This window comes from Lynx canadensis, chromosome B1, assembly GCF_007474595.2.
Source record: "Lynx canadensis isolate LIC74 chromosome B1, mLynCan4.pri.v2, whole genome shotgun sequence".
NCBI lineage: Eukaryota > Metazoa > Chordata > Mammalia > Carnivora > Felidae > Lynx > Lynx canadensis.
This window is the reverse complement of record NC_044306.2, coordinates 121,925,669-122,069,847: the sequence shown is the minus strand read 5'-3', so window position 1 is coordinate 122,069,847 and position 144,179 is coordinate 121,925,669. Positions and strand designations below refer to the sequence as shown.

The window sequence follows — 144,179 nt, the reverse complement described above, 5'->3', positions numbered from 1 at the left end:
AGAAATTGTATTCTTCTGTATAAAATCCTGCGTGCCAAATAAAGAAACTTGATAACATTATTGCCGGATTAAAAAAGAAAGATTAATGATTTTTAATAAGGTTACAAATTGGAGCTTCTAATCTGTTAGCCTGATGTGGAGCTGGTAGGTCATTGACAGCAAAGCTCTTGCATGGGAGGGATTTAGCATATGACTAATTTTAAGGGCTAACAACCTAGTAACACAGAAAGCTTGGGAAAATTAAAAGTATTATAGGTGTTTTAAAGAAAAAAATGTAGATTATACAACTAACTTTTGATTACTCAAAAATTCCTCTCTGGACATATTTCCCAAGGAAATAATTAGAAATGTGGTAAAAGCTGTGTTCACGAAGATGCTGAGGGTAGGGTTATATAAATATACAATAGAAAAATATTGGAGCAGCCAATATCCACTAATGGAGTAGTTAAATGAATTACTCTATCCACAGGGTTTGAATAATATGAAGACGTAAACTGAAATATAATTATACAAAAACATGGAAAAAATAGTTATAATATGTTAACTGATAAAACCCAAGGACAGACTAGGTACCGTAGTAATCATGATACAAAATCATGAATATTGAAAAGGTGGTAACATTATGCAATAGTTACATAAGAATCAAGAGGTTGTGGGTGACTTTTCCCTCTACTTTCTCAACTTTCCGTAGTGTTTCTGGGTTACCTTTACATCACAGTGGTTCGGAGCACAAATGTTGCCGCCATATGCCTGTGTTCAAACCTGGCGCGGCTTCTTACCACCTGGGTGAATTCGTAAAATTATTAACCTCTCCTCTCAGTTTCCTCGTTTCGGAAATGAGGATAATTCTAGCAACTCCCTCATAGGTTGTGAAGATTTAATGAATTTATATAAAAATCACTTAGATCAGAGGATAGGACATGTGGCAAATATTATGTAAGTGTTTGCCCTTTATTATTGTTTAAAATAATTTATTTCATCTATAATGTCTTTTCTATTGATAGAAATATTGCACTTTTTTTTTAAATAAAGAGAATATAAAAGTTTCTTCCTCAGATCACTTGGCCCCTCTGACACATAAACACCAATCCCCCACAATGCAGGAAAAATTACTGGTAAGTTTATGTATTTTATACATAATCCCTCTCCACTCAGACTCTCATTTTCTATCTTATTTGTTGGAAAGTTTCTTACAGTACACTTAGATACACCAATCGATTTACAGGTACTCACATAAATATGAGGATCAGTGATTACCACCGAAGTTGAAATAAGATCTATGACTTCTTTTTGCTTGAGTCTCTGAAATCACCAGAGTTCATAGCACCCAAAGATGCTATGATTCTTGTCAGCAAATAAGGAAAACTTAGGTTTTTAAACAACAGTCTGTTATAAGCAATTTTATTTCAGAAATTGTTGGGAGCTAGAATCTGACTTTACTTTTTCTAAGACTCCTTGGCACGGAATTTGTTTCCATAGTTATGAGGCAATACAGAAGAACCAAAACTCAAACTCATTAAAAATCAGATAAGCAAAAAACTTTTAAGTAAACTTTTAAAATGAGAAAATAGTTGGAATATTTGGAAGTGGATGAGACCTAGATATTGATAAATATTAGTAGTGACATGTAGATATTCCTAAATATTTAGTTAAAATTTTTAATTTTTTTAAATGTTTATTTATATTTGAGAGAGAGAGAGACAGAGTGTGAGCAAGGGAGGAGCAGAGAGAGGGAGAGGAGACACAGGATCCGAAGCAGGATCTCTGAGCTGTTAGCACAGAGCCCAACGTCGGGCTAGAACCCACGAACTGTGAGATCATGACCTGAGCTGAAGTCGAAGGCTTAACCGAATGAGCCACCCAGACACCCCTTAGTTAAATATTTTAAAGTGGAAGAAAGTTCCTAGGTCCACGACTACATTGTCCCTAATACAGCTCCTCACAGGTGACAATTTTTTTTTTTTCACTTCTTACTGTTATTACTTCCATATACTTAAATAATGTGCTAGTACTTCTAGGTCTTGATTTTTTCTAATCTGACAAACTGTTTTACCTGGCAAGTTAGTGCATTCGTCTGTGTGATGACTGCTTGGATATTTGAAATGAATTGCACAATCTTATTTTGTGTTCTCTTTCTCCATGCTTTCCCCTCCCTCCATCAGTTTCTGTCTTTTTGGATTTATCAAGATTTTTAAAATTCTCTTATTTGCTTTAGTTAGTTTAGAAGTTATGAAGTATATGTCTGCTGGGAATTTGACTTAACTAGCTTAAATTGATCGATTTTTAAATGTGAAGGAGTGCCTGGGTGGCTCAGTCAGTTAAGCGTCCAACTTCGGCTCAGGTCATGATCTCCCGGTTTGGGTTCCTGTCAGCTGTGCTGACAGCTTAGAGCCTGGAGCCTCCTTCAGATTCTGTGTGTCCCTCGCTGTCTGCCTCCCCCCCACCCCATGCTCTGTCTCTCTCTGTCTCTCAAATATAAATAAACATTAAAAAAACTTTAAATGTCAAACCGAAATTTTAATTTGCCTATAAACCCAATTTTGTCATGATATAGTATTCTTTTCATACATTGCTGTTTCCGAGTTGCTAATACTCCAGAAAGTTTTCTATCTGTATTGATGAGTAAGATTGGCCTCTACTACTCTTCCCTTTTACTGACATTGTCGGGATTCACCACCGAGGCAATACTAATTCTTAACATCAGTTGAATCAGTTGAGAAGTCAAACATTTTTTTCAGTTCTTTGGAGGAGCTCGTGTACAATTAGCATTGTCCTTCCTTAAATGTTCAGTAGAACTCAGCAGTGAAACAATTTGGACCTCGAGTTTTGTGGTAGAAAGTTTTATATTACCGACCTCATTAATTCAACATTAAAATGTTTTAAGAATTTATTTCATACAAATTAAAAAATTTTGTCTGTAGAATCTGTAATGATGTTATGCATTTTCAGGACTGAACTGTGCCTCCCTCTCTTTCTCCATCAGCCTGTTAATGTTAATAGTTTTATCAGTTACTTTTGACTTTGTGACCCTCTGTATTATGTGTTTGTTTTCTATTTTGTATGAATATCATCTCTTTCTTTGAACTGATTTTCCTCTAACTTCTTGTGAGGGACTCCTAGCTCCTTTATTTAAGGCTGTGCACTTCACTCTACATAGTGATTTCGCTGCAACCTGTGAATTTTGTCAGGAAGTATTTTCAGATTTTACAAAGAAATTGATCATGAAGCAAGAGGTGGACTGTACATGCTATGACCTATTTCCTGATCACCCTTCAAGAAGAAATCATTGATCCCCTCATTTGCTGAGAGTCCTCTGGCAGAAGGCCTAAAGCTTAAGGCCCCTTTCCTGTACTGCCTTGCCTGGTGAACGTGCCTCACTCAGGGTTATGCTTCCTTCTTTGGGCACTCTACACCTAGTACCTGACTGAGGTAGGCTAGAAATTCCTGACCCTCCATGTTTATAGCCGCTCTATCAACAGTAGCCAAGTTATGGGAAGAGCCCAAATGTCCATCAACTGATGAATGGATTAAGAGGTGGTATATATATATATATATACACACACAATGCTACTTGGCGATGAAAAAGAATGAAATCTTGCCATTTGCAACAGTGTGGATGGAGTTGGAGGGTGCTATGCTAAGCAAAATAAGCCAATTAGAGAAAGACGGATATCACATGATTTCACTCATATGTGGAATTTGAGAAAGTTAACAGATGATTATAGGGGAAGGGAAGGAAAAATAAGATAAAAACAGAGAGGGAGACAAACCATAAGAGACTCTTAAATATACAGACAGCAAACTGAAGGTTGACAGGGAAGAGAGCGTGGGAGGGTGGGGAAAGTGGGTGATGGGCATTAAGGAGGGCACTTTTGCAGATGAGCACTGGGTGTTATATGTAAGAGATGAACCACTGGATTCCACTCCTGAAGCCAAGACTACACTGTATGTTAACTAACTTAAGAATATGTTAAAAGAATAACAAAAATAAATAAATACATTCCTGACACTCCCCAGTTTGGGACAACACTTACAGGTCAGCTTCAAAACCCCCCCTAGAGTCTGCTCAGGTCTCTGTTGAAGTTTCCCAGGTATACTTCTTCAGTCCAATATTGTTTTCTTCTCTTTATTCCCACAGGTATTGATCCCAAGAGTTTTCTAAAAATCCCCCGGAGGGGTAATCTCTGTATCATTCTTTCTCTCAGGGAATTAGACCTTTGAGAGAAGACTTTCTGGGAGAAATGATATTCAAGCTGAGAACTAAAGTAGCTGTCTAGAAGATAGGTGCGGTAACTACCAACAGCCAGCTCACTGGGTGGGGAGGAGAGGCGTGTGCATGTGTAGGTGTGCTAAAGTGGAGTGGTGGTGGGGAAGCATGGTGGTATGAGAGAAAGAGCTAGAAAAGCATGTTTACCTAAACCACGGAGGAGTTTAAAGTCTCCCTTGAGAAGTTTTGGGCCTTCCATCCCATTAGAAGTCCTACAGTTGTAGGTCCTGGGCACGGTTCATTGATTAGAAGGGCTAGGTGGGAACTCTTTGCCAGATAGAATTCAAGAATATACGTGGAGCCAAATTTCGTTCAAATAGTAAAGATATTACCATTTCTTGAAGTATGATAGCACTTAGCCAACAACAAATGTTTGCAGATAGAAATGATCACTAAGTGATTCCAGAGTGTTTATCCACTTCCTCATTAGAAGTCCATTTCACTGTTGACTTACCCAGCAGGATTTTGGAAAATGTTTTTACTCTATTGGGAACATGTAGCCTTCTATTCTTATGGCTTGCAGGCAAATGGCACCCACAGGGAAAATTCTGCACATTGTCAGTTCTCAGATATGCAACCAGCTCACTGATGTGCTTTATTAAAGGCATAAATCTGAACTTGTGCTGAATATGTACAAAGGAAATTTGATTTGTTCATCTTTATAACATCAAAGAGTTACTCCAGTTCCAAAGGCAGCCTATTTACTGTCTCATTAAAGGATCAGCACCACAGTAATGTTTTCCAATAGGTGGTGTCACCGACAGCTTGGAGTTCCCTAGGTTTTAAATGCACTGGAGAGGGGCGCCTGGGTGGCTTGGTCGGTTAAGCATCCGACTTCGGCTCAGGTCATGATCTCACAGTCTGTGAGTTCGAGCCCCGCGTCGGGCTCTGTGCTGACAGCTCAGAGCCTGGAGCCTGTTTCAGGTTCTGTGTCTCCCTCTCTCTGTGACCCTCCCCCGTTCATGCTCTGTCTCTCTCTGTCTCAAAAATAAATAAACGTTAAAAAAAATTAAAAAAAAAAATAAATGCACTGGAGAATGCAACATGATCCTATAGAAAATTCAAGCTAATACCTATTTCTTCAATTGTCAATAATTTATCAGCTACGGAAAAAGCACTGATTTTTTATTATTATAAAAACGCAGTAAAAAAATTAAGCTTTTTGGTTAGGAAAAAACCTCTTTAAGTATTCAGAGAATCCACGTAGAAGTAGGTGGCAGAAGGAGAACGAAGGGGAGGGGGTGAGGAAAGTAAAAGAATATCTACCTTTACTTGACTGGAGAGAAAAATAATGATGTTTTTATAAAGATTTGAATAAACACTTCAAAGATCTGCCACCAGCAAGAAAGGTCAATAGAGTCCCTTTGATAATGGATCCAGCTGAAAGTAGCAAACCCTGTTGCATAAATACAGGACTTCAAAAGCAGTATTGCAACTCCTGAATGACAGGTTGTTAACCTTACCAGTTCAGTGTATCCAGGAGAAAACAATGTTTGTGTATGGAGTTTCATCAAAACAATTGGTAGGCACAGTGATATTTTGCGGTGTAGCTCAACACAGGGAAGTCATTTCTTGCCCATGTAGTAATCCAGTGAGGACTGGTCATATGTTCCCACATACCTGTAGTGGAGGCTGGGAGGTGTAATCTGTGACTGGGAACCCACTTTGCAATGTCACCTCTGTATACTCTGGTAACTTTGGGGTCAGTTAACTCTCTTCCACATGAGCCATCACTGTCCTCAGAAAATTGCAACAGATCTCTTTTGATTGGTTTTTCTGATAATTCCTGCATTGATATGCAAACACCTAATCTATATGTAATCCTCTGCATTTAGGAAAAAAATGATTATGTTCAGTTCAATTGAATAAAAATTGTTGTATTAAATATTATGGGGATCTGATGTTGTTGAGGTTCAATGTTAGATTCTGTGAATAAGATATTATTAGGGTCTTCAGGGAACTCTTAGAGAATATATTGTAATAAAACTCAACTTCAATAAAATGTAGTAAGTGCTAGTTTCTTTTAAGAGTCCTAGATGTTTATTCTTCCTATAGTTGAAATAAGGAATCATTCATTAGAGGATTGTCAGAAGCTCAGATACAATTGTACTGACATTTGAATAAAGTTTTTTGGTGTCATGTGTCAAATGAAACAAACTTGATAAGATTTTAGTATATCTCCTACACACACACACACACAGTGGAATATTACTTGATGATCAAAAAGAATGACACCTTGCCATTTGCAACGATGTGGATGGAACTAGACTGTATTATGCTAAGCAAAATAAGTCAGTCAGAGAAAGACAAATATCATATGATTTCACTCGTATGTGGAATTTAAGAAACACAACAGACCATAGGGGAAGGGAAGGAAAAATAAGATAAAAACAGAGAGGGAGGCAAACCATAAGAGACTCTTAAATACAGAGAACAAACTGAAGGTTGCTGGAGGGGCTTCGGGTGCAGGGATGGGCTAGATGGGCGATGGGCAGTAAGGAGGGCACTTGTTGGGCTGAGAACTGGGTGTTATATGTAAGTGATGAATCACTAAATTCTCTTCCTGAAACTATTATTACTCTATGTGTTAACTAACTTGGATTTAAACAAAATAAACAAAGATAAAAAAAAAAAGATTTTAGTATGGTCCTAACATGTAACCATGTAGAGAACTTTATACTGCATTGAAAATGTCTGATTTTGAAATAAACTCTCCTCAGTTCTGTCTTTCCAAAGTGGAGGAGCAGCAGACTCAGACTAGCCAATGTGATTTTTATTCCATAATATGCCACATGCAGTCAGTCTTCTAACAACTAATAATTGGTATTTGGTCTTAATGAGCTCTAGTTCAAGAAGTTTTCCATAGCACAGAGGAGTTTGACATTCCACATAACAGCACAACCACAGCATATACAATCAATGCTTCGTCTTTCTTATATCATTACTTGCTATGTTCTTCAGTGCCCTCCACAGCCCAGAATTACTACTCCTAATTCCACCCTTGTGCTTTTTGATAAAGAATCAAATACAGTTTTGGATCTTCAGATGGAATTAGTTATTGTAATGGAAAGAAATTAAACCCCAAAGGACCGGGTCTGCCATTGGGTGGCCTGAAATATGCATTTCACCATTCAGTGCCTTAGTTTCCTCATGTGTGAGAGTCTCACAGTCATGAAGCTACAATTTTCTATGCATTTTGTTTAGTGAGTCTATTACTCTAGTATATTTCTGTACAATTATGTTGTCTATGTAGGGAATTCCAACGTAAAAAAAAAAAGCCCATTGGATATAGGCTATAGCCTTTTTGTTATTTAGATACAACCTACCTACTTGTTCAACTTGGAAATCAGTTGTTCACACTACCTTCGTTTATGTCTTTAGCTTCTTCTGTGCTGCATCTTTCTTATCTCCGTAAATACAAATTATCGACTACCTGAAACTAACTCCATAAGCTATGAGCTTAAAAATTGCACAATTCTTCTGTTTGGCAGTACTCGAAGGAGGAAGATAATGTATTGCAAATAAATAGGCTTGGTTTTGGGACTGCTTCCAATTTTGAATCCTTGGCAATGTTGGACTTCCACTGGAAAATAAAATTAGCCAAAGCTCTAGCTCAAAATCTTTTGAAAGATAAAGCTCTGGGGATTACTCTAATGTATTCAAGGTGTCCATGCGCCTTGAGTATGGCTAATAATAAGCTCCCTGGAAAATATGATGAAGATGCTGGCAGGTTATCAAAGTTCAACAAAAATCAACTTCATGCACATCTAAGGCTACCATTTCCAAAACAGATCAGTGGATTTTAGGTTTATTGTTTCATTTGGAATGTTAAGTTTGGGAGTGTGGGAGGCATTTTTCATCATCATAGGGAAGAGGACAATAAGCCTCGCCTCCCATATTCAGTGTGTATCTGCTTGCTGTTTTATCTTAGCATCTGAAATTCAAAGTAGCTTCCTCCAAAGCAAAAGGCCACCCAGGAGCTGGAATGAAACGAGCACGAGGAGGAATTTGCGGTGAGATTTGGCCACAGTCCCTGAAAGCCCCCTTCCTGCATTTTTTCAGAGTGTAGGGTAATATTTGAGTGTCCGTAACGTGATAGATGTTCTATCCCCCCAGACTCAGTCTTGGGGAATTCTTCTCGGAGTGATTGGACTTCAGAAGTGAATAAAGGTATTACTTGCCTATTCCAAAATTCAGAGACACTGATGAAAATATTTCAGATCATAAGAATTTCCCTAGTAATCCAGCTACATATCAGGTTCATAGAAAAGGGTTTAATTTTCATAACTGAATAAACTCCCTTTCTATTCAGGAATTATGTAACTTCCAGCCGTCATTTTTAACTAAGGAGATGAAATGAAGGTTGAATCAAAGTCATCTGTAACACTTTCTCAACTCTCACCTTCTCTCCTCTCAACAGGCCCCATTGTCTCCCCAAGAGAAATTCTAGCACATTCTTGCCCGTGAGGCAGCATGTTAGAAACTGCCACTGGGATCAGTAGTTACTTATAAGAGTGGGTTGTATCTCCCGGATGCTGGAGTGGGAAAAATGTTGAGAAATAGCTCTGCTGTCTTAGAGCAACATTTCTCAACAGTGTCCTTAGCCCTTCGAGGATCTGTGAAGTTAGTAATGGAGACCTGCAGGCGATGTTCATTATTTTTTAAAGCAACCTTATGGAACCTTTATATCCACTGACAATGAAGCTGCTCTAGCTGCTGGCTGAAACCTGGTCTCTTGTCTTCAAGCTAAAATTATATCAAGTCATGGTGATGATGTAACTATTGCAAGCTATGTGGAAGCTCTGATGAACATTTACATGTTCCTTGATGAATAAGAACGGAAAAAAGTGACCTGCTATTTAATTACGTCTAGTCATTTCACAGACTATTTCAAAACATGGGACATATAGAAGAAAAGTAATTAAAGGGCATGTGGCACTAAAATGTTGGGAAACCACTGACCTCAAATGAAGTAAGATTCAGCACAGGGGAAATATCTGTTGATTTCTCTTTAATGAATAGCTTTCTTATTGATAGTAACATCTATAAATACATCTCTCCCCCCACTCCCCCCGTACATATACACAGATTTGTACTTTGTTCTATAATCGGTAAGACTGAAGAAAGAAGAACAGATCTACTAATTAAGGATAGAACTCTTAATATATTGACAGCTATAGTCATTTTTTAATTTTAATTATGATCTTTTGAAATAATTCACATTTGATTAATCTCCAGTAAATTTGAGTTCCACACCCTTGCTCTTCCTAGAATGGGTGCTGTGGGTGGTGAGATCGTGGGAGGCTCAACTTCAGAATGCATTTTTACAAAATTACTATTATCAGTAAGTTCTGGGTCTTACATAAGGTGTGAATGATTGACCTTAAAAATATATCTGCAACTACGATGCTTATTAATATAGTTCTTACTGTTTTTTTGTATAATGGGTGATAAATGAAAGTTCGGTCATTTGGGTGTCTTTCTTTCTGTAGAACTAGCAAGAATTTCTACCAGCAAGCTATCATTAAGAAAGTCGTTACTAAAAAAAGAAAATTATGGGAGGAGACCCTGAAAGCTACCAGATTTTAACTTTTGGAGAGCAGCAGAAAGCTATTAGTCCTTTTTCTATTTTCCTTCTAATACCAATTAGATTGAAGGGGGGAAGGACAAGGTGGCAGCACTTTGTTAAATGGCGGTGAGGCATGAGGCCATGAGAAGGGTGACGGGTTCCAGGTGAACAAATATCTGGGTCTGTTGGTTTGATCTTTAAGGTATCAGTAAGAAAACAATAAAGAAAAAAAGTGGGAGAAAAAAATGGGAAAAAGAAAAAATGGGAGAAGGCAGACTTGCTGATTTTCCTCCATGGGAGAAAGATGTCTTAATTCTGAAATGAAAGTGCATTCTACAAGAAATCTGCTTTGTAAGGGAATTGCCAACAGGTTCTTGAGATTACACGTCATCCTTTCAGGTTACTTGAACGGAGAGAAAACATACATGATCGATATGAACCCCACCTCATTCGCATATTTATTTAACAATATTTCAGCGCTCTTGGAGTCATACTCTGTTAGATTATTTATTCGGTTAGTGGTCATAGCGACTCCTCAGTCAGATTTTAAGAAAAGGAGGTTCGACAGAGAAGGAAAAGAAATAAAGGATGCATACCTTTGCACTTTGTGAAATAATACGTGAATTCATCTTTTTGAAACCCCCTTTTCATCCCTGCCCGTTCCCATTGTAAAGCAGAAACAGTAGTTGGAAACTCAAAAGCGGTTTAACATCTGTGCCACTTCACATGTAGAATATCTGTTCTCGGGGCGCCTGGGTGGCTCAGTCGGTTAAGTGTCTGACTTTGGCTCGGGTCATGATCTCACAGTTCATGGGTTCGGCCTGTGTGGGGCTCTGTGCTGACAGCTGAGAGCCTGGAGCCTGCTTCTGATTCTGTGTCTCCCTCTCTCTCTGTCCATCCCCTGCTTGCACTCTGTCTCTCTCTGTCTCTCAAGAGTGAGTAAATAGATGTTTAGACAAAAAAAATTAAAAAAAAAAAAAAGATTATCTGTTCTCAATCAGTGTGCAATCTATCTAGATCGCCAGGAGAGAGGAAGCCCATGATGCAGAAACTCAAGAACCGACATAGCATAGAGCCTTTCTTCTGTGGGCCATCTAGTCAAAGGGCTCAGAACAAAGGAAGAGAGTGTTCCAGGTTTCCATGTGCTCTGAGTGCCTAACAAACAGTCACAGGGAAAAAAAAGTCAGAGATCGTTGCCCCTAGGTCAGCAATTTCAAAGTTATCTTCACCCCACTTTGAACTTCTTAGCGACTTTTTTATCCTTTGCCTTCTTCCTCCCCAACAGAGTACTTAGCATAGCACTCTGCATGCACATCAGCCTCTCAACAGTCACGAGCAGGTTGGAAGTATGTTAAATTTGAAGTAGTGGGGTCTGGAGCGGGGTGGGGGCCACGCAAACACACCACTGCACCTGCCGTGGGAAGCGTAAGTGATGGAGGTCTCGCTGCCCCCTCCTGAACCCCTGCTTCTGGTGCTAATGCAAGCCCATTTCTTCAAGGGCAGGACTCCTCTCGTCGATGACTTTGGCCTGCAGACTCTGTAGGCCTGGCTGAAACCGTGAGAGCTGTGTTGCAGCGTGAGACTTTTCCTACCAACCCTCCTTCCTTTCTCTCTCCTTCTGCAGGAGTCACGCCTGCAGGCCACTCGGAAGCCTTCCCCTGCCTCCTCCAGCTTGGCCCCCTCTGCCCCTCACAGGGTTAATCTCTTGCTAGTCTAATACCGTCTTGGCATCTGCTCCTCGGAGGGCCTGAGCAAGCATAAGGAGTAGACTTTCTCCCACGGTTTAGAGCTCTAAATCTGAATGTAAATAAGGCATTAGGGAAAACCAAGGCAGATATCCAAATGGAATTCCAAAATGGGCTTGGCCACCCCCTCTCTCCTTTAATTCTTTTACCACTTCCCAGCCCTGGAGCAGGGATCAGCCAACTTTGTTGTAAAGGGCATTATAGTAAATGCTCTATGCTTACAGATGAGAGGGTCTCTGCACAACTACTCGATTCTGCTACTGTAGTGTCAAAGCCACCAGAGGCGATACATAAAGGCATGGACATGCCTATGTTCTTTTGTTTATTTAAAAAAAAAAAAAAAACAGGTGGCAGGGCATATTTGGCCTGTGGGCCATAGTTTGCCGACCCCTGGTCTTTCAAGTACTCATCAGAGATTTCCTTTGGCTGACCGATTCAGTCATTTATTAAGACCTCTGGACATTGAGAAGATCTTTTAATCTAAAAAGAACAGGAGGCTCTGTGTTCTGCACTGGCATCTGCTTCTTTAGAAATGCCTCACTCTGCAGTCAGCATTCAAGGCTCCCCTCCTCGGGAATCTCGTGAGGGCCCCGTGGTGCCCACTCCCCAGCTCTTTTTCATTTTGCTTACAAATTGCAAAGCACTCCACTTCCTGTTCTAGCAAATGAAGCTTTATTTTTGTTGTTGTTGTTGCTGGAAATTTTAAAAACTGAAATATAACAAGAGGATGACTACATCGTATAAAAGCTTCTAGCAACCACAATAGGAGTCACCATGGCAACTCACATTTTTTTTGGATTAAGGCATTTTGGAGTGAGAGCTGATGAGGAAAAAAAAAAAGCTGCATGAAGCCAACTGAGGTCCTGACTTTAGCTAGAAAAATACCCCAAAGCTTTCCCAGAGATGTAGGAGTTGGGGAAAAGGAAGCAGAGCTGATAAAACTTAGAGGGGATGAGAACAAACTTAGGTAGGAAGTCAGTCAATCAAACAGCCAAGTAGTGGGGCGCCTGGGTGGCTCAGTAGGTTAAGCCGCCAACTCTTGATTTCAGTTTAGGTCATGGTCTCGCAGTTCGTGAGTTCAAGCCCTGCATTGGGCTCTGCACATAACAGATTCTGTCTCTTGGGGCTGGGATTCTCTCTCTCCCTCTATCTGCCCCTCCCTGACTTGCACCATCTCTGTCTCTCTCAAAATAAATAAACTTAAAAAAAAAAAAAAAAAAACCAGCCAAGTACTCTACAGCTATAGGTGAGATGGGAAGATTTCGCCTCACTGAGTATGCTTAATTGGTGGTGAACATGGATATGTTGTGAATAACGTTTACATACTTACTGTTGTTTCATTTCTATCCCTGCTTGGATGGTCTACTTAGATTGGACCATCCTCAAAGGAAGGATTTAGAAAAGGGCACCGGGCCTATGTGGATTGCCTTTGGCACTTGTTCCAAACTCCAAGATGGCATGTAAGAAAATGACCTCCGTTCTTGGATGTGGGGTGGTGGCAACATAAACCTTGGCTCTATCTTCTGAGAGAGATCTGTGACTCAGAATGCATTTCCAAGCCATCCCTCTGTTTCTTGGCATCTCACCCCGATCTTTTGCCCTTCCCTCCTTCTTTGTTCTTGTCGAGGACTAAGGCAGAGTCAAGCCTGCAAAATAAGCCATGGGTGATAAACCTTCCTTTACACAGAGCCTCTTAAAATGATGACAGTGTGCAATACTTTGTAAAAGAAGTTTCATTTGTTTATTTTAAGTAATCTCTACACCCAATGTGGGGCTTGAACTCACGACCCCGAGATCAAGAGTGGCATGCTCCACCAACCGAGCCAGCCAGGCGCCCCAACAGTGGATGATACTTTTAAACAAGCGTCCGGAGTTGCGAGGGTTAGTCATCAAGTTAGTGATAGCATAGTATGTAATAAATATAAATCCTTAGCAATTACAATAATAGTTATAAAGTGATGGACTGAGTATGACCTCAATGACTACTCCAGTAATAATGAATGTGTATCATCTCATTCCATTCTCACAGCATCCACTCTAGTTGCCGTTTTACAGATTAGAAAATTTATTCTCAGAGTTTAATTCTGATGAAATGATTTAACTAAGGGCATAAGGCTGCTAATTCATGGCATGGACATTGTTGGCCAGTCCGGTTTCCAATGACTAAGACAAGTGGTTAGGCTCAGAATTCTGGAGCCAGATGATCTGGGTTTGAGTCTCAATTCTATGCCTTGCCTGATAAATTACTCAGCTTCTGTGTGTCTGCCCCACGTGGTTGCAGGGAGGATTAAATGAGCACTGTTGGGATAATGTTTAGAACCGTGTCTGGCATATATACTACATCAGTGTTTGTAAAATAGATAAATATACCCTATTGCTTTCAGGAGGTTGAATACATGAGTTGACTTTAGGAAGAGCGCCCGGTCTTTCTGAGCTTCATTTTCTGTGTAACTGCAAAATGGGAATAATAATAATACTTATGTCATAGCTGCTTACAAAGCTAATTGGACTTAATTTAAAGACCCTACTATAATACCTGGGACTTATGAAAGGCTCTATTCTGGTAGCTCTTTTTTTTTTAACTTTTTTTTTTAATGTTTATTTATTTTTGGGAAAGAGAGAGAGACAGAGCATGAGCAGGGCAGGGGCAGAGAGAGAGGGAGACACAGAATCCGAAGCAGGCTCCAGGCTCTGGGCTGTCAGCACAAAGCCCAACGTGGGGCTCGAACTAAACTGCGAGATCCCAAGTCTGACGCTCAACGAACTGAGCTACCCAGGCACCCCCTGGTAGTTTTGTTTGTTTGTTTGTTTATTTATTTACTTGCTTATTTATTTTTAAATTTACATACAAATTAGTTAGCATATAGTGCAACAATGATTTCAGGAGTAGATTCCTTAATGCCCTTTACCCATTTAGCCCATCCCCCCTCCCACAGTCCCTCCAGTAACCCTCTGTTTGTTCTCTAAATTTAAGAGTCTCTTATTTTTGCCCCCCTCCCTGTTTTTATATTATTTTTGCTTCCCTTCCCTTATGTTCATCCATTCTGTGTCTTAAAGTCCTCATATGAGTGAAGTCATATGATATTTGTCTTTCTCTGACTAATTTCGCTTAGCATAATACCCTCCAGTTCTATCCACATACTTGAAAATGGCACCACCTGGTAGTTTTTGAAGTAGTCTGGGTTCCCTAGAAAACAGATCAAATAAGATATACGTGTGTGTATATACATATATGTATATTACATATATATATTTACTATAAGGAGTTGCGTTATGCAACTATAGAGACTGAGAAGTAAGTCCAACATATGCAGTCAGCTGGCAAACCAAGAGAGCTGAGAGTGTGAATTAGAATCTGAGTTTGAGTCCAAAGGCAGAAGGTTTACATCCCCGCTCAAAGACATTTAAACAGAAAATATCACTGGGGCACCTGGGTGGCTTAGTTGGTTAAGCATCTGAGTCTTGATTTTGGCTAAGGTCATGATCTTACAGTTGGTGGAATCGAGCTCCATGTGGGGCTCTGTGCTGACAGCTCAGTGCCTGGTTGGGATTCTCTCTCTCTCTCATTCTGCTTCTCCCCTACTTGCACAATCTTTCTGTCTGTCTCTCTCTCTCTCTCTCAAAAAAAAAAAAATGAATAAATAAACTTAAAAAAAAGGAAAACATTCCTTCTTTTATTCTATTCAGGCTTTAATAAGCACCACCCATTTTGGGGAGGGTGATCTGCTTTACTCGGTCTGTCCATTCAAATGTGAATTTCATCCAGAAATACAGTCAACAGACACACACAGAAGTAATATTTGTAATGGGTTGAATGTTCATGTCCCTCCAAAATTCATTAGTTAAATTTGTAACACCCAACATGATGGTTTGGGAAGTGGGGGCCTTTGGGAGGTGATTAGATCATGAGAGTGGAGTCCTTAATGATGGAATTAGTCCCCTTAGAAAAGAGACCCCAGAGAGAGAGATCCCTTGCCCTTTCCACCATGTGAGTTTACAGCAACAAGATGGCCATATATAGGAAGCAGATCTTTTTTAAAATTTTTTTATTATTTTATTATTTTTTAAATATGAAATTTATTGTCAAATTGGTTTCCATACAACACCCGATGCTCATTCTAACAGGTGCCCTCCTCAATGCCCATCACCCACTTTCCCCTCCCTCCCACCCCCATCAACCTTCAGTTTATTCTCAGTTTTTAAGAGTATCTTGTGGTTTGCCTCCTTCCCTCTCTGTAACGTTTTCCCCCGCATTCCCCTCCCCCCCGGTCTTCTGTTAAGTTTCTCAGAATCCACATAAGAGTGAAAACATATGGTATCTGTCTTTCTCTGTATGGTTTATTTCCCTTAGCATCACACTCTCCAGTTCCATCCACATTGCTACAAAAGGACAGATTTCATTCTTTCTCATTGCCAAGTAGTATTCCATTGTATATATAAACCACAACTTATGAAGCAGATCTTTAACAGACGTTGAATCTGCTGGTGCCTTGATCTTGGACTTCTGGCCTCCAGAGCTGTAAGAAATAAATTTCTGTTGTTTATGAGCCCCTCAGTTTATGGTATTTTTGTTATAGCAGTCCAAATGGAAATGGCAATATTTAACCAAATATGTAGGTACTCCATGGTTCAGTCAAGCTGTTATATAAAATTAAGCATCCATGTTATTATGGTTGTTTTTACCACTGTTGTATTATCTTCTTATGTGGAGGCAAAATATATGTAAGGACATCAGTTAGACCAACGCTGAGCTATAGTCAGTGTAAATGGTTAATATGGAAGATAGTGTGTGTAATATTTAAAATTTCTTAGGAGAACACACATAGTATTGAAAGATTAATAAAAGGCAATTTCAACTATATTTTAAGGGCAATGCTTTTCATAGAGATGTACCTTGTTCAGACATTAGACAACTTAAGAATAATAGGTTGACTGAAACGACAGTAGCCTCAAAATAGACCAATGTGTAAACATATCAAGACCTTCCTTCAGTGTTGGAATTTTAATGCATCAACTGGACAGCAGGCTTTGTAAGTTGCTAAATTAAGACAGAGTTACTGCAACACAAAACACCTTTGTGTGTGAGGGGGACTTGAGAAACAACACAGGTGGTTTGCTAAAAGAGACCCAGCAGAAATTCCCACAGCCTCCGAGCAAAGGCGAGCAGGCTGCTAGTGCTGCACTCAGCTCCCCTTACGCCACCACGTGAGTATCAACCTGCAACCTTTGCAACCTGGGAAGACAAGGAACTTGTGACACGATCCCCCCGCCCATCTCTCCAGCTTTCTCTCTGTCTCCTCCCCTTTTGTCTCCTTCACTTATGCTGGATCTTTATTAGGTCTACCAGTTAGCCCTGCTCACCCTTACTTTCAGGCCTGTGCACAAACCACTCCTTTCAGTGGGGGTCATTCTTTCCTCACTCCTGGTTAACGGCCTCTCATCCTTCTGTCTTTTTTAAATGTTTAATTTTTTTTAATGTTTATTTTTGAGAGAGAGAGAGACAGAGACAGGGTGTGAGTGGGGGAAGGACAGAGAGAGAGGGAGACACAGAATCTGAAGCAGGCTCCAGGCTCTGAGCTGTCAGTACAGAGCCCAATGTGGGGCTTGAACCCACAAACCATGAGATCATGACCTGAGCCGAAGTCAGATGCTTAACCAACTGAGCCAGCCAGGTGCCCCATCTCATCCTTCTGTCTTAGCTGAAGTATCATTTCTTCAAAGAGGGTTTCCATGACTTCCCAGATGACATTAGACCCTTCTGAGACATGCCCCAAGAGCATATATATTCCCCTCTGATAGCACCATCTCTCATTTAATTATTTTTCTTACTATGTTTTTAGTAACTATAGGTACTAAGATCATGTAAACTCAAACGGGCAGGACCCATTTTTACTCTATCTTCTCAATTCTTACCATAGCTCCTGACACATAGAAAAACATTAAATAGCATCTTATTGAATTTAAGATGCATTGATTGTAAGACACATCACTATTTCATATACCCCTAGAGAGAACAAAAAGTCCAATGAACTATGACATGATACATTTTTTTCTATCATTGAGCCCTCTTATTCTATATTTACTAGAGGATGTTATTTAGTCTAATTTAGATATAGGTTTTTTATCACATATTACATTTATACACATACGAAAAGAAAAAAAAAGTGAAATAGATTGGTTAGTGCATTTCATAAATTCCTTCATATTCAGAATCTGAGTCTTCTGATTTATTTATTTAAACAATTAAAAATTATTTTATTTTATTTTATTTGAGAGAGCATGAGAGAGCACAAGTGAGGGACAGGGGCAGAGAGAGAGAGAGAGAGAGAGAACCCCAAGCAGGCTTTACTCTCAGCATGGAGTGCAACTCAGGGCTCGATCCCATGGCCCCAGTATCATGACCTGAGTGGAAATCAAGAGTTGGATGCTCAGCCGGTTGAGCCACCCAGGTGCCCCTGATCTATTTTATTGTATTTTTTATTGTGGAAAAGTATAGAGTTCCTGTGTGGCTCGGTCAGTTAAGCATCTGACTCTTGATATCAGCTCAGGTCATGATCTCACGGTTCATGAGATCGAGCTCTGCTTTGGGCTTTGTGCTGATAGTGCAGAGCCTGCTTGGGATTCCCTTTCTCCCTCTGTCCCTCTATCCCTCTCTCTCTCTCAATAAATAAATAAACAAACAAATAAATAAATGTGAACCCCTTCCCTGCTCATGCGCATGATCTCGCTCTCTCAAAATAAATAAAGACTAAAAAAGGAGAACAGAATACATGACATAAAATTTAGTGTTTTAACTATTAAATGGACAGTTCAGTGGCATTAAGTACACTCATAGCGCTGTAAGATTTATTTTTTAACACTTAGTTTAAGTATTCTTTTTTCTTCCTCCCACAAAATATTATCCTCTTTGCCATCAAGAACATTGGTGACAGCATATCTTAAAAAGGTGACTCACTATTGTCTCTGCGAATTTCTTACAAATTTCACAATATCTTTCAAGTATTTATGTACACATGCCCACCATGGCTGCAGCTTGGCCAAAGTGATTTTAGGATGTGTCCCGTTTCCAGAGATGTTCAAAGTGAAGAAAAGTAAAACAACAAATATGACACTTGCCAAATAAATACTGCAAACTATAGAAATGCATGTAAGATGGTCTAAACATGTATATATGTAGGTAGATAGGTAAATAACAATAACAGTTTGTGCTCCGTATGTGTGTGAAAACTGAGAAGTCCACGTCTGATTGCTTACAGACAGGCCTCCTTGAGGGCTTTAGAGGTCAAGGTAGTAGAGTTGCATGATGCACACTTTTTTTTCCTTCTTCTGCTTCCTGCCTCCCTAGGGTGGGGTGAGAAGAAGGATGGGGCTTTCATTTTTGTAGAGGAAACTTGGCCATCTCTTTCTCGTGAGCTTTCACAGTTTTTTCCTCAGCATCTTACCCTCTCACTATAACATCCGACTGCATTTATACACAATGACTTAGGGTCTTGATTCTGTTAAGGCTTTAGGACACCATAAATTTCCTCTGGTCAAATCCCTTTATTTTGTAAAAGAGGAAATTTGATATCCATAGAGGTAAGAAGCAACTTTTTCGTAGTCACATGGAGACAAATATAATGCAGAGTAAATTGAGTAGACACTCTAGTGAAAGGTCATAGGCCAAACTCATGGGAAGCCTAAACTCATGCTATGTTCATCTATAACACATTAGGCTCTTTATGTCCCCTCAAAACTCATATGTTGAAACTCTAATCCTTAGTACCTCAGAATGTAACTATATTTGGAGATGGGGTCTTTAAAGAAGTAATTATGGTTAAATGAGGCTTTAGGTGGACCCTAGTCCAAGCTGACTGATATCTTTATAAGAAAATATTGGGATATACAGAAAGAGACACAAGGGTGAGGCAAGAAGGTGGCCATCTGCAAGCCAGGGAGCGAGGGCTCAGAGGAAGTCAACCCTGCCAGCACCTTGATCTTGGATTTCCAGCTTCCAGAACTATGAGAAAAGAATCCCTATTTGAGATATCTTGTATGGTAGCCCTAGCAGACTAATACAACATCTTAATGAGGGAAGAGAGGAGGGGATTAGAGAATGCCATTAGAGAATTCTGGTCTGCTAGGCTGGGGAGCAGGGTGAGGGCTTCTTTCCTGGCAGTGACTTCACACCTGTCTCTGCCAAGAGGAGTGTACACAGAAAGGAAAAAAATGATAGTCTTGGCGGTTTCAGGTTTTTATTTCTTCTTAAATCTGAGCTACTTGTGTTTTCCTATAAAGTCACCCATTTTGTCAAGATTTTTCAATTGAGTAGTCCCTAATTGTACAGAGTTTTCTTTTCTAATTGAAATAATATGTCTTTTGTAGTTATTATAGACTCTTCATTTCTTGTTTTGTTTGTGTTCTCTCTCTTTTTTCTTTCCCGCGCTTGACTGACTCAAAAGATAGTTTAAATCCTTCTGTTGTATTTGGTTCCCTTGGAATCTTCAAAACACTTGTTGCCACATGCTGCCATGGCCTCTTAACCTGTGCTGTCATGTGGGTTTCTCTGTGATATAGACATTATGTTCTTTTCCAGCTTGTCCTTGATTCTTGTGGCAGATCACTTTCAGACTTAGGCTCTTCTTCTGAGTCTTTATTATCATGCTCTGTTCTCCTGTCCCACAAAAATGTATTTAACTTGCTTGTTGTTGCCTCTTCCTTGAACGAAATAGATCTATACCTGGTGTTTATAAACAAATAGTCTACGGATTGCCTTTGATCTCACTCACCAGCCACTTGAGTGTTTTTCTGTTTGTTCCATCTTATGTGCATGACAAGAGGGGAGCAGATTGTTGCATGTAGTCTCCATTTCCATTCCTGGAGTTGGACAGCCTTTTACCTAGTGCAACCCTTATGAAGTTCAACATGTGACAGCCCTTCTTGAACTCCCCCACTCCAACCTCTTTCTGTAATAAATTGAGTCAGTGCACTAGATGAAAAAGAGTAGTACTCAGAATATTCTACTTCATCTGGCTCTTTTCATGCATGTGCTTAAGACCCGTTCCTACTCTCTGACCAGTTATTTTCTGAGTGTTGCATTCTATGTATGGATATATGATGTCCTGGGGGAAGGAGAAGCAAGAAAATATCATCTTGCTTGCCTCAAAAGAATAGAATCCGCACGGCAGCAGGATTCATGCTCAGTGTTTTGGTTGGTTCATATCTTCCTTATGAGTCAGACAAATAGAAAACAAAAAGATATTTTCCTTAGCGTAACACCCTCCAGTTCTATCCACATTGTTGCAAATGGCAAGATTTCATTCTTTTTCGTTGCCAAGTAGTATTCCATTGTATATATATACCACATCTTTTTTATCCATTCATCAGTTGATGGACATTTGGGCTCTTCCCATAATTTGGCTATTGCTGATAGTGCTGTTATTAACATTGGGGTACATGTGCCCCTATGAATCAGCACTCCTGTATCCTTTGGATAAATTTCTAGGAGTGCTATTGCTGGGTTGTAGGGTAATTCTATTTTTAATTTTTTGAGGAACCTCCACACTGCTTTCCAGAGTGGCTGCACAAGTTTGCATTCCCACCAACAATGCAAAAGGGTTCCCCTTCTCCACATCCTCACCAACACCTGTTGTTTCCTGAGTTGTTAATTTTAGCTACTCTGACCAGTGTAAGGTGCTATCTCAATGTGGTTTTGATTTGTATTTCCTTGATGATGAACGATGTTGAGCATCTTTTGATGTGTCTGTTAGCCATTTGGATGCCTTCCTTGGAAAAGTGTCTGTTCATGTCTTCTTCCCATTTCTTCACTGGATTATTTGGTTTTGGGGTGTTGAGTTTGGTAAGTTCTTTATGGATTTTGGATACTAGCCCCTCTATCTGATATGTCATTTGCAAACATCTTCTTCCATTCCATTGGTTGCCTTTTAGTTTTGTCGATTGTTTCCTTTGCTGTGCAGAAGCTTTTTATCTTGAGACAGATATCATATGTTTTCACTCATATGTGGAAGTTGAGAAACTTAACAGAAGACCATGTGTGAAGGGGAAGGAAAAAAAAAGTTATAAACAGAGAGGGTGGCAAATAATAAGAGACTCTTAAATGTAGAGAAAAAACTGAGGGTTGATGGGGAGGTGGGGGGGCAAGGAAAATGGATGATGGGCATTGAGGAAGGCACTTGTTGGGATGAGCACTGGGTGTTGTATGTAAGTAATGAATCATGGGAATCTACTCCCAAAGCCAAGAGCACACTCTATACACTGTATGTTAGCTAATTTGACAATAAATTATATTGAAAAAATATTTTTTTCTTTCCATTATCTAACTTTTTCAGAACAACAGATTATGGTGGGATAATAGTTGTATTTCCCAGTTCCATTACATCATTTTAATTCTAGTTTTTGGGTAATTGTATGACTTTTCATCCTTATCTGACTTCTAGGTGGCAGTTGGGTTTGTCATTTTGTTTCTGACATATTCACAGTATCTGGAATACCCTAGGTGCTGAACAAATAATTCATTTCATAAATGGACGAATGTCACCATTGTTATATTACTGGGTTATTAGGACAATTAGCTAGAAGAAAATTTTAAACTAAGCTTCACTATTAAGGTTGGTTTCATTGAATTCTAGTGCCAATTTTATTTTCTTCCTACCTATTAAGATGGCTGTATAAGAGAAGCTAATAATTTGATTTGGAAATTTTGATATGCAAGAAATTATATTAACATAAATATTTTTCCCCCACAAACATGTATTTATTGAGTGCCTATTTAGGTGAGCACTATGTCATGATAGAATTCTTTTCAGATAGGGATTTGGGGGTGCCTAAATAAATAGGAAGAACACAGGTTAAATATACAAATCAGTTTTTAGATTAAGAGTAGATCACAATGTATTGTGAGATATAATAGAGTAATGTAAAATGTGCCATGAGGTATAGGAGTGACATTTGAGTTATGCTATGGGGTCTTTAGAGAACATCACGAAGGCTAAGAGTTATGAAGGATGAAGATCTAAGAGGAGGAGTGTTTCTGGAGAAGGTAGTAATATCCAGAGTTTAGAACAGTCAAGGAGTTACATATGGTTAAACGTGATTGAAAAAAGAGGGTGAAGGATAACTGGAAGGTTTTTGAAGATGCAGCTACCTATGAATCGCTGAGGATAATTTTTCCTAGAATGCATGGATGGTCTAGATTCAGAAGGGCAGTGGACCATTAAGTCCGGGTGGTAGTGACTGGGTAAGATATGTGACTGTGAGGCTATGAGAAGTACATGTGGATAAGAATTACATAAATGGATAAAGCTTCCTTTGAGAAAATGGGTTTAATATAGCATTGTATTGGTTCGAAGAGAAAGTGCTGAGAGAATTATTATGTACTTATAGAAGGAGATGTATGTGTGTGTATGTGATCATTTGCACATTTGACCTAGAGTTTGAGCCATGCTGCTGCTTCACTCAACCAGCCTTTCTTTGGTATCTCTTGGAGTCATGGCTTACAACACTGCCTCAAATCCAAAAGGGGAAAAGTGATAAAGTATAAACTAAGAATGCTGAGAGAATAGAACAAAATGAACTACCAAGGAAATCGCTGGGGAAACATCACCACAAATTTTCAAGGGCTCTGAGTTGATGTCAGAGGTGTGATGTATTGAGGGAATTTATAACCTTAAATAGTAAATATGTAACATCGGAAAACTATTAAGTAAGGGGTATAGAAGAAGAGTAGGTACAGGCAACAAAGATTGAGGATTATGGTGTTAAAATCATAAAGAATGGACATTCACTCTTATTCCAAATGCAGGCCTTATCATCCGTAGACTGTACCAAAACTTTACCACTTTATTCAAAATCAAATTCCACTCCTACCAATGTTGACTTCATTTATTCCATCCCCTACATGTGCCCTTTGGCATATTCTAGGTTTTCTAAACCTTTATTTCTTCATACTCTCATTCAGAAGTGGCATCCATTGCCATGACCTCTACTACAATTTAAATGGTGATTCTCCCCACCACCCCCTACATGCACACAGATAATTTTAAAATAACTTTTCTATTTAAATCAAGAAATATAGTATACTCAAGAACATTCTCGAGATTTTATTTATATAGGTGTTCAACTGTCTTGTCGGTGCAGTTATAGAAGATTGCACTATTTTGCCATATCTCTTAGTTATGCGAATTACCTTCCAGCTCAAAGGGACTTTTTATAGTGCTGAGATAGTTCTCTCGAGGATGCTAAGGATTCATCATTATCCCAGTTAGTAGTTATTTGCTGCTGAACATAGTGAAGGGGACCGAGGGTATGATAATGCTCAGAATTTTTCCTTAATGTGATTTCATGTCTGAACTTTTTTCGAGAAAGGCATGCAATGCATGGTAACAACCACCAGGGGCCACTGTGGAAAGGTGCCCTAATTCCGTTGGGGGAGAGGTGTGGGAGAAAATAGAGGGGTGAAGGGTGAGCTGCTTTTTTATTTAAGAAGTACCGTATTTAAGTTTGCTTTAAACATTTAAATGTAATTTAAAAAGAAACAAAAATAACGAGGTAAATCTTTTTGTTACCAAGCATTAAATTAATGAATTAATGCACTGATTTAATTCTGAGTTTCTTGATAAGTCTGGCAAAATGAAAAATATGTTGACTTCATGTTGTTCTGTTATACAGAACAGCTCATCAGCAGTAACAAACTTCAACGGCACAAAATCAAAACGGCATCCACTGTGTGGTCTTTATGTAAGGGCTACGGGGTACACATCTCCCAATGTTTTCAATGAGAATTTTGCAGAGAACACGTTTATATTGCTCAAAATGGAGTTTTGCGTATCTATTATCCATAATGATTGAGGAAATAAAAATAAAGAATCCATCCAGGAAGGCATTTCTGCAGGAAATGAACTGGATTCGGGAATATTACTTCCTAATGGTAGCAATGCAGGATTAACTTTCTTAATGCAGGCATTAAGGGAATTTCTAGGGAAATGCCTAGATAAAATGCCCATTATGTTATTTATCCAACATGTGCTTAAATGAGCCATCCACAAATGCTCAGAACTGGCTTTTGGTTTTTATCTGTTGAGAGCCTAAAGTAGAACTACTATCAAATAAATATCATTTATTGGTTGAAATGGAACTCTCATGCTTGACTCTGCTTGACTCTGGAGTTGAGCATTCTAGTGATGCTCACCTCCAAGTGCCTCTGTGACATTTCCCTCTTTTGACATGTCACCTGTTGCCATTCAATATTGATCTTCTTTCTGCCTATCCTTTAAATGTTGGTGTTTTTCACTGTTTTATTCTCACTGTGTGAACTCTTCCTGCAACAGTGTATTCACTCTCTTCAACCACCACGCGTGCGCTGATGATGTCTCAGTCCAAATTTCCAGTTGAGATATCTTCCCTGAGATTGAAGCTACTTTTTTTTTCTTTTTACATTTTTTTAATGTTTATTTATTTATTTATTTTTTGAGAGAGAGAGAGAGAGAGCGCGCACAAGCAGCGGAGGGGCAGGGAGACAGGGAGACACAGAATCTGAAGCAGGCTCCAGGCTCTGAGCTGGCACGGAGCCAGATGTGGGGCTCGAACCCACGAACCTCGAGATCATGACCTGAGCTGAAGTTGGACGCTTAGCCGACTGAGCCACCCCGGCGCCCCTGAGATCCAAGTTTCTAATTCCTACCGCATCTTCATGTGGAGGGATATACATATTATAACTAGATATTGCCAGCTCTGTTTCTTCAAGATTAAACTTACCAGATTCACTCTCACGCCTATGTTTCTTCAATGGACACTACTATTTAACCTGTCATACAACGGAGCCACCCATCTGAGAATCGTTGAAGGTGTATCTCCTTTACTCACCTTTCCTATCTTCTGTTACAGAATGTTGTCAATTTCCCCACTCTTCTTACTTCACAGTAATTGCTTGTGTCCAGATACTAATAAAATTTAAATACATTTTTAACAAATTTAATAAATTTAATAAAATTTTATTTTAAGAGCAACCTCCCCTTCTCACCCCATACACATACACACAACACTAGAGTGGAACACTTCACAGCATGGATTTTTATCTCATTTTGGCTTCTTTGCACTTATTTCTAGTTTCTAAATATTTATTGAATCGATGCATAATGGGAAAAAAAAAGTAATCGAATTATGAATGTCCCTAGCTTTCCCATTAAAAAAAAATGGGTTAGAGGCTTTGTCGTTTCATTTATTTCTCTTTGCTCAGCTTCTTTGGAGGTTTCCACCTTTACTAGGTGAGTTCTTTGGGATTTTGTAATAGGGAATTAAGATAGGAGGAAGGAGAGAGGGAAGAGAAGTCTTCAGACAGGGCTTGTGGAAGAATTACACAGAGAAAATTTAGAGGAGATTTGAGAAAGGTAAGTGTATTTTATGAATAAAAAGGACACGACAGAAAAGAGAGTTTTCGGAATATGTTATTGTGGTCAGAAAATCTTCCACAAGTGTTGAGAAATACAAGTAGAAGAAAAGAGATATGAAAAATATAATTTGAAATGATTTTTTGGTTGTCTAATTGTGCATATACCCTGACGAAAGAGTCACAGATTCAATGCAGATACAAATCATTAAATGCATAATACATAAATGAGCGAGTGAATGAATGAATGGGTAAGAGCGTGACCAGGATTGTCATTTGGATGGAGGGTGTTCATATCTGCATAAGCATTCCTGCAGGTTATCCCAGATAATGGGTTGTAACCGGAGAAAATTTTTAAAGTGTTTAATTATTTTTGAGAGAGAGAGAGAGAGAGAGAGAGGCAGAGAGAAGGTCTGAAGTGGGCTCTGTGCTGACAGCAGAGAGCCCCATACAAGGCTCAAACTCATGAATCACGAGATCATGACCTGAGCTGAAGCCAGATGCTTAACCGACTGAGCCACTCAGGGCTCCCCATAACCAGAGAATTTTGTGGCATTTGATTTAGAAGAGGCAATTTTGATTTGAAAATTTGCAAGATCACGTGATAATAATTTCATAATAGTAAAGGTGCCTTAACCGAACTATATCCTGGTGGGCCTATTAAAATAAATTTATGTGTGAACATTTGTCAAAGCATTGAATAAATTGGTCTGTTGGAAGAGATTCCTCAATATTTTCGAATTAAATTGTATTTACACATATAATTATTTCAACTTTAAGCTTTGTGAGTATGTATATGTTCTGTTATGGATAATGCTCAGAGAATATGTGTAGCTATGTTTAATTCACCTCCTCGTTATAAGAGTAAAACTTTAGCAAAGAATGATTGCTCTAGCAGATGCTTCCAGTCACCTGGTAACTATTTCAATGTATGTTGTAGATTGGGGACTTTAAAACCTAAGCTTGATTTTCACATCATTACCAATTGATTTTTTTTTTCTTTTCATCAGCTCATTTGATTTGAAAATAGCCTCAAGGAAGCATGAATAGCATGAGATCAAGCGTCATGAGCTCATCAGATTCACAGGCGGTTCCTCTTTACAGATTTGCAACATGACTAATGGTTGGGATAGTTGAGAATAGTCCTACCTCTTCCTTAACTATATTCTTAATAATTATCTCACTACTGATACAAAGCGGAAATATCTGCTGAGTTTATGTGTAGGATATTAAATTTAAAAACCTAGTTGAAATCTTTTTTGCAAGAAAGAAACTAGAATGAAAATATCTAGCAGGGCAACTGGTTTATAATTGAAGATAGTTTTTCTTCATAAAGATGACACAGACAACCCTTTATTCTGAAGGATTAGTTGGACAGTTTGACAAACATTTGATTTCATCACTCAGCACTGGTTCTGAACTACTGATATTTTATACTGTTGCTCTGTCTTCCTAGTCCTCTTTTCAGTTTTGGGTTTTTGGGTTACTGAATCTCAGGATTGGGATCCCTACACTGTTTGGACCTAGTCTGTATCCATTTAACAGTGACTGTCGAGCATTTGAAAGGTGGTGAATCTGCCCTGAGATAGGCTGTAAGTGTAAAATGCACACCTCTTTGCAAAGGCTTCATTTGATGGAGCTCCTGGGTGGCTCAGTAGGTTAAGTGTTCGACTCTTAATCTTGGTTCGGGTCATGATCTTATGGTTCGTGAGTTTGAGCCCCTGCTTTGGGCTCTGTACTGACAGCACAGAGCCTGTTTGGGATTCTCTCTCTCTCTCTCTCTCTCTGTGTTTCCCCTTCTACTCTTGCTCGCACTCTCTCACTCTCTCTCTCTCAAAATAAGTAAATAAATTTAAAAAGTTCATTTGAAAAAAGGAATGTATTCTTTTGTAGTTTTTAAAAACTATTTTTATTTTTTTATGTGTATGTTGAAATAATGAATTTTTGTTTGTTTCCTTCTCGTTTTTGATGTGACTGCCAGGAAAATCTAAGTGACATATGTGGCTCACATATTGCTGAGACTTTAGACAAAGTTGTCATAATTGTAGACCTAGTGATGTAATTTTCTCAGATATCAGTAAATATGTGAGCTTTAATAATTCTATTAGCTGATGACATTCTGATAATGTGTCTCCAAATATGTACCTATTAAATTCTTTAAATTTTTTTTCTTATGAAGTTAAGATGTTGAAAAAATAACTTGTTCTTAAGTTTTTGGTGACTGACCGACTTCTCGGCAACATAACAATAATTTTTGGTCATTCCAGGCAGGGTTGGTAGGGCCATCTAAATTTTCATGTCTTGGGAAAGCAAAAAATGTTAGCTTCTCTGATGGAAATGGCTGTGAACTAAAGTCAGAAGACCTGGATTAAAGCCAAGGCTTACTTGGCCACTTACAAACTGCATGATCTCCAGTAATAAATTATCTTGCTGGGAGCCAACAGTGTGTTTCCATATCTATAAGAAGGGAAAAATTAATAATAGCAGTCCTACCTATCCACAAGGTTATTGTGGCAAATGGAATCATAATGGTTAGAGTGTTCACTAAAATCTTTTGTAAGGTGTTATTACATATATAAAGTGTGATTTTATTATCTTGTGATATATGGACAGTAAAATCATATGTATACTTATTTAAAAATTTTTTAAATGTTTTATTTATTTTTGAGAGAGAGAGAGAGAGAGAGAGAGAGAGAGAGAGAAAATGAGTGGGGGAGGGGCAGAGAGAGAAGGAGACACAGAATCCGAAGCAGGCTCCAGGCTCTGACCTGTCAGTGCAGAGCCCGACGTGGGGCTTGAACTCGTGAACTGGGAGATCAAGACCTGAGCTGAAGTCGGAAGCTTAACTGACTGAGCCACCCAGGCACCCCAATATATGTATATTTATTTTAGTATGTTTTCTGAAGGAGAAAAAAATATAAGTAGTATTTATTTGGTAGAGCTCTTGCGGAGCCTAAACTGATATTAACGCTTATTCTCTGCCCCGGATTCCAGCCAGAGATAATGACCTCAACTATTTCTGTCTTCAGTTCTTCTGGGGCTCATCACTACAATTGTAAATAATAAACTTGCATCTTTTTTCTGTAGACAGTGGCTAATTAAGCCTGGGCTATGAATAAGAATTTAGCTCACTAACACTATCTCCCAAGTTAAATAACCTGTATCATTATTTGATGTTTTCCTTGCTTCTCTTTTTAACCTTAAATGATATAATGAAACCTATTGTTCTTCTTTTCATTAATTTCGACAGCGTCTCTGGGTCTCTCCCTATGTAAAATACAGGCATTAGTGTCCCTATGGCATCTCTCACCTCTCCTCTTTCCCTCGGCTCGTAACTTCTTCTAATTAGTTAGTTATTAGTTAGTTATTTTGTATCTTCAAAGTTTTGGTTCAACCTTAAATGTTGTCTGAGTAGCTCCAAAACTGAGAACCTATGAACGCAACACATCTTACATTATTATGATTAGATAATGTGTATTCACAGCAGGATCCAGGAGTGAGGTTTGCTTTCCCTGGAAGGGTCTTTGGACAATTCTGCTGAGGCTTCCTCCTTGTGGAGCTAAATGCCATGCTTGGAGAGAAAAAGCCGTATGCTATTCTATTCCAACAGGCAGTGCATGTAACAGGTGATCTTTACAGCAAAGATGCACTTAAGTCATCGGAGCTTGTACATTCATGGGAATTTTTGCCTACCTGAAACTTTGCAATGTCTTCTAGAGAGTAGTGGAAACCTGCCTCCTAATGTCCATGATAGGAAAGTACAGACTGTAATTGGTTATTATTGTTGTCCATCGCCTTGGGATAAAAGAAGCAGGAAGATTACCTCAAAAGACAGATCCAGTGATCTGTAGACCTTGACCCTGGATTAATTAGTTTTCTAAAATCCAACCCTTTTAAGATTGGGGCAGAGTGGCATGAGTTAACAAAAATCTCAGGTCTTTGAAACAATTAAGGAAAGAGACCCAGATGAGTGGAGTTTGAGAATCCAGTGTAGGTGATAGTTGATTATTAATTAATATTAAGTTGAGTAGAAAGATGAGTGGATTTTTCTGGAAATCCTTAGAGTGATGTTTATTTGTTAAGGGAATGAACCTTTTATTGCTTTAGTAAAATTCCTTATTAATTAACTGGGCTCAGCAAGGAAGGGAATCTTTTTTGATTTTTCACCCAAAGTACCCTCTCAAATAGACCAAGACATTAGTCAAAATATAATTCTGTGTCATTAAATTGTTTCACTTGAAGGCTGCTGTTCTAAATATCAAACTCACATACATTCCTTTGGAAATAACTGTGCATTTTCCCTTCCTCCTTGCATTAAAGAAAGTCAAAAAGCAAAATAAAAAAACATATTCAGTTGCATCTTCCCTTAACTGTTTCTGGCCCCATAACATACTACTTGCCTAAAATACATTTAGAGTTTCCTCAAAACCTATAGAAAAAAAGAGGCAAAACTCTTCCAGGATATGGCTTCTATTTATGCTGCAACCTTGTGTACCTAATTACTTGTCTGTATTAGCTCTCTGCTACATTTAATTTTTTTGTTGTTGACATTTTGAAATTATTGTGTTTCATGCCTGGGTTATATGCTAGGCATTGTGTTAAATGATTTGCATGCATTACTTTGCTAATCTTAATATGGCCATTTTAGAATTGAGAGGCTAACTCATGGAAGCTAGACTTACACTCCTGTCTAACTCAGAGCTCATCGTTTATTCCACCCCTGTGCGCAGTCCCCACTGAATGCCACTTGGAGCACAAGTAGTGTCACATAACACTTGGTGCCCATTTATTTCATCACTTCATCCCGCCTGCCTGTATTAAGCAGTAGGAAAAAAAAGCCATCCCCTTTAAGCTATCTGTCTTCTGTTATGCCAGACAATAAATTTATGGACAAAATGATCACTTATGATGTCTTTTCATCACTCCTGTGCCTAAAATAATACTTCGGGCTAGTAGGTGGAAATAAAACTTTATCGATGGTAACAATGGTGATAACTATTAGCCTTTGGTATTAATAGCCAATTGCAATTTCTGCTCCCTTCCCACACACATGTCTTAAAGCTTCAACCTTTGAAATCTTCCCACACTTCTCAATCCAGACAGTTCGACTTCACTTCCACATTTCACACTCTGAAACTTCACAAGAGTGGGAGGCATAGCTATCGAACTCTTCTTTCGAAATAAAAATTCATGCCATTTCTGGGGAGTGGGTCGTATCCCAATAATAGGATGGAGGGGAGAGGGAGCATATTTTTCTAGGATGCCACAGTTTCCTCCAATACTTTACTGATTAGTAATTCTTAGGTAACAGAGGCATTCATGGCCAACTGCTTCTTGCAGCCCTCCCATGACCAACAGTGGTACCGCACTCAGCGGGTAAGTGAGCTTTGCTGCAAAACCAGAGAAAACCTCATCTGCGTCTCCTCTATCAAATCGCCTGAGCTCTTTGAAATAACTCAGTGGCATTGCAATGGGAACAGCGATGTCATAGCTGACAGTTTTTATTTTAAATGCTTTCATTTGCTTTAGTTTTAGTTCCAAGCAAAGTGCTCTAAATCCTGCACGGTGCGTACACTTATAATTTAAATGCAACATTATTATACTGTATTGCAACACCAGCAGAAGACAGCCCTCGCTCTGCTGATAGATTGCCAGCACACCAAAAAAGCTCGACCTTTATGAGACCACATGCCCGCTCTGTCTCTGTCTCCATCTCTCTGTCTCCATCTCTATCTCTGTCTCTCTCTTTCACACACACACACACACACACACACACACACACACACAGGCTTGGTTTATATTTGTGAGCACGGAAGTGGACAGACATCACAAACACCTGATACTAGAGGAGGTTAATGAAGACCGGGCCCTAAATTTGAGTGTACAAGTAAGGTTTTGTACCTTAAAACGTTGCAAACGTTATCTTGTTTAAGTGTGCTTAAATTGAAATGGCCCAGGCTTACATTTGGCCGACAAAATAAACATGTACCCCATATCGAACAAATCTGTATTTAAAAAAAAAAAAAGTTTTCTCAAGTTAATCATCCTTATTGCCTTTTGCCCCATTCTCAAAACACATCCCTGGGCACCTTTTGGGATGAGCACTGGGTGTTGTATGGAAACCAATTTGACAATAAATTTCATATATTGAAAAAAAAAAACACATCCCTAAAACCAGTGCTAGTCAAAATATCTAATCGTAAGTGTGGCATGGGGCATTGACTTATAAGAACAGATGGCCTCACTTTTGTCAGACATTATCCCTTCAGGTGCTGGATCCTAGAAAGATTTAGGTCCCAGGGGAGGGACCCGGAGAGCTGCTCTGGTAGGGAATTGAGGGGGGGGGGGTAGTAGACTTAGGATAGCAGCTATTTATGAAAGATACTGAAGCATTTAAATATTTTAATAGCTTATCAGATAAATGTTAACCTCACTAAAAGCTCATTTATATTAAAAGGTAATACTAGAATCATGATGCTTAGAAAGAGAAGGTTCTAATCTAGTTGTAGAACAGAAGGGTTTAGGAATTCTTCCAGGTGTTGGAAAGGGATCTCAGTCTTCCCAATTAATTTTGAATATAAATATGAGTAGTTCTAACCCTGGTTGTTACTAGGAAAATCAAGAAGGGAAAAAAGTTATTATATCTTGTGTTTCCATGAATCATAATCTAATTTAATTATCTCCATAACCCTGTAGGCCTGTATTAGTTTACTAGGGATACCGTAACAAGCACCACAGACTGAGCGGCTCAAATGAGAGAAATTTATTTCCTCACGATTCTGGAGGCAAAAAATCCAAAATTAAGGTGTCAGCAGAGCTGGTTTCATTCTGAGACTTCTTTTCTTGGCTTGTAAACATTTGTCTTCTCCCTGTGTCTTCACATGGTCTTCCCGGTATGTGTGCGTGTACATGTTTGTGTGTGTGTGTCTCCTAATTGCCTCTTCTTATAAGGACACCGGTCACATTGGAGTAGGGTCCATCTTAATATCCTCGTGACTTTCATGATCACTTTAAAGGCCTTATCCCCAAACACAATCACGTTCTGGGGGTACTGGGGGTTAGAACTTCAATATACAAATTTGAGGGCTCCACAATTCAGTCCATATCAGAAAGGTAATGATATAACTCCTCCTTTTAGAAAAACTTTATAGAGTCAGTGCATGACTTACCTCAACTCAGCTTGTTAGGGACAATAACTGGGACCCGGTGTCTGCTCCTGTTGTTGCCCGTGCCTCCTAGTCTGTAGCCACCACGCACAACTGCATCACTATCTATGTTGGCCAGGCTGATGTCCAGATCAGCAATGTCTACTGGAGTTCTATTGCCTGCAATACGGCATCCAACCCAATGGCCAGATGCCAATTGACGGAAGATGACTCCTTCAACATCTTCTTCAGTGAGGTGGGTGCTGGCAAGTGTGTGCGCAAGGTAGTGTTTATAGACCTGGAACCCACAGTCATTGGTGACGTTTACACTGGTACCTACTGCCAGCTATTCCACCCTGGGCAGCTCATCACAGGCAAGGAAAATGCTGCCAACAACTATGCCCAAGGACATTATACCACTGGCAAGGAGATCATTGACCTTATCTTGGACTAAATTCAGAAAGTGGCCAACAAGCACACAGGTGTTCAAGACATCTTGGTTTTCCACGGCTTTGGAGGGGGAACTGGTTCTGCGTTCACCTCCCTGATGATGGAATAACTATTGATTATGGCAAGAAGTCCAAGCTGGAGTTCTCCATTTACCCAATCCACCAGGTTTCCACAGCTGTAGTTGAGCCCTGTAACTCCTATTCACCACCTATGTCACCCTGGAGCACTCTGATTGTGCCTTCATGATAGACAAGAGACCATCTATGACATCTGTCATAGAAATATCGATATTGAGTGCCCAAACTACACTAATCTTAATTGCTTCATTAGCTGGATTGTGTCTTCCATCACTGCTTTCCCCAGATTTGATGGAGCCCTCAATCTGACAGAATTCCAGACCCGCTTGGTATCCTATCCCCACATCCATTTCCCTCTGGCCATATATGCCCTTGCCATCTCTACTGAGAAAACCTACCATGAACAGTCCTCTGAGCAGAGACCACTAGTATGTGAGTTGAGCCAGAAAGCCAGATGGTGAAATGTGACCCTCACCATGGTAAATACATGGCTTGCTGCCTGTTGTACCATGGCGATGTGGTTCCCAAAGATGTTAGTGCTGCCATTGCCACCAACAAGACCAAGCATCCCCTTTGTGGGATGGTACCCCACTGGCTTCAAAGTTGGTATTGATTACAGGTCTCTCACTGTGGTAGCTGGTGGAGACCTGGCCAAAGTACAATGAGCTGTGTGCATGCTGAGCAATACCACAGCCATTGCTGAGTCCTGGGCTCGCCTGGACCCCAAGATTCACCTGATGTATGTATGATTTATTCACTGGTAAGTGGGTGAAAGCATGGAGGAAGGAGAGTTTTTTGAGGCCTCTGAGGACATAGCTGCCCTGGAGAAGAATTATGAGGAGATTGGTGTGGATTCTGTTGAAGGAGAGGGTGAGGAAGAAAGAGAGGAACACCGTTTACCATTCCTGTCAGCCTTGCAGCATGTCCCTCTCAGAACTTTAGCTTCCACATTAGCTGACAAGTGTTAAAGGTTTCTGGTTTGTCTCCAATTTTCACTGTGATCACGTCTTATTTTTCCATGTGTACTTGTCGAATTTTCCTATCATGTCTCAAAATAAAAGTGTAAGAAGGAAAAAAATATTAAAAAGTTTACAAAATATTTTTAAAAGTCAATTTTATTAAGGCATATTTTATACTTAAAATTGTACCCATTTTAAATGTGTAGCTTGAATTTGGGCAAATCTGTACACCATCTAACCCACACCGCAATCAAACTACAGAAATTTCTATCATCTCAAAAAAAATTGCCTTGTGCTTGTTTCCTGGCATTTCCCCGTCATCCCTGGCTCAAGACTGCCATTGGTTTGATTTCTTTTCTAGTGTTTCATATAAATGGAGTCATAAAGTATGCACACCACTGTCCCTGGCTTCTTTTTACAGCATAATGCATAGTGTTTTTGAGATTCATCCATTTTGGGGGACGTGTATGAGTAGTTTGTTCCATTTGATTGCTGCGTGGTAATCATCGTATGATTCTACCACCATTTGTTTATTGTTTATAGCTTTTGGCTATTATGAAAAGAGCCTTTAGTTATAGGTCTTTGTTCAGCCAGGACATGTGTTTTCATTTCTCTTGGGTAAATATATAAAAGTGGAAAGCTTTGTCATATGAGAAGTAGGCATTTAACTTTTAAAACTTTCCTTTTTTCAAGAAGAATCTGCTAAATTCTTTTCCAAATGGTTGTATTATTTTACATTCCCACTAGCAGTGTATGAGAGTTCTAGTTCCTCCATATCCCCTCCAACACTTGGTATTATTGGCCTTTGTAATTTTAGCCTTTCTTGTGGATATGTAGTGGTATCTCATTGTAGATTTAAAATTGCATTTTATTGATGACTGAGTTCTAGATATAAGCCATTTGTCAGACATATGTAACTCCCATGTTTTCTTCTATTCTTTAGTTTGCATTTTCAGTTTATTAATGCTCATTCAAAATGCAGAATTTTTAGTTTCAATAAAATTCAACTTATCATGTTGTTTTTAGTTTTGGCCTTTTATGTCCTATTTAGGGAATCTTTACTGACTCTATAGAAAGCAAATGTTATATATCTGGATGTAATGTTTAAGTTGTGACACATTTCAAGTTGTTTTGTGTGTGGTATGAGGTAACTGTTGACTTTAGTTTTTTTATGCACACGAGAAAACTATTGTTCCAGAGCAATTCGTTGAGAAGTCTGTCCTTTTTCCATTGAATTAATATAGCACCCTTGTTAAAAATCACTTTTATTAACTATTTTTTCTCATGGTTAAGGTTCACAGCATACTTCTTTGGGGACATCTGTATCATTTTATATCAGATGATGAATATTTGGAACTTTACGTTGATTTGTTATTTTGTCCTATTTTGTTCTCTTTATAAAAGATTGTCAGACTTTGTCCTGGGAGACCTTTAAATGTGTTGTGTTTTTTTCATTCTTTTGGGATTGCTTTTAGGCTGGGCTAGGGTTTATCTAAAGCCACCTTTACTCTATAGGTGTTTTAGCACAACTATACTAAAGTATGACTCTCATGGGCTCATTAATCAAGGTGATCAATGAGGATTTCCCAATATCATTGGTCAGACCTTGAATGTCTTTCTACCCTTTATGATGTCTAGGAATTTTCAGCACACAGCTCCCCCCCCCCCCTTTTTTTTTTTGCCTGGTTTCATGGAATTTCACCCTAAGTGTATGCACAGTTTAATATCCCATTATCAACAGATACAGTGTCACCAAATGCAGATTTTTGGAGGCCTTTATGTAGCTCCTTCCTGTCTGGTACTCTCCTCCACAAATTTTGGCTACCTTAGTCCCCTTGCTTCAATCTATGTGTCCTCAACTCAGTATGACTCTCAGGTTCTACTTAGGGGTCCCCTCTATGCCACTGGTCCGAAATGTGTCAAAGTCAGGACTTCATAGGACTCACAATTTTGTTTCTCTATTCTTATGGATCATGGTCCAGTTCTGCCTTTTGTCCATCGTCTGAAACAGATGTTTAGTTTTTTCAATTGTTTATAAGGGGATGATAAATCTGGTCCCTGGTTTTCACTATGGCAAGGGGTATAATGTTTTCACCCCTTTTTATAGATAAATAAACTGAGATTAGAAAGATTAAGTAGTATAGTAATGAGGAACAGGGATTTGGGATTTAGGTTGGAATCCAAATTTTTGCTCTTATCTAGTTGTACAACCTTAGGTAAGTCATTTAACTTTCTGTCTTGGCTTCCATATCTTTAAAATGGATATGTTTTTGTTTGTGCTTATGACAATAACAGTAATAAGCAAAACATAATAAAAGGTTAGAAGTTATTTCTTACTATTATTGTGATGATTAACTGAGATGATGAATGTGAAGTGTTTAGTATAATGCCGGACACACAGGGAGTCTTGGATATGGTGTTAGCTAACTAATGATGTTAGTCCATGATCACTTCAGTAGAATTCTGACTTCAAGTTCAGGAATGTAACATCGATGGACATGATGGATGTTTTTCCATTTTCTTTGTCAAAACTGTTTTGCTTTTAAAAAGTTTCCAGAACAAGAAAATATATCCAGGGCCACCTGTAAGACAAATCCCTTTGAAGCAAGGACAAAGTATACTCATTTAATGAAACACGAGAAATCTGGTTTGTATTTGTGGAGAAATTTTTAAGGAAAGACCCATGGATCATCCATCATAAATTCTTAGTTCCAGGTAACTATTATTTAATTAACCACAAGTGATGGATATCTTTAATATGGGTCATTATTAGCAGTTTCGTAGCTTTGAGACTAGGGTCACCCAACACATAACTTTTAAAGGACGTTATCTACTTTTCTTTTTGGAACCCCATAAAATCTTGCATAATCACAAGTAGGGCTCAACAGAGAAAATCAGGGAAAGCAGCATGTTCATTGTTGAAGGTTTGTCCATGTCCTAAGTTGATCCTCACGATGGCAGGTAGACAAGTAATAAGGCAGAGATTTGTCAGATGTGTAATGGAATATTTCAGCTCGGCAAGGGGGAATTTAGAAGTCTCTCCCTGCTGGCTGATCACCGGCCCTATGTCGTCCAACAACATCTGCTTATTCTCAGATGACAACAGTGCCAGTTAATTAGAGCTTGTCTAGGTTTTGACTATTGATAGACTTAAATTATATTCATATTGCCATGCAGAACGAATACATAGAAAGGTTTAGCTTTGGTATAAATACAGCCTTCCCTTTGCTGCAGTGACATTTGAACTACATATCAGAATAAAAAGCTTACAATAAGTCGGGCATGAAAAGTAGATCATCTAAATCAGATGATTAAGAAACATCTGATCAATGGCAATTGTGGCTTGAAAACAAAACACCCTACTTTAACAGAACCTTAAGTTGATTTATAAAAATGTAGACATTACCTACGAAAGAGATTGATGCTGTAAAATGCCACTATTATCTCTGCAAAGTCTTCAATCCTCTTTTCACTTTGGCTGTTTTAAAGATTTAATGCTAGATTTGTTAGTATAAAGCATATTCTTTATATGAAATTCTTGAACTAGAACGAATTTCGTTCTTTTATGACCATTAAAAAGCTTTCCCTTTTCTGCACCTTGTAAACTCTCTTTCAACAATACTTATGAAAAGTCAAGAAAATGGTTTTTCTAGAGACCAGAATAATGTATCACTTGTAGTCATTTAAATCTCAGAAAAGTTTGTTTCTTTGCGGTACATTTTGTGTAACAAGGTTTCTGTTGAGGGACTCAGTAGAGCGTTCTATGGGTGTTGGGATATTTTCTTTCGGGAGACACTGCTCTACTCGTTGCTGTTCCCATTTAAAGGCTCGTAAGTTAGAGTTGACCATAGGCAAGGCATCCCTCAAGGGAGATGCATGTCAGAGATCCTTGGCTTTTTCTCTACCTTCGTGCTTGCTTTTTCCCTGCCCTCCTCCCCCTTATTCTCCATGTCTCTTCTCAAAGAAACACAAAGAGGCATCATTCAATAATATGTTTGCTTGGTGTCCTTGATTAGACATAATCCAGACATCAGGAAGCTAAAACCAAGATGATTATTTATATAATTCTTAAAGCTGGAAGTGTTGAAATACACTGTAAAAAATGAACTTTTAAAAAGCAGTTTTAAATACAAAATTCTGTCTCTATTACACTGCCCTCACAACACTAAGGTAATTTATCATGGAAAGCAGCTTAGGTAATCATAAAAGTTAAAGAGCTTCCTGCCACTGGCAGCGCATTAGTTCCAAGGCTTTCCATAGAACTTCAACCAATATGACATTTCGATCCCTTGAGTCCAAGAAGTGGTCAAGGTTGATCAGTCAGCTTTCAACAGAAGAACTGGCTCCTGATGGAGGGCAGCTATAATAGTAGAGTTTTTTTTTTTTTATTAGGAAAGTGATATACTGAGAAGTCATATCATAGTTACGTATTTATGAAGTATTGGTTTCTACACACTGGACGTTTGACAATGATTGCTAGAACAAATCATTACATTTCTAAAAAAAAAAAATTAAAAATGCACAGACTCTATCAACCAAATGGATTATAAGAAGTCTCACTCCTGTTATCATCTTAATGAATGCAGTACAGAGTGTCATAAATGCCCTTACATCCTTGTCACATAGTGTGAATCACAAATAGAAAAACCAAAGAGATGTTAAATTGACTTCCCTTTAACGGAGTCTGATATGTGAATCCTTTGTTCCTTTCTCACTTATTGCAGATGTCTTTCATTAGTGAGTTCTCATGTTCAAATAATCAGCACCCAAATATTCAAGATTATGGGAAGACAATACCATTGCCATTTTCACAGTCACATTATGATATTTTAGTGTGTTGAATATAGTAATTATTTATTAAAAGTAACACATGAAAATATGAATAAAATACCTTTATGTACAAAGTGGCACGGCATGATTTCTACCTAACATTTAAAAATACACTTGCAAATTGTCCCTGCATTAACATAGTACAAAACAATAAATACAAACATTAGGTAATATGAGAACACCAAGAAAATACGAAAGTCTCCACGGATAGGAACTGTCGGCTCTGGAAACTTTCAACTCAAGGGAAGTTCATGTCATCAAGGAACCCACCTACCTGGCTGTCAGGTTAGCTGCTCACAAAGGTCCTTCCTAAAACTCCCAAGCATGTTCTTATAAAATGTAGTAATGTGCTTTTCATGTCACAAATGACGGGGGAGACCCGGGCTTCTTTGGATTCAATGAAATTATTGCATGCCATCTGGACATCACTTTATTGGGACAGGTGACTGGCAGACTGGAGAGCAGGACTGGACATCAGGAAAGAGTCCACGAAGCTTTCTCCCTTGCTACCCCTGGAGCACAGAAGCTGAAGATGAAGCCTGTGGGGGGAAAAAAGTTCAGACTGCAAGAAAGTGAAGAAGATGCCGGAGGGACCATTTCTTGTTAAGAAATATGAGTGACTTGCTTTTTTCCACCCGATGGAATCACTTGACTGTCTCACAAGCACTTCAAAGTCAAGGTGTCTCAAGGGACAACACTCTACAGTAGCCTGACCCCCACCCCAGCCGTGGTTTCCCATCTCCTGGTTTCAGCTACTTGCAGTTGGCCTCGGTCCGGAAGGAGAGGGTAGGGTCCTCCTTCTGACCTATTGATCAGAAGGTCAGTAGCAGCCCGAGGCTATATCACCACACCTATGTCGTTCACCTCACTCCATCTCATCAAGTAGGCATGTTATCATCTCACATCATCATAGGAAGGGAGCGTATAGTACAACAAGGTATTTTGAGAGAGAGAGAGAGAGAGAGAGAGAGAGAGAGAGAAAGAGACCACATTTACCTAACTTTTATCACAGTTTATTTTTATAATTGTTTCATTTTGTTATTCGTTAATGTTGTTAATCTCTTACTGTGACTTATTTATAAATTAAACTTTATCATAGGTATGTATGCACAGGAAAGGAACACAGCATGTACAGGGTTTAGTCCTATCCGTGGTTTCAGGCATCCACCGGGGTCTTGGAACATGTCCCCCATGGGTAAAGGGGGGCTACTGTACTGCCAGCCAAACCTGTTCCCTCTTACTGTACAATTCAAATCTCTGCTCTAACCTCCATGACCTACCCAGGTACTCATGCTGGAAAAGTGGGCACACCTAGACTTGTAAACTTCCTCATTCCCCACTGCCCACATTCAATCAATCACCACCTCTGGAAAAGTTCACCTTCCAGACTTTTCTCTACCCCGTTCTGCCTCTTCAGCTCCATCCCAACTGTACCTGGAGAACTGGCGAAGCCCTTGTGCCTTTCCTAGGGAATATTGCAATAATTTTCTAACTCCTCTGCTTCCAGTCCTACTCCTTACTCTTACCCCTCTTGAATTAATCTTTATTAAACACTCAGTGATGTGTCTCAAGCACAAATATCATCATATTCCTCTTCTGATGAAAGTCCTTAACTCTACCCAATCATTAATGGGAGGCAGTTGGCGGTCTGTTCCTTGGGGTGACAACGTGAGTAGACGTTTACTGGCCACTTTCATGCTTTGCTGCTTGCTGTGTGCTTATCAGGGTGAAATGTGAACAGACAACTCTCCAATTCTCCTTCACAAGAAAGAGAGCAGGAGAGCCACGGCTTTATTTGATCACTTTGGGATTTCTTCTTTGCAATGCAGAAGCAACTTTCCGTGTTGGCCCCCAAAGGAGCAGGAGATGGGGGCTTCTGTGCCTAAGTGGGAAAAGGGGGGTGTGGTCTGAGTTGGCAGGGCTTAGACGTTGTTGTGCTGCTGATGGCAGTACTGGTGGTTCCCGAGAGTCTGGGTGGGGTGCGCAGTGGTGCCAGCGGTTAGAGACCTGCACCCTGCTCGTTCATGGCATGGTTGGTGGAAGCAGGGGCTTTGGTAGGGTTAGTTAGTTACACTGCTGCCTCGCATGGGGGCAAGTTAGACACTGGTGGCCATAGTGGGGAGTGCTTTGCAGAGCAGGGAGTGGCCACTGGATCCGTGCCTTAGGCTATGGGAAGGATTGTAGAGCAAAGTATTTCTGATGTCCTCTAGAGCATCTGCAACCAATAGATGGTCCAGTATACGGTAGAGCGTAGCATAGCTCTGGAAAGAGCACAATGATTCTAGGCATGACTGCAGAACAGACTCCCCTCTCAAATTTGGAACTCATTTCCTGGGTATTTTCCATCCAAGTTTGCAGGAGGGGGAGGTCTCCCCAAATGAGAAAATGTCTTGATGGCAGTAATGGAGGAGGAAAGAATCTGATTTTATTCTCCTTAGAAAAAGTATTTCATTTTCACTTTCTGAAGTCCTTGATGACTTACCATGGGAAGCAAGACCTCCCATGATCTGGGGCCCTCTACTGCTTCAGCCTCATTTCCCAGCCTTTGTGGCATTGAACTATGATTCTGGACCAGCGTTTCTCAAGTTATCTAGGGTGAAGGACCAGATTGGTTTCCAAAAATTTCTAACCGGCTGCAAACTGATATTTCAAAAAATACAACAACAGGAACAGAATGTTGCAGCAATATCAGATTGCTATGACGACTTTTAAGGGCTCATTCTCAGTTTCTACACTTAATCTCACCACGGAACAGTGTCAGCGGTTCACTGACCTAGCAACAGATGTGCACAGCACAGCACAACGCTAACCAATTATTTATAATTTCTTTTATATTCACGCAGTTTCTTATCCTGTAAGTCTCAGCTCAGATGCCATCTTTTCTAAGCGATTGGCCGTTAAATTTCAAGGTACCATGTTTAACTTTACACACACTGTCTTATTATTTACCATATTAAAGTCCAATTATCTTCCTTACATGTATTGCTCTTCACTTCTATAAGCCCCTTGAGGACAGCGACATGTCATGAGCCTTTTTACACTTGTCCTTGAACTTGGCCAAGAGCAGGGTCTCTGTCATTTTTTAACTGACCCATACTCCTCTGTAGGTGAGTCCCCAGGTAAAGTCAAAAGTTTGCAGCACAGACCATCTAGGTAAACACCTGGATTCACGTGAGTAAGATAATGCTCACGATTAATACCATATTTTTTTTCAAGAATCAGCAAGCAATATGAAAACAAACTGGAGTTTTGGTCAGAGTATATTCCACATTGAAAATCTTTCTCGAGAAATGGGTTTTGCTTCGTTAATGATTTTTTCCGTGAGTTGGCAGTTTCAATTTGAATGTCTACACCAATATCAGTATTTGCTTCCTTTCCAACATTATAATCTCTCTAAATTTAGTGTGTTGTCTTCAATAATGATAATGCAAGGCTTTAAGGTCCTTCATGTCTCACAACCCTAAAATTTTATAAATTTATGATTCATATAAAGAATAGAATGATCACTTTTGTAATAAAGTATCATGATAGATTCTTTACCAACGCTGACAATACTTTATAAACAAAGAAGCAAAATGGGCTTCAAAGAAAAGATCTTTCTATCCTGGTTTTATAGATGTGGAGCCCAGTGCAAAGCATTATTAAGGAGTTTGTTCAGGGCCATACCTAGGATCAGAAAATAAATCTCTTTCATGATCTTTTCTTTTTAGTCCCAGCTATTTCATCTTAAAATGCAAGAAAAATAATTGAAAAACATGCTAAGCTCTTCTGCAAGTTCACAAAGGTGCTTTTAGATGTTCACGGTACCATTGAGAAATGACAGAAAGGATGAATTGTATCTGGGAGAAAAATGAAAATAAGTAACATTCCATAATGCTGAGGGTCTGTGGGATGGGACTCTCATAAAGTCACTGGTCTTTCCAGACTTTTGGTTCTTGATCTGAAACTCCCACCACTTCTTAAACTGTCAGGAGGCTTGGAACAGAATGGAGGGGGAGCCTGCTGGTGAGGGAGGATGCAGATAGCAGGAGCTGCCTGCCTTCCTCTAGCACAGAATTGGTGGTGGAACAATCAAATGCTTTCTGTTCAGTTTTAAATTTGTTCCCTCCCCCACTTAACCTATATCTTGGGTGTGTTTGCATGTAATTAAAAAATCACCTTGAGAATTACTTTTGCTAAGTTATATAATGCCATTGATTGCATGAAGCATAATTTACTTGAAATTTCCATACCATTAGACGTTTAAACTGTTTCTAAATGTTTGCTACTATTCCTTATATATTAATCTTTAGTCACATTTCAAATCATATCCTTATGAAAATTTCCTAAAAGTGAAGTTACTGGGTGACCAATGTGAATCTTTTAAGTCCTTTAATAAAAATATTACCAAACTCTTCTTCAGAAAGATTAATCGAATTTAGATTTTCAAAAGCAGCATATGATATTATTTGCTTCACCAGTATGATTTTTAAAAATTAGAAAAAAAAGGTTTAATTAAATTGAAGGTTATAATTTTTTTGGTCTTAATTCACATTTTTTAAGATTTTATAGTAACTCTTCTGTAATTTTATATTATCATTTCTATTCCTTCCTCTATGAATTGCCTGTTCCTAGCCTTTGCTCATTTTTCTATTTCCTAATCTGTATAATGCCTTTGGTATATTTAAGAAGTTAATTATTTGGTCTCATGTTTTTGACAAACATTTTCCCAATTTGTTTTTTGTTTCATAATTTTCTTTATGATAATTTTTTTTTGTGCTTGGAAGTTTTAAGTCATGATGTGGTAGAATTCCTATCTTTTCCATTGAATTTCCTTACACTGTTTTGTGTTTTAAAAAATTTTAATCAGTTACTTAATAAAACATACATAAATTCTTTTACTCTCTCTTTTTGCATAGTTCTTTTTATACATATTTCCCCATAAAGACATTATTAGCTAATGTCCCCACCTCCATGCTCATTATTGACCAATTTGCTCAGACCATTTGTTGGCATCAATAAAAAAAAGAATGTACTTTGCCTGTTCCACATTTTTGCATAGAAATTTTGGGCTTAGCAGAAGTTCTTTGTGACAGCAAACCCATTCCTTTAGCCATGTCATCCTTACCACTCCCTGTTGTAAGAGAATTAATCTCAGAAGAAGATAACAGAGCACATTTACATTATAAATGAGCCCACATATATCTAGAATTGCATACCATTAATATGTTTCTAATCTTTGATTCAGGTGGCCTTCAAAACTTAACAGAAACTATTTCCACATTAATAGCTATTTTGAAGGTGGTACCAGGTAATAGATGGGACCAAAGTGATTTATATAGGGAAAGTTTAAGCTGATGTGATCATTTTCTTATTCTTAAAAAGTTATGATCCCTAAATGGAGCAATTCATCTGCAGTGAAAGGATAATATTTTACTGAAACCCTTACCAATTTTCCTCTTGTTGGTATAAAATCTCCGAGATTTTAAAATCTGTTTGAATTGATGAATCGGTGTCAATCATGCTCACACAGCTTTTAATTTTTTTTCTCTAATTATTATCTTATTTCTTGTATGTGATTTCATGTTACCACTAGGCAAACTTTGGAGAGGGCAAGAATCATAGGTTATAAGTATTTTGGAATTCTTCTCTGCCCTGCCAAATCACATTAAATATAATCCTCTGCACAAAACAGAGGACTGATATATGAAGCGGCAAACATTAAGTTTATCCAGAATTTGATTTTGAAACGAAAGATTTTAACATTGTGAACTTTGCTACTCCTCCACAGTTCCAAAATTCCCCACTTCTTTTCCCAAAGCTTCTGGTTCTGATGACTACATTCCTATTTATTCTGAATCTCTTGAGTTGATATCTGATTTCTAATTGATAATCTAGAAAGTCATTGCTCACTGGTTACTGCGTTCAAAGTACAATGATTGCCAAGAGAAATAGACTGAAAAAAAGACAAATAGTCGAATTGATGTGTCAAACTTGTTTCTTCCTGTTCTGATCTTTACTCTTCACAACATGGTTATGTAATTCCAAAATTACAGAGACGAGAGACAAAAGCTACTTATTTCTGAGAATTTAAAGGCATGAAATTAAAGGCTAGGAATATTTTTTAAAGTATAAAAAATGGAAAGGAATCGGAACTGGACAAAAGTTTATTTTGTTGAGCTTGTTTGGGTCACCACTATCCCTCACTTCTGTATACCTTTTCTTTCCAACTGAAAAGAAGACTTTGTCTTCTGCCAAATTGGACAGTTGGTCACTAAGAGTTGAGCATTTTGATAATTTAGAAAGCATCTTTTGACTAGCCACAAGGTTGCAAAGGAACCCTAGCAGGCGTGAGAGCAAGTTTTCCATGTACTAGGTAGGTTTGGACCACCTGCCTCCACAAACTTCTTAAATTTCTCAGTTTCTCCAACTTTGCATCTAAAAATGTCCATCGCGAAAGGATAGGCAGAATCTCAGATTCTTCTCTTTCTAATCCACCCTTGCTGGCTAGAAAGGGATAGAATCTGACACTGGTGTTCACATCTGGGTGGCAGTCCTCTGTCTCCATCTCCTGCTACTGGCTGGAGAAACGTGGCAAGCATCATTTATTCTACAAGTGCTCTCTGAGTGTCCGTGACAGCGCTGTATTACTAGCTGGGTAGTAGACATAGGTAGTGGACACGAAAATAATATCCCTTCCTCTGGACACCACCCAGAGTGTCTACCATCGTGGTCAGGTCAATTTTGGGCATATGCGTATTTGTTTGTTCTTTTGCTTTTTTTACTGTTAGTTGCCGAAGGGTAAATTCTTCTGCAGGTTCTAAAAAGCATCAAACGCTAATTGTGAGGGCACTTAATCACTGCATCTTGTGAAAACTAAACTAAAATAGGAAGAAAATCTTCTTACTCAATACTAGGAAAGCAAAAGACAATCCCATGCTAAACCAAGAGGGTTGATTCTAGCAGGCAAGAAACTGTCCTGAGCTGTTTTACTGAAAGAGGAAATGTATGTGCATTGCACGGACTCCCAGTCAAAGCACAGAACATACAGAGTAACAGTGTTGCTCGTAACCATAGTTTTGAGAGGTTTCAATTGTTTATTGATTCACAACTGCTGCAATGAGATTGCTCATTTGCATCTGTTCTCATAGAGACACTGGCGGGCTCTGTGTCTCAGCTAGTTATTTAGCAACACTATGCCTTCGTGACCCGCTGCATACCAGAAACCCCAGCTGAGACTACCTTTTTGGATCACCTTGCTTGAGGTGCTTTGTATACACATCCATGGTTCCTGCACCCACAGGGAAGGGATGTCCCGGTGCAGTCTTTACAGAGGGAGGACAAATGGACCTCCTACCTCCCTCCTCTGAACCCCTTGCCCTCCGCCAGTCTTTGGCTGGGATGCATCTCCTTACGTTAGCGCAGCTGCTGTATCACATCTTTTTCTTGCAATAAACTGAAAATTTGTAAGCATTGCCATTCTGGGTCCTTTGAGTCTCTGTTAACAATAGAACCCTGTCTAACTGCCACTGTTAGTGTGCATATTCTGACCGAGGTAAAGGCAAAGTGCATTTATGTGAAAACATTGCCAATAGGCAGAGTGAATTGTAGCAGGCAAGGCAACTGGAAGAATCTTCTATAGCCCCCAATATATGCAGTTCTCTGGCAAATCTTCTTAGAGTTTGTTTTTAGACAAATAGATAATGATGGTCTCCCTGACACAAACCATTAACTTTTCAGCTTGTAAAAGTCTTTCGAGATAATCTAAGCTACAGCACTCTAACAAAGCAGATATTAATGAGCATCTCACTGAATGAAATTAAAAAAACTTACATATTTATTGCCCAGGTGTGGAGAGGATTCATCAAGCTGTCAGTTCTTGGTTTTTCCTTGTGCAGAGTGCTCACCTACAAACAAAAGAAATGTTTTGATCTCTAAGCTCAGAGAGTGAATAGGGATGAAAATAAGGTTTCTTGGCTTGTTTTTTATTTTTCAAGGAAAGTCCAATTTCCCGGCAAGAATGTCATTAGAGCCACAATCTGCCTCTTGGTATCGCCTGGAAATTGTTCACCAAGATTTACGAGCTTTGTTCCACCATCATCTGTTTCCACCCTAAAGGAGCAATGCTCAACTAATTCTCTGGGAGCAGGGGTTGTGAGTCAGGAAGTGATAATAAGAGAGGCACTCTCGGGAATGAGTTATAGTTTTTTGCTTGTTCCTTGAGCCTAAGCAAAACTGTATTATATATTTAAACTGCCATTTTATCAGGAAGACATTCTAGGGTCCTCTGTTTAAAGAGTTGGGTAAGAGTTTTGTGAAAAGGAATTTGGAAGCCAACATAAACCCTTTGGTGATATACAGAGCAGTAGAGGGGGCTTTAGTCAAAATAACAGTGTTATTCCGTCACCCAATATAAATATAAATATAAATAAATATAAATATAAATACAAATATAAATACAAATATAAATATAAATATAAATATAAATATAAATATTGACCTAGGATAATGGGAAGCAGAGGATCCCAAGTGTTTTTACATGCCCCTGAATTCATTCATGATCAACACACTGCACGCTACCTGCATCTTTCAGGAAGATTCAAGTATCAACATCAGTCACACTATATAAAAGCAGTATGGGTCAAAGTCTCCAGCTTTGAGAATAAATGTCATTGTTTTGCTCCAACTTTTATCTGTCTTTTAGAAACCTGTCTTCTGGAAACTCCGTTAATGTCACCTGTCACCGGCACTATCATGGTGGTAATAAATGGTGCCAGAGACCAACCAGGAGAACAACCCGGGACTCCCTTTCAAGAACCCCTTAGGTGCCATGTTCTGAGAAATCCCAGGCACAGAGCGACAGCCCTCCTAGCCGCTTTCCAGCACAACTCTGTGCTCACTATTGTTATTTTGCAAAAAGCACAGCACCTCCTGGAATCCGCGACTATGAAGCACAGGAATGAGAAGTGAACAAAATAAAAAAAAGTATTGAACCCCTACTGTTTGTCAGAGTCATGTCAGGCGAAGCTTATGAAAATCATTCCAATTCTTTCTTTTAATTTGTTTTTTACATTTATTTTTGAGCAACAGAGAGAGAGAGAGAGAGAGAGTGAGAAAGTGTGAGTGGGGGAGGGGCAGAGAGAGAAGGAGTCACAGAATCCGAAGCAGGATCCAGGCTCTGAGCTGTCAGCACAGAGCCCGATGCGGGGCTCGAACCCACGAATCGTGAGATCACGACCTGAGGCAAAGTTGGACCATCACCTGACTGAGCCACCTAGGTGCCCTGAAAATCATTCCAATTCTTAACATCTCCCTCCAAGTTCTGTCTAACTGGGAATAGAAAATACGAGAAAGATTCAGTTACAATATGAATCCAATAGGTTATAATAATGTCTTTGGTAAAAGCAAATGAAACATGCACCTACAAAAGAAACAGCTGGAAAGAGATACACCAAGCCATTAATGATTGTATTGTGTTGCGTTTCATGAGAACTTTTTAATTCTTTTCAATTCTCTAGTTTTCTCTATTCTTCATTATGCAAAATGTGGTCAAATATTAAAATGGAAGTTTAAGGGGCTCTTGGGTGGCTCAGTCAGTTAAGTGTCTGACTTCGGCTCAGGTCATGAGCTCACAGCTTGTGAGTTCGAGCCCTGTGTTGGGGTCTGTGCTGACAGCTCAGAGCCTGGAGCCTGCTTCGGATTCTCTGTCTCCCTCTCTCTCTGCCCCTCCCCCACTCATCCTCTGTCTCTCTGTCTCTCTTCCTCTCTCTCAAGTATGAATAAACATTAACAAAAATTAATAAAAAATAAATAAAATGGAAGTGTAAGCCATAAAGAGCTATTTCAAGGCAGTGATATATATTGATTTGCCAAATGAAAAAAAACAAGTTTGGAAGAGGAAAAGACCATGTACACCTAGGACAGTCAAGGAAGGCTTGATGGAAATGCAGGGTATGGGCAGATATTGAAGGGCTGAGAAGACAGAAGCTGAATCGATGTATGCCTTTCTGAATCCGTTCATCTTTTTCCTCATCTTCACTCTTTCTTTCTTTCTTTCTTTCTTTCTTTCTTTCTTTCTTTCTTTCATTTGTAAAAATAAATAAGCAAAAAAATGACTGCACATTTAAGGAGTAATTACCATAATATACTAATTAGTGTTAGTATACTAACAATACACTCATAATGTGTCATTACCGTAATGGGGAAGTGGCAGGGGGTGGGGGAGAGAAGGCTTGACAAAAGGGAGCAAGACACCACCTCCTCCTTCAAAAGAGCTTGAGTTCAGCAAGGAAGACAGGGACGGGAGATGAATAGTGCCTGGAGAATATGAGTTAGTACGTGGTTTGCAAACTAAGCAAGAGGAAGTCTGGTGCATCACGAAAGGCCTTGTAGACATGCCAAAGTGTTTGAACTTCATCTTAGATAATACAAACCTAGCAGTTTTCTAAGCAGAGGAAAATTATGAGTTAAGATCTGCTTTTTCTTCTTCCAAATGGTTCAATATCAAGTAGTGCTTTATTTTTTTACCTTTATTTATTTATTTTGAGAGAGAGAGAGAACAGAACAAGCAGTCTCTGGGCTGTCAGTGCAGAGCCCGAGGTGGGGCTCGATCTCATGAACTGTGAGATCGTGACCTGAGCTGAAATCAAGAGTCAGACATTTAACCAACTGATCCACCCAAGCATCCCTCAATTAGTACTTTAAAATGAAATTCAGGGGCGCCTGGGTGGCGCAGTCGGTTGAGCGTCCGACTTCAGCCAGGTCACGATCTCGCAGTCCGTGAGTTCGAGCCCCGCGTCAGGCTCTGGGCTGATGGCTCAGAGCCTGGAGCCTGTTTCCGATTCTGTGTCTCCCTCTCTCTCTGCCCCTGCCCCGTTCATGCTCTGTCTCTCTCTGTCCTAAAAATAAATAAACGTTGAAAAAAAAAATTAAAAAAAAAAAATGAAATTCAAAGATACTATGCTTTCTTTCTTCTGGGAAGTCATATATTCTTTAAGGAATTTTCTTCAAAATTCTTACAGTCTTTAATATTAAAAAAAGGCAATGTATATTAACTTCCTGAGATGTGATATAAGTAGCAATCGTATTTAAAATGCATTATGGCACATACGTATATTTTGCAGTCAATCATGGTAATGTTTAACTTGGCAAGATTCCTTACTAAAGCTGAGTGGGATCTTGTATGTTCTCATAAAGGGTTGCCTGATCTGCTATATTTGGTACTCATTTCTTTCTGAAAGCAGATTCTTGTTGTACTCTAGCAGACTTTTTCTTTTACATTGAAGAAAACTCCTAATTTAAATAATCAAATTGCAAACATTTATGGGTTACATTTTCAGCAGAAGAACCTACTTGAGAGAGCACATATTTGAAGAAAGCAAGAGGTGTGGATGGATAAACAACATGGCCTAATCAGAGGAGGCTTTGGAGCAAGGAACTGTCTTATTAGGAGAAAATGACCAGAACAATAACTATGGCTCATGGAGGCTTCTGGAAACCCAGACACTTTAGTATTCACTGGCATTTCCCCTGACGATGGGTTGCTACAGAGCTCTGTTTCCTTGGAAACATGATTTATTGACCTCTAAAATGGCACAGTTTATTCTGAGATATAATACCAGAGTTTATAAATTAAAGTACTGACTAATCCAATGAGTTCTTATGGCCATTGAAGCTCAAATTTCATTTTGTTACCACTTAGGCACATTAGCACTATATTTCTTAGGCCACAGAGCAAATAACATGAAATGTAACAGTCATCAATTCTGAATGGTGGGTAGTCAGATATTCGCTCTATCAAATTATTTTCTGTATTTTTCAGATTTATTAAAACTTGTATATAGGAGATAGTGGAAAATTTGGCCAAAGGTGTGCATTTGTACCAAACCTAACCATTTTAGGTTTTATTCTAGTTACCTTTGAGGAAAAGTGTTACTGTTGGGCAAAAGATATTTGGGTAAAAATAGTTATAACAATGTAACTTCTGTTGAGTATTGTGAGCATAGTTTTATTAAAAAAACATATTTGAATTTAAAAGAGAGTGAACAGAGATTTGTTGATGAGTGTTTCAGGGGCCAGACTTTAATAAAAATCGTGGTAGTACAAACAGCATTTGGAGATCATTGTGTTTTAGATTATTAATTCTAGGCTATTGAAACAGACTCTGAATGCACAATTTCAGTTTTTTCCTATCACCAAATATTTCCCATGAAAATCAGGATGGGCTGACCATTGAGAGGTTACTTCATTAAAAGAGGTATGATTCTTAAATTAAGGTTGGCAGAAACAAAGGAACCAGAGAATAGATTTTATTATTTACATGGTAATACTTCCTCCTTAAACCTGTGACCTAAAAATTTCCTTATGATGAAAAGGAATCTTGGAGAATTAAGGGTCTTCCTAACTACCTCACCATAGTCTATTTCACTGATTAATTACCCTTGTGACAATGTGAGTGGGAGATATCAGTTTTTGTCGAATTTTCCTTGGACCTTAAAGAAGAATCACGTATTAAATTTGCAACCAAGAAACACAAGCTTCTCTGGAGTTTTCCAATCCTCAAGCCTCAATTCTGGTGTCAGTTGTCATTTCCCTGATAGAAATGGGGGGCAGTAGAGCAGGTGGTCCTGATCCCAGCCCTCTCCTCACAAGGATAGCCACAGGGTCTCTACATGGAGTCTTCTTCCAAATGCTCGTTAGCCTGCTAACCCACAGCTCGGAGAGCCCCAAGGCTGCAGAGTGTTTTGTTAAATCCCCAAGGGATTAAGGAGAGTGCATGAAATTATTGTGATGCTTGTCTAGACACAGGCAGGTTCTGAGAACTTTTCTTGGCAAATGGTGTGATCACCATTTAAGATCCTTATTTAAGACTAGTTCACATGTAGGCTGGTCTTCCCTGACCTGGTAGAATAGGCATAGCAATTTAGTTGAGGCTGGGGAACAACCAGGGGAAAACTGTAAGTGGTTTCCAATTATTCTATGAATGAATTTTATTCCTTTGCCCATTCAGACGGTTACCTCCAAGAGAACACAGTGGGAATAAAGGAAATGTGTACATCGAAGAGTAGACTAGATACAAGAATGAAGAAGGTCTCTCATAAGAGCAAATGACTCACATTAGGGGTCTGGGCATGTCTGCAGGTTCTGGGTACCCTTCTTCAGTTTTCAAGTCTTCTGTCTGCCTGGTGTAGTTTGTTCTAGTTAGAACTTCCTACCTGAAGTTGGGACCACATTCAGCCTTTGATATCTTGCTCTTGAATTGGGACAATATTGGCTGCTTTTTGTTTGCCAAAATTGTTTTTTGCTGCATATGTAAAATGGAGCCGGTCATTCTAAAGCTCTCATGTTGCATACCATCTGTATTCTGTGACTATTTTGTACAGGTCAAATAGGGGGAACTGCATATTGTAAGTGTACTCATTTCACTTGATATTTAAATTAGATCCACATGGATTGTTTTGTTGAGTGAATAATTATCTTTTATTTTTTTATTTTGTATTTTAGAGGGAAAGAGAGAGAGAGAGAGAGAGAGAGAGAGAACGAGGGGCAGAGGAAGAAAGAAAGAATCCCAAGCTCTGCATGGAGCCTGATGCAGGCCTCGATCCCATGGTCTTGGGATCATGACCTGAGCCCAAATCAAGAGTCAGATGCTCAACCAACTGAGCCACCCAGGTGCCCCTATTATTCATATGGCTGTTTTGTAATACTGATGTTTTAAATATTGGGTCTACCCAAAATAAGAAAAAAATCTGTAATTCTTCATTTCTTAAATTTTTTTTTTTCAACGTTTATTTATTTTTGGGGCAGAGAGAGACAGAGCATGAACGGGGGAGGGGCAGAGAGAGAGGGAGACACAGAATCGGAAACAGGCTCCAGGCTCTGAGCCATCAGCCCAGAGCCCGACGCGGGGCTCGAACTCACGGACCGCGAGATCGTGACCTGGCTGAAGTCGGACGCTTAACCGACTGCGCCACCCAGGCGCCCCTGTAATTCTTCATTTCTTAAAAGCTATCTGACATTTCATTTTTCATTACTCTTGACGCAAATATAATTAATATAAATCACAATCTATATTTTGAAGAACTTACACATTTCAAATCTAATTAAAAAACCTAGGAAATTGGAAAAAAGAAATTTAAATGTTACCAACAGGAGATTATGTTTTCTCCTCATTGAGAAACCCAATTAAAATGATATGAAATGATACAAAATAGGATTTATATTTTTAACTGATGAGTCCTGGTTCTAGCTGACTATAGATAGCCCTTAGCAAAAATAAAACAACAGCATTAATAAAAAACCGGGTGGTACATTTAATGTTCTTTCTGCTACTGCTACAGAATAGAAAATGCCTCAAGTCCCCACCCCTTCTTTAGGACACATATACATATCATAAAAAGCAACCTCTAAAAGTACCATAGTCCAATAATCTTACCAAAAATAATATTTCTAGGATTCATCTTTCCCCAATAGGAGAATTTTGTATTTTGGGGGAGTTACTAATTATTTCCAAATAAATTATGCTTTTTGATTGTGTTTCACATGAACAAAATCCAAGTTCAATTTTGAAATAACCATTTTCAGGGGCACCTGAGTGGCTCAGTCGGTTAAGCGTCTGACTTCGGCTCAGGTCATGATCTCACGGTTCATGGGTTCAAGCCCTGCGTCGGGCTCTGTGCTGACAGCTCAGAGCCTGGAGCCTGCTTCGGATTCTGTACCTCCCTCTCTCTGCCCGTCCCCCACTCACGCTCTGTCTCTCTCTGTCTCTCAAAAATGAATACATGTTAAAAAAATTTGAAATAACCATTTTCAGCTAATCGACAATCTGGATACTTACCAGACTCATGAGAAATTGTCTTAACAGTGAGAAGCTTCACACTCTCTTTATCGGATTGAGGTCTATTTGGAACAGAAAACATAAGTGAACACTGCAGTAATTAGCATTGTATGTCTCTGTGAAAGAAAGTATACAGGATATAAACAGAATGAAGAAGACACAAAAGCACATATATATATGTGTGTGTGTGTGTGTGTGTGTGTGTGTGTGTGTTTCTATGGGAAAACGTGTCTTTTTACATACAGACAGACGTATACTTTTATAGCACTTTTTGCCTCTACAATAAAGCCAATCAATCTCTGTCACACCGTTAAGCAATCATAATCAGATAAAACAGAAACAGAACACGTGAAACACTTGACACAAGGTCCATATCACAAAGGTCTCTGGTGCCTGAAGGAAGGCATAGGAATGTTTCCAAACCTTTTGGGCTAATGTTGAGTTCTGGGGATATCCCTTTTCATGAGGCCCTATCTACCGCACTATAGCAGCTGAACTGTCTATTCTAACCAAGAGTCTCCACTCAATCCTTTCTCAGATTTGAAACAGTTTTAAACCCAGATTCCTTTACTTGGACATCTCAAGAGACTCTGTTTCTAATAAAGAAAGGTAGGTGATCTAGGGATGTTATTTTTAAAGTTCACAACTCCATAAAGGCAACCTACAAATTCAGGTCAACAACAAAATCTTAACTACAAAATTTGTTTTTGACATTAAAACGATTTGTCTCTTTGGAGAACCTTGACTGTAACAGTTGCCTGGATTGGTAAGCACTGCTTTTTTGTTTTAATAAAGTCAAAGTACAATAACCATCGACTGCTAGGATAAAGCCACTCAGTGCTGTCTCAAAGCATAAGCATGATTATTCCCTAACTGTGATGAACATACTGAAATTTTCACTGGGAAAGCTATCTTAAAACTCTATCTTAAAAATCTCTATGAGGTTTTTCTTTCTGGCTATTTTTATGCATTCTTTTCTCTTTGCATTCCATGTTTGGATTTCCCATTTTATTACTTTATCCAAGTTTAAGAGCAAATCTTTCCTTTTAGTTGTTGGAATCTCTCTGTTGGATAGAGAGTTCTGACAAATAGCCAAATTCTATTTCTAGTGATTTTTGCACAATTTGTTTTAAAACTAAACCAAAAAAAAAAGTGTGAGTAGAAGATTAATGTTACATGTAGATATACAGATACAGATATGGTAGAGTCAGAGCTTCTGGAAAAAAAATGATGTGGCTACTTACTGGTCATTTCCATTTTCCGGTGTGCCTAAAGGAGAAGAGAATTGTTATTACAGCTGTGAGAAGCTGGCTACAACCACTCCCCCCCCCCGCAATAAAAGCACCCACTCCCAGACCCCAGCTACTTTCTGTGCAGAGATGTTTATAAAGCCATTCTGTAACTTTTAAAAAATCTCCCCTGCTGCCCCACTGGACTTTTTCTCATATATGGTTACAACTATTCCTCAGGTATGGCTGACACATTCATGGAATAGCCCTAAGTGGGACAACTCCCCTGAATTTAGTTCTGGACTAATTTTAATCTTATAGTTTCATATTGCTATGTGAAACTACTATCCATGGTCACACATCCCACAGACAGCAGAAAATGTTTCAGTTTATTTTAGTATCTCTGGAAAAAAATTTCCCTCAAAATATCCAATTACCTTTTTATACCAGAGAATTGGATTTTTGGCTCTCCTTCATACATTGCTCTTTCTGGAGACACAAGCCACTGTATTTGTGGCGAACGACGACGTAGACATTGCCTCTAATTGCATCTGGAGCCCACTGATTCAGCCTCTCAAAAGTGCCCTGCAAAATGTCACTGAGGCTACTAACTATAGCTAATCTTTTGTTTGCTTTGCCTGGCTGCTGCGCCACAGTCTGGTAGAAGACATTTTGGGTGTAGAGTGAGAATTCAGAATGATTCATTCTGCACAAAGCCTTGGCCTTTAGGGAGGATATGTTGGTGGTCAAACCTTGTGGCAAATTAGGCAAACTATTTAATGTAATTGCCTAGGGCCCCCTCGTTTTGTTCCTGACTGTGCTGTGGTTTTATTTCATTGCTACTCAGCTTTCGTCGCTTGGAATTCCTTTCACGTCTAATGTAGCCCTTGTCATTGGGATGGGCCTTTTCACTCTAAGTCTCCTGGCAATGACCATCATTGTTTTATGAAGAGTTTGATTTCCACTAATATTTTGGCTACCTCTATTTCTGTCATCTTGGCTAAGATACACCATCATGACTCTTAATCCCTAGGATATAATTCATGGCGCCATATGCTGTTCACCAGTCTAACTCTGTGTTCCCAACATCAGTAGGATTTTAACAGCATTTTTAAATTCCTATTTTAAGCGTTATGTATGATATCACTCATGATGCTTATGGCCCTGCTTCAAAGTGAGTTGATATTTTTTTCTATGCCTTTTTTTCCCCTTAGAATACTGTAATACAGGTTCATTAGCAGAATGAACAGACTACCTTCTGCATAGGTGCTGTTCTTACTTAGGTTAAAGCTCGGACTACTGTCGACATTATCCAGATAAGCTTAATTTTATACCGACATCTCTGATTCATGTTGTCTTCCAGAAAGCAGAGAATGTTTACAAATTTTCTGAACTTGAAGTCTAACCCACACACTTGAAGAGAGTTGAACTGTGGGTGTTTAATGGTGCCAATTTAATAACAATGCTGTAAAAGTCTGTTCGGAAAGCAAAGTTAACAATAACCACATAGATTTTGCTGATTGTACAATTACAGAACTTGGTTATAAAGTATTATATGCTTTCAAAATAACTCTCCAGGGGCCCCTGGGTGGCTCAGTCGGTTGAGCATCCGACTTTGGCTCAGGTCATGATCTCACAGTTCGTGGCTTCAAGCCCCGCATCAGGCTCTGTGCTGACAGCTCGGAGCCTGGAGCCTGCTTCAGATTCTGTGTCTCCTTCTCTCTCTCTCTGCCCCTCCCCCGCTCATGCTCGCTCTCTCTCAAAAATAAATAAATGTTAAAAAAAAAAGAATAACTCTCCATAGCTATAGGTATTTTATACATTTTTTTCCCCTGAATGATCCAGTTCATCCAATTCATTTCTTTAATAGAAAATGTCAACTTTTCAAATAACTTAGTTGCAAATCTTCTTATGCAAAGCAGTCTTTCAGTACCGGGTATTTTTACAAATGGATTTAGCCCATTAATTTTTTTACCTATCCTACTCAACACCCACAGGCTTCAACTTGGATAGTCGATTTCCCATATAAAATAGTATTGGTGTTTTAGAAACTTAGAGAAATTAAACTGATTTATAAAATTGCTATTTCCCCTCTGGAAACTAAGGAAACATATTTCAGACATTATTAAGAAGTTTATTCACTAACTCCCAAAGGGAAAGGCATGTCTTTGTTTTTTTCTTATTTTCCCATAAGAGCTATAATGAACACTACTGTTTTTCGTAACTTTGCCTCGTACTGTCACGCTTGGGCCCCGAACTCTCCGTGAGGTACATGGTCAGGGACTGGGCTCACGAGCAGCATCCACTAGTGTCCTGGGAGCACATTGTTCAAGGGGGTAAACCCAGAATAGTGTGGCTTGCATATCTTATAAAAATAATTGATGTTTACTTTTTTAAGAGTATATGAGACTTAGGTAGCGTTGTGTTAGTAAAATATTTAGAGTTGAAGTGAGGTAAGGGAAGGTTCCATTTTACTGAAAATTAAAAATTTAAGTCAACAAGCAGCAAGCAAGGCTCTGCTATGTATTATACACAGTGCAATGTGAACGATATGTGGTTTGTGACTTGGAGGGCTTGCCCGATGTCACGGACTGAATGTCTGTGTCCTCCTAAAACTCATGTGTTAAATCTTAATGCCCAATGGGATAGTATTAGGAAGTGGAGCCTTTGGAAGGTCATTAGGTCAGGAAGGGGGAGTCCTCATGAAGGGGATTTGTGCCCTTATAAAAGAGATCCCAGAGAGCTCTCCTGTCCCCTCTACCATGTGAAGACACGGTAAAAGGGTGGCTTTCTACAAAGCGGGGAGAGTGCCCTCATCAGACATCAAATCTGAGGATGCCTGGATCAGACTTCTCAGCTTCTAGAACTGTGATAAATGTTTGTTGTTTAAACCACCCTACCGTGGTATTTTTGTTATGGCAGCCCCAACAAAGACCCACCCTGCAGTGGACGCAGGCACATAGAGAAGTAACTGTACGATAATGTGATGAATAATATTACAAAATTCTGTGCAAGTAGAAGTAACAAAACACTCTACTTCTCTTAAAGAGATGGCATGTTATAGAAAGATACACTCAATGGCTGTTTGAGCTAGGTCTTTATGGATAAATTGCAGATCAGGTATGTCATAAAAGGTAAGTGGTGAGCAAGGTGTTCTAGGAGAGGGAATAGCATGGATGAGGGCCCTCCACTAGACAACCAGGGCTCAGGTCTGGGATGGAAAGATAGGTTTATGCTTAAGGCAACAGAAAGGGGGTTGCTGAGCCATGGGAACTGAAAGGGGTTCGAGAGAGCTCAAGTGTCTGGGACAGGAGACAGACTGAAAAAAGACTAGGAAATCTGAATGAAGTAAGGATTTAGTTAATAACAATGCATTGATTGGTTCATTAATTGTGGCAAATATAGAATACTACCGTCAGATATTAATACTAAGGGAAATGGGGTGTGCGGTGTAAGGGAACTCTTTAACTATCTTTGTGACTTTTCTGTAAATCTCAGTCTCTTTTAAAATAAAAAAAATTATTAAAAAAATAAAAATATAATGCAATTATGGAAACCAGAAGTATTTAAGAGGAGGGAAAAGAAGATGAAGTAGCAAAAAGAAAAAAAAAAGAAAAACAAAGAGTGATGACATAAAAGAGAGCAGTGCTTTTTATTTATTTATTTTCACTTCAGGAGTAGAGTTTAGTGATTCATCACTTGCATACAACATCCAGTGCTCATCACAACAAGTTCCCTCCTTAATGCCTGTCACCCATCTATGCCATTCCTCCTCTTACTCACCCACTCACCTCCCTTCCGGCAATCCTCAGTTTGTTCTCTACAGTTAAGAATAGCAGTGCCATTTTAAAGAAAAGTGGAAGGACCTTAAATGCTATTGGAGAGATGAAGGAGGATAATAAAGAACCTCCTTTCTTTAACAGTCATGGAACACACCTTCATCGAAAGGAAGATGTCTCCCTCAGGCATGAATAAGTCACAGAACGCTCCTCTAGAGATTGTGGGCCCCTCAACTAAATCCTTAGCAATACTTACCTTTATTTTTTGTCACATGGAAGTGGACAAAAATCTTCACTACAGATAAGGGATGTCATTTTATGCCTTCTTTACTACCATAATCCCCTGACCACTCACAAAACTGGGGTTATTTCATTAAAAATAATCTGTTCATATATGATTATATCTGCCACTAGTAAATCCTCACTCCTTACATTCGTTAGCGTTCAATGGGTTTCTCTGTCCCTTCTCTTCTATTTCTGTGATCAAGCAACATGGCATTTTCTTTCAGCAATCCTCCTCTCCCCTCAAGAGTTTAAATTCAAGTTTAGACTGAATATATATTCATCTTTCAGGAAACAAAATGAGACAAAACCCTGTCACCTACCTGGGTCGGTCTTCCAGCACATTCGATACAAACCCACAAGAATAAATGCTGAAAGGGTCACCACAATCAAAGCAATAACCACTGGCAGAATAATACCTAAAACGTATTGAAGACATTGTCAATTAGCGTGGCTGTTGAATTTAACAGTAAGTAGTTTACTGAGCAAAAGCATGCATGCATCCTTCCTTCTTCGAACATCACTCTATTAGACATATTATATTTTAGGCAAAGAAGATTTATCTGATTCAAAGGTTTTGCTCTAGTTGTCATTTCTGACATATCCACTTGATGTCAGTCTTGCAGCCTTTTGAAATAAAATTGTAAACCTAAGGGAGCTGGTTCCTCACCTTAGTTAGACACTGGAGAAGTGAAGCAAATGGAAGACTGGAGGTGTCCTCTAGACTATAGTGTGACCCACATTCACACATTATATTCTTTACTACTGTATAATAAGGTTACTAATCTATCATCTATTATCTCTCTATCTGTCTATCATCATCATCTATATCTCCCATACTGGAACTGCTCTAGTCATAATGTTGGCATCCTAAAATATCACAAATATCTTTCCATAATGATATCTTAAAACTAGAAAGAGCATAAAATAGCATAAGTGGATATAAGTGGAAAGCAGAATCGATTTCTAAAAGTGAACACATGGTCCAAGAGAGATGTATGTGGATGTGGTCATGCATTTAAGGGAGAGGTGTTGTGACAGTAAGTTAGGGTGAGTTTTTAAGAGGAGAGTCTTGCTGTTTTGCTTTGTTTTTAGCACCTGCCTTATGTTCTGACAGTCATTTCCCAAGACAGCTGTCATGAGGATACAACCAGAGATGCAGAGGTTATAGTTCTTATTTAATTAGTTATTCTTAGCTGCTTGCATATGTACTCCTTATATTTATCCAATTCTTTTGTAGGATGGCTTACACTTCCAATTTTATGGTTAAATGCTTGTTTCATATTAGACCTTGAGTGAGATCATTGGTGCCTCCAAAAATGAAGATGCCACGAATTAGCACGTCAGTAAATGTAATGCTGACTTATTGAATAGAACGGCTTTACCTAAAATTAGACAATCTTTTCTAATCCAGTTTCATATACATTCACTTTATCCTTAATTTCTAGAGAAATTAATGGATTTTTTTCTATTCAGTCCTAGAATACACATGTGTTATATGACATATATATGTTTTTGCTAAAATGGGGCATTTCTTTAAAGGCCATTTTTAACATTAAGGTAGAGTTCTCTGAAGATAAACAATTCATTTTTATAGACCCCTCTGCCTGTGCACTTTTGCTTATCTGAGACTAGTCTCATCAATTCACCTTGACCCTAGGTGGTAATTGCTGAGCACTAAAGTAAGGAAAAAATCCCAAGGGTGTGCTCATTAAAACCAGACTCAAGGGGCACCTCGGTGGCTCAGTTGAGCATCCGACTTCAGCTCAGGTCATGATCTCACGGTTTGTGGGTTGGAGCCCTGCTTCAGGCTCTGTGCTGACAGCTCGGAGCCTGGAGCCTGCTTCAGACTCTGCGTCTCCCTCTCTCTCTGCCCTTCCCCAACTCATGCTGTCTCACTCTTTCAAAAATAAACACATTAAAAAATAAAAAAAAAAAAAAAACAGACTCAATACTACGAAATTCTTAAGCGAGCAGCAGTTAGATAGAATTATAATGGGATTGCAGGTTCAGTAAAGTTGATAAAGGCTGTCTATAATTGAATCCTCTCCTTTATCAGTCACATTCAAATGTTCTGCGTATTTATCGCCGTGAATGAAGATATGTCCGTTACTCACTGGAATAAGAGGGGCTGGCTGAAGAAGAGCTTGCATTTTTTGCATCCTCAGTATCTATTATTTTAAGAAAGAAAAAAAAATAAATCACCTTTGGTTAATGTATGCCATTTTCCCAGTCCTTCCCCACCCACCCTCTCCTCCCATTTAAGCAAGCCTCTGTGATCTATAAGTATGATGCTTCAAGCGGAAAACAACAACAACAACAAACCAAAAAAAAAAACAAAAAAAAACAAAAAAAAAACTATCTCATTCCGAAAGGGCTCTGTTTTGTACATCAAGTTTGGTAGGGAGTTAATGTATACAACTTGATGAGTTTGGACAAAGGTATATACCTGTGAAACTATCATCACAAGCAAGGTAATAGATAAATCTATCACTTGCAAAGTTTCCTTGTGTCCCTGCAGTTTTGTTTTGTATTTCGATTATACCTCAATAAAGCTTTTTTAAAAAGACTGTAGGATTTCCTTGGTGAGAAGAGATCAAGTAACCAAGCTTCCACTCATATTACACAGAAGTCATACCTTGAAACTGGGAGATGTTTCCTGGAATTGTTATTGATATTGAGGGTAATGTACTGGCATTAGAAGGTGATGTCTCTGGCTGTAGAGTGTTAACTGTAGGGAAATCACAAATGCAGTCAGATGAGGGTATTGGTTCTTCTTACTGAATTTCTTTGTGGCTGTAAACAGTTTGCATTTCTGAAGACCCGTGAAAATGGTTTATTGTTGAATAATAAGATACATACAACCGTACACTTAATCATAAGTTCATCTATTCTTCCTGTAAAGACGATTACATTTGGAATCACAAAACCTGGGCGTCAGCATCACGTCTTCGAGAACTGGCCAAGAAAGCTTGAGCAAGTCTCTTTTCCTAAGTTGCCGCCTTTATCACCTGCTTCATGAAATTCTTGTGGGATGTGAATCTATTCAAAAACAGTACTCACATTTCAGATATTACAACTTTGGCGGATGGTGTTTTTTTTTTTTTTTCCCCACTGTACTTAAAATAGACATAAATGCATAGGACTTCAGATTTTATCGTGTTTCTTGGTGGTTGAAGAAAAGATTGCAGTTGAGGCTTTGATTAGAAGGATTGGCTGGGGAAAATATCAAGGAAAATTCCTTCATTTGCACTTTTAAAGCTCAGTAGTTGTTTACATTTATGTGCCTTCTTTAGAATAACTGCTGCTTGGTTGCATTTCTGCCACCATCCATGCTCTTTTCTTCCAAAGGAAATATTAATTTTAACTTATTATTATTCTCATTAATGTGTTTACTTAAGTCAACATCTGCAACCTTCAATCAGAAGGACTGAAACAAAAATTATAAATAAAGTTGCATTACTCAAAACCCACCGATCTCAATAAGTTGCAAGGAAATATAAATACCTAAGTGCTTCGTAAACTTAAAGCATCTATCCTCGTGAACCTGGGATAAAGCACAGTTTGCGTTTCGAATGATTTTGAAAAAGAATTATTTTTCAAAGAATGTAGTTTAAGAGGATTTCTTTTTATCACACCTGCTTGGCTTGTCTCACTGCTAAATTTTAAGTTCTGGCAGTGTGAAGGCCATAACCCCCACCATCCTCCACCTGGAGCTCTAACTACCGTGGGTGTGCAGTGATATGTAGCTGACTGCTTGGCTGCACCAAGAGGCATCTCTTACAATTATGGCCCCCTTAGGAGTATGGGTGCCATGTATAATTGCACCAAAGAAATTGATATCGCCTATGACAGCCTTGGATCCTTCTTTCTTTGCCACCCACAGTCCATCGCGCATTGCATGCTCATGCATTTTTGACATCTGTGGGGGAAGAATGATGTTTCGAGTCTGTACCGTTCTTGCCATGCAAGGGATCTGTGGGAGGAAGCTAGATATATGCCCATAAGAACAAAGAAAAATGTCAGACTAGTGCACTAAACAGGCAGAAAAAGAAGTACTAAATGAAAGACTGGGAACTAGCTGAAACCTTGGTACTTTTAGTTGTTTTTTCCAGCGTCAAGTGTTTTAGTGAGAATGTTGCTCTTTTGATTGTGTTGGTAGAGAACAAGATGGCTGATTAAATTGCCAATGGCATTAATTCACCTGGGATTTCCCAAGGCTTAATTTTCAAGACTCCAAATCTTATCTTACTACCTTCTCTCTTTTTTTAAAAAAGAATGTTTATTTTGAGAGAGAAAGTGAGAGCAGAGGGAGAGGGAGAGAGAGAGAATCCCAAGCAGGCTTTGCACTGTCAGCACAGAGCCCAACATGGGGCTCAGTCTCATGAACCTGGAGATCATGACCTGAGCCAAAATCAAGAGTCGGATGCTTAACCAATAAAGACACTCAAGTGCCCCTATCTTACTACCTTCTCACAGATAAGCTAAATGGCTATAATTCTAAATATAACCTATGTGGTTTATATAAAACTCCAAACTTTCCTACTTCAAACATGTTGATAGTCCAGTGCCAATTCTTAGTGCTGATGATCCATAGGTTAACCCTTCAAGAAGAGTTAACCCTTCTTGAAAGAAGAATTTATTGGCTCCTTGGACAAAGAGTTTAAATTTTTTGTTTTTATTTTAACTGAAATGTTCAGTTAATAAATCATTTTTGAAACCAGTACATCTACACACACGCAATTACACACACACACACACACACACACACACACACTTTACCTCTAATAATGTGCAGTGCCTTCTGGTGTTTTGTTTTCTCTTGTCTTTTATTTAATATTTACAATATTGGTCATGACCCACTTATGGAAATTAACTTACAGGTTTGAGATAGCCTATTAGAATGCTCATATTGATGAAATTGTTATTCTTGGCTTAATTCGTAAATTGTGGGCCTAATGGAATTCTTTCTGTGACTAAGATAGAAGGATCCATGGTGTGTTCAGAGCTGATAATCTCTGTGGATTTTGTTGAGACTCTATTATCCTATATTACTATTAAAGCAGCATTGGCAGAAGATGTACAAGAGAAGTATAGTGGAGTATTTAAGAGCATGATTCTGAAGCCAGAGTACATGGGTTCAAATCTGACTATAGAACTGGTTTCCTGGAGAATGTTGGGCAAGTCACTTAACCTCTTTTTTTTTTAATGTTTATTTATTTTTGAAAGAGAGAGAGAGCATGGTCAGGGGAGAGTCAGAGAGAGAGGGAGACAGGATCTGAAGCAGACTCCACACTGTCAGGCAGAGCCAGATGTGGGGCTCGAACCCATGAACCATGAGATCATGACCTTGGCTGAAGTTGACGCTTAACCAACTGAGATACCCAGGTGCCCCCTCACCTTTTTTAAATTTATTTTGAGAGTGAGGGTGAGAGTGCAAGCTGGGGAGGGGCAGAGAGAGAGAGAGAGAGAGGGAGAGAATTTCAAGCAGGCTCCATGCTTTCAGCACAGAGCCCGAGGTGGGGGCTTGATTCCATGACCCCAGGATCATGATCTGAGCTGAAATCAAGAATTAGATGCTCTACTGACCACACAGGTGCTCCAGGTCATTTAACCTCTTTGTGCTTGAGTTTCCACATGTACAAATGGTGATTATAATAGTTCTATATCATAGTGTTATAAACGTTAAATGAGTAAAATTATATTTAAATTGCTTAGAAGAGTACTTGATACTAATATATTTATATTATATATAATATTATTATATCATAATATAATATGATATATGCTATGTTATTATGCTATATTATTATATTATATTATTTTATAATAATATATTTTTTATTATATTGTGATTAGGCCTCTAAAGAGTTGTACCTTTCACCCAAAGTCAATTTGTCTAACTTTCTCAAAAAATTCTTAGTGTAAAAATATATGCAATAGACTTTATGGGTACCTCCATGTTTCTAGATACTTCTTTTCTCTAGCCAAGAACTGGAATAACTGAAGTATATAGTGCTCTTAGATGACATAGATTTACTGTTTGACCCTCACTTTTGGTGATTGTAATGATTATTTAATTTCAGATATGTTCTGTCATAATTTAAATATAGTTTGCAAGGCCAATGCTTGGAACAGGCTGTTTGAGGTAGAGACCCTCAGAACCAAGTCTGTTGTAACAAGGTGCATCCAAATTTACCCCACTATGGGGCGCCTGGGTGGCTCAGTCGGTTGGGCGGCCGACTTCGGCTCAGGTCATGATCTCACGGTCAGTGAGTTCAAGCCCTGCGTCGGGCTCTGTGCTGACGGCTCGGAGCCTGGAGCCTGTTTCAGATTCTGTGTCTCCCTCTCTCTGACCCTCCCCCGTTCATGCTCTGTCTCTCTCTGTCTCAAAAATAAATAAATGTTAAAAAAAAATTTAAAAAAAAAAAAAAAACAAATTTACCCCACTGGCATCAGACAGTGGCATATATTTGGCCCTTGCTGTAAAGCAATTACCTGATGAATCATTGGGCATTTTAAAGACAGAAGGCCTTATTGATATCTCAGCGTACCTGTGGTGGCAGTGAGAATGAGCCTTAGAAAACTCTAACTACAGGAAGTGTAATTGACCAAGGTTCCCCACCTGCTTTCTGAAATTCATTGCTGTGTTCTTGCTGATGCCATGCCTCTTCTAGGCTGAGCCTAACAGGCCTGTTCCTGGGAGCCGTAAACTCCTCTGAGGAGAGACTGGGGCTGCAGGAGTCCCTGATGGCCTTTTTAGAGGAAGGTATATGTGATACATCGGTATTAACGGGAGAAAAGTGTGAGTGGCAGCAGAGGATAAAACATTCTATATGAGAAAGAAAATACAGCTATATATTCCTTTTTTATTTCTTGTATGTTGCCTACACTTCTTTCTAAACACTTCTTTTTGCTTCTTTCTGAACACTTTCTAAACACTTTCTAAACTTTCCAGACACTTTTTTAAAAATTTCTTTTTAAGTGTATTTATTTATTTTGGGAGAGACAGAGACAGTGCAAGTGGGGGAGGGGCAGAGAGAGAGCATCCCAAGCAGGCTCCACACCACCAGCACAGAGCCTGATGCATGTCTTGAAACCATTAAGCTGTAAGATCATGACCTAAGCCGAAACCAAGAGTCACACGGTTAACTGACTGAGCCACGCAGGCGCATGTTTCTAAACATTTTCTAAACTTTCTAAACATTTTCTAAACAGTTCTTTTTACTTCTTTCTAAACACTTTCTTTTTTACGCTTAAAGAAGTACCTAAGGGGTTAAACTTAATTGAATTGGATGATTGTTTCCCATTATTTATAAATAACTGGGACACGTGCTTAAATTGCAATTTGGTGGATTCATGTCTCATTTTAAAAAATAACTTTTGAGCATTTGACACAATGAGTCATTCCTCCTGAACACCTTTGCCTCATGTGACTTCCGGTAGACCACAGCTTATGGGCTAATCTTCTTGGTCTCTTTGGCTGGTTCCTCCTTTATCTGACTCGATCTTGGAGGGTCCCAGGGCTTAGTCCGTAGTTCTCCTCTCTAACTATGCAAATTTCTTTGATGATCTCATTCAATCTCAAGGCTTAAATACAATATCAATGCTAATGATCCCCTAATTTATATTTCCAGACCTCATTCTTAAACTCCAGATTCATAAAGCCACCTGCTTATTCAGCAAATAATAAACATCTTAAATTCCACGTGTCCAAACTTGAACTTCTATTTTATCTTTAGCCTTCCCATCTGGCAATCATTCCTTCCAGTGGTTCAGGCCAAAGATCTCACAGCTATTTTTGCCTCATCTTTTATAACCTATCCCACATGCAGGATCACCAGGAATATATCTATTGGTTTCACCTCCAAAATATATACAGAATTTGGAGACTTCATGCCACCTACCCTGTGACTATGCTGGTCCAAGCCAACACCATCTCTCTCCTGGAAAACTACCAAAGTATTTTTGCTTCATCTGACAGTCTTTTCTTAGCTCTCAGATTTATATTTATAAAATATGAGTCAGACCATGTCACTACTTTGCTCAGAACCCCCAATGTTTCCCCATTTCTCTTATGGAAAAAGCCAAAGCCCTTGCAATAATCCTCCAAATCCTAGGCAATCTTCCTGGCAAATCCCCTGCTCCCATACTTCACTAACTCTAGAGGTTCGCAAACACACTGGGCCTCTCCTCAAGTTCTAAATCTGCCAGGATCCTCTTCCTCTACATATTGGTTTTCTTACTTCCTTGTATTTACTTAAGTCTTTTCAGGAAAGCTCACCTTGACCACATTTTTCAGTACTGTGAAATGGTCCCCACCTTTCTTCACCTCTCCGGCACTTGCAATCCCTCCTTCCTACACTGCTGTGCATTTTCTCTTTCTTATAACACTTACCATCTTCTAAGTAAGATCCTTGAGGTCAAGGATAATATTTTGCTCACTGGTGTCTCCCAAATGTTAGAACAGTGTCTGGGAGTACAGTCCATAAGCCTTTGCTCTATGGATAAACAATTTTTTTTTGTAGAAATGACTACTGTTAAAGATAAAATGAATTAATGAGCATACCTTTTGAATCTTAATATTTGGACTGGTACATATTTAAAATAATTGTGTCATTAATATGTTCATCTGTTCTACAATAAGAAAAAAGTAGACAGCTACTCTGGGTCTAACAGGAGATATTGAAGGAAATACTATGGAGTACAAGAGGTATTTATTGCCTTTAAGGAGCTTACATTCTAATAGAGGAGGTGAGAAGCACAGCCCAAAGTTGATAGATGTGAAACAAGAAATAAAGAATAAGACAGAACAATATGTCCGGGATCAAAATAAGAGAGACTCTGTTATTTCTTATTGAGTTTTACTTATGAGTTAACTCTTAACAAAAACGATCTGAGGAGCTTAAGCAATGATATATACCATGAGGTGAATACGATAGAAATAAGAAATCAGAACCAATGCAAATGGATGAAACAATCAGGCTCCTTCTAAGAGTTAATAACAAACATAACACAGTTTCTGGTGCTCCTAGAAGAACTGACCCTGAGCATCCTGCAACTCAGGAAAAGGAAGCACAGTCTACTCTAGGCTTTCATTATCAGAGGAAAAAAAAAAAGGTTTATTCTATAAGTAAGTGGCATATAAGTGGTCAGGCAATAAATGCTGCGAGTATGGCTGGTACCATTCTGTGTTTTGGGAGGGGAATATGCTGATATGATCCCTGAAATCTCTTCTAGCTTTAAGATTTTGGTTTCTTGTCAAAGTTCCTTTTAACCCAGATTTTGTCATAGCTAGAACATATTTTTGCCTATAATGGCACCCTCTGTTTACTGAATGGGCAAAATATCAAAGGGAAAGTTTTCTGCTCTCATCAGACTTTACCTTTTTAACCTTGGCACACTCTTTTTTTTTTTTTTTCAAATGTTTCTTTGTTTCTCTTTTCTTTTCTTTTCTTCTTTTTTGAGAGAGAGAGCATGAGCAGGGGTGGGATAGAGAGAGAAGGGGACAGAGGACCCAAAATGGGCTCTTCACTGACAGCAGCAAGCCCTATGCAGGGTTGGAACTCACGAACCATGAGATCATGACCTGAGCCGAAGTCCGATGATGCTCAACACACTAAGCTACCCAAACGCCCCGACCTTGGTGTACTCTTAAAGCAATGCAGAAAAAGTTTTATCTCAAATCTCTTTCACTTTGCTTTGGGCCATTGGTGTGACTAACCTGAGGTAACAGAATCTTTTAACCCAGTAATAACTGTGAAAGGAGATTTATTTACCTCAGGTAAGTTTTTGGAATTACACGTTGAAGAAAGAGGCTGAATTTTTTTGTGATTTGAATATGAATGGTTATTAATTTCCAGAAAGTTATATAATATACAAAGAATGAATGAGGCACCTTATTCTGAAACATTTTTAATCTCGTGCTTTCTACATGAGAGATTCTGTGGCTCTAAGACACAAGGTAACACATCTGACAGTAAGTAGAACTAAGACATAATAAACCAAGTAGGACTCACAACTTCCTTCTCCCTTCTCATTATACCATGTAACCAACGGATTTTAAGTGAGTTTAGTTCATCTTGTTAATGGCACCATTATCGATGAGGCCAGTGACATCTTTTCTCCGCATTCTGAAAGGTTTAGAATGTTCTTACCCTTCCCCCAGCACAGATACATCATCTTACCTTAAATTTACAATGTGGATAATATGACTTGAAAACACTGAGAAGCTTTACAATATGTAACCATGTCAGTGCTATGCTTTCTGAGAATGTGAGGGTAGGCTTTTCAAAATATAGGCATTAAAATATTAAATAGGATTTTTATTTTCCAATCCTTTCGGGACACTATGTGTTGTGGGAATTATTCTAAGTGTTTTACAGATGTTAACTCATTCAATCATTGTGTTGTAAATATTTTCATTTTACAAAGTGGAAACTGAAGCCCAGAGACATGAAGTGATTTGCCCAAGATGACAGAGCAAGTAGGTGGCAGAGTCGGGATTTGAATGCAGGCTCTAGAGTCTGTGCTGTTAAATACGATTATGCTGCCTGCTACAGTATTTCAGCAGGAATGAGTTACAAGTCCATGTCTCCTATTTTTGTTACATAAAATATAGTTTATTTAAATTTAGACTCCAATCAAGACAAGCTTCTTCTCATCAAAACAAACTAAACACCTCCTTCCTTCAACGGGCCAAACCAGACTGCAGATACGTACAAGGAGAGAGAATTATTCCTAATATATTAAATAAAGCACATTGTAGATTTTATAAGGCACACACCATTAGTAGTAACATTGAAATGTATTGGTTTTTAAAGCAAACGCTGGGTAGCTAATCAGTCGAGACTGAGTTCCTATTGACCTTCTGTGTAGACTAGAGAGTCACAAGCCCTTCTTGGAGACTCAGCAGATTTCCAAACTAGAGGAGAAACCACCTAGCTATACCCAGATATATACAATTTCTTTAGTGAAAGTTTATGGCAGACCCTACCACATAAATATTGACATACCCCATTAGTGAGTTCTTTTATTCTCAACCAATCTTTTAAACATTATACAATTTCCAGGTTAAAAAAAACAACAACAATAAACCTTTAGGTTTGCTATATGTATTTTTCTAGCTCAAGTGGATTCTAACTGAACAATAGTGCCAAGATTCTGTCATTCAGAGTTGGAATACTCAGATAACTAATTTTCTCTATAGAATGATCGATGCTTACATTATATGAATTCCTAGAGATCAGTAACCAATTCTCAAACATTCCATAGGGTGTTGAGCTCAATGAATATGCCAGAAGGGAGTATCCTCCTTTTCAAAGGCCAGTGGTCACGTTGGGTGGGATTTGTCCTGTCTGTTCTGGCTTCTAATTTTCCATCAAAATTAACATCTACAACACAGTTGAAGTTGTGAAACACAGTAAAAGAAAGTAAAGAAGATGGGTACAATGAGATCTTTCACAAGTTGTACTGTCTACTATGGGAATGTTGCTGCAACGATTAATTTTATTTGTCAAGTTGACTTGGCCACTGAGTCCCCAGATATTTGGACAAGCACTAGTCTGGAAGTGTTTGTGATTATTTTTGAGGATATTAACATGTGGATTAGCAGACTGAATAAAGCAGACTGCTCTCCAATGTCGATGGCTCTCCATCCAATCAGTTGAAGGCCTGAATAGAATAAATTGGCTGAGTCTCAGTAAGAAATAAGGAGTGGGGCGCCTGGGTGGCTCAGTCGGTTGAGCGTCCTACTTTAGCTCAGGTCATCATCTCGTGGTTCATGAGTTTGAGCCCTACACTGGGCTTGCTGCGGTCAGCCTGTCAACTTGGAGCCTGCTTTGAGTCCTCTGTCCCCCCCTCTCTTCCCCTCCCCTGCTTGCATGCTCTCTCTCTCTCACAAAAAATAAATAAAAGCATTAAAAAAAAAGGAGTAAAGAACAAATTCTTCCTGCATCACTGTCTTGAGCTGGAACCTTGGTCTTTCCCTGCATTTGGACTCAAACTAAAATATTGGCTCTTTTTGGGTCTTGAGACCGCTGACTTATAGTCTGGAATTTAACCATTGGCTCTCTTGGTTCTCAGGCCTTGGACTGAATGTACACATTGCTCTCTCTTGGGTCTCTAGGTTTCCAGCTTGCTGACTGCAGATCTTGGGACTTCTCAGCTTTCAAAATGCATGAGCCAATTCCATATAATAAATCTTTACACATAGATATATATAGTTTCTCTGGAGAACCCTGAGTAATATAGTTGTATTTTCCAGAAAGTTGAAGGCAACTGGCTTATTTATTTCCCCATACACTGAGGCATATTGGTCCATTTTTCTTCAAATCTAAGGTCTCTTATCAAAGAAATCAAGAGTTTCATTGTCAAGGACACGTTATTAGTTATGCTTGTCTGTGGAAAAGTGATAAGGCTAAAGAAAAGTGAATTCCATCATTGATTAAAATTGTTGTGATGGCTACATAATTCCTACGTATCTATGGAATAGATAGCCCTGCATCACTTTTTCTTTGCATTTCCTCGCTAGCTCTGAACTCAGAGCTAGAAAAATGAGTACGCAGAATAATCTGGAAGCTAGGCGGTCATTTCTTACACAAACATTTTCCTCATCTTTCTTAAACTGCTTTCCTAAATCTGATATATAACACAACCACAGCTAAAGGGGGAAAAATTTCTCCCTCCCCAATCTTAACATACGGTTAAGAAGTTTGAAGTTTGCCTATGACACATCATTGTAGACCTATATGGCTACTAAAATTATTACAGTTATTTACCACGCTGATTAGTTTTTGTTGGTAACCCTTAATGGCAGGCTCCATGTATCACTCACAACTATTAGCTAGTGTTACATGTAATAGGACAGAATGACTATTTATTAAATGTCCAGCTTAGTGGTGGTTGGTTGAATATATGGTTCTGTGTATTTAGTAGAGTATTATGCGAAATTTGTGGTCTTACCATATATATTACAGTGGGTAGTTGACGTTTGACCTTCCCACTTTAGACATGGAGCATGAATTCTTCATGCTTATCATCATTAAGCACAACAATCAACCTCGTATTGCCTTTCCTCTATTAAATTGAATGAATGTTCATGTCTTCCAAACTTGATAAGTAATTTCCCTATAACTATAACTATCTTTTTTATTATATTAGCCATTATATCTACATACAATTTCTTAGAATTGATGCTCTATGTATAGTTGCCCTTACTTACTTTGAATTCTCAAAAAGTCTTTATATGAAATAATCATCAATTTATATACCCTTAATAATATTTTTTGAAATCAGTGGTAAAAACATAGTTTTTCTAAGAAAATGAAAGATGAATGCATAATATGAAAGGAAATGCCAAATGTGAGAACCATATATGATGCATATTAGCTCATATTTATAAAAAGGAGGCAGTACTAATAATTCTGTGGGCTAGAATTCTACCTCAACTCTTACCTAAAAAAGAAATACTGAGTATTTCAAGTAAGATGCCTATTCTTGACCATATTTTTGATCAAACTGTTTCACAATTTGATATTTGAACACTTTTGATAACAAATGATTGAACAAACAAATGATTATAGTTGCCAACAGGTATATAATTAATACCTTGTCATTAGACTTTTTTTTTCAGTGAGTCTGGACTTAGTCTTTACCTGTAACATATATCTTTGAAGTTAAAGACTGACTTTTCTTATAGTTTATAAAGTCAGTCTCATTTCTTTTTAGTACACTGATCAAATCAATGATGTGTTTATTATCTGTTTTAGAACTAGTTTCTGTAGCTCAAACTATAAGTGGTGTAAATGGGCTTTCTATTACAGTTAAAAATCAACTATAGTTAAAGCTAGCATTTTGTAAATTAATCTCTCAGAGGATTCTTCAGTGCCTCCTTAAAGGGAACTGATGATTTTGGCAGCTTCTCAATTCTCTTCCATCTGTAACTTCTCCTGGTTAACTAGTCCACGGAGCAGAAGGGAAGGACTTCTCCAGAACAGTGCAAACCATCAGCCAATGGATGCACTGTTTTTATGTTTTGTTTTGCTTTGTTTTTCCCGGTGCATTTTCTAGTGCATTTTAGACTATGCAAATGGAAGTAAGTATTTAAAAAAATACAGTGACACAGGAAAATAAAGAGAATTAATATAAAAATAACTTCTGAATTCATGAGATATATTGTGTAGAAGATAAATAATCAAATGTTAACAGCATAATCCTTTCAGGTTTGAGTTCCTTGAACACATGATGCAGGAGGTAGACTATGATGATTATTTAGTACATTTGCTCTGAAAATGGAGTCGCTCATAATTTTCACAGCTTTAGTTTTCTGGCTTCGTAAAAAAGTGACATGATCTTCTAAGTGTATTTCACATATTCCTCATTTTTATACGTACCATAGGTGAGCAACATTGAGAACCTAAGAGCTTTATCATTTATAAAAGTACGAGGTGGGATGTAGGAAGATAAAGTCTCCCAAATAATTACGATTTCAACACAACAGAAGGGTTCAATGGTACCATCTGCCTCTGCCCAACAATCTTTTTCAGCTTCTGTTGCGCCATCGTCCTAGATTTACTCATTTTAAAACTGAGGATAACAAAACAGGAGCACTTCTTGGAGTGATAATATTTTAGGCTTCACTGGGGTTTGTAACATCAACTCCCTGACTGCCAGGATCAGGCTGTGTTGGGAAGCACAGAGAAGACAGAGACATACTATCCTTCTGGGAGAGGGCATGCCAACCACAGAAACAGACGGGGAAGAGCGGATTCTGGGCAGAGGACTCTTCCACAGGCTTCATGCATTTACCAGGACTGATTCCACTCACTCTGGCCACAGGGCACTCAGGCACATCCTATACTCTGATCTGCATTTTATTTATTATTTATTTTTTTAATACAAGTTCTCCTAAACATGTTAGTTGTCATGTCATGTTTTCTCTTGTACTATTTCCTCTGCCCTCACACTGACTGATCTCCTTTTATCTCATTTTGGGGATCTTTCTCATGAATGTTCTCAGAGAGGAGAAAATGAACTTACCTGGTGTTTCTGTTGTTTTGATTGAACTCTGATTCTCAGCTTTAGAGAAAAGAAAAGAAAAGAAAAGAAAAGAAAAGAAAAGAAAAGAAAATCACTACAAGGAAATGTTGACTGTCCCAATTGTTACAGGTCGTAAATGGATATAGATCCTACTACATTTCTGATGCACTTTTCTTTGAATCATAAAATCACAAGGTGTTCCTGGTTAGAAAGACTTTAGAGCGAAGGTCAGCCATTTTTTTTTCTTAAAAGGCCAAATAGTAAATATTTTAGGCTTTGTGGGTCACAAGTCTCTGTAGCAAGTATTCAACTTGCCGTTGTAGTGTGAATGCAGTCATGCATAACACCTAAAGAGTAGGTATGGCTGTGTTCCAATGAAACTTTACTTACAAAAACAGGTGGGGTGCTAGACCCCGTCTGTGGGCCACAGTTTGCTGAATCCTGTTTTAAAGCATCTGGTACAACTCCATATCCTCAATAAGCCAAGAAAATGCAGACAACTACAAATCCTTTGGGCGGGGCTTAATGAGTGGCATGGCCATGTGTCATATTCCCACTAAGAGATGATGCATTTCCTGACCTGAGAGAGACTCAGGAAGGTTCGGACAGATACCTCTCAAACTCAGGGAATTCCTTTAACATAAACATAGTTCAGATGAGCTTCCTACAATAAAATTACTTGAAAAAATTACAATCAAAGACCACTTCAACAACTTTGAGTGTATGTACCATGAACAAAATCTGTCATGTGAAAAATAGAGAAAAACAGAGAAAATGATTTTAAAATAACCAGAAGCCCAATAGCGATAGTTTAAAATATCCATTTGACCCCTTTGTGTTCACTTGACTGCCTATCAGCATCTCGAATTTAACATGCTTAAAACAGAACTCTTGACTGGTATCCTTATATCTTCCTCTTCCCCCACTTTCTTGGTTCAGTGCATGGTAACATTGTCCCCCAGCTGCACAAGCAAAAAGTAGTAGCCTTCCGTGATTCTCCTCTTTTTCTCACCCCTATGGGCTTTGGCTTCAAAACATATTCCAAATATATTCATTACTTAATTGGCTACTGTTCATCTAGCACCGATCTCTCTCCCTAGTACCTGCAATAGCCACCTAGAAAAATCTATTTAAATTTAAGCTTCACTACTCTAATGGCTCCCTATTCCTTTCACTATGGATGGTAAGTCTTTACAAGACATGACCCCCTGTTTCACCCTGATTGGTAGATAACATCATGGAGCTCTTCCTACCTTGGGCTCCTCTGCCTCCTCCCTGTGCCTTGGTGTTCTCTCAGGCTACGCTCTGGCTTCCTTCTATCTGTCGTGACTCTGCTCAGATGTCACCACTTAGAGAAGTCTTCTCCAACCACCTCACCTAAAGTGGACTCCTTATTTCTCTTCAAACTCCGCCACTCGGCTTCGTTTGCTCAACAGTCCTTTTATTACCACAGTGACATTTTTAAAATGTGCTTGCTGTCAGTTGAATATGACTCCAGGAGGACAGAGATGGCATGTTTTATTCAGAGCCGCAATTTCAGTACCTACCACCAGGTCTCTAGTAAAAATGTGGAATGAGTGAGTGAGAATAGGAAATAACAATAGCAATAAATAAGACAAATTCTACTTACCTGAATTCAATTTTTCAGGGAAAAGAATGTGTTATTTAAAATTGCCAGTTGGACAGCACTCTCAACAATAGCTAAATTATGGAAAGAGCCTAAATGTCCATCAACTGATGAATGGATCAAGAAATTGTGGTTTATATACACAACGGAGTACTACGTGGCAATGAGAAAGAATGAAATATGGCCCTTTGTAGCAACGTGGATGGAACTGGAGAGTGTGATGCTAAGTGAAATAAGCCGTACAGAGAAAGACAGATACCATATGGTTTCACTCTTATGTGGATCCTGAGAAACTTAACAGAAACCCATGGGGGAGGGGAAGGAAAAAAAAGAGGTTAGAGTGGGAGAGAGCCAAAGCATAAGAGACTGTTAAAAACTGAGAACAAACTGAGGGTTGATGGGGGGTGGGAGGGAGGGGAGGGTGGGTGATGGGTATTGAGGAGGGCACCTTTTGGGATGAGCACTGGGTGTTGTATGGAAACCAATTTGACAATAAACTTCATATATAGAAAAATAAAATAAAATAAAATTGCTAGTTGGATAACTATAGCTACCATTAAGCATACTCTTATGATTAGTTCCACATATTATTTGCTGATGTCTGCAAGGGACATACAATTACCATTCTGCAGATCTACAAATATTAGCTGAGAAAAGTGAAACTCCTTTCTCAAGGTGGGGACAACGATTATAAATTAGGTGTGTTCATTCTAATGTCTATCCTCTTCTACTAAAGTAGACAGTTTTTCTATCCACTAACCCACCCTGAATGGAAAATTTATGTAATTAATTTTTGCTTTTGATAACTAGTTAAAATACTTTTGAACATGGCATAATGCTTATTTGGAAGATGCAGTTAAAATATTTATCAGCTGCTAGAGGACTAGGATGCAAAGACAATTAAAACCCTTTGTTCCTATTGCTATGAATATCAGGTCATAACCTTTCTTGCTGATAGACTTCATTAAGAATGAAAAAAATTTAAACTTGTATCAGACAAAACCTGATTGTTCTGTATTTAGTTTTTTTATTAGCATTCAGAAATGCATAATAATTTTAGAAGGACGTGTCATTTATAAAAAAATGAACTATGTCTTAAGGCTTAGCTGAATCAAAATAATAACGTATGTCAGTGCAAAACCCTTATATTGAGTGTATGAAGAGGTCCAGACTTTCTTTTTTTTTTCAGACTTTTATATATGAATGCATATGCTGTTTTTTTGAGGAACAAATTCTGCAGATCTTAAATATTTAATCAAAACTAAAATAGATACCTTTTTTTGTATGAAATCAAAGAGAGATTATTTTGAAAGTAATGAAGTGTTTTCATACGGCACTTCAAATTTGGATTCAGTTCTGTGGGCATAAAAGTTTATTAAAGATGAATGTTATAGAACACGGATAAAGTGGGAATTCATGAAACGTGAAGAAATTTACAATTGTTCCTGAGTTTTACTTGTAAGTGTCATAATACATGTTTTTAGAAAAATCTAAACTCTGATCTATAGTGAAGTGAGTAAAGTCAGATAGCAAATGAGTGTAGTGCATGCTATTAAGCTACTCTCAAATTTAACTATTTAGTAAAGACCAAAATCTTAGTCAAAGTGGTTGGCAACTTAAAATCTGTTTGTTGAGTTTTATTCTATGAGATGGAAGTATTATGAAATGCAAGAGAACTTCTAAATTTTCAAACTTAAATCCACATTAATCGAAAACTATACTCAGTTATCTTTTAAAACAGAAAGCTTAAATAGCAAAACAACAAACAACTTTGCTAAATATCGTCTTATAAAGAATATTGTGCTCCTAACTATATATGCATATATAACTGTATATAGTTATGCATAGAAAATGTCACTAACAGGAAAGGAGAAAAGAAAAATTCCCATATATATTCCATATATAATTCTTTACTGATATGCTTAAAAATAATTTGCTATGCCCAATTCATGTTTTCCTTATCATTTTCTTATGCACAGTGTTGGCTGAGTCATTATATGTGACATTAGAGTTGACCCCAGATCAACACAGGTTTGAAATGTGTGGGTCTACTTATACACGGATTTTTTTTTTTTTTTTTGGTACAGTGTAGGACTATAAATGTATTTTCTTTTCCTAATGATTTTTTAAAATTTATTTATTTTTGAGAGAGAGAGGGAGAGAGAGAGAGAGAGAGACAGAACTAGAACGGGGGAGGGGCACAGAGCAAGAGGGAGACACAGACTCCAAAGCAGACTCCAGGCTCTGAGCTGTCAGCACAGCCCAATGCGGGGTTCAAACTCACGAACTGCGAAATCATGACCTGAGCCAAAGTTAGACGCTTAACGGACTGAGCCATCCAGGAGCCCTTCCTTATGACTTTCTTAATAACATCTCTTCTTTAGGTTACTTTATTATAAGAATACAGTATATGATACATATTACATACATGTGTTAATTGACTACTTATGTTATTTGTAAGGTCAGCGGTAGGCTATTAGTAATTAAGTTTTTGGGGAGTCAAAGTTATATGTGGGTTTTCTACTGCCCAGAAGGTCAGCCCTCCCAACCCCATGTTCCTCAAGTGTTAACTTGTATTTCTGGTTTGGCTAAACCATGACTTGTGTATGACTCAGACTTTGTTGTCCTAAGAATTCCTCTTGTATCTGCCCATGTGAAACAATACAAACTAATAAAATATCATGTAAGAGATGTTATGATTAAGTTCCCAGATAAGTGGCATAGGTAAATGGTGCAATTCCCTAAGGAAATAATGAGCCTGGGCAATCTGATAAATTAATAGTTTCCAAAGGATGAGATGCATAGCGTTTATGAGATTCCATAAGGCAGTACTGGAAAAGTGACATTATATAAGATTGAAACTTTCAATGAGAATGTTATTAGCTTTTCAGCTTTCTTTCAGTTTATTTGGTTATTTCAATGAGGAACTTTCAAAATTACAATTTAATGCAAATGTGTGATGAATACCTAACATGTGCTTATCTTGATTTATTTTTTTAAACAAGAATGACCAAGCCTTAAACAAAGAGCCTTTGGCAAGCAACAAAACCTAGCTACAACTTAATTATATTTTGTTTTGTTTTTTAATTTGTTTTAATATTTATTTATTTTTAAGAGAGAGAGAGACAGAGTGCCAGAGGGGAGGGGCAGAGCAGGAGAGGGACACAGAATCTGAAGCAGGCTCCAGGCTCTGAGCTGTCAGCACAGAGCCTGATGTGGGACATGAACCGTGAGATCACTACCTGAGCCAAAGTCAGATGCTTAACCCAGTGAACCACCCAGGTGCCCCTTTACATTGTTTTTATAGTGATTTTATAGCTACTGTTGATGCCTCATGAAACACATTTTTCATTTACAATGGTTTTCTTTTCAAGCAAATTTAAGAACAAAAAGTGCATCAGTTTAAAGGAAGCTAATAAATAATAGTGCAAATGGTTTACATATCTCGTAACACTCATTAAATTGTGGGAAATACTGAGCTAAAATCTTGTAGAGGCCCTTGATGGATGTGTAGAATCGGGACAAGCAATTGGAGGAAAGAAGAGAGGAAGAAGAAATAGGAACATGCAAATGAGGAGCTCAGGATGAAAAAGCCGGTCAAGAATAAATCTGGCCTGATGGGTGAAAGCTGGAGAACCACCTTTCTTAGAATCACAGGCTTATATTCTGGGCCAGCCAATCAGCCGATTTGTGTTGTAATTGGTGAACACTTACTTGTCAAGCATATGATTCACACAATTAAAAGCAAATTGTGGGGTGCCTGGGTGGCTCAGTCGGTGAAGCGTCCAACTCTTGATTTCAGCTCAGGTCATGATCTCACAGTTCATGAGATTGAGCCCCGTGTCAGGCTCTGCACCGACAGCACAGAGCCTGCTTGGGATTCTCTCTCTCCCTCTCTCCATGCCCCTCCCCCACTAGCATGTGGTCTCTCTCTCAAAATAAATAAATACACTTACTTGTTTTCTACTACCTTTATATACTTCATATAGAATAGTCATGATGAGCAAAATATGGTATAGTGAAGAGTTTATGAGTTTTGAGGCAAGAAAAACAGTGTTTGAATTTAATTCTTTTAATTTAACCATGGCCAAGTCATTTAGTCTTTCTGAATCTATTTCCTTATTTGAAACTGGTGTGATAAATACCAACTTTGCCTGGCCTTTATAAGGATTATTAATAAAATAATAGCTAACATTTATTATGTTTACTTGCCAGAAATTGTTTTAAGCTTTGTGTATTTTATCTCTTTTAATCTTCACAAGAATCCTACAAGGTTATGATCTTCTAGCTCTTTTACAGATGAGGAAACTGAGGCACAGAGAAGTTAAGTGGCTTATCAAAGGCCATAGTACAAATAAATGATTGTGCTTCATTATTTGAGCCTGAGCAATCTCACTTCAGAATCATGCTTCATAACCAATAAGCTAACTTCCTCTTGGCATGATTAAAGAGCTTAATTTTTATTTTAAGACGGGTGTGGTGCCTGAAAAAGCAGGGCTTAAGCGTAGGTCGTTCTCATGGTTAGCTACCAGTATATCTAAAATGTCTATTTGGTTATTGTACAATTATCTCTGGTTTTTGTGCAGACATAAACTCCATACTAAGCTGGAATAAATTATAGAAGAAAGATACGTATTTGATAAACTAGTTACTATTTGTAAATGTTATTACTCTTCCTTAATAACCTACTGATGACTTATAAATGTTATTCATTTCTACTTGACAGAAGCCAGATTTTAAGTCTGTAATATTGTATATGCTGTGGTAGCAGGAAATCTGGCTTGGCAAAACCCTTGTAGGTATTTGGACCAAGTCCTTGCCTTCGTTGAGTTAAGTATTGGCATATTGTCCATCTCGATCTGCCTTCTACGTATAATCTTATCCACATTCTTTCCTCAGCCAAGTGAGAATTCACCAGCAAGAGAAAGAGTAATAGTTTTCCCTTCCTTGCCAATCTCTTGCAGTGTGTACTGTGCTTGCTTTTAAATCTGGTTACAGATACCTACGTGATTAAATGACCAGCAAGAAAAGCACCTACTTGGCTTTCTCCTCTCCATCTTCCTCTTCCTTTACTCTTCTCTCCTCAGAAACCAACTGAATGTGCACCCAGTACCTGGGAATAGGACCTTATTGGAACAGGTCTTTGCAGTTGTAATTAAGTTAAGGAACTTCACAACTTCAGGCATCTGTATAAGAGAATGCACAGGGGTGCCTGGGTGGCTCAGTCGACTAAGGGTCCGACTTCGGCTCAGGTCACAATCTCGCGGTTCATGAGTTCGAGTCCACGTCAGGCTCTGTGCTGAGAGCTCAGAGCCTGGACCCTGCTTCAGATTCTGTGTCTCCTTCTCTCTCTGTTCCTTTCCCTGCTTACACTCTGTCTTGCTCTCTCTCCCAAAAATAAATAATAAAAACATTAAACACTCAGAAAATAAAAAAAGAAGAAAATGCACAGACAGAAAGAGGAGACACAGAGGGAAGAGAAGGCATGTGAATACACAGAGAAAAAGACCATGTGAAGACAGAGGCAGAGATTAAAGGGGTGCATCTACAAGCCAAGGAATGCAAAGGCCTTCTGGCGGCCATCCCTAGAAACTAAGAGGCATGCCAGGCACAGAAGCCTTTTAATAGACTTGTAGTGAATAAACTAATTTATTAATTAATTCAACAGGCTCTAATTTATTTAACTGTAAATTCAGAACACTAAATTAGTGATACTTTCTATCTTAAAAGTTCTGGAATTCCAGGAACATGTCTTCTCCAGGTTGAATAAAAGAGTAACATAGGAGAAATACACAGAACTTTAAGAGAATGGGAAATGATTAGAGATAAATGGTTTGAGGACTTGCTTCTTTTTGAACTACATCCTTTCTAGGGAGTAAAGCAATAAATTTCACTAACTCTTCTTTACTTGAAATCAAATCTACACTTCAGATGATGTACCCACAGTGCTTTTACCTGGTAGTTACTATCCAAGGATCCATTACCCTATGTTTAAGAGGAAGATAAAGCTTCAGCTGTTCAACCTTCTCTTACCAGTAGATTGTTTGGTTCTCCTCCTGTCTCTGGCTCTTGGGTTTGCTAATTTTGAATATTTATGTGCGTGATGGGTAGAGATGGAAAGGGAACATTGCTCTGCTAACTGGGAATCTGGGCTAGCTCCTGGTTTCATCAGGCGCAAATGGAAATGCGTGCAAACTCATTATAGCAAATGGATTCTGTACTAAGCAGGAAGCACCTTGAGAAACAAGAGAGGCCTGAGGAGAAATGACTACCCCAAAAATGAGTTTTATAAAAAAAAATATCTAAAGGACTTAGTATGGAACTGGTTAATCAAATGGCAAATGCAAAGAGTAGCAGTAAATACCTTTATTTAATTATCTTGCTTTCCAGGGTGCCTTATTTTTCAAGAAATAGCTTTGTGGGTGTATTTTTTTTTAAAACTACTTGGAGGAAAGCCACTTCAAACTGTGTTTAGAAGCTAAATAAATACAATAGTCCCCAGAACAGAGATGCATAGGGCATTTTACTGCATAAATCAAAGTAAAATTAGGAGTCTTAATGGACTCATGGGGCTGACCACACACTTCTGTATAAGTGCTAATTTTAATAAACCATGGTCCCTGAATGACATTTTCCTAATCAGCGACTGAATGAGTATTAGTGCAGAATACAGATTACTTGAGCTTAGTCTTCAACTGCTATACATTTTGCAGATGCATATTTACTTTTATTCTTGTTTATATTCAGGACAATCATATTATGAAATGGATGGGGTTTTGGTCTGCTAAAGGTACCTTACAGACATATATTGCCTGCAAAATAGATTCTACTTAACAGAAGCCAAAACACTACCACAAGGAAATGTTCTACATATGAAGGAGCAATGGCCCCTCTCTTCAAATTCCTCTATGTGGAAATTGTCTCATTAAATAAAACCATTAGTTCACAGTTATGGTATGAAATTAGGCTCCTTCTATATAACCTTCTTTATGTTATGCTAAAGAGAATTCAATATAATGGGAAAATGGATGTTCCCTATGTGTTTCTATTTTTTTTTTTAATGTTTATTTTTGAGAGACACAGAGTGTGAGCAGGGGAGGGGCAGAGAGAGAGAGAGGGAGACACAAAATCCGAAGTAGGCTCCAGGCTCTGAGCTGTCAGCACAGAGCCCAACGCGGGGCTTGAACCCACGAACGGTGAGATCATGACCTGAGCCGAAGTCGGATGCTTAACCAACTGAGCCACCCAGGCGCCCCTGTTCCTGATGTACTGGGCCTTGCACATCCCACTTGCCATCTCCTTCTACCACAGAGATCTCCCAAGAAGAGACTTGGAGACTGGAAGTCATCTATAGCTGTTTCTTATTAAGGACTATGGATATGCCAAGAATGCCTTTATTGTTTATAATGGATGGTATGTGATAAGGCTGTTATGGCAGATTACTAGCTTTTCCAGTCAGGATATTTTGAATAAAGATACAAATTACTTCACACCATGGAGGCCAGGATTTGGGAAGTGCTTATAGTGATGATATATGTGGTTGGAGCTAGAAAGTTGTCTAAGCTCAAGGGAGCTCTAGGTCTTGCCACTCTCTCTGTCTCTCACAAACAACTTAATCTTGCTCATGGGGTCTGTTCATCTCCCACATCCCTTCTCTCCATTCTTCCCTATCAATTTTTATTATTCATACCATCTGTTTGCTTATGCCATAGGTATGCACAGGAGTCATCATGGTTGTCTCAGACTCACTCTGTTGAAACCTTTCTGCTTCAGTTTTCACAGCTAATCACTTTTTCATTTGTTTGAGTTTTCTAGTTAAGGTTACACAGAAAGTAAATTTGATTAGACTAGCTCAACATTTTCTTTCCTTTTGTTTTTATTTTATTATTTTATTTTATTTTTTAATGTTTATTTTGAGAGAGAGAGAGAGAGAGAGAGAAAGCAGGAGAGGGGCAGAGAGAGAGGGAGAGAGAGAGAATCCCAAGCAGACTTCTCACTGTCTAAGCAGAGCCTTGACGTAAAGCTTGAACTCATGAACCATGAGATCATGACCTGAGCGGATATCAAGAGTCAGACACTTAACCAACTGAGCTACTCAGGTGCCCCTCCTTTTATTTTTAAATAAAGTTTTATAAAGAAATTCACAACCAAATTCACTCATTTTAAGTGTACAAGTCAATAATTTTCAGTAAATTTATAGAGTTGTACAACCAAAACTGTAATCCAGATTTAGAATATTTTCAACATAAAAAACTCCCTTGGGACTTTCTGCAGTCAATCCCCAGTTCCACCTACAGCTTTAGGTAACTACTTATGTGGTTTCTGACCCTATAAGAATGTCTATTCTGGATGTTTCATATAAATAGAATTATAAAATATGTGGTGTTTTTTAAAAGGCTTTTTTCACTGAGCATAATGGTTTTGAGGTTCATGGTATTACCACATGTATCAGTAATTTGTTCCTTTAAATTGCTGAATAGTAGCCCATTGTATGGATATCCTGTTTTAGAATAATCCAAACCCATTTCAAACGGAAAAACCAATGGAATATTCCATCACACCAGTTAGTGGGCATTTGGATTGTTTCCAGTGTGACTATTATGAATATTGTTACTATTAATAATGTCTCAAAAACACCTGTCTTGATTACTATAGCTTTAGAGTAAGTTTCGAAGTTAGCTTATGTAAGTCCTGCAACTTTGCTCTTCCTTGACCAAATAGTTTTAGCTATTCTAGGTATTTTTCATTTCCAAATATTATTTAGGATCATCTTATCAATTTCTAATGATTTGCTGTGATTCTGTGATTCTGATAGGAATTGAATTGAATAAATTAGTCAAATATTTATCAATGGGGGGGAATGCCAACTTAAAATATTCAGTCTTTCCATCCATGAATATGTAATATCTCTCCATTTACTTATTTAATATCTCGCAGAACAATAGTTCACTGTGCAAATCTTACACTTCTACTATTAAATATATTCCTAAATATTTTATTCTTTCTGGTGCTTTTGTTAATGTCACTATTCCCTTAATTTTATTTTTGAATTGTCATTGTTAACATGCAGAAATATGGTTTATTTTTGTATCTCTTATATCTTGTGATAGGAAATACTCTATTAGCTTTAGTAGTTTCTGAGTTTTTTGGTTTTCTACATAAATTATGATATAGTATGCTATGAAAATCTGTTTTATTTCTTCCTTTCAAATCTGTATGAATGGATCTATCTATCTGTCTGTCTATCTATTCTACCTACCTACCTACCTACCTACCTGTCATCACCTTATTGTCCTATCTAGGACCCTTGGTTATAATTTTGAAAAGAATGGACATCTTCGCTGTGTTCAAGATCTTAAGAGGAAACCATGAAATATTTCACTATTAAGGATGATGTTTTCATAGATACCCTTTTCAGTCAGGGGAAATTACACTTTATTTCTAGTTTACTGAAATTTCTAATTAAAAGTGGGTACTAAATTTTGTCAAATGCTTTTTCTGCATCTACTGACTCCACCAATATAGTGCGTTGCTCTACTTGATTTTCATGTAATAAGCCAGTCATACATTCCTGGATGAAAATCACTTATTTATGTTTTCTATCCCTTTCTGTATCTTGCCAAAGTTGGTTTGTTAATATTTTATTAAGGATAGTTGCATCAATGTTCATGAAGGATATTGGTTTTCTTTACTTGATTTTGTTTTCTTTTCATTCTTTTCTAGCTTTGGTATGAGGATAAAGCTGGCCTCAAACAATTACTTCTGTAGTGTTCTTTCCTCCTCTTCCTGAAAGGATTTGGGAAGAATGGTATCATTTCTTTTGAATATAGAATTCAGAATTGAAGCCATCCTGCTTGAAGTTTTCTTCATGGGACCATTTAAAATTTCTAATGCAATATCTTTAATTGTTTTTATATCTTTTCAGACTACCTATTTATTGAGTCAATTTTAGCAATTTGTTTCTTTCTAAGAATTTTCCCATTTCATCAAAGTTTTCTAATTTGTTGCCAAGGTCACTTTTTGTGTTTTGTGTCAGGGGATATCATAGATTACTGTTTGGCCTGAAAGTGATCTTTCCTGGCACCCACCTATTTGTGGCTATGGAGGGATAAAGTATCACGGTACAAAGCCAAGTTGCCAAATGGTTGTCCAATTTGGTAGAGACCAGATAAGACAGGTGGGGGCATGGTTCTTCGGTAGCTGTGGGCTGGAAAATGTTCTGAATTTAATGCTATCCAACATACAAATTTAACATTTCAGCATGAATTTTTACACTTACTCTTGTGTTGGGAACTCTGTGATGTTGAAGCAGCGTTGGAAAGTGGAGGATTTGTCACTGTTGCATTTGCAGTGGTGAACTCATTCTTCATGACACTCTTGGTTGTGTTTCCTAATGATGTAAAAGGATAAGCAGCCATCAGGGGTATAACCAATAAATAATCTCATTAGCATTAATATTAAAATCCAGTTACAACTTGAACTTTAGTTACTGAAAGTCTTCTGATCAAGATTTAGAAATTCAACATTTTGGTGAGTACCTTTTGGTGATCAGTTAATTACATCAAGAAAATGGAGGAATATTAGACTCTTCTCTATTCTGCTATAGGTTATCTCATTTGAACAGAACAGTAATCCTATTAATTAAGTAATAATTATCATCATTCTTTAGCATATGAGATTCAGAAAAGTTAACTTCCCCATTTTCATGTAACTTGTAACAGAAGAGAGGCAGGATCTGAATCCAAGCCTTTCTGATGCAAAAGTTAATCACTCAGCTACCCTAGAAAGGGGGTGGTAAGAAAGGTGGTAAGAAAGAAAGTGGTTTAAGATGGTAGTTCCCATGCTGTCTGGGAAAGAATTTTTAGATGGGTGAAATAGACAGCAGGAAAGGGATAACAGGAAGTACATAGAATAAACTTTACATTTTTTTGGCAGAAGGGGAAGGAGAATTAACAACAAAGGAAAGGTAACCTGAACTTACAAAAATAACACTGGAATATGACTACTTGAAAAAATTTATATTTACACAAATATTATAAAAACAAAATGATGAATGCCCCTCAGTCTTTTCAAAGTCTAATGTGGAGAACATTGGGTTAGTGAAGAAACGACAGACATGATGATTAGTGCGTGCTTAGAGTTAACTAGATATGATGGTAGCTGGAGGTGGGAGAAATCAGTTTAATAGATTTCTTTCACAACGTAGGCTGAATTGCTGTTTTCAATTGCCAATCAGCTTCCATTCTATGGCAGCAAGCATCTATAGTGTAATGCAAATTTTTAATGCAGTTGAGAGATTCATGTTGGAGAAATCGATAGTTTGCAAGAAGCCCTCATAGACATTGGGCAAATATGTTTTCACACAAAGAGGCTTCAGGAATTGGTATGCCAGCAAAATATAAATATAAATTCAAATATAGGCCATAGCATTAACACTGCATATGGTAAAGAAAGATTTGAAATGGGCAAAACTTCAGAGGAATCTTAAAGTATTAAACTGACAGATAAATATTTGAGAAAGTAAAGAGATAGCTTGTAGCAGAAATTGATGTTTGTGATAGCATGGAAGTACAAAAGATCACCCTGAATACAGGAACTCCACACTCAAGAATGAAGAAAGAATATGTGGGGTAAAGATTTTGCTCCTCACTGAAACTCCAAGAACATATTCTTGAAAAGCATTGGAACAGGATTTCCTCTTTAGAAATATTTGGTGAAGAATTCTTCTTCCGAGTTAAAAATAGAAAACCATGAAACAGCTATCCTGATGGCCTAAAGAATTCCCTAGCATAAGACAGACTCAAAAGTCTTGGACATGGTAAAGAGAATATATATTTAAGAAAGATATGGGAGGCTGGCCGATTAGCAAAATACAAAGAAAAGAGCAGAATAATGGAATATCTGGGGATACAATGCCAAAGAGATTGCTTTGAGAATTGCCTATTATTGATGTGGAATATACATCACAAATGAGGGTAGAATGAGAGCCCATACTTAACACAGGACAGGTTGTCAATTACACAGTGTCATGTAGGCCATGGAAGGAATCTTGAATGCTTTAAAGGTAACCAATGTTTTTAAACATACATGGTGGACCTAAAACAAATAGAAGGAAAGATGCAGAGACAAATGCTGCCACAGCCATAAATTTTGAAATTTTCCTAGTATACTGAGATGTTTCAAATTCTAGCCTCAAGAGAGAAGAAAATGGGTGACCTACATTTATTAAGATATGAGATTCTTAAAAACTGAGAACAAACTGAGGGTTGATGGGGGGTGGGAGGGAGGGGAGGGTGGCTGATGGGTATTGAGGAGGGCACCTTTTGGGATGAGCACTGGGTGTTGTATGGAAACCAATCTGACAATAAACTTCATATACTGAAAAAAATAAATTAAAAAAAATAAATCTTTAAAAAAAATAAAATAAATTAAAAATAAATTAAAAATAAAAAAAAGATATGAGAATCACAGTCGTGTATTAACATCTTGTTCAGAAAATTTTCCCAATTGCACTTGGAGTTCTCACATAGTAGATTCTGGACTCCGGCCAGAAAGTGATTGCCATCTCAGAAAAATGAAACTAATCTTAAGGCTGTTCTTTTAACCCATATGGCTTGTTGTCCTCTAGTTTTTCTGTCTGGTCATTTCCCCCAGATAACACTATGAATCTTCTTTGATCTACAGGTGCAAATTGTACTGTAAACCTAGGTAATATTATATGTATTCGGTTTGACAAACCTTATTTAGCTTGAGTAATACTAATTTTTTTAATTTTATTTTTTATTTTTTAAAATTTACATCCAAATTAGTTAGCATATAGTGCAACAATGATTTCAGGAGTAGATTCCTTAGTGCCCCTTACCCATTTACCCCATCCCCCTCCCACAACCCCTCCAGTAACCCTCAGTTTGTTCTCCATATTTATGAGTCTCTTCTGTTTTGTCCTCCTCCCTATTTTTATATTATTTTTGTTTCCCTTCCCTTATGTTCACCTGTTTTGTCTCTTAAAGTCCTCATATGAGTGAAGCCATATGATTTTTGTCTTTCTCTGACTAATTTCACTTAGCATAATACCCTCCAGTTCCATCCACGTAGTTGCAAATGGCAAGATTTCATTCTTTTTGATTGCTAAGTAATACGTATATACACCACATCTTCTTTATCCATTCATCCATCGATGGACATTTGGGCTCTTTCCATACTTTGGTTATTGTTGATAGTGCTGCTATAAACTTGGGGGTGCATGTGTCCCTTTGAAACAGCACACCTGTGTCCTGTGGATAAATGCCTAGTAGTGCAATTGCTGGGTCATAGAGTAGTTCTATTTTTAGTTTTCTGAGTAACCTCCATACTGTTTTCCAGAGTGGCTGCGCCAGTTTGCATTCCCATTGAGTAATACTAATTTAAATTGTGATATCAAAATAGTATTGACTTTACTCTTAGGACTTGTTTTGAAATTCATGCCCTTTTAAGTCTTAAAACTTTGGTATAGGTAGGATGAATGAAAGACAAACTATAAGAATTTTACAACTGTATTTGACTTGGAATAAGAAGAGTCTGACACACTAGAAGCTTGAGAAAGTTGCATCAATACCATAGTGTAAGAGTAGGGAAGACACCTTCACTGCAACCATACCATTAAGTGAAAACCATTGGCTAGAAATGAGCAGAATGAATGTGAAGGATTGGGGCTATTTTATAATTACCTTGAAATATTAATGTGAGATTCGTTTTGTATATTTTGTGAGATTAACTTTTGGGAAGAAGGCAACAAATACGAGTATTAATTATATTAGGAATTTAGGGTGTGTTTACAACAGACCGACTTGAAAGAGAGAGTTTATGGAGTTAAATTGTGCAAGGCATGGGATTAAGCAGCGTTATTCCTTTGGAATTATCTAATTTGAATTACAGTATTGTTTTTTCTAATGCACATAGCAAAAGCTTCTTGTGTGGTCGCTTTATCTTCAGAAATAGAATATAAGATAAGGGGCTTTTTGACAAAGTTAGCATTTATTAAAACATATGCTAAATATATTAGTACCGTGGTATGTTAATTTGGTTTTATGTTTAAGAAAAAACATTTGTAGTCAAATTAACTGGAGCTGCCTAGATTGTAAAAAAGCTAAATGGATGTCTTTTTGATAGGATTACTAAGATTAAAAGAAATGTTACTGTGCATTGCAAAACCCTAGGAGGGTAGTCTTTTCTAAAGCAATTGCCCAAGGATCTCCATTTCCAGGGATGTGCTATGGACTAGCACTCCATAGAAATTCTGTAACCATGGCAACATGGGTAGTCTTGGATAAACTTAATCAAAGTAATGTCTTGATTCATTTACGTGACTTCTAGGGGTCATATGAAAGAGCCACTCATGTAAAGACTGTGAGAGGCCTAAATATTTATACCAATGGTCCTATGGAGATGCATCAAAGCATGTCAAAGACTGAAGAAAATGTTTCTTAAGAGCTTGCTTAGATTTTCTGATACTTTCTTTGGAATGAAAAGTAATATCTCAGAATGTAAATAAATTTAGATGCCATGAGAAAAAAAAATGTGAAGGGGTGTAGGCCAAACACCTGAGCAATTCAAAGAGAACTCAGGACTGTATCTCCTTCAGTGCTTCAGGATGGAACCAGGCTACAAGGGAATTCCAAAGATTCTGAAGAGAACAAAATGGTGATGGTAGAGGAATGTGTAGGCAAAGTAGGACTAGAGCTTTCAATGGGAGACAAGAGGAGGAGAGAATTTTATTTTTATGTGAATTTTGTGTTTCCTGTTCTGTGGGTAAGGGTATGTGTGAAGGGCCCCTTGAAAGTGCGCGTTTACCAGTACTTTCCCTCTTGCTAGACCAACCGGGACCTGGGTACAACCCCAGGGAAAGTGGACCAGAGCGTACTACCGAGAGCTGACACTCAGGCCTTGGCTAAGAGAATGTTTAGACGTCTTCAGATCTATTCATTTTCTAACTCAGTTATCAAGTGAAGTTCATATGGGAATTTGGGGCTGATCCCAGGCCAGGTACAAAGTTTTACTTGTATTGACAGTGGCTCTTTGCTTACATACCCCAGAAATCACGTGGTTTGCAGTGGTTTCGTGACCTCGGAGGGATCCAGTCATTTGGGATTCTTTTTGAGCCCCTGCTCTTCCTTAGAGACTTCATTAATAAGTAGATATTGACTTTCCACTTAAAAAAAGTCTATTTTAATAGTGTTTCCTGGAGCCAGACCAAATATTGGTAGAGGCGTCTCCTTCATTTCTCAGATCTATTGATTTTACACATAAGTGAATAATTGACAACAGTGTTTATGGGACTCTTAAAAGCTTTTGGGATATTTGAGCTGCCCTTTTGAAAACTATAGCCCACAACAATTACCAATGGGATGACTCCGTGTCAAATGGTGGGAGAAAAAGAGTTGCTTTGTTTGTTTTCTGGTTTTAGAATGCATATTATTATTATTTTTTTTAATTTTACAGTGAATGGCATTTAAATAACATAATAATGCCTTGTTTCAGTAATTTTTTTGACCGTACTGCTGAAGCCCTAAGGGCTCAGTACAGAAGCCTCACAGACTCCCATTAGCAGTAAGAGAGAAAAATGGGTGGAAATCCCTCCTGCCCACATATACCACCACCACATTGCTTCAAACAAGCAGTTCAACTACTATTCAGTATTTTGGCAATTTGGGCTTCCTCATAAAATTTTACATGGAAATATCTCTGCCAATGAAAAAAAAGCCTTAATTAACAATTGTCTTACTTAATAATGAGGGTCGTAAAATGGTAACCTTGCCTATCCACACTAAAAGCAAGATGAGGAATTTCAGAGTAGGCAGGAATAACAAGACCCACCGTTATTGTGAAATTCAGGTGTTCATGAACCTACACTCTATGCAAGAACATGGCCTTTCACCTGGATGTATTTCCTTTTTTTTTTAACACAATTCTAACAATTTTGCTGTGTGTGTTTATATAGGTGTGTGTGCGTGTGTATATGTGTGTTTGCCACTTAAAGGAAATAAACATCCATAGCAGGCTGGCAATATCATCAAAAGGATAGTCTGAAAGCAGGGAAAGAACAAGAACATTTACCAAAACCTTAAGAGAAAAGTTAAAGTTATAGAATTTGGTGACTACTTTGTGCAGAGAGAAAAAAACAAAACAAAACAAAAAACCACATACACCTTACTAATACCTGAGGCACTTACTGTTTAAAAGCCAAGTATCATAACTGAGATTAAAATAATAATACCAATTCATTAAGAAATAATTGATTATGAATTTTGAATTAAATGGAAAGAAAAACTTGAAACTAAAGTATCAGGTTTCTTTTTTTTTTTTTTTTTTTAATTTATTTTTGGGACAGACAGAGACAGAGCATGAACGGGGGAGGGGCAGAGAGAGAGGGAGACACAGAATCGGAAACAGGCTCCAGGCTCCGAGCCATCAGCCCAGAGCCTGACGCGGGGCTCGAACTCACAGACCGTGAGATCGTGACCTGGCTGAAGTCGGACGCTTAACCGACTGCGCCACCCAGGCGCCCCTAAAGTATCAGGTTTCAAATTGCAAATTGTTACTATAATTTTGTGCTTCTTTTGTTAAGTCATTTAACATCTCGGAAACCCACGTTTTCCATCTTCAAATAATGAAAATTAAATAATAATTTAAAAATAAACTAAAAAATGATAATACATTTCTTAAAAACAAGAGCCAAATGCACTACCTATTATAAAAATGGTACTTTGAAAACAAATTGCAAAGCATTTTCAAGTTATGCTTGTTATACTCTGCCTAATAGAGACAAGGATATCATAATATACTTTAGGATAGTTTACATATGCTTTATTTTTAAAATTACATTAAATTAAATTTTAAAATTGAATGCTTAAGGGAAGTAATTTCTGATAGGTAGTATACACACTGAAGATGGGGACACCTGCCTGGCTCAGTCAGTAGAGCATGCAACTCTTGGTTTCAGGGTCATGAATTCGAGCCCCACGTTGGGTGTAGAGATTACTAAAAAATTTATTTTTTTAAAGAAAAAAAAAAAAGAATTTGGGGAGCCCAAGTAGCTCAGTTGGTTAAGCATCTGACTCTTGATTTTGACTCAGGTCATGATCTCAAGGTCATGAAATTGAGCCCTGGGCCAGGCTCCTTACTGGGTGTGGAACCTACTTAAGATTCTCTTTTTTATCCTCTGCCCGTCCACCACTCATGCATGCTCTCTCTCCCTCTTTCTCTCTCTCTCTCCAAAACAAACAAACAAACAAACAAACAAACAAAAAAACCCACACACACAAAAAACACTGAAGAGGAAAAATTCCTTTTAAATGTAATAGGAAGAAATTTATAAACATGTAGAAACTTAAGAATAAACTAAATAACCAATGAGCTAAGGAATAAATAACAAAGGATATTAGAAAATACTTTGAGATGAACAAACATGGAAATGCAACCTACCAAAATTTACGGGATGTAGTAAAAGTAGCACTGAGGAAATCTTATGGATGTAAACATCTATTTTATAAAGGAAGAAAGATCTCATATTAATATTCCATTCTACCAACTTAAAAATTTGGTAAAAGAGGATTGAACTAACCCCAAAGCCAATAGAAGGAAAGAAATAATAAGGATTAGAGAGAAGAGAAATAAAATAGATAATAGGAAAGAAATAGAGAAATTAATCAAATAAGAAGCTGGTTCTTTGGGAAGATTGACAGAATTGACAAGCCTTAGACTGACAAAGAGAAAAGAGAGAGGACTCAAATTACTAAATCATGAATGAAAGTGAACGTATTGCTATTATCCTCACAGAAATAAGAAGAGTTATAAGGCAATGCAATAAGCAATTGTATGCTAACAAATTATATAAACTAAGTGAAATGGGAAAAATCTGATTTCCCAGGAAATAACCAACTATGACCAAAACTGAGTTAAGAAAAGAAAATCTGAATAAACCTGTAATGAAAAAAGAGACTGAGTTAGTAATCAAAAAACTTTCACAAAGAAAAACCCAGGACTAGATGGCTTCACTGGTCAATTCTACCACATGTTTAAACAATAATTACCATCAATTCCTCATAAACTCTTCCAAAAGTTAGGAGAGGAAGGAGCACTTCTTAATTCATCTTATGAGGCTAGTGTTAACTTGATGCCAAAATTATGCAGAGACATCACAAACTTTTCTTTCTTATGAATATAGACACAAAAATTCTTTTTTCTTTTTAGTTTATTTATTTTTGAGAGAGAGTAAGAGTGTGAGCTAGGGAGGGGCAGAGAGAGAGAGAGAGAGAGAGAGAGAGAGAGGATCCCAACCATGCTCCACACTGACAGTGCTCAAACCCATAAACAGTGAGATCATGATCTGAGCTGAAATCAAGAGTCAGATGCTTAACCCACAGAGCTACCAAGATACCCCATAGACACAGAAATTCTTAACAAAATGATAAAAATAAAATCCAGCAATATATAGAAAGGATTTTATGCCATGGTGAACTGGAATTAAATGCAAGGTTGGTTCAACATGTAGAAATCAATGTCATATGGCATCTTAAGAAAATAAGAGATACGGCTGAGGTCAGAGAGGTCTTTTCCTGCTTTCTCCTCTAAGGTTTTGATGGTTTCCTGTCTCACATTTAGGTCCTTTATCCATTTTGAGTTTATTTTTGTAAATGGTGTGAGAAAGTGGTCTAGTTTCAACCTTCTGCATGTTGCTGTCCAGTTCTCCCAGCACCATTTGTTAAAGAGGCTGTCTTTTTTCCATTGGATGTTCTTTCCTGCTTTGTCAAAGATGAGTTGGCCATACGTTTGTGGGTCTAGTTCTGGGGTTTCTATTCTATTCCATTGGTCTGTGTGTCTGTTTTTGTGCCAATACCATGCTGTCTTGATGATGACAGCTTTGTAGTAGAGGCTAAAGTCTGGGATTGTGATGCCTCCTGCTTTGGTCTTCTTCTTCAAAATTCCTTTGGCTATTCGGGGCCTTTTGTGGTTCCATATGAATTTTAGGATTGCTTGTTCTAATTTCGAGAAGAATGCTGGTGCAATTTTGATTGGGATTGCATTGAATGTGTAGATGGCTATAAAGAGCTCACCAAACTCCACACCCGAAAAACAAATAACCCAGTGAAGAAATGGGCAGAAAACATGAATAGACACTTCTCTAAAGAAGACATCCAGATGGCCAACAGGCACATGAAAAGATGTTCAGCGTCGCTCCTTGTCAGGGAAATACAAATCAAAACCACACTCAGGTATCACCTCACGCCAGTCAGAGTGGCCAAAATGAAGAAATCAGGAGACTATAGATGCTGGAGAGGATGTGGAGAAATGGGAACCCTCTTGCACTGTTGGTGGGAATGCAAATTGGTGCAGCCGCTCTGGAAAGCAGTGTGGAGGTTCCTCAGAAAATTAAAAATAGACCTACCCTATGACCCAGCAATAGCACTGCTAGGAATTTATCCAAGGGATACAGGAGTACTGATGCATAGGGGCACTTGTACCCCAATGTTCATAGCAGCACTCTCAACAATAGCCAAATTATGGAAAGAGCCTAAATGTCCATCAACTGATGAATGGATAAAGAAATTGTGGTTTATATACACAATGGAATACTATGTGGCAATGAGAAAAAATGAAATATGGCCCTTTGTAGCAACGTGGATGGAACTGGAGAGTGTAATGCTAAGTGAAATAAGCCATACAGAGAAAGACAGATACCATATGGTTTCACTCTTATGTGGATCCTGAGAAACTTAACAGGAACCCATGGGGGAGGGGAAGGAAAAAAAAAAAAAGAGGTTAGAGTGGGAGAGAGCCAAAGCATAAGAGACTGTTAAAAACTGAGAACAAACTGAGGGTTGATGGGGGGTGGGAGGGAGGGGAGGGTGGGTGATGGGTATTGAGGAGGGCACCTTTTGGGATGAGCACTGGGTGTTGTATGGAAACCAATTTGTCAATAAATTTCATAAAAAAAAAAAAACTCAACAAAAAAAAAAAAAAAGAAAATAAGAGATAAAAATCACACAATAATCTCAATATGCCAAGAAAAGGCATATGGCAAAATCAAACACCTTTGCACGATAAAAACATTCAACAAACTCGTACTAGAAGTGGGCTTCCTCATCCTGATAAGGGGCATATATGAAAAATGCACTATAACGTCATACTTAATGGTGAAAGCATTCCCTATAATTAGGAGCAAAACAAGAACGTTTCCTCTCACTACTTCTATTCAATGTTGTATTGGAGGTTCTAGCCAGGGCAAATTGATAAGAAAATAAAATAAAAAGCATCTAAAAATTAAAAAATAAAAAGCATCTAGATTGAAAAAGGAGAAGTAAAACTATATTTGTAAAATCTTGTGTATAGAAAATCCAAAGGAATACACACATGCACAATTTAGGACCAAAAAATGGATTAAGCAAGATGGCAAGATACAATATCAGTATATGAAAATACATTGTATTTCTATACAGTAGTAATGAACAATCCAAAAACAAAATTAAGCAAATGATTCCATTTACAATAGCATGAAAATGAATAAAATATTAAGAATAAATTTGACAAAAGAAATGCAAGGCTTCTATGTTGAAAACTACAAACATCATAAAAAAATTAAAGACAGCCTAAAATAAACAGAAAGTTGTCTTATATTTGTAGATTATAAGATTTAAGATTGTTAAAATGGCAATACTTCACAACTTGATCTGAAGATTTGATGCCACCCCATCACAATCCCAGCTGACATTTTGCAGAAATTGACTAGTTAATCCTAAGTTTCATATGAAAACTCGAGTGAATCAGAATAGTGAAAATAACGCTGAAAAAGAAGGAAAAAGTTGGAGGACTCACATTTTCTGATTTCAAAACTTAATGCAAATGGGAATCAAAAGCGTATGATTCTGGCATAGAAACAGATACAGATTTGAGTCCAGAAAGAAACCTCATACATTTATAGCCAACTGACTTTCATTGAGAGTGCCAAGACAATTCAAATAGGGAAAGAATAGTCCTTTCAACAAAAGGTGTTAGGACAACTGGTTAATTGTGTGCAAAAGAATGAAGCTGGACACCTACCTCACACCATATACAAAATTAAAGACTTAAATGGAAAAGCTAACATTATAAAATTCTTAGAAGAGACGATTGGTATAAATCTTTGTGACCTTGAGTTGAGCAATGGTTTCTTAGATTTGACCTCACTGGTGGAAGGAAACCAGAATATGTCACCTTGAAATATGCCTCTTTGGCATAAAAATTATTTTAAACTGCAGCCAATTAAGAGGCAGCCAATGCAGAAAAAGCTTTTCTGCTAAGGGCAGGATACATATTTTCCTTTTACTGGAGACAGACTTTTATCAGCCCAGAAAAGGCACTAAGGGAATCTGCAAATAAACCTTACTGGGGTGTCTGGGTGGCTCAGTTGCTTAAGTGTCACTCTTGATTTTGGCTCAGGTCATGATCTCAGGGTGGAGAGATAGAGCCCTGTGTTGCTGGCTGTTCTGGGCATGGTGCTTGCTCTTTCCCTTTCCTTCTCCACCCCCACCCCTGCAAATTGAGCATGCTTGCATGGTGTACACTTTCTCTCTCTCTCTCTCAAAAAAAAAAGTCCATCAATTTCCTTCTATATATTTACCCTCCCTTAGTTTTCCACCCTTGGAAGCCTAAACTACTTTCTTTGGTACAATCATTTAGCTGCAAACTTGTTGTTCTTTGTTAAAGATGCTATATAAGCCAAAATTCTAAGCAACTGCTTTGAGTTACTCTTTGTTTTAGGCTTCTCATGTGATGTGTGCTGTCCACATTTATTTTTTATCTTGTTTTTTATCTTGTTAATCTGTCTTCTTGTTAAAGAGTCCCAGCTGAAAACCTAAAATGGGTAGAGGTACAGATTTACCTTCCCTACATGACAGAAAAAAAATATAGGTAAATTTTCCTTCCTTAAAATTACAGATTATAGTGCTTCAAAAGTTACATCAAGAAAATGAAAAGACAACCTGCAGAGTAGGAGAAAATATTTGTAAACTATCTACCCAATAAGGCTCTAGTCTTTAAAATATATTAAAAAATGCTTACAACTCAACAATAAAAAATAACCCAATTTTTAAAAAATAAGGAAGAACTAAACAGACATTTTCCCAGAGAAGATATACAAATGGTTGGCAAGTAGATAAAAAGGTCACTAGTCATTAGTGAAATGTAAATCAAAACCACAATGACATGCACTAGAATAGCTATGATGAGAAAGACCGACAACGAGTATTGATTAGAAAGTGGAGAATTGGTGCCTTCATACATTTCTGGTGGTATTGTCATATTGTAGAGCTCCTCGGGAAATCAGTTCCTCAAAAAGTTAAAACGTAGAGTTACCATGTGACTTGGTAATTTCACTTTAAGATACATACCCCCAAGAGAAATGAAAAGATATGGTCATAAAAACTTGTATAAGAATATTCATAGCAGCATTATTTAAAATAGCCAAAAAGTAGAAGCAACTGAAATGTCCATTAACTAATAAATAAAATGTGGTATATCCATACCATAAAATATTATTCACTCACAAAAAAGAATGAACTACAGATAAATGCTATAGCATGGATGAACCTACGAACATTATGCTAAGTGAAAGTCAGACACGGAAGATCGTATACAATACGACTCCATTTATATGAAATTTCTAAAATAGGCAAAGAGACAGACAGTAGTTTAGTGGTTGCTGGGGAGAGTGGGAGTACAGGGAAGTGGGAAGTGATTGGTAAGAGATATAGGGTTTCTTTATGGGGTGATAAAAAAATGTTCCAGAATTCGATACTGGTGATGGTTGCAGAATCTTGTGAGTATCCTAAAAACCATTGAATTGTACACTTCAAAAGAGTGACTATTATGGTATATGAATTATACTAATGGAAGAAAAGTGATTGAAAATGATGACTACTTACCTTCATCTTTAATTGTTGTAGTTAATGAAGAAAGTGTGGGCAGCAAAGATGAATTTAAGGATTCCTTATTTGCTGTTCCTAGTTTGATAAGATAGATGACATTATTATTAATCACAATTTCATCTCACCTGCCAAGGAACAAATAAAAGTCAGTCAAATCTGGAGGTGAACTACAATCCCTCTGCAGAGGTACTGGGTCAGCCTTTGCCTATCTTTAATTTTCTACTTTCTATCTCCTTTTGTCTGAAATAAGGAATATAAGTACTGAAAACTTGGGATGACCCAGTGAAAGCACACACACACACACACAAACACACACACACACACACACACACACATTTTTTCTGTGATAGGCCCCTAAAGCAAATTTTCACTGCAGATAGTTACTTGGGTATCTTTAAATATATATATATTAAAAACAAATATTTTAAAATTATTTTGTTTTTCCTAAAGAGAAAAATAACCTAGTCAATAGAACTTTCACATCCCACCCAGAATTACATTTCATTTTGCTGATTTAGTTATGACATTGGAACTTCCCAAATTACATAAATCATAAAGGAGTTTGCAAACTATTGTAATTAATTTGTCCGTTTATGAAACATTCATTGAGTTCCCAGTCAAATGGGTGCAAGACCCATTTCTAGATTCTTGAAGGCAGTAGTTAACTCTTAGTCATCTCTTTAATATGAGTAGTATCAAGGTTAATTCCTGGCATATGGTAGGCAAGTAGTAAATGTTTCAGATAAGGTGCTACTCATACAGGACATGGGGACCAACAAAAAGATGAAGATCCTCTTTAAGTAGTGAATACGACTTAACAGTTTGACACCTGTAATTGTCAACATTCCCTTCTTAAAACACTTTAGGATACCCTTTTGTGATTAGGACATAATGTTCCATTTTTACTATGTGGCATATATAAAATCCCAGAATGCGCACTGTTTTGGTGGGGGAGGGGAGGAAAAATTTGGCTCTGGACAGTTTAACACTTTAAAACCCATCCAGAAGAGAGTTGTCAAGGTTAAGCTGGCTGGAGCTGTATATCGGAAAATACTAAGGAATGACAAGGAAGTTAAGACCTTTGGAGGAACACTGTGGACACATGACTCCAAGCAGGGGGTGAAGGATTTGTCTTCTGCCCCTCTGTCCTCACCACTTATTAGAGGACCTCGGTTATTATAGAAATGGAAAGTGGCTGTAACAGGTGGATTCTGTGAATTATAACATGGAGATTGGTGAAGCACTTAAGAGTTTCTCAAAGTCTTCTACACCCAATATGTGGTTATATTTTAAAAGAAGAAACCAACAAAGGAAACGTTATTCCTAAAAGCTAGGTTTGGGATTTTGCATTGCCCACTCACACTATGCCATCTTAAAGTAAAGATGTAATGATATAAATGAAGTGTCCCTTCCAGCCAGGTGTGGCGCCATGGTTTTCACTTCATCACTACCAGTCTTGGAATCTCGGTACCAATAAGAGGCTGACTTGGATTTTTACAGTCACCTTGTTTCCTGTGTTTCACTGGTATATGTCTCATATATCGCTTGAAAATTCAAGAATGGGGAAGATTACAGGAAATAATTAGGACACATATAACAATAATCATGAATATAAACAGAAAAAGTATCAACTGTGCATAATTCTTGGGTTTCTGAGGACCTTGCCCCCCCCCCTTTTTTTTTTTTATTTTTTTTTTTAAATTTTTTTTTTTTTTCAACGTTTATTTATTTTTGGGACAGAGAGAGACAGAGCATGAACGGGGGAGGGGCAGAGAGAGAGGGAGACACAGAATCGGAAACAGGCTCCAGGCTCTGAGCCATCAGCCCAGAGCCCGACGCGGGGCTCGAACTCACGGACCGCGAGATCGTGACCTGGCTGAAGTCGGACGCTCAACCGACTGCGCCACCCAGGCGCCCCAGCCCCCCCCTTTTTTAATAGCTATCCTGACTTCATGTTTGATAGAGGGAAGATGTGTAACAAATTTGAGCTTTGGCCCACACATTCAGCCCAAATCTGTTTGGCTTCAGTTTCAGCCTTGGTCTTTGGAAAAGCAAGAGGTAAATGGCTATCCATTTCTGGTGTTCCTGAGCTTGTGTGTGAACAGTGATCTTGTGATCATGCCCATGATCATTGTAACTAATCAATATAACTCTATCTATACCAAAACAGAGCACAATTTATTTTAGCTTTATTGTTAATGTATGAATATTCACTTTCAAATATGGATAAGCAATCTACATATAACTTATAATAAAATTCTTCTTATGTGTTAAATATGTTGAAATTCTGAAGTATAAATGCGTCCTTATTATTGTAAAAATCATCAGGGTTTAAAGAAAATGTCTAATTTATAAGCATTTTATATCTTGTGAGTATAAACTAAAAGCAAATGTCAGTTTGGCCACCACAAAATTCCATGACAAGGAAACAACAAAAAAATTTGTACAAAGATATCCCAGGTAAGTCATTTCCACTTCAAACTCAATAAGGAATAATGTAAAGACAATGGAGAACAGAAGGAAGATATGGAGAAAAACATGGTACCCAAACCTTTTTTTGCCCCCAATATTATAAGAAAGCTTAGAAGACTGTCTTTCATACAGTCTGTTCTTTCCAGTTTTATGGTAGTCAGGTTCCAGAGAGGACGTCCATCATAAATGTCACCATAACTGGCACGCTATACGGAAGAGATGGCCAAAATTACCTGGCCCCTCTACTGACCTCAGTTGGAACTGAACATCTATTGAGTATCAGAAACGTGAAATATTAGTGCTGACAAATTAATTCAGCTAATTAAAGAATGTTTGACTCTGAAGTGCTTTAAAAATCAAGCTGAGGAGCGCCTGGGTGGCTCAGTCGGTTAAGCGGCTGACTTCGGCTCGGGTCATGATCTCGCGGTCCGTGAGTTCGAGCCCCGCATCGGGCTCTGTGCTGACAGCTCAGAGCCTGGAGCCTGTTTCAGATTCTGTGTCTCCCTCTCTCTGACCCTCTCCCGTTCATGCTCTGTCTCTCTCTGTCTCAAAAATAAATAAACATTAAAAAAAAATTAAAAAAAAATCAAGCTGAATAACAGTTATGTTTTAAGAATAAAATTTCAGGTTTATTTTTGTATCTTAGAAGTTGATTTTATGATGATGGCATTCAATGTCTGCCAAATGTTGATTCTAACTCTGGCCACTTGGCCTTCGAGCAAAATGGGCAGTGCACTTGGTACATATCTAGGAAGAGATTAGGTCCCATCCTTCTAACTCGGGAAGCCTCTGAAAGCAAGCCCTCCTCCAAGCAAAGCTCCATTAGTCACCTCTGCCACTGTGGCCATGTCGTTGCAAGAGTGCCTATCTCACTAGCACATATTCCACTTCTCTAATGGTAAAATTTCTGCCATGGTCAAGGGAAAGAAAATTTACGTGCTTTAGATAGATATAAGCACTATTAAATCAGGTACCTTTTGACCTTTAAGCAAGAAAATCTGACTTGGGAGGCCTTAAAAGGAAAAAAAAAAAAGAAGCTTCTCTATGTTGCTTTTTTTTTTTTTTTTTTTGGTAAATACTTTTATCGTGTCTAAAATGCCCATGGTGCCCATGAGGAAAGTAGACTAGAATCATTTTATCATAGATACACTTTTCCAATATTATTATGGTTGTTGTGGAGGATGAAACAATGTATAAAACTCCCCCAGATTTAAACTCCTCCCAAGCCTGAAGTCAGGAAGCCACGTATACTGATACACTACTTAGAATATGAGAATTTGAAACAAGTTTTACATTATCTTTGTATTAATTACATTACCTTTAACAGCATGGGCAATATCCAGTGTGTGTGTGTGTGTGTGTGTGTGTGTGTGTATCCATCCAAATATATATATTGGCACACAGCCCAACCCACCCATGTTTTTAATACAAAAGTGGTGATCAAATAAGCCAGACAAACAGGAGCTCCTTTATCTGTCTTCCTTGTCCATGTTCCCTCATTTTCCTATAAGCACAATGGACCATCCTCTGACCAATGTCTCCACTGGTCCCTACTACCATGCTGGACTTTCTGCTTCTTATACCTAATTAGAGAGTAGATTATAGACATCATGGCCTGCCTTTCTTTCTTTTTCTCTTCTGCGCCAGCACCTTCTCAGCTGATTTCTTGAGAGACTCCACGATGGACTTCATTCCTTCCCTTAATCTCTCTCCCACTGCCATATCCATGGTTACTAGATTTTAACCCTTATAACCCCTCTAAATAGACATTAGATTCAACTGAGGCATTAGCATTATTAATTTGGTGGATTTGACAGTGATATTGTAGTTTTACAATAAAACATCCATATTTTTTGAGATGGACATTTAGTGTGTGAAGAAAAATGGCAAAAAGCCTGAATTTCCTTAAAAACACTAGATAATAGCAAAAAACAAATAAACAGGAAGAAAGAAAAAAAGGAAAAGGAAGGAAAGAAAGGAAGATAGAAGGGAACAAGGGAGGGAAAGAGGAGAAAGAAAAATATGAAGCAAATATGATAAAATCTTGATAATTATTGATTCTGGTAGATGGGCAAATGGGTATTAATTATAGTATTCTTCATTTGTGGTACATCTAGACATTTTTATAATAAAAAGTAATAAAAATAAAAGCTTCACTGGCCTATTACAATTTGTACAATTGAATGTGAATAATTTAAAGGTCATGTGGGAGAACTTTTGAAGAACACAGATTAAAGTTTAGTTTTTGTTAACTGAGTAATATACAGCAATCAAAGTGTCCAAAGAAGAGAAATAGAGAAAGATATGTACGTGTGTGTATGTGTGTGTGTATCTGATTTCAAGTGCTTTACCAAGTGAATTGTTTCAGACAAGGGGCTTCAGGGTCCCCTACAGGATCCTTCAGTGATGAAGTTATTAGGATAGTCTCCTAAGTATATGAGTAGGTATAGAGTTTCCCTTCCCAGCCTGAAAGGAAAGATGCATTTCTGGGGTCACAAATGACAATTCTACCTGAATTCCTTCACTGAACCCTTCACCTCTGACCTTTCATGGCCTTTTAACATAGTCATTGTGTTATTTGGACATTGTTAACCACCACAGGTCACTGAGGAATGGGCTAGGAATCCTCTCACTGGGAAGGCGTGAGTTCCAAGGAGTTCATGTAAAAATTGTAAAACTTCAACCTTTTGAGTCCTCATGCAATGTCAGCACCTACCTTCTCTTTATTGGTACTTTTTGGGGAATGTTATTGATTACAAAAATAACACGCTTTTACCGCATTAGTGCAATTTTATGTCAAGAACTCAGCTGACAACTCACAGAAAGAGTGACAGAAAAAGACAGAGAGAAGCAGCAAATACTTACACTTTGTCAAAGTTCTAGAATGCCTCTGCTTAAGCCTCGAGAACATAGGACTGAAATAATTTTTAAAAATAAAATATCTATTGTGCAGGAGTTGGCTGTAGGCTTCATGAACCCTAGTTTTTTTGACTGTGTCATTTGGAGTTTCCCTTGGTTGGCAATAAAGGTTGTACCACATTCTGGGGATAAAATCCACTGTGCTTTCCTCTTTGTGCAATGCTTTCTCCTGGTTTGGTAGAGACGTTCTAGAAGAATTGGTTTGGTTTCATCTTAGAATTGCACATTTCAGAAATAGTGGACTATATTCATCATACTCTTTTTCTTTGAGGATCACCATCCCTTTTAAGTACAGTGAACTAGCCCTCGTGTCCTCTACATGTACTTGAATTTGGTGTTGGAATGAAAAATGAAAAGTAGAGAGGTGAGAAAAAGAGGTGAGAAAGAAATTCATTCATCTCCTCATTAGGGTGTGTGATTCAGATCTTCCTCTGACCTTAGCATTCTAACTGGAATTTCTGCCCATAAGTGATAAATGATAAATGATAAATGATAAATGACACCTGTTTCCCAGGTGTCATTCAGTCCATTAACAATAATGATGACATGGGTCGCATGGGTGGCTCAGTTGGTTAAGCAGCAGACTCTTGATTTCGACTCAGGTCATGATCTCACAGTTCGTGGGTTTGAGTACCAGGTCAGGCTCCGTGCTGCAAGTGTGGAGCCTGGAATTCTCTCTCTCTCCCTGTGCCTCACTCCCAAAATAAATAAATAAACTTAAAAAAAAATAGTGATAGCATTGCTATCGAACCTTACAAATTAAATCTATCGTCAGCCCTATGTAACTAACAGATCAATCTGTTATTAATACAGTTTTACCTTGTTAACTGTGCTGCTTAAGTGGACAACTGGAATGTTTAGAAACATATTTTTATGACTAAGGAAATGGTAATTTTTTTATTTTCTAAAAATAAACTTTGTGTATGCAACATTCACAATAGGATTATTTTCAAACAGGAAATGATCCAAAAGAATATCATCAAAGAAGCCCACTGTCATCTCAGGGCTTTGTATGCAACCCAAAATAACATGTAAGTTTCGAAAGAGTGAAGCAGCACAGACCTTCATAATAATAGATACAGCACATCAAATTATTTTTCTGTGATCAGATTATGTAGATGCTACTAATTTTATTTGTTACAGTTAGAATAAATTTCACTAATTGCTAATCCTACCTTTAGGAGACGCTCCCGATGTTGATTCCAAAACAGGATTTGGTATTATGCTTGATGTTGATACAGATGTTTCTGTTGCATGAGTTGATGGTAATACACCAGTGATTGTGTTGTTAACACCTGAAAAAAATAGCTTATGTTAAAGCAGCTGCATTGAAGTTTACAATTTATTTTGCCAAATAACACTAGTATATTTAAGCAAAGTAAACTGTATGTATACGGCTGCTAACCCAGTAAGCAGGGCATGGACTTGAAATTAATTTTCTAATTGTAATGAATTCAGCCTTCAGTTCAATATTCATTCACTAACTCCGCCTGCCTCTCACCAACGATGTGAATTTTCAAGAGAGCCGGCAGGAGCAGTCTATAGCTCTGAAACAAAATGATTCCTGAAACACTTAGGAGGAATAAATGTATAAATTGAAATTTGACAATTTTTTTCATTTAAAACATTTTTTTAACGTTTATTTATTTTTGAGAGAGAGAGACAGAGCATGAGCAGGGGAGGGGCAGAGAGAAAGGGAGACACAGAATCCGAAGAAGGCTCCGGGATCTGAGCTGTCAGCACAGAGCCCGATGTGGGGCTTGAACCCATGAACTGTGAGATGGTGACCTAAGCCAAAGTCGGCTGTTTAACCGACTGAGCCACCCAGATAGCACTAAATCTGACAATATTTTTAAGCCCACTTCACTAACATTGTGAGATGAACTAATTAAATGGATTTTCTCTGGGCAGTGGATGTTTTACTAAATATTTTCATAGAACACTGGAATTATTAAGTAGTAAAATGTCCGTATTCATACATCTCTTCTTGATATAAAGCATTCCCTCCACTCTCTTTTTCTATAAACATTCCAAAGGAATAAAATATATTTCATTTTTAATTTTTAAAAAAATTTTAAAGAAAGACCATACATTTTATTATTTATTTTTATTTATTAAATGATTTAGTTCTCTAAATTGGAACAATCAAAGGCACAAAGATGAAGATGATAATTATTAGGTATATTACATATTTAGTTTTAATAGTTCCTTTTTTGGCAATAGAAGTCAATATTTAATAGTAAGTTTTAAATTTTCATTGAAATATTATTTATTCGAAGTGAAGTATATAGAACTTAATTCTCAGTGATTTATGGAAATATTTGTTTTACACAATATTATTGAATTTGTTAGCATTTATAGAATCCTTTTAATCTTGCGTTTGTTGGTCTTGTCTCTATACAGTCACTGTCGTGTTAAAGATCAGAAAATAGCAAACAAAAATGTATAAAGGTCTTGGACAAAGTATTCACGTCCATGGAAGGCATTGTTTCTGTGCTGTTACTTCATCTGTATAGAGTATATATAGTATAGCATGTTAGTTAAGAGTATGGACTTCGAGTGACAAAGACGTTCAATGCCAGTCAAATTGGGTATGTCATTGCAGTAAATACATTGACTTCTCAAATTTAAATTTCATCCAAGATTTTCCTCTTTGAATCTGGGAAAAACCAATAATCTTGCACAGTTGTGAGCAATATTTCAGGTGTCATAAGATAGAATACACTTCCTGTTTCATTTTATAGACTTGAGGTGCTTGGAAGTGTTAGCACTTGGCACTGACTTTGTTTATAGGCAGTACACAGAAATTGCTTGATGTATTCAACACATACAGATTTGTTCAGCACATTCAGGAATGACAGAACTGCCTTTTCACAGGCTTTACAGAAGTCAAGTCAAAAGCTTTTTTCACCTCTGGGTGCACTTCACACCCTCGGTCTCAACCCCTTCCCCCAGTAGGGAGAAGGAACACAGCATGCGTGAGGTTATCTTTTCTCTGTCAGTCATTTTGTTCTATCTTTCTTTTCATCCCAGAATCTTTGATGTAACACTCATTTCTAAGTTGAAACTGAAGTTGAAGAAAGTTATCCAAAGAAACACATTCCACTTTGACTGGAAAATTCACCTGTAAATAACTTAAATGATCCCTACCTGTCAACTCGCTAAATAGTAGCAATCTCAATTTCTGAGTATAATCAACATCCCTGGAGACTTTTTTCCTATTTCTTTCCTCCCTCCCTCCGTTCCCCCTTTCCTTCTTCCCTTTATTTTTTGCTTCTATAAACAGTTACTGCATAACTAATAAGGAAAGCATGATAATATCTAATAAAAGACTCTATGTTGTACCACATGGTATCACCCATGAGTAGCTCTCAGTCTGTTAAGGAACATAATGCCTACACATAATAAATAATCAAGGATATTCTGTATGGGTTGTGTAGACCAGTGTTTTTCAAACTGCAGGTTATGAAATAAAGAGTAATTAAAATCTAGTTAGTAGATTACAGTCAGAGCTTTGGCCAAATAAAAGAGGAAAAAACATTAGAGTGATATTGCAGATAATGAGGGTAAGTATTGTTTCATGAAGTTTGTGCACGTGTGTGTGTGTGTGTGTGTGTGTTTGTGTGTGTGTGTATTTGAATAAAACATTTGTCAGTGCACAATATGTTTCCTGCTGTGATTCCAGCTAAAAATTTGAAAGCTACCGGACAAGAAATTGGGCAAGAGTTTGTAAGATAAAGGATGACCACCATGTTGACATGAGCAAGGACTCCGTTATGAATGAGTTGACATAGGAGCTAGGGCTTGAAGAGTAAGTAACACGTCCACATAGCTAGAAGAAGGGGTATGGACAAATGTCTGGAGGGGAAGTCAGAGGTGATTGAGCACCTTGCAAACAGTTGTATCTGGTTGGATTGCTGTATGCTCTGAAAGAGCATAGTTGGCCTTGTCTGGTACAATACTGGCAGCTAGATCATAAAGGACCTTGAACACCAAGCCAGGGACTTGAATCTTTATTAAGTAAGGAGCCATGGAAAGTGACCAAATAGAAATTCCACTGTAGGAAAAACAATGGGGAAGTGGGTGGGGCAGAGAATGAGACAGCGCTAACCGAACTGACCTGCAAGTCCCATTTTTATGTTTACCAATGTCCATGACCTTTTGAAGTCATCATGTGAGATTAGTGAGTTCATATCCATAAAATGACTTGAGGCAAACTAAAAGTAGGCAAAATTTTAACCACTGTGTGGTAAGATTGGGAGGTACTGGGAGGCTTTTCCTCCTTACCATACTTCAACCCATTTGGCTACTGAGTTCCCTGAGTAAACTCTTAATCCAGTAGCACTCATTCATGTCTCTGTAATTAGTTCTTCAGACTGTCCATCAAAGAGAATGCCCTCCTTTGGCAAAGACTGACAAACAGCCTGTGAAAGTATTGAGTGTCTCTATGTGCCAGGTGCCATGTGAGCATTGTTTCCTTTAATCCTAAAAAGGTACTGTGGTGCCCATACATGTATGATCAGCATTCTACAGATGAAGACAGTGAGGTTCAAAAAAGATGAGCAACTTGCCCACACTATACAGTGGGAAGTAACACAGTTGCAATTTTAACCCGGAACCCCTTGAATCTTTACTCTTACCCACCACAGATCTTGCCATGGGAAGGTGGTTCCATGCAAAGCCACATACTTCTGCTCTGCCTTTCACAGGGTGTGATATTACAGGGGTAGAAGTGACTTAGATGCACAGATGTTTTGCCCTTATGTATCTAAGATGAGGGAGCAGACAAAATACCTCACTGTTTTTTTTCTTTAAAAAATATCATTTTGTCATATACATTACATACATACACATACAAAATGTGTCCCTCCATAAACATCCATAAAATAGACTTAGAGCTCTGAAGGAAATTTCCAATCTACTAAAGCTATTTATGTTTGAAAAATAAAAATAGAGATTTACTCAGTTGGAAAATTCTGCAAATAGAAACGTTCTTCTATTATATGGTGGGAAAGAATTATTCTAAGTACCACTGTTGAAGGTTTTATTGACCACGATGCAAGTAACCACCAGTTATGCTTTTACAGCATTTTCTATAAATTTCTCTTAGGTCGATCTGGTCTCATAATAAACTATTGAGGATAATGGCTCATTCTGAAATATTTTCTCTTCATAAGACATGAGGTAGCATTTCATTTTTCTTTAGCTCCAAAGTAATTAAAGACAAATTTCACAAGAAGACCTGTGCTTCGCATCTTCGCTTATGTCTAACCAAATAGTGCTGTTCTTAGGATGCTATAAGGAAAACAGATGGCATTTTATCCTGATTCCACCCTAGACTGAGAGAGTACAATAGATACAATGACACTAGTTTCCCATATTATTAAAGGATGAAGCAGGATTGGGATTTTTACAAAAGTAACTATTTTAATTACAGAAATCATGAGAACTTGGAAAATTTAGCTTACAGATGAAAACCAGGTATCATATTTTTTTCCTATTTTCAAATGATCTGGTCATCTACTCCAGTCTTCTTAGATGTGATTTGTTATTACATTTCTAAGTATTCACAAGTAGTCTCTAAAAGTTAACATTTTAGGGGTACCTGGGTGGTTCAGTCAGTTAAGCTACTGACTCTTGATTTCGGCTCAGGTCATGATCTCATGATTCATGGGATTGAGCCCCATGTCAGGCTCTGCATTGACAGCACGGAGCCTGCTTGGGATTCTCTCTCTCTCTCTCTCTGCCCCTCCCCTGCTTGTTCTCTCTCGCTTTTGAAATAAATAAAAACTTAAAAAAAAAGAACATAAAAGTTAGAGTGTCATCCATCCTCATAATGAGCAGGTATCTCTCTAGTTATCTTTTCCCCTACCAAGTCTATAAGCAAAGTCCACTGGAAAACCACTACTAGAGAAGGTAGATCTTACTTCCTCTAGATGAACACAAACACTGAATGACAGTAACTTAGAATTCTAAGACTTGAGTCCTCAAAAGAACTTCTAAAAATATCCTATTGTAACAGAAACGCTACATTTTATAGCTTAGGAAATGTATGAGTTTAAGATAGTTTCAAAAGATCATAGCAATAATTACTAAAAAAGTTCCCTTAATTCCCAGTTGAGCACTCTGTATTATGTAACAGAGAAAACCTTTTTTCCCCCCATTCTACTAAATGGAATACATTTCTGATGGAGACAATGCCAAAGTTTCCCTTTGAACTACAGGAGAAAAGATTTACTTTGCGAGTTTTATCCATAGACAAAATTTCAGAATAAAGTTTTAAGCTCTTTAAGGAAACAAAAGAGTGCTTATTTAAAAAAAATATATATAGTTACAGTGTATACAAAATACTAATTACTTAATGGTCTAATAATCCTCAAAGTACAATTGTTATGTAATAATTTCATAACCTAGATCAACTCATCTATGGAATTCAAAGTAAAGTAGATAGTTTTATATTCAATAGCATATAATTTGTTATTCCCACTAATTCATGTTGTTTTCATACAATACCCCCTCCTGTACATCCCCACTTCCTCAAGCTTTTAAAAACTTTACACACATTTTATATTGAAATAAAGTAACTGTCATTTGTTCAGTTTTCACTTGTGTTCAGTTATCATCTCCTATGCATCACAGCTTATAATGAATATGGATTCACTTCTTAAATTTACATGGGATGGCAGTGCATGAATTGGGGTGTGGTAAATAGCGGGAGGGCATTTTTCATAGTAACTTGCCAGTAATTGCTAATATTCCAACCTTGTTCAACTGATACCCTATTATCTTCTTTGTTAGTAAATAATCATTTTTGAAGTTTAAGCTGAAAATTTTAATTTTCCCTCACACATCAAAAAATATAGATATTGAAGTATATGAAAAACTGTAAATATATAATATAATACACTGTAGGTTGATATATGAAAGTAAAATATATTTACACATGAATATAATGAAATAAACAAAGGCATAAATAAAATACAATACCACTTTCTCTATTCCTATCAAAATAGAATATCAAAATTCATGAAATGGGGCACCTGCGTTGCTCAGTCAGTTAAGCTTCTGACTCTGGATTTTGGATCACATCATGATCTCACAGTTTGTGAGTTCGAGCCCCGCATCAGCCTCTGTGCTAGGAGGGCAGAGCCTGGTTGGGATTCTTTCTGTCTCTCCCTCTCTCTGTGCCCTCTCCTGCTCACACTCTCTCTCTCTCTCTCTCAAAATAAATAAATAAACATAAAAAAACCCCTAAAACACAAATAATCCAGCACCTTCATGAAAGGCAAGACACCAACTCCTTTCCATTATCAGTGTCTTATCAACACATTCTTACACTAACAGTAATCCTTCTCTTTTGACATAGCAAAATTAATTTTGGTTCATTGCCAACTGAATTAAATACAATTAAATCTTTATCAATTAAAATAAAATAACAATTATTCAGTGATGATGTGCCTTTGATGATTTCTTCCGTTTGCACTGACCCCAAATTTTATAATGTCCTATTTTAAATGTATAAGTAGCTCACTAGCCAATGAATTGTTTACCACAATAAACATTTGTTAAGCATCTATTTCATGAAGAGCTAAGCAAAAATAGAAAAATATGTTTTTCCAAGGGGACCTTAGAGTTTATTTGAATACTCAAGCTATACATATATGAACCAACTATCAGATTATGCTAGGATGCTGTATAAAATGGTGCTATGTAATTAATACTATGCATAGCTGTTTCTGTACAATGTTAAGTGAAATCAAAGTAAGGTAATGTTTCTCTTTGTGTCAGGGACAATCAGAATCATTTTCTCGGAGGGAGAGATTTCAAAAAGAATTAGCTTGGGGCGCCTGGGTGGCTCAGTCGGTTAAGCGTCCGATTTCGGCTGAGGCCATGATCTCGCGGTTCATGAGTTCAAGCCCCGCGTCGGGCTCTGTGCTGACAGCTCAGAGCCTGGAGCCTGTTTCAGATTCTGTGTCTCCCTCTCTCTCTCTGACCCTCCCCCGTTCATGCTCTGTCTCTCTCTGTCTCAAAAATAAATAAACGTAAAAAAAAATTTAAAAAAAATAAAAAGAATTAGCTGAGACATTAAAGAAAGAAAAAAATTATTTCATGGGAGAAAAGAAAGCAAGTATACACAACCAGAAGAAGAAAGTGAAGGGAGCCAAGTAAAAGAGAGGCCATATAACAGAAGGTCTGAGAGGGGATAATATTAGACACTTATAAGCAGAATCTTTTGGGAGAGGAAAGTAGGAAAATCCCACTTTCAACGAAAACATCAGAGCTAGTGGCAACTCTTGAAAAAAGGATTTTAAATTTCCACTGCATTTTCAATTAAGACTAACAAAATACGTTAGCAAGCACACAAGTTTTGAAAATGCTTCAATTTCCTAGGCGGAATGAATTGGGAAGGTAAGAAGAAAAAAACCCCTCATCTCTCACAGAGAGGAGACAAAAAAAAAAAAAAAAAAAAAAATCAGATAAGTGGCAGAAAGCTGTGCCCGAATGAGGAAATCTCCTCAGGTTACCAGCCATCTGTGAGGTGGGGAGGGAGCGCCAAGCCTGGCCGGCTCCGAGCGTGGACAGGTGTCTCAGCCACCTGGCCCCTCTGGGGAGAACAGGAAGGCAGCATTGCCTTGGTGAGTTTCTTCAACAGAAAACAGCGATGTCGGCAAAATGGACCTGAGAATTCAAGGTGTTTTGGCCGACGAGTGGATGGAAGCGTACAGGCAAATTTCCTCCACTCACCCAGATGTCAGGTTGGAAACGATGGGGCGGCACAGTTATTTCCTTCCACAAAAATAACCGTGACTTAACAACAAAATCAGATTCCATAATAATGAGATATTTGAGATTGTGAACCCTATTATCAGGGGACTTTGTGTATTCTGTTCGAGATTTTAAGAGTTTCGATTTCCTGAGGCATGAAAAGGCAAAGGTTGGATTTAATATTTATAGGGGTGGGAGTCGGAGGAAAAAGGAACAATCTGGCCATACTCTCCAGCTCTTAGACAATCATCCCACGGTCCCTTCCCCCCCAGGCCGTACTCTGAGGCCGGAGAGGAACTGTGGTTTTGGCAGCCCAGAAAAAACATCTTCCAAGGAAACAAGGGGCTTAGGCTTCACACATTCTTATAGGCACCAGCAAGTTTCAAAAGCAAGACTCTTGGACCCATCTCATGACTTCAGGAAGGAGACCAACTTGGGTGCCCTCTCAGTCCTGCGAGGAACAGCACTGCTCTGTCCCTTCTCGGGGCTTCACGTAGGGGCAGTGATACTAGAAGACAGTGGAGTCCTATTCTCTCTCTAATGGCACCTCCAGCTTTCCTCTGAACTTAGGATGTAGCCACTTGAGACCTTGGGTCTTAACTATAGGCTCTCCTGAGTGTTTCTTCAGAAACCAGGACAGGCTCACTAGACACTTTCTACCAGCAGGTTACATTTGTTTAGAGTCACGACTTATACACATGAAATGACATGATGAGAGATGGAAGCAAGACCCAGACTTGGCAATTGTGCCACCAGCTAACTGTGCAACGTGGTATGAGCCACTCTTCCTCTCCGGGCCTCAGTTTTCTCTCTATAAAAAGCGTCCATTGAACAACTTCTTGTCAACAATAAAATTGTTATTACCGCTAGGATTAAATTGCAATGGAAACATCCATGATGGCAAATAATAAAGTACAAGTTGCACTTCCACATACCAAATGAAGGCTTGTACTTCAGCAGTTATATACAATGGATTTATGGGGTTATTAGTGCTGCCTTGGAGAAATTTGAGCCCAGAAGGGAATTCCGTATTTCAAGGGGCAAAAATGACTGCATTCATTTGCAGTTTGATAATGTTACCTGGACTAAATGTATTTCCCTTTAGGGTGTTGGTCTACTCAGAACTCAAGAAAAATGTGAAAGACAAACTTTGAAACAGACGTTGGGAATACTTGGTTTCAGAATTTTCTTTTCAACGTAGAAGAGCGAGTGTAAGAAGATGAAATATTTTTTATAGGTGAATTAATTACTACATGAAAGAATAGAGCCCAGATCAAATAAAGTAGTCAATTCCTTCTCAGCAATGTGTGTGGGGGTGTGTGCTCATGTCTATATTTAATTAGTGACAAATGCATTTCCAAAAATAGTCTACAGTATTGCATTTGGAGCTAGAAAATAATATTTGGCTAAATTTGAGATATCTTGTTTATCATTTCATCTACTTTTATTTTTGTCTTTTCTAAATGTAAAGAAACACTCTCTAGCTATTTTAAAATGTTTTTTAATTTATTATCAGCTGAGAGACTATACTTTTAGTTGTAAAGGCATCAAATAAAATAATGAAAGAGTTATTTCTACTTTCTAAAAAGTCAAAGATAATCTTTTCTTGCCTTGAAAAGAGTTATTTGAAGGGACAAAAAGGCTTTAAGGGATAGATATTCCAAGGACACAAACTCATCTAACAATAATTACTTTCTATTACATTTATTGATTTTAACAACAATTTTGTGAAAAGCTGAACAGACACAAATGTTATCTACATTATACAGATGAAGAAATGGAGGTCCTGGTAACTGACTGTGACTTGTCAGGATGCAGAGTTAGAAGGTCTTAGAGCTTGTTTAAACCCAAATATTCTAATCCCTCTTTCATGTTTTTTCCCTCCACATTGGCTAGAGTTTTAGAACTACAAGATCATCTTTGTGATTGCAGTATTGCCATGCCAATACTTGAGTAGTTTAATGACTTTAACGTACGGTATTTTCCTCTTATATTATTGCTAATTGTTATGAAAATAAATGTAGCTAATTAAGTTATGTAAAATTTTAAAAGTAAAAAAAAAACAGTGATCATCGGTAGTACTTCATCAGTTTGTGGCTGACCAATCACTCATCTATCAGAGATTATTAAATAAATCAAATTAAAACAAAATCTCTTAGCTCAAAGTTTTATCTTCTCTTGTCCATGAGTAGAACATTCATGTGAAACAATTTTACCAAAAAATTAAAAAAGTAAGAAAGTCAACTTCTATTGTAATATCAAATGACTCAGAAAATTTGTGAAGGGTGTTTGAAGGTACGACTTTTTAAGTGTCATCTTCCCTTTATTTGTTACTTGTCTTAGATTTACGACAATGTTGTAAAAAGGACTGTTTCTTTTCTTGTTTTGGGGTAAAGCAACGGTGTTAAGGTAAATACCTTATTGTTTGGTCTCACTTTGATAGCAAAATCACTCATTACCTTTGTCACATTAAAAACTATTTTGTCCCCTTAATTTTATTTGCATCAAATTCTTTTCTAACGTATATATTAAGTATCCCCTGTAAATGCAAGAAAGGCACTAAATAAAGGAAAATCATCTCTTAGCAAGGTTATAAAGCAAGGGGCAGGGTAGTGCTAGGAATAGGGGTCTGGGGCCATGTTACCCAATCCAGGCCCCACCATCGACCCGCTGTGCAACTTTCTGCAAATTTCTTAACCTCTTTAGCTTCAGTGTTCAATATTTTGGAAACCTACCTTATACGGCTTCTGTACAGATCAAACAATGATACATATAAACAGGTAAGAGATGCAGTCAACAGCTGGATTACACATGAATTTATCCCGACTAAAAAGTCAGTGAAATGAGGTACATTTTAGAGTTCTATCATTAGGTCAGATCAATTTATGTTTCTGACTTATACGGCCTCTAAATACTGGAGTAACTACTTACGGGGCCATGTCTAATACAGTCAGTAGGTTTGAGCTAGGAAAGTCTTTCTGAAAGAACTTAAACTCCTCCTGAGATCATAACCTAATTCTCCCAGTTATGCCCTAACGTTGACAACCACTTTGCCGGATTTCTTAAATTATTTTTTCATTATTCTCTTTTTCTAATTTCCTTATATCATTTATTTCAAGGAACAGATTAGGGTAGCAGAACAGAAAGATTGAAAAAGGATAGAAAAGGACAGAGATAAGAAAACTTGGGAGTTGGGTGCATGTAGTAGAAGAAAGAAGTTTTTCTGGTTGTAGTCCTTAGGCTCATGGTTGCCGATGTGCTGTGGACACAGCACCAATGGAACCTGGGGAGTTTCTACCGAGGGTCACGGTCTGTATTCACACGTGAGCAACAGGTGACATACAGAGGTAGCGAATCACTATATTGTACACCTGAAACTAACATAACATTGTATGTTGACTACACTGGAATTAAAATAAAATACAAATTTAAAAAATCTGTATTCACACTAAATATTGTGTGTGTGTATTGAAAAAAATGATCCACGCATATACGCTAATATTTTAAAATAGATGTAGGTTCTATTGTGAAAAAAATGATCCACGCATATATGCTAATATTTTAAAAGAGATATAGGTTCTATTGTGATTAATACCACTTTTAAAGAATTGCTTAATATTTAGTAGCATTCTGTTTCCTCAATTAGCGGGTGCAAATATTATCCCACTGGAAGGGGAGTTCGCAATCTTTCCACGTAAATGAGGTATTTCTCTTCAAAAAAGTTTGAGGACCACTGACTTGTGGATCTAAGTACATCAATAACAGTATAATTTAGTTAATTTGGCTGAAGGCATCGTATAGCATCACAAAACCACCAGAATTTGAAATCTTGTCTGATCCATTGCAACGCAAAATTAGGGCCACTCTTCAAACACCTGTGACTCATACTTTTTAATTAGAAACAAACAAGCAAAGACTGACAGAGGCGCCGATTTAGAGCCCCTTTGTTTCTAGTATATGCCAGTTCTGGGTGTTAGAACAATAGCACGTCTTTTCTTCCTCTGATTCTCTTTCCCCAGAGGTCCTCCACTTTTGAGACGGACAAACTGCCTGAACCACACATCCAGTAGTGACCCATTGTGTGTTTACACAAGAACAGGAAAGTAGGCATAGTGTCTACTTTCCGATTTCAGACTCTAGCTTTTATAGGGTATATTTTCCAAATTAAAAAGATTTCGAACATTCCATTAGGACATCATCAAAGGAGTCATTTGTGGTGCGTTAATTAAATCTAACACATTTAAAAATAACTCTGCATGTTGTGGGCCAGATGCAGCCTTTGGAAAAAGAAGGAGCCTACACTGAACATTGCAACAGATTTTTGTATTTAATAGTAGGCAACAGACACGTTTCCAGAATATGCTCTCAAAGCCTGGTTGGGAAGTGTCTGCTCTGCTCGCAGCAGGAGAAAAAAAAAAAATCCATATATAAAGTAAAGGAGAACAAGAAGTAAATTATATACTTTCACCTCTCAATCAACTCAAATTTGCTTCATTATTTAAAAGTAGTGCCCCACTGCATGATATTGTCCAGTTTTAACCAAAGAATGAACCACTCCAAGAACCCTTCCCAAATGTCAAGACAAAAAGTAGGATGGCAAATTTGTTCTTATCTAAAAACACATCGTCAGTTATAGCCTCATGAGAAATAATTTTGGAAAATAAAAAGGATGTTCAGAACTATATGAGATGTAAGAGAAAGGTCTAGAGAGAGCTGAATTGCTTTGTCCAAAAACAAACAAAAAAAAATGGACTCAATGTTTTACCCATAAGAATGAGAGAAAGATGTGGGGAAAGAGGAGACAGAAAAGGCTGAGAAAGAAGGTAAAGCATCCAAAGGACTTTTCAGACCAAGGACATCTAAAACTCACTCTTTAGGTACCTGGGTGGCTCAGTCAATTAAGTGTTGGATTCATGACTTTGGCTCAGGTTATAATCTCATGGTCATGAAATCCAGCCCAGCATCAGGCTTCATGCCGAGCTGAATGTGGAGCTTGCTTAAGATTCTCTCCCTCTCTGTGTCTCTCCTTCTGCCCCTCTACCCCACTCATGCTCTCTCTGTCTCAAAATTAAATAAATAAATAAATAAATAAATAAATAAATAAATAAATAATAAAGCACTCGTTGCATCGCTCTTATGTGAAACCTCCCTTTTCAGTAACATTGGCTGCTACACACAAAGTGTACAAATACCCACCAAGATTTTAGTTAAGTGGATCTTTCAAGGGAATGCATGAAGGAAAGGGGAGCTGTGCTTTGGTTGTGGCCAAAGTGAAGTTAAAGAAAATGTCACAAGAAACCAAAAGGAGTACATGATCTGATGGATACAGGAAGGAGGAAAGAAAGGTGAGAATGAGGACTTAATCCTCCCTCTACGACAAAGGATTTGCAGAAACTTCCAGCATTGGGCTTTAAAAAATTTACATATATGTGTGTGTACATATATATATTTTATATATATAAATAAATGTGTACATATATATATTTTATATATATAATATTTATAAATTTTTAATGTTTATTTTTTTGAGAGAGAGAGAGACAGGGTGTGAGTGGGGGAGGGGCAGAGAGAGAGAGGGAGACACAGGATAAGAAGGAGGCTCTAGGCTCTGAGCTGTCAGCACAGAGCCCCATGTGGGGCTCGAACCCACCAACGGTGAGATCATGACCTGAGCCAAAGTCGGACGCTTAACCAACTGAGCCACCCAGGAGCCCCAAAATTTTTTATATATTTTTTAATGTTTATTTATTTGAGGCGGGGGGGAAAGGGCAGAGAGAGAGGGAGACACAGAATCCAAAGCAGGCTCCAGGCTCTCAGCTGTTAGCACAGAGCCCAATAAACTGTGAGATCCCATAAACTGCGAGATCATGACCAATGCTCAACCCACTGAGCCACCCAGGCACCCCTGGGGGAATTGGGCTTTTACCCAGAACAGAGAGTAAGTTGAATCTGAACATGGTTTTATATTAAAGGCTGGAGACACCCGTGTGACATCTGAGGTATATATAATGATTTTTTTATTTTATTGAATGCTGCTTACTAGTCTAAGAATCAGATTTGCTAAGTCACAATGATGACAATGCGTTTACTGAGCAGAGGATAAACCATAAATTTGTTCTGTAGAAAATTGTTCCAGACAGAGTGGGTTATAAACTGTTTGCTTCGCAAATATGGAGGGAGAGATTATCAGAACAAATAGACTCTACAGAACAAGAATTTCAATGCAGCATCAGTAATTACTTAAATCAGAGATATCACCATTGTTGAGCAATAAAGTATTTCCTAAGCGTGAAGGCCACCATTACATCACAGTTGACATTAATCTGCAAACTGATTTTTTTTTTCTGGTTTGGGTGACAAATTCATGCCAGAACAATTAAATCTACTTTCCTGACAAAGTAACAGAGATGTTAACAAGAGAAAACAAAATAGATGTAATATCACATTGTTACCATTATATAATTAGTGTCTTCTATTGAAATAGATATTGAAGAAGTATGATGCTCTGTATAAACACTGCTATTAGTTTAAAATCCTTAGGCAAAATGTACCAGAATAATGGATTTTCAAGCAATTCTAGTAAGTAGCTTTAGCATTTATCTGTGTATCTTCAACTACTAGTATAGTACTTGACAACAGGCCCTTATTAAATGTTAATTAAAAGATAAACATCAGTAAATTTTCCTGAATAGCCAGACTTTTCAAAATATTGCAGTTCTTCTATCATTTTAAATAGAATTGCCACTGGCTAAAAACAGAAAGTAAAAACAGGTTGAATTTATATTGAACATATGACTCACTGTTGAAGCCTCATATTGAAATAAACTTTCCCTGTGTAATGGTAAATCCTTATTCTTTACACTTCATTACTATTTGTAAGCATATCTCTGCTCTTTTGTGACCTCAGTAGCATTGAAGACTGGATCAATTTGGACTTATGATACTTTTTCTGATAGAGGGTCGCTTTAAAATCTGGGAATAATTTGTAGGGCACTTTCTGTGTTCTTGGCATCTTTCTTATCTCTAGTGAGACTTGTGTAACATTTAGAAGCATGATTCTTCATATTCTCCCTGGACAAAGGTTGAGGTAGAACGTATTTGTTAAGTTCAGAAGAGTTACTTACCAACTATCAAAGTGTCCTCAGAACTCTTGTTCATTTTAACAGCCTACTAGCAAGGAAAAATGAGCTGGCAAAGTAAATGCAAAAGTTGACTAGAGCAGCCTCCTGAGGTTTAATCTCCAGGAAAGTGTGTCCAAAATTGTATCCACTCCTGTACCACTTTTGTTGAGTCTCTATATCCTTTACTCTGCCTGCTCTTAGGTCCTTACTCTTTTTCCTAAAAGTCAAGTCATGAGCAGGGAGGGGCAGAGAGAGAGAGGGAGAGAGAATCCCAAGCAGACTCCGTGCTGTCGGAGCAGAGCCCAATGTGGGGCTTGAGTCCAAGAAACCTTGATATCATGACTTGAGCTGAAATCGAGTTGGATGGTTAACCGACTGAGCTACTCAGGCATGCCCACTTTTAAAAATTTAATCCAGTTTTTAAAAAGAAATATTATATTAGTACCACAAACGAAGAGTAAGATCTCTCTGGTCATTAAAGTAACCATGAAAATAAAAACATGAAAAAAAGTAATGTTCCATATAGATACTATTAACTATGGTCGTTCCATGCTTGATCCTGTGTGCTCCATGTTGAAAAGTGAAATTAGTGAGTGTTAGGCCATAACAAAGACATAAGGACACCAAAAATATGCTGAGATAACCAAAAGCATAATAGAGATTTGAGTCAAGGTTATTGAATTCCATGACATTCATCCCCCAAATTATCTCAAGTACCACCAGTTGTACTCATTACATGCCCTAGGAATATTGCTCTAGCTTCTTAAGGCCACCCAATTAGTCATAAAGTACCTTGTAATGCACCAAATTATAGCTTTTCCATATAGCAGAAAGTCAGATCTGACTATTTTCTTTCCTTCCATTTTCTTCTCATACTCACGTACATTTTTATCATCATCATCTTCTTCTTTTTTTTAATGTTTATTTTTGAGAGACAGAGAGAGCATGAGCAGGGGAGGGGCAGAGAGAGGAGGCACAAAATCTGAAGCAGGCTCCAGGCTCTGAGCTGTCACACAGAGCGCCACACGGGGCTCAAACTCTCGAATCACAAGATCATGACCTGAGCTGAAGTCAGATGCTTATCTGACTGAGCCACTCAGGCACCCATGTTATCATCCTCTTTTAAGAACCAAATTCAAATGGGCTTAAAGCTCAGCATTGTTTTAGGGACTGATAATATAGGTACAAAGTAAAGGCTGAGTGGGTGATGAATAATCTTTAATGTCTTAAATACCATTGGTCCACATATAGGCCTGTCACAATCAAGTTTGGCCTGAGTAAAGCTTTTAATTTTTGTCTCATCTGACATTATCATCAACGAAGTAGACAAACTATAAAGCAGTCAACAGTAGAATCAATTTATGAAAACATTTAGCACAGTACTTCAAATGAATCTGACCTTTACACTTAAAAAAACATCCAAGTCAAGTTTTTAAAGGATAGTAAATTGAACTGTTTTTTTTTTTTTTTAACACTTTGGGTAAGAATAAGGATGTTAACAAGATAAAAATATTTAGATAAATTATTGTTTATTTACAAGATAAAGTTCAGTTGGAATAAAGTGAACAACCAAAGAGTAAAAGCAAAGAGTATACAAATTTAGTAGAATAGTATAAAAATAAGTACATCAGGAAAAGATGTAAAACCAAAGAAAAAGAACAATTAATATAATACTTTATCTTAAATTCATACTTGCAAATGGAACTGTAGTGATAGGATCATGTTATATAACTATGAAGTAACCATTGCTCTTTTGTTCAGTAATGGTTAGATTCTTATTGTGACATGAATTCAATTTTGATCTTTGCATTTTAGACAAGTAGGAGAAAAATTTGTCAAAGAAGAGAAATTGATGTGAATAGAGATGGAAATTGGATTCCAGTAGAAGAAAAAGGAGTTGGAATGATCTACTGTTTAATCTGAGAAAACAATGTCTGAAACTGTAATATCATTTGTGTCTATATCTTAATTTCCCAATATACGAATGGAAGCGAAAAGAATTTCACCTTAACATTTCTGATGTTTTACTAGATGAAAAAAATTACTGATGATTTTACCGATATTCAGAGATATAAATGGGCAAATATAGTTCGCTAACAGTAATTCTCATGTAAGCACATCAAGAAATGCAAAGGATAACTAACCCAAATTTATTAGTAAAATATATTTGCAATGAAAATAACATTATAACTTCCATTAATTACAGTGTATAATTTAAAAATTATGTTAATCTATGCTGCTTATAAAATTTATTGCTATTATTATTATTATGACAGTATTACAAAAAAAGGTGATGAAGCATTATTTTAGTTCTATCTGCACCAATTCTTCAATGTCAAATTAAAGCTCCGAACTTTAAGAATTTAATAGGCAAGACATACAATCCTAAAGATGTTTTTGGCTTATGGAACAAGTAAATAAGAGATCAATTAAATAAATTCATCCAGTATTAATAAAACACTTACTGTGGATATCGCTAGAGAGAAAATAATTTACCTTGAAACCCAGGACAATTCCCTTGATGCAAGATGTTCTTTCTGATCTGAATATCAATCAAAAATTGTATCAAAAACTTGGGGCGCCTGGGGTGGCTCAGTTGGTTAAGTGACCGACTTCGGCTCAGGTCATGATCTTGCAGTTTGTGAATTCGAGCCCCGCATAGGGCTCTGTGCTGACAGCTCACAGCCTGGAGCCTACTTCAGATTCTATGTCTCCCCCTCTCTCTACCCCTCCCCTGCTCACGCTCTGTGTCTCTCTGTCTCTCAATAATAAATAAACATTTAAAAAAATTGTATCAAAAATTTGAAAGTATTGCACGTCTGGATAATAGCACTTATATCAGCCCTACACTGCTGTGCAACAAATTGTCTCTAAACTCATGTCTTAAAGCAATTGCTTACTATCTCCCACAATTTTTGTGGGGAAACAACTTGAGAGCAGCTTTGACCAATTCTGGCTTTGGGTCTCTTACAAGATGGCAGTCTATAGAGATTGCAGGTGGGGCACCAATCTCCAAGTGTGTGATGGGTCTGGAAGATCCATTTATGAGGTGATTCACTCACATTGCTGGTAAGTTGGTGCTGGCTGTCAGTTTTACTCCACTGGGTCTGTCCACAAGGTTGCCCTATTGTTCTTACAACGCGGTGGCTGGCTCCCCCCAGAGAAAGCAATCCGAGAGACTGAGGTAGAAGCCATAATGTCTTTTACTGCCTAGGCCTTAGAAATCACACAATATCTCTTTCACTGTATCCTATGAGTCACACAAGTCAGCCTTAATTAAGTGTAAGAATGTTCTACCTACATGCTTGAATACCAAGAAGCAGGGATTATTGGAGGCCATCTTGGATATTGGCTACCACAATACTTACAATTTGTTGGATTACTTTCAAACACAGAGAATAGTAGATTAAAAAAATAAATTGCTGTCTTTTAGGAAAAAAAAAATTCAAAGTTTTATTTATAGCCTGAACCTGTTCATTCAACTTTCCCATTGTTTCCCAACAGATAAGCTGGTTTCTTTGCTATCTCTTAAACTTGACATTTTTTACTTCCAACGTCATAGTTTTGCTCATGTTTTTTCTCCTTTTTAAAAAATTAAATAAAAATATCAGAGAACATGGATAATTTTTTTTCATTAAAGTTCAGCTAAAGTTGTACCATCTGCCTAAAGCCTTGTTTATTAGTTCTGTCTACAATAACTTTCCTCTCCTTAGAATTTGTATATATAATTTTAAAAATAATTTAGAGAGAGAAAGCACAGCAGGGTAGACAGGCAAAGGGAGAGAGAGAGAGAAAGAGAGAGAGAGAGAGAGAGTCATGAGGAAGCTCCAACCTCAACACAGAGCCCACTTTGAGGCTGGGTCCCATGACCCTGGGATCATGATCTGAGTGGAAATCAAATGTTGGACACTCAAATGATTGAGCCACCCAGGGGCCCCTATATATACTGTTCTTAAACCACACAATTAAACACTTAATGAGTACTTTTCATTAATTTAATGGACAATAACTGAATGCCTACTATGTACCAGGGCAAAAATAAGTGATGGCATACAGTTAATGATTTATTTCCCTTACCAATACGAAGAATTTACTTATGCACTCATGATACTAATATTTAATATATTAGTTCTGTAAGTATATTTTCAAGTTTCTAAATGTAAGCTTTTTTTTTGATGCCCCCAAGTATGTCTTTTGTGTGCAGAAAATGTCTTATAGAAGTTAATTCAGTTTTGGAAGTATATATTTAACTTTTTTTTTAATTCACAGAATTAAAAATCTTTTTCTCTCTTAAGCTTTTAAACTCAATTTATAAATGCTATTATTCTATTTATTAATAGGCAAATTTAACAATTCCTTTAGAGATCCTTTAACATTTAATTCCATTTATATATTTGGTTAATTTCCCTTAAATATTTAAAATTTTATTCATAAATTGAAAGTAGTTAACATATACCAGTTTGCCTGCCTTTGAGGATTTGGTAGAGATAATGTATATAAAAGTACTTTGCAAACTCCTAATTAATGCATAAATATGGCATTATTGTTATTAAATCATAAAGTCAGATGTGCTTCCATATTACAATGATTCAGTGGTAAACAATGAGTGGCTTTGCTCATAACTACTTTTAATAAATGTTTTATCGATTCTTAGAATGGCTACAAATGTTTTTAAATAGTACTTCTCTTTCCATGACTCAGATGAAAATTGGAGAAAGTCAAATCTAAATGAAATTAAAGTCCTCAGGAAGATTAAACCTTGTTCCAACTCATGATAGCCTGTCTTGAACACCAAGAAACATAGCGACCCAGCTTTGATTTGGACCTCACAAGACAGGTTCCAGCCTCAAAGAGGATCTGGTGAAGACCAAAGATCCGGAGGTGCATTGCTGGCCATGAGTCCTCATGTGAGCATTTAGTCCCATGGAACAAGAGTGCACGAATCGACTAGTGCATATCAAATTAAAGAGGATGAATGCCTCTGACTGCTAAAGTAATTCCAGGTAGTGACATCCTACAGAAAGCTAGCTCAATACAAGGGAACAAACCAGAAGCAAGTCTTACACGGAAAGCTTCTGACTCTAAATAAATAAGAGTGAATGACAACCTAAAACCCGAGAGAAAAACAGAATGAGATTGAGAGAAAATTGGTAACATCTAAATTAAAGCTTAAAACTATATGGTCTTCCCTATTCCTAGGAGATTTGTCCTAGGGATGCAGGGGTGGAGGGAGAAATGGAGAATCCACAAATAGTGCATGAATAATGACAATAGAGATTCATATACCAAATAGTGCATGAATAATGACAATAGAGATTCATATACCAAATTTCTTGTTATTTCTTGATATTTTCTGATTAAATTGATTCAGCCTCTGTTACATAGTAATCACTCTTAAGACTTGAGGAGTCTTTTCATCTACCCCATAAGACAGCTTATTTCCCTTGTAGTAAATCCTATTTTTAATTTTAATTTTCTTTTTTTTTTTTTTTTTTTTTTTTTTTTTTTAAATTTTTTTTTTCAACGTTTTTATTTTATTTTTGGGACAGAGAGAGACAGAGCATGAACGGGGGAGGGGCAGAGAGAGAGGGAGACACAGAATCGGAAACAGGCTCCAGGCTCTGAGCCATCAGCCCAGAGCCCGACGCGGGGCTCGAACTCCCGGACCGCGAGATCGTGACCTGGCTGAAGTCGGACGCTTAACCGACTGCGCCACCCAGGCGCCCCTAATTTTAAGTTTCTTAAGTTCAGGCTCTGTATCTTTTGTAATCATTATAAAAGGGTAATATAGACAGAAAAGTGCAAAAATACAAATATACATATCGTGAATAGACATTAACCAGAACCTAGTGTAATTATGACCCAGATGAAGAGAGAGAATATTCCCAGCAGTGTAGAAGCTTCTTGGGAATATTCTATGAATTATATCCCTCTCCCACTGCTCTAGAGCAAATCTTGTAGCAAATCTGACTTAATTTCTAGCCTTTCTTTTTGGGTTTACTGTCTATGTATATATCTGAATATGATAGAATTTGAATTTGACCATTCTTATCTTCATGTAAATTGCAATATATTGTTTTGTGTTTTATTCAATTTCATATTTTAAGATTTTTTATTGATTATAGCTATAGTATGTTTATTATTGTTGGTTCATACAGTTCATTGAATGAATAAACAATAATTTACTTATTAATTTGGTAATTCATAGACATTTGAGCTGTCACTAATTTTTGTCTATTATAAAAAAATGTGCAACTATGAGCATGTTGTATTTCTTTTTCTTTTCTTTTTTTTTTTTTTTTTTGAAAAATTGAAGTACCTATTTAAGACTGCCAATTATTTTGTTTTGTTTTGTTTTGGGATTGGGTTGTTTTAATTTTCCTTACTGATTTGTAGTTATTTCTATATATTCTAGATGAGTTTGTTGTTGTTGTTGTTGTTGTTGTTGTTGTTGTGGTTAGTTATATCCATGTCAAATACCTTGTTCCATTTTGTGGCTGTCTGTTCGTTTTCGCTGTTATTTCTTTTGAGAAACTGAATAATTCTAATGCAACAGAATATATGCCTTTTAATTTATGGTTAGTGTTTTTTGTGTATTTTCCTAAAATAAAGTTTCAGAGATATTCTCCTGAATTTTCTTCTTAAAGTTTTAAATTCCACATTTGCATCAGTATATAATTCATCTGGAATTGGTTTTTGTATATAGTGTTACGTGGGAATCGATTTTAATTTTTCCCCAGTGGCTACCGGATTGTCCCAGCAGCATTTATGAAAAAAGCCAATCCTTTCCCACTGCTCTGTTTTACCATCTTTGTTTTCTATCTAAGATCCATATATCTGTAGGTCTGGTTAAGGGCTCCTTATTCTATCCACTGATCTTTATAGCATTAATGCCACTACGGCTTGATACACCACCTGTGCTCCAATTTGACAGTTTTAATTATTATATCTTTATTATGGCACTTGATAACTGGTAAAGCAAGTTCTTCTTTTTTGTTTTTCTTAAGAATTACTAAGATTTTCTTGACTTTAATGTACTTCCATAGAAGTTTAAAATCAGATTCCTACATTCCACAATAGAATTTATTAGGGTTTTAATTGGAGTTATCTTGAGTCTACAGATCTATTTGGAGAAAATTAACATAATTTAAATACGGGGTTGCCCAATCAATGAACATGGTATATTTTTCTAATTTTTAAGGTTTTATTTAATTTCATTCAATAAGTTTTAGTATTCTCTTAAGAATCGTACATCTCTTTTATTAGAATTATTTATATGTACTTGGTGTTGTTTCTTTTTTTCTTTGATGTTTTTGTAAACTGTATTTTGTTAAATGTTCAAATGGCTGTTGCATAGATAGAAATGTAATTAATTTATATAAATTCTATATCCAGAAACCTCAGTTAATTCTTCAATTCTAATAATTTATCAATAAATTCTTATAGATTTTCTACTTATACAATCATATCGTATCCTGCCCAAGTAATAAATTTTTACTTTTTCCTTTCCATTTATGGTAATATTTATTTTTCTTGTCTTATAGTACTAGGTAGCATATTTGGTACAATGTTTTATAAAAATAACATTACTGGACAAGATTGCTTTGTTCTCATTCTCAGAGGGAAAGCTAATATTTCCCCACTCTACACAATAATTGTCACAGTTTTTGAAGTTATTCTATCAGATTAAAATATCTTGTTTCCATTTTTTTTATTAATTCAATAATATTGAATTGTTAAAAGAGTTTTTTTTTTGGCATCTGTTCTCACGATCATATGTTGTACTCCTTATTCTGTCAATCTAGTGAATTAAGTTGATTTCTTATTTATTTATTTATTTATTTATTTATTTATTTATTTATTTTTTAAGGCAATTTCTAAGCCCAATGTGGGGCTGGAACTCACAGTCCCCAGATCAAGAGCTGTGTGCTCTACTGTCAGAGTCAGTCAGGTATGCTGATTGGTTTCCTAGTTTTAAACCAACTTCACATTGCTAATATAACCCCAACTTGGGCAAATTTAAGTAACTTTTTATGTTTTGCTGGATTTTCAAATCTATTTTTCATAATGAGATTGACCAACAGTATTCCTCTCATAATATTCTCGTCAAGTTTTCATTTTAGCCATCTGCTAGCCTCATAAAATAAGTTGGGGAGTAAAACTTCTATCTTTAGTCCCTGGAAGAATTTATGCAAAACGAAATTCATTTGTTATTTGAATGTTTAATATAACATTTTGGTGACACTAATTGTTGTGAGATTTTTCTTTGTGGGAAGGTTATTAATTGCTGATTCAACTCTTTAATGAGTAAAGATCTACTACAATTTTGTATTTCTTCTTGAGTTAGTTTTGAGGGGCCATATTTTTTAGGAATGTATTCATTTTATATGAATTTCCAAAATTATTGAATTATAAAGCTTTTTATAATATAGACTTACATTTTTAGTGGCATCTAGAGTGATGTTTGCTTTTTCATTTTTGTTTGTTTCTTCTCTCCTTTTTCTTGATTAATTTTGGCAGAAATTTAGCAATCTTATTATATACAGAAATTCTTTGCATTATGTATTTCTTTTCTATTTCATTAATTTTGGCTCTTACTTTTCTTATTTCTCCCATCTACTTTATTTGGGTTTATTTTGCTCTTTTATTTTTTCCTTTCTTATGTGTACAATTAAGACTACAGAGTTTCCTCTAATCAGTGGTTTAGCTCCATCTTACACATTTTGTTATAAAATATTTTATTTCCTCTTCATATTCAACACATTTTCTCTAATTTCTATCATCGTTTTTTTCTATGATCCATAGGTCACTTATAAGGGAATGCCTTAACTTCTAAACATACAGATAATTTTATTGTTCTAATTATAATACTGATTTATAGCATAATTACATCAAACTTTGAGAAAATACACATTCAAGGCTTTAATTGCTTCAAAGGAAAGATTGGCACACGATATCTGGCCCAATGTGTGAACATCAAAGTTTTATTCAGGTACTAATGCATGTGAAATCACAAAGTTGTGAGACAATCATAATCAGATTTTCAAATAAAATACCTAAAGCCTGTTGACACTGGAATCCCTTTATCCACTCTGTAACATAAAAGGAATAAAAGTGTGGAGAGAGGCACATAGATATTATTTGACAGGAGGTTGTCTTTGCAAAATACTTCTTTCTAATCCCATTCTCACTTACTTTACCCCCAAGGAGCAAGGCTTGTCTGGTCTGCAATGCAAACCTGCCCTAATATGTGGTTCTTACAGTTGAAAGTCATAGTGGCCAGTGACTCATACTTGGAAAATCAGTACAATGAAAGACTGCTGCCTAGCTGCTGTAGTGTAGGACCAGGAGAGTTATTACTACATTGAGAATGACTGCCCCAGCAGAGCTTATTAGAGAAAGAGATATATGACTGTTTCTTGTGGACCAAACGCAGGGAGAGAGTGAGAGAGTGAATTTAGAGCTACTTTGAGTCCTGTTCCTCAGGTATATGTTGAGAGTTGGGCAAGTTAGCATCGTGAATCTCTGGGTTAACACAGGATTACCAGTTCTTTGTTCAGGACTAAGAAGAGAACTCCCAGAATAAGGATCCGTTCTTATGAACCAAGGAGCTGCAAGGGGCAAGAGGCTCAAAAGCACACCTTTGAAAATGCACCATTCAGCAGTTGTCTTTAACTATCTATGACGCTCCAGGCACAAATTACGGTGCTAGATCAAGTAATACCTTTCATTTACCTTTCTTACTCCTTGCTCACTCTGTTCCCAACATGGAGTGGTCAGAAAGGGGCTGGAGGGAGGACAGGGAACCAGAAAAACAGAGAGACTATAAAGAAACCACTTTGTAGAATTCCAGAGAGACTATAAAGAAACCACTTCGTAGAATTCCATCCCACATGGACATGTTCTATAGGAGAAAATTTTCAATCATTGTTTTGGATTGTATATTCTAATTTTGAACTGATGCACTCTGCAAATTTAGTTGTCCATAAAATTGTTCACTTTTTAAGAGTGAGCGGAAAAGCCATGGGCTTTCAATATTTTCTTCACGGGTGGAAGTTTATGTTCACCAAATAAATTGTTAAGAGACGGTGGGAAACAAAAATAGTGTAGAATTTTAATCACATTTTATGATTTGTAGCTTCTAAATTCTTGAAATCATTTTCTAAGTTTTATGCTTTCTTAAGTCTATGAAAAAAAGAGAGTATTCATCAGCACTAAGTTAATTATGTATAACTATACTTCAATAAAAACATTCTTATTTATGAAAAATGAAAAAAATGGTGACTGGAATATGTCTTTAAAATTCTGAGATGGAGTTAGCAAGCCTAGTCAATTACAGGAAATTGCCCCAGAACCCTGTTCTTTCCAAATCCACTGAACCACCACAAACATGGAATAAGTTTGCAAATTATCCACTTAATGCTTATTTGAAATCCTACAAATTCTATGAAATAGGTGAAGGAATTAACCCCAATACCCACAGAGGTTGGACACAGAAGTGAATGAGAGACCCAGGAAGGGTACAAGTACCCGTATGTTTGTAAGAGAGAGAATATTCCATAATTCAAAGGGGCATGTATTACTGAGGGTTTTCTTTTAAATGGCTATTTATTTTTGAGAGAGAGATCATGCAGAAGGGGAGGGGCAGAGAGAGAGAGAGAGAGGACAGAAGATCCAAAGCAGGTTCTGTGCTGACAGCAGACAGCCCAATGCAGGGCGCGAATCCACAAACTGCGAGATCATGACCTGAGCTTACGTCAGGCACTTATCCAGCTGAGCCCCCCAGGTGTCCCATTACTTAGATTTAAACGAATGCTGCCATGAGGAATATGAGGCCCAGAGTTGCCAGAATACCTGAAAATAAGATCATCAATGTCCTTCTTTGTTGCTGTTTTGTGAAATTTTCTTATTTTTAAATATTTTCCTGTAGTCATAGAACACTTTGGGTCCAAACGATACACATGTGCAGGGTATGTCAGTGGATGCCAGTTTGTGAGCCCAGGAAGAGAGCGTATTGAATTCCTCCTGTCACATATCCCAGTGTGTTAAGTCATGGCAGGTAATAAGCCAGTTGACAAACTTCACCTTGTCATTTTCTAATACTACCAGTTTCCCTGCATGGCTATTGTAGATTTATAACATCACAGCTTCTCAATCTCTTTTTTAAGCTTACAAGGTATCTGTTAACATTGGCCCTTGAACTCGCCATACCTTCTCAGACTCCTCTGGCTCCAGCACCTCTCCAGGAACCAGAAATATTTGTGTTTGGATTATTGAACACATTCGGACACCACCTGAAACTTTGACTAGAAGGCCGTAGCTCTGTCTCTAACCAAACTATTATTCAAGGGGGTTCCTCTTGAGCAGCGACAGGACAGAGACCCAAGGTCTTGCAGTGTTGATGAAAACAGGAAGGAGATTAATAGTAGAATGGAAAGCAATCAATAGGAACTCATAATGAGTAGGGAATCTCCTTACAATGGATGGATAAAAAACCTGGAATTTAAACCTATGCACCTATGGAGATTTCAGTGGTTCAAATCTAGTTTGCCTTGGCCAAATCTAATTTCTATTATACTAAACTAGTACAAGAAAAAAAACCACAAAAAAACAAAACACACACACACACACACACACACACACACACAATGAAAAACAAATCCCAAAAAACAAAAAAACTAAAAATCGCTCTGAATTCATACTAAGTCTCCCTCTGAAAGCACTAGACCCTAGCACCATTTTTTTAAAGGTTAACACCTCTGGGAATCTTGTGGGTCTGAGGGGCAATAAAAAGAGTTCAGATGATTGCTCAGGAAATTGAAATCTAGTCCAGGATTTCTCAGAACGTAAGTCCATGTGCCAGTGTATACAAATTATCCATAGTAATTGCTGAAGCAGAGTTGTCTGGATTTTACTGGAAGCACTGGGGATGAGCCCTAGGAAAATCTATTTTTCACAGATAACTTAAGTGATTCTTATGAGTAATAAATGTTAAAACCTACTGATCTGAATTACAGTGTGTGTGTCCTTGGGCTTTTCTCCTCTGACAGTGAACCCAGTAACGCCAGCCTGCACAACCACCCAGGCAACGGCAAGAATTAAATGAGATAATTGATCAACAAAGTGCTTTGTAAAATGTGTAGCATGTTGCAAATGAAATGGATGGAAGAATGAAGGACTAGCAGGAGATATAATGATAAGAAGAAAGAACCCTATTGCATATCAGGTGCAGAAGAGTGGCTGGAAGGCCATTGGGGAGTGCTCCTCCCAAATTATCAGAGCTTTTGTTACATATCTTTCTTCCTCCCCTTCTTATTCTTCATATTTCCCCCATCCCAACCCTCTCAGAGAGGCTTTCTCTCTTTCTCCCAGCCTCCAGCACCTTCTCTGACTCTTTTAACCTCATCTTTACTCTCAATCTTTTTCTGGATGTCAGTGAATTTATGTTTCTCTCTCTCTTTTTCTCTCTGTTCTTCTATCCCTCCCACCATCACACGTATCCAAATTATATACAAATAATACCACAGGGCAAATGGGAAAAAACTGTCTTTCGTGGGTGCATCCTCTGAGAAATGTCTCTCATGGCAGAGAAATGACCCTTTACCTGTGAAGCAGATACTTTCCTACAGCCCTGTCTGAAAATTCCCAAAGGAAACAACATGAGGAAATAGAATTGAACATCTTGATCCAAAATGAACACATCTAGAAATAACAGGATGAAAGTGAAGCAAGATAACTTGAGGCAAAATACACAGAAATTGCTTGTTACAGATCACACAATGATAGATCTGGAAGAAAACTTGAATATGATTTCGTAGGACTGTACTCATTGTTGATTGGTAAATTAAAGACTTGAGAGGCTAAAACATTTGCTTGGCCCAGCCACACAGCAGGCTTGTGGCCCCTGGTAACTAACACCGAGGGCCTCTTGGCCTCAAGACCAACCAGTACACTTCACCTTCGCACAGTGCCAGCTTGTGACATTAGTCGGAACTCAGTGCAAAAAAAGTTGTTCTATTGCCGGATATATACATACAGCTAAAGCGGACTTTATTTTATGTAACATACTGGTAAATGGTATGTACATTGTAGGTAGTTTGTGTCTTTATTTGACAAAGTAAAAACTGGTTAATTGCCTGTCAACTGCCCGAGGGGAATTTTATTAGTTACTGATCAACGAAAATGTTAAAACCTGGGAATAACTGAATTATTTAATGCCTTTGCTTCTGGACAAGATTAGAATAAAGTTATTAACTCAACACACGGAATGAAGGCCTCAGAGTTGGAGAGGTAAAGTCTGTAATCAATGCATCTCTACAGTTGAACTTCCACAATTTTACATTTTAGCAGGAATGAGGACTAGTGAGATCTAAGTGTTTCAGAATTACCCAATGAATTGTAGGATACCTTTTTTTTTTTCTTCTGAGCGAGACACAGGAATGATTCAACACTTGCGTTCTGATAATCATACCACTCCTACGGGATTTGAACAGTTAATATAAACCAGAGGTGGGCATTTTCTGCTATTTATACAGCAATAGGACTGCAGGTCAATTTCATAAAGCAAACTAAATCAGTTCAGCTGACCAAAATGACACTCACAACTTCTCCACTACGCAGGCCAAGGATAAAAATAAATATTGTCCTCAAGTCACTGAAAACAAATCCAGGCATGTTTTGTATATTTTCAACTCTGACTTTTTTCAACTCTGCTGACTTTTGAAGAAATACAGTTTTCCAAATTGAAGCACGAGCTAGTGATCACCACCTATGTGTCCAAAGATAGGTCCTGGGGGAAAAAAAGATCAATTCGATATTGTCTTCGTTCTCAAGAGATTTACATTCAGTCAGGTTACAACGGACCCTAATAAAAAGATTTTAAATGGCTGGCAGGATTGTCATTTTTCTTTCTTCTACTTTGCAAATCTAGGGAGTTGTCAACTTTGGTTAATATAAAAGTGGTCCCAACAAATGAGGCTGTCAGAAAAAGATAAAAAGAAAAATAACAAAAAGCTTATGGATTCATAAAAAAAAAAAAAAGAAAAGAAAAAAAAGAAAAAGAAAAGCTTATGGTTTCACATCATTTCATTATCTTAATCTCAATAATGCAATTGCTGTTAACTTTGTGTATTTAAAATGGAGGATCTCGTTTTCAAAAACTGGGTCCACAGGGAGAGATACTTGAGAGATGTTTCATTGTTGGAGAGAGTTGTCACCATGGCCACGAGCTGACAAATGCAGGAGTGACCTCTCTTCCCTAGAGACAGCGTCCCAGAGCTCGCCGTTTATGTCCTCACGCTTGCCAAATGCTCTCGGAGGACGATTTCACAGTTCATACCACAAAAAATAATTTCTTTCCCCATTTGAGCTAAAAATAAATTCAATGCCTGATACAAATGGTTCTGTGTTTCATGTGTGTGGTTTTTAGAACTCAAACAGTAGTTCAACACATGGCTACCTGAATGTGTAGCAGCCGTAGAAAAATATATAAAGGTATTTCTTTCTTTCTTTATTTTGAGAGAAAGTATGCACATGTGTATGAGCAGGGGAGGGGCAAAGAGAATGGGAGACAGAGAATCCCAAGCAGGCTCTGTGCTGTCAGCGCAGAGCCTGATGGCTGGGCTCCAACCCACGAACAGTGAGATCATAACCTGAGCCGACATCAAGAGTTCAAAACTTAACCGACTGAGGCACCCAGCGCCCCAACATATGAAAGTATTGTAGCTCAAAGAGCAATCGTGGAGTGCCAGTCAGTAAGGACAAATTCCCAAATGTATGAAATGCCCTCCTACTTATTCCTTGATACTGTGAGTTAAATGTTAGTTTGCATATTAATAACCAATATTTAAATAGTAAGCTATGAGTTCCAGAGCACTTCAAATAGGTTTTCTGATTTTCATGTAACACTAATACTGTGTCAGCAAATATCATTTTTCTCATATTCAGATGAAGAAACTGAGGCTAAGAAGTATTTAATGTCTTGGTTAATTTCAGCATACTAAGAAGCTAGACCCAAACTTGGTTCTCATGTTAAAATCAAGGTGTGTTCCCCTCACATATCCACCTCTCAGATTAAGCAGTGCTCAATACCTTAAGGAAGGTGAGAATATGTAAGGAGGTTGACAATTATCAGTCTACAAAGTTAGCATCTTCATTAAAAACAAACATATTTTGGGGCACCTGGGTAGCTCAGTCGGTGAAGCATCCGCCTTCGGCTCAGGTCATGATCTCACAGTTTGAGGGTTCCACCCCCGTGTAGGGCTCTGTGCTGACAGCTCAGAGCCCGGAGCCTGCTTCAGATTCTGCGTCTCCCCCTCTCTCTCTCCCTATCCCCCACTCACGCTCTGTCTGTCTCTCTCAGAAATAAATAAACATCAAAAAAATTAAAACAAACAAAAAAACACAAACATATTTTTACTTATTAGTTTGAGTGGTTAGTTTATACAGTGAGTTAAATAACTTACAAATCTGAAAGACATTCTAGAGAATACGATCTGCACATATCAAGTTGTGCCTACATGTATGGTGATTAAAAACATGGCAATCATCTTTCTACCATCTCACATCAATTCTTCAGTGAAAACTTTCACGTGCTGGTTTTTCACTTTGTGAGAATTAACATCATAATTATTTAAATATTTGCTGAGTTTGCATTAGAATCGATTTGGAAATAAGGCAGTTTGTCTAAGGAATGGGATATAATAAACTAGAGAACTCTGAGTCCCTAAACTCGGCAAACCTTACAGAGTTCTCACATGCAGGGCACTATTGCGGGTGTTTTCTTTGTGTGCATGCCTTCACGTGATCTCCCTGATACTCCCATGAGGTAGGGACTGCGCTGGTCCCATTGCACAGCGGGGAAAGCTGAAGGTTACATAACTTGCCCAAGTTCACACAGATAGTAAGTGGCAGAGCTGGAATTTGAACCCGGACAGTCTGGCTCCAAAAGAATTATAAATGTGACACTAAGTGATTAATTCACTGTTAGTTATTTCCTTAGCTTCTTTCCTTCTCCAAGTCTCGTATTAGCTGCACTGACATTTATATTGCAGACAACCACGTTGTTTTTTCCCAACTAACTTAACAATCGGTAGGTAGGCAAATGCCTACACCTCTTTTCAATGCATCCCCTTAGTAATTAATTGAATCCAGCACAGCAAGAGGATCATTATCACTAAGTGGAAACTCATTCATGGCACTTAGTTTGTGTTTTTTTTTTTTTTTTTTTTTTTTTTATTTATTTATTTTTGGGACAGAGAGAGATAGAGCATGAACGGGGGAGGGGCAGAGAGAGAGGGAGTCACAGAGTCGGAAACAGGCTCCAGGCTCTGAGCCATCAGCCCAGAGCCCGACGCGGGGCTCGAACTCACGGACCGCGAGATCGTGACCTGGCTGAAGTCGGACGCTTAACCGACTGCGCCACCCAGGCGCCCCAGTTTGTGGTTTTTAAGGTGTGGAAGATGCTATGAGAGGCAGCAGTGGCTTCTGAATTACCCAGGTGGTAAAGTCTCTATGCTTTCTCTTTTCCGTTAGAAAAATTCAACGTATTGCAATTTCACCATGCTGGAAGGCAACAAGCTATAAGGAAGATTTTGAAGAACTTCCTCTAGTTTGATTTTAAACCACATTGCTCTAGTATAACTTTATAGTCCCTCAAGCCTCGTTTCCTAATCAGTAAAATGGGAATAATAAAGTTGGCCTTAAAATGTTATGATGGAAGTAATCTGTGTAAAACGTCTGGCTTAATAAGTGGTAGATGTCAGTAGATGTTGTGATGACACTCATATGGGTTAAATTGGACCAGATCCAACTATGTCAGGGTTTTGACACAACTAATTTGTGTTTAAGACAGAATATGACTGAACAGACAGATTTAAAAAGCAGTTCATATTTTAGATGAGCAGTGCACCAAGAATAAAATCAATGACTTCAACATTTCTGGCTACCAACCTTACAATATAATTCATTCCTGAATCTATACAAACAGGCAAATGATTGCCTTAGAAAAGGACCTGCTTAGAATATCGTTTAACATATTCAACAAAAGATCGATAAAGCTTTTTTTTGCTTTTTTTTTTTTTAAGTGAAGAGGAAGAAAGGTGGTGAATAATGGTTGGAGTATCAGAGAAACTGTAACAAGTCTACATCTCGATATATTCTTATCATTCACACTAAAATGAGCCCATCAAGAGAAATAATTAATCCTGGATTTCACTGGAAAACAGAGCCCAAGACGAAGCAGAGTGTGCAAACTCTCTGTGTGCAGTTTGTAAAGGAAAGTGAAGTCAGGGAAAGGAATAGAGGACTAAAGCAGTGAAACAGAGCAGGAACAGAAGAGGAAAGCATTTATTCACTGGCTCCATTTCCCCTTTCAGCAGGCGTTGTCTCATAGAGGGGCTACTGCTCCTGCTCTTACAGCTCAGATGCCCAACAGCGCCGTGTGCGGTTCTGCCAGGGACACTGTCTCAGTATCAGAGTGACACAGACAAGAAAGCAAAAGATATACATTCACGTGAAGCAAGGCGCTGTCAGGCTACACATGTGCCTGGCAGGTTGCCATAGCAATGGCTGGAGTAAACACAGCCGGAGAAGATAGAGGGAAAGACACAACAGGGGTCTAATGCTTGTACAGTAGCTGCTTCTATTTAGACACTAGTTATGATTATCTCTGCTGATATTTCTACAAGACATAAAGCTTGTATTCAAGTTTAGAAAACTGTTTTTTTCTTTTCTTTTCCTTGTTTAAAACAACTTTTCCTATGGTTGTTCCAAATTTGGGAACCATACAGCAGACTTTCTAGATGTAACTGCCATCACTAATGGTTTTCATGTCGATGCTGATGTTGTGTCTGCAACAGTACAAAAGGGATCTTGTCTGCTAACTAAAAGAGTTTCTTCTAACACCCAACAGGAATTATTACCCTATCCTATAATGACCCACAGGAATTCAGTAACGGGAAAAGAGGCACTTACTAACAGGAATTGAATGTCCCTTAGAGTACATTCCTGCTTTGACATTCACTGTTTAGAAATGTGCATCTCAAATTGTTCTCAAAAATGAAGAGGAAGTTGGAAAGTGATGACTAAAAAAAAAAAAAAAAAAAAAAAAACCAAAACATAGAAGTTACTTGAATTAGAATTATTCATAAGTTAAAATGTTTACCTGAAGCATGAAATGGAACTTCATCAATGAAAAGGAAAGGACGGGCAATGATCCAGTAAAATACAAGCTTTCTGAAAATCCCAAAGGGGCATCATTTTTTCCCTCAATTATCTGAATAATTACAATTAGCAAGATAAAATTGCCAGAGAATTTACTGGTGACTACTGTTATGAATCTCTTGAAAGCAGAAATTCTAGACTGATCACTTCTACTTTTAGGTAGAACTTCAAACAAAATGAGTAGTGGGAAAAAAAGAATGTTAAACAAATGGTGTGGGGACTGAATACTTCCCCGTTGGATCTGTTTGCCTATTGGTTCATTCTCCTTACAATAGATCACCCATTTTAGGTAAGATTTGCTGACAGTGATTAAGCTAAACAGAAGTAATCAGTAAAATGATGTGCTCTAAAGCAACTCTTATGCTATCTAAAATAACACATGAATTAACTTTCTTAAACTTCACTTTTTATGAACTTTGTTTTTTTAAAAAAATCCATTTTGTATTTTTAAGAAGTTGCTTGAGAATAAGGTTTCTTCTTGAATATTTCTATCTATAAGAAGATATTACATAAAGTATTTTATTCCCCAAAAGGAAAAGTAGAGCTAATTCTTTTTAGATGCTCTTCCTCCCAAAGATTATAGTCAAGGCTGTTTCTTTTTCCATATTTGTTGTAAATTACTGTCACCCAGTGCTAGGTGGTCCATCTATAGCTGTCATCTTCTCTCTTGGCCAGACTTTGGGAACTGGCTTCCCTTTGATAAGAAGCCCTTTTCCCTTTTCCTTATATTTGGTGCCCACTTTCGTTGCCAGGGTCAAAGCAATCCATTTGTATCCATGTTATACACTATGAGTCATACATGTCCATAATCTTTCATACAAACAAGGCAGTAAACTGGTGAGTGCTTGTCATTGGAAGAAATAAAAAATGAAAACAAAACAAAACAAAAAAAGAAGGCAACTGTATCATTCATTTACATGTCATCCGGCTAACTATGTCCTTACTATATGTTTAGAAGTGTTACTGGACAAACAAAATAAATATGGTAATTAAATATGGCCCCTACTTGCAAGGTGTTTATCGTCTGGAAGAGGAGATCAGATATGCCTACAAACAATTATGATAGAATTAAAACACAAGTGCCATGAGAGAGCTAGAAATATGAGCATCCAGGTGAGAAATAAATTGCTTTTCTCTGTTATGAATCTTAAAGTGGGCAGGACTAAGAACTCCTGGGATTCAAGAGTAAAGAACACTCACCGCCACCTTCAACTTCAGGGGCATTACAATTCCCTGCGGATTTTAATTTACCCTCAACGTCTCTGTTTAAATATCTTATTAGGATTTCAAACTCACCATGACCAAAATCAAATACTTCATTTTTCTCCTTAAATGGTCTCCACCTATCTTTCCCTCCCTCTGCTCCCAAACCATTTTCCTACTTCTGGTCTTCAGATAATCCTCTCTGTACATCTCATTCACTTTCTCCCTCATTGCCAGTCAAGAATATGTCAGATCACAAACTTTCTACTCCCTTTAGGCTCTTCCCCAAATCTTTTTTTTTTTTTTTTTTTTTTTTTTACTTTATTGACAGATTTTTACACCGGCAATAACATTTGCACTATTTTCTTTAGCTTTCGCCTCTCCTGACTGCAGTAGTCTAATTTATATCCTGCTGACAGATTCATCTTCCCAACGTATAGCCCCAATCATATAATTTCCACACTGAAACACATTTAGAGGCTCTAAATGAATTAACTATTCAGTATTAACTATTGACTGATAACTAGCCAATATTTTTCATCCTGGTAGCCACGTATCTTGAGACTCTATTTCCAATCTTATTTTCTAAAACTTAACCTACATCCAATGTGCGATTTCCTTACATTTCTACACTAGAATATACTGATGTTTTCATGTTCCTACTCAAGAAATTCCATCGGTCTGGAACGTTCTGTTTTTCAAATTTCAAAGTTCATCATAATTTCCACTTTTATATGAAGTCTTTTCTGATGCCCTTACACCCCAAACTAAGCTCCCTATCATTCTTTATTCACCACTTAAGACTTACAGTATAGTCAAACTTCTTATTCCTTACCTCCTCTTCTCTTCCCCATTTCAAGGGCCATGGCTGAGTCTTAAGTATTCTCTATAAATCTATAGCATTTAGTATAATGCCTGTCTTACAGTGTGTTCAATCCATTTTTTCCATGAAACTGAATATTCGATCAGTATCAAATGAATCTCTCCAAGCAATTAAATTCTTCTTCAGATACCAATAAAATGATGTTTGTTCCCATTTGCAAATGCTTGAAACATTTTCATCTTTCCTAAATTAATGTAAACTCCAAAAAGCAAATGGCGCTTGAAGAGTAACTTGTTTCCAGGCCCTCTTCATTTCATTTCTTTCAGTCTTGACAGGAAAAGGCTCACAGATCTAGGCTTAAAAGCCAAAGGGGTTTAAAAGCCACAGGAGGGGTCTGTTCTGTTTTAAATACAATTTAGAAAACCTTGGGAAAGAATGACGGTTCCTTTTCAGGAACTTCACGTACATATTTCAACAGAACAGCTTTCCAAATTGGAGAATGTAAAATGTTATACCACCAACCAAGTAATAGAAAGTCACTCACTGCTGTGTAGAAAGATTCACTTGATTTTCACAATGAGCACAAAAGACTATATTGTATTTATTTAAATCTGGGACTGACAAAAATGTCAGAAGGAAAAAAAGAAAAGTAGTCAATTTCTCTAAAAGATCATTATTTAGGAATAAATTACTATGCAAAAAAGCATGGATCTTCTTGACAACTTGTGAATTTAAGGCAGATGAAATGCCTCCCTCCTCACCCCTAATAATCAATTCTGCTGATGAAATATGTTAAGCATTCTAAGTTTGGGGAATGTACAAAGCTTTGAAATCAATGTGTTTCCGGTACAGGGGGTTAGGGAAAGAACTTAATAAATCAGCTTAGGAAATGCTTCATTTCCTGCGGCATATCTGGGGACGGAAACAGAACAGGCAGAGCCAGGTGCAACAAAATCATACAACCTGGTGGAAAACCTCTTCCAGTTCCTTCTGGGCACCACTTGGATGGGCAATTTATGCTCATGAGCTAAAGTTTCCTTTTTTAAGAAAAATGGAGTAGATTTTACAGACACTTTCCTTAACAAATAGGCTTGTTGGCAGAAGTTGAAGGAGATAGTCATTATGTAATCATTATATCTGCTTAAATAAGAAAGTACTTTACTTGGGTTAATAGTTCACTAGAGAGAAGACACCATTAACAGGTTGTGCTCACTACTGGTGAGTTAAAAGAAGTTGGTATTTTCCCCAAATGATCATAAACAGAAAATCTGCCAGGTCATCTCTGGGTTATCCTGTACCTTTCCATCTTTCTTACGGCCAGGTTTTGCAGGCTGATTCTTGATTTGACACTACTGAATTCTTGAACTGATACCATTCCGTTTTGCTTTCAGAAAGACATGTAATCCATTCAGAGTTTAACAATGCCGGGAAATTAGTGTACTTACAGACCCGGGGAAGGGGGCAGCTTCACCCAGACTTTCAAATTTATATTGACCTGACCTGTGTTTGTAAGCAGTGTTTTTCATGGCATTGGGATTCCTACCAATCTTTCCCATGCATACTGAAGAGTTACTTAAAAGCTCATATACTGATTTCTGTGACCTCTCATAAATACTCTTTATTTTAAAACTCAGATTCTTGGTAACTCTTCTAAGTTAGGTTTTCTGGCCTTGATACCTGCTGCAACTTGACTCTGGAAACGCCAAGATGCATGGTAAGCCATCATAGGTGATTTTGAAGTGTTTGGGAATGAGTCCTAAATTTATGTATGTATTTTGAGAAATTAATGATAAATATTGAAGCAGTGTATGTAATTTTTCCTACATTATTACTCTATGTTAGAATTTTTGTAGGCAACAAACTTTTGAAAAGAGCACATGAAAAAATAAAATTAGAACTGATATTTTTTCCAGGGCCCCTCAGAATCAATATTTCCCAAATGTGCTCTTTTATGATAGCTTGTACTTTGGTTTTCATGCTTATTAAATCTGTCGTGTATTAGAATTACATATTTATTTTTCCCCACACTACATTTACCACTGTTGGTAAGGACAATGGCTTAATCATTCATGTATTTCTTGCACTGATGACTACATGGTAAGATCCTAATAAATATTGATTAAATTTAATTGCGTACAGTGAATCCCTCAGAAAGGGTTAAAGATAAATGTTAATAATCTCTTGCAACTGGTCATTAATATAGTCAAGACTTATATTGATTCACATATAGCCTTTGGTTGAGTCTCTGAAACTGCCTTCAATGGGTAAGATTTTTGAGATGATGAGCCAAATGTTGTGTGTATATGTGTGGATTTATGCTGGTTTCTGGAGCAAATAAATGTTGTTCACTTTTATCAAAATGACTCTCCTCTTTACTTCCCCTACCACCTCAAGATACTGCTATTCATTTTCCTAGGCAGCTTTATCCAACCTCTCAATTTATCAGAGCCAAAAGATAGTGGCCACGCATACAGGCCAGCATCTGCAACGCAATGTTTCTGACTACAGCCTTTCACCCATACTTGACAATCGTTATTTCCAGACTTAACACCTGAAAGGAGCACAGTGGTGAGAAATAGTACATTTTTAACCAGTATTTTATTCCCAGGTTTTTATTCTCAAAACATGCTATTGTGTATTCCCTGTACCTTTACGATCCCATCAAATACGCTGCAAGGCCACCGCACCAGCAAACATTTCCTTTCAGTGAAAACAAACATTCTCTCCGTGGAGCCTTCTCAATGCATTCCCAGTCAACATCCACACACTGGACACAGCAAATGAATTGCTGCAGCCACGTTTCAGGGCAAGGTCCCTGAGGGTAAACTGAGACTGAGTCCCCTGCTAGTGATTTCTGATCCACACCGTCAGAGGAATAAGAGAAAATGGTACCTGTGTCCTCTTTACTGCTATAAAGACTGAACAGAAGACAAAAGATGGTCACTTGAAGGGATTTCATGGTGCCCGCGGATCGGCTCCGTGGCTCTTCTCCTCAGAGTCAGGCGGAGACAACTCCCTCCCAGCCTGGCAGGGCCTTATTAGCAAATGGAAAAGGTGTGCTGAATGTGAACAGCCACTGCCCATTCCTACTTATTTCGGGGGCTCTGATAAAGAACGGGAGGAAATACACACACTCCCTTTGGGAGTTCAGCAGAGAGGAGATTTATTGTTTCAGTCCCTTACAGGAACTTTTTTTTCTCTTCCTTTGGCAGCCACTTGTGTTTTTGTTACTACATTATTTTGTTCTTCTTCAACAAAAAGGTCAGGGCGGGTGCTGAACAGAAACAGATCTTTCTTGAGAATGGACCATACAGCATTCTAACTTTTGTTTTGAAAGCGTGTTTTGGAGCGGTTATAAAAGGGGCCTTATTAAACAGAGATTCACTTTGGATAAAGAGGCTTTAACCGCCTGAGGGTTAAAGTTTAGAGCAAGATCCATAAGGAATCAACTTTTCTTCTTTCCTTCCAATTTGAAAGCCAGATTAGCAAAGACCATCTTCTGGAAATAAGTGTAAAA

The 144,179-nt window shown here is 37.7% G+C and overlaps 1 protein-coding gene and 1 pseudogene across 2 annotated transcripts; one reads left to right on the top strand and one right to left on the bottom strand.

Annotated features, from left to right (window-relative positions):
- The first annotated feature begins 31,283 nt into the window (after nucleotides 1-31,283).
- LOC116738056 lies at nucleotides 31,284-34,604 on the top strand (annotated as a pseudogene).
- A 3,971-nt stretch (nucleotides 34,605-38,575) lies between these two features.
- On the bottom strand, nucleotides 38,576-143,748 carry EMCN (endomucin). 2 transcript variants are annotated; one of them, XM_030313359.1, is made up of 12 exons: nucleotides 143,555-143,748; nucleotides 105,703-105,822; nucleotides 99,134-99,211; nucleotides 86,476-86,586; nucleotides 74,570-74,608; nucleotides 62,169-62,261; nucleotides 61,648-61,701; nucleotides 59,854-59,949; nucleotides 55,485-55,509; nucleotides 54,241-54,302; nucleotides 47,238-47,311; nucleotides 38,576-39,964 (listed from the first exon to the last, which is right to left on the bottom strand). In XM_030313359.1, the coding sequence occupies exons 1-11, from the start codon at nucleotides 143,619-143,621 to the stop codon at nucleotides 47,277-47,279; spliced, it is 780 nt and encodes a 259-aa protein (XP_030169219.1). In that variant the 5' UTR covers nucleotides 143,622-143,748; the 3' UTR covers nucleotides 38,576-39,964; nucleotides 47,238-47,276. The 2 variants fall into 2 exon arrangements, with proteins under 2 accessions (XP_030169219.1, XP_030169220.1); XM_030313360.1 differs by lacking the exon at nucleotides 74,570-74,608.
- Between the last annotated feature and the right edge of the window lie 431 nt (nucleotides 143,749-144,179).

Excerpts from the sequence above, each read along its gene's own strand:
- EMCN (XM_030313359.1), bottom strand. The coding sequence starts at position 143,621 with ATGAAATCCCTTCAAGTGACCATCTTTTGTCTTCTGTTCAGTCTTTAT. Across the intron at positions 55,510-59,853 it reads GTGCTGGAAGACCGACCCAG|GCACACCGGAAAATGGAAAT; the intron begins GTAGGTGACAGG and ends CTTCTCCTTTAG. Across the intron at positions 54,303-55,484 it reads CCGGAAAATGGAAATGACCA|ACCTCAATCCGATAAAGAGA; the intron begins GTAAGTAGCCAC and ends TGTTCCAAATAG.